The 111,894-nt window shown below is 40.9% G+C and overlaps 3 protein-coding genes, 2 long non-coding RNA genes and 1 pseudogene across 5 annotated transcripts; 5 read left to right on the forward strand and 1 right to left on the reverse strand.

Moving 5' to 3' along the window:
* Positions 1-16,372: 16,372 nt before the first annotated feature.
* On the forward strand, positions 16,373-75,976 carry zswim5 (zinc finger, SWIM-type containing 5). The gene is made up of 16 exons (XM_034137466.1): positions 16,373-16,898; positions 56,636-56,823; positions 57,388-57,556; positions 58,606-58,754; positions 59,802-59,952; positions 61,799-61,975; positions 62,091-62,267; positions 63,275-63,421; positions 63,517-63,654; positions 66,531-66,682; positions 67,557-67,659; positions 67,749-67,884; positions 68,750-68,907; positions 69,012-69,175; positions 69,900-69,981; positions 70,696-75,976. The coding sequence occupies exons 1-16, from the start codon at positions 16,373-16,375 to the stop codon at positions 71,556-71,558; spliced, it is 3,480 nt and encodes a 1,159-aa protein (XP_033993357.1). The 3' UTR covers positions 71,559-75,976.
* Positions 75,977-81,356: 5,380 nt separating this feature from the next.
* urod (uroporphyrinogen decarboxylase) lies at positions 81,357-91,424 on the reverse strand. Its single transcript, XM_034138167.1, has 10 exons — positions 91,229-91,424; positions 89,255-89,367; positions 89,049-89,128; positions 87,226-87,288; positions 86,024-86,221; positions 85,747-85,908; positions 85,427-85,561; positions 84,885-84,985; positions 83,936-84,002; positions 81,357-82,362 (listed from the first exon to the last, which is right to left on the reverse strand). The coding sequence occupies exons 1-10, from the start codon at positions 91,249-91,251 to the stop codon at positions 82,198-82,200; spliced, it is 1,107 nt and encodes a 368-aa protein (XP_033994058.1). The 5' UTR covers positions 91,252-91,424; the 3' UTR covers positions 81,357-82,197.
* On the forward strand, positions 86,843-86,936 carry LOC117489062 (annotated as a pseudogene).
* LOC117488609 (uncharacterized protein C22orf31-like) lies at positions 91,250-97,163 on the forward strand. The gene is made up of 4 exons (XM_034137608.1): positions 91,250-91,339; positions 96,107-96,214; positions 96,511-96,746; positions 96,861-97,163. Exons 1-4 carry the CDS (start codon positions 91,250-91,252, stop codon positions 97,087-97,089), a joined length of 663 nt encoding a protein of 220 aa, XP_033993499.1. The 3' UTR covers positions 97,090-97,163.
* A 3,071-nt stretch (positions 97,164-100,234) lies between these two features.
* On the forward strand, positions 100,235-103,850 carry LOC117488723. Its single transcript, XR_004556547.1, has 4 exons — positions 100,235-100,363; positions 101,687-101,794; positions 102,091-102,326; positions 102,443-103,850. It is a non-coding gene; the product is annotated as an uncharacterized LOC117488723 (long non-coding RNA).
* A 1,939-nt stretch (positions 103,851-105,789) lies between these two features.
* Positions 105,790-108,475, forward strand: LOC117488724. Its single transcript, XR_004556548.1, has 4 exons — positions 105,790-105,945; positions 107,269-107,376; positions 107,673-107,908; positions 108,025-108,475. It is a non-coding gene; the product is annotated as an uncharacterized LOC117488724 (long non-coding RNA).
* Positions 108,476-111,894: the final 3,419 nt, after the last annotated feature.

A 111,894-nucleotide genomic window follows, 5' to 3' on the forward strand; every position in this document is an offset into this window, starting at 1 on the left:
CGTTACAGAGGATTGGGTTGTTGTTAGCATTTGGTGCTAGCTCGGAGCTAACGGAGATTAGTAGCTGTTTCAACAATAAGGAGAGGGAGAGCTCTTTCCTGTCGGACTTTGAGAGACTGAGAGAGAGAGAGAGACAGAGACAGAGACAGAGACAGAGACAGAGACAGTTACGGGGGTTGTTGTTAGCATCTGGTGCTAGCTCGGAGCTAACGGAGAATTAGAAGCTGTTTCAACAATAAGGAGAGGGAGAGCTCTCTCCTGTCGGACTGAGAGAGATAACGTCAGCTCAGGGAGGTAAAGGACTCTGAGTGATTAGATTGTAAACTTTAGTCTAGTTATCTCAGTGGGTCTCAAACGGTTTGAAGAAGATTGAAGATTCAACTTATTGTCATTACGTAGCAGGCACTATGTAACGAAAGGGTTTCTCTGCATTTGACCCATCCTAGTGTTAGGAGCAGTGGGCTGCCATCATGTCCGGCGCCCGGGGAGCAGTGTAGGGAATGGTGCCTTGCTCAGGGACACCTCGGTAGCACTTGGTCTTTCTGGGACTTGAACTGGTGACCTTCCAGTTGCCAAGCCAAGTCCCTATGGACTTCGCCACCACCGCCCGAAACAAATATTTCCATCTATGTAATATTAGTTGTATATAAAATAAGTTAAGAAATCCTTCCAATGTGTACTATCTATAGGTCAGTACAAAAATAAAAAAACACAGTTTCAAAGGGGAGTGATTAGTCAAATATGCATAAATAAAAAGAAAGAAAGCAGACTAGGTAAGATAAAGATATAGAGAGGAGTATATCAATGATTTGTTATTGCTTGTGAGCATATTCTAATGTTTTTTGGAGTATTGAAATATATACAGTTCTGTTTTATATGAGTGTTGAGAACTGTATCCATACATCTCTTCATTTGTGCACCAGATTGATGCATTTAGCTTCGATTTAAAGAAAACAAATCTTCCCGGGGTGCATGCACCCCGGGACCCCCCTAGAGGATGTGAGGTCATCACAAATAAAACAGGTTCACATGGATAGGATACTAGATAAGTGTGCACACTCATTATATACACTACACATTTTTCTTGGATTTGTTAACACTATAGTCCCTAATATATTTGTAGAAAGGCAGGAAATTAAATTAAATTGAGAAACATTTTCATTGCGGAGGACCCCCTGTTTTGTGTCCCCCCCACTTCTCAAACCAAAGTTACACCCTTGGTTAAAGGTAGGGTAGGTAAGTTTGAGAAACCGGCTCGAGATCGCTAGAATTTGAAAATACACAACCGGAGAAAATCTGCCACTTCCTTACAGAGCCCCTCCTCCAACACACACGAACGCGCACATGACCAATGAGGGCACGAGATAAGTTTGTGCACAGATGGAAGGCTGACAGGCAGGTAGGCCATCCAGTTATTTTAGCCGGGCCGGCTAAAATGATTGGTCGTGCTTTTTACAGTACTACAGTACGGCTTCCACAGATGAAATTTTTTTATGGATTTTTTGTCAAAGCACTTAAGATATTCATTGCTATCGGGATGTTAAGAGCATTCCATGGAATATAACAACAAGTGTATCTCGAGCCGGTTTCTCAAACTTACCTACCCTACCTTTAACAGTAAGCTATTGAAATTCTGAATCCATAGATGTGTCTCCCATCACCCAAAACCCCTGACTATTCTCTCAACTCAGTATTTACATTCTTATATTCAAAGAAAATCAGTAATATCTTTAAAAGCTACAAGTCCTTTTCTATCAGCTGTGCACCGTTATTGGGTAAGTATAGCCTATCTACCAATTGGATCAAATATAAAAGTCACCCAAATTAGTATTGATAGGAGGAGACGTATTGTGTGAAGAGAAATTGAAGATGTTGTTTAATTGCTGATATATTTATGATCCACGTCACATATTCAGTTTCGGCGGCATTTCTTCCAGTTTGTCCAAAGGTCTTCTAATTAGGGCTCTATAAATAAAGAACTACGGCGGATGTGTAATATTTAATGCAGCCGAACCGTGTATTACAATGCATTTATGTGATGACTTTCAAAGAGAAAAGCAAGTTCACTCGGATTAAAGTATTATTTTCTTTAAAAAAAAAACGTTTTTCGGATTTCATATCGCATTAACACCATATCCCAACGTGCATTGCGGCTAAGCAATTCAATCACCGAGCTACAACCATAGCTAAGGATCTTGGGTAATCAGTTCAGTGGGGGTGTATCTGTTTCCGGTTATTTTATTTTGAAATTCAGTTCCTGATGGACGGCTAAAAAGCCCAAGATTATAGAATGAAACAAATAAATAAAAACAAGGATAATTGTGTTATTGTTGAGTAAATAACAGTGTGTTATTTAGAAAAGAATAACAAATTAGAAGGAAAAAAAGATTAAAAAAAAATACAGATTTCAGTATTCTGAGGCTCTGAGCCCCATTTATTTTCCTCACGGACGGCAAAAAAAGTCAGACATTATACGATTGATATTGAGTAAGAACATGTTTTTATGAACCACACAGCTTCCGGTCTTCCAAGACCCGACCGGACAAAAAGACGTGGTGCAGGCACGAAACATACTACCAATAGAAATAATTTGCTTTTAAAATCGTTCTGTGTGACGCAAAAAAAAAAGGGGGAAATCGTGTTGGTGAACACGAATCAATAGATTAAATGTTGTGACTATAACACGAAATGCCGTGAGACTGGGTTGTTCCACTACATGGTTTGACTCTGCATACTTCTGGTACCGTTACTTTTGCTCTCTTACCCTTTCCACTGCAGATTGTACATTCAGTGTAGGCAGGATTGTCAGATAACATTTGCAGAACCAACATTACATCCTTTTCCCTTTCAGCTAACATTAATCAGTGAATCAAATCAAAATGAGCTAATTAGCACACAGTGAACCTAGGGCTTTTGGAGCCCATGATGGTCTGGAGCCCAGGGGTTATCACAGTGTAAGGACCTCGACACAAACTAATGAACCCAAATGCACGACCCAGAGACAAAGTCTTGAATGTAACATGTAATTTTAATTCCAAAGATCAGGTAATCCCTCTTAACAGAGTAGGTACTGGAATAAACAAAAAGCGCTCACAAGGAGGAAAAAACGAAGCATAACAAAAAGAGAACTTAAGAAAAACTTAAGCCTACAAAATTAACAACAAAACAAAACCTGACATGAGTGAAAGCGATCCTTTCTGAGCTGAGGCATGGCACGATCATTCGGGGAAACAAACAAGACGAACTGACACAGGACAGGGGAGAGACAGGCCCTTTTAAACATGAGGTGAGTGGGAACAGGTGGAAACAATCAGCGGCGGGGCAGACGCTGATGATGGCGGGAAAAACACACAAGGGGAGGAAGAAACAGGGTCTGAAATGAAAGTCAAGAGGTGAGTACAAAATAAAACAGGAAATGGAAAACGAGACATGACAATAAACACAGAGACTGACTGGAGATAAATGACCTAAATAAACAGACATGACCAGACGTGAAAAAACATGAAATGACAGACATAATACATAAACATAACTAACACATTTGACGAGACACAACAGTACACCCCCCTCTAGGGACGACTCCTGATGGACCAGGCTGATCAGGACGACGATCGTGGAAGTCCCTGATCAGAGTCTTATCAATGATAAGTGCGGGAGCTACCCAAGCGCTCCTCAGGAACGTATCCCTCCCATTCGACCAGGTATTGATGTCCTCGGCCCCGTTTGCGGACCGCTAGTAGCTTCTTGACCGTGTATACCGGGCCCCCGTCGATGATCCGGGGTGGTGGAGGGGCCTTGGAGGCGGGAACCAGTGCGCTCTCCTGAACAGGCTTGATTTTGCTGACGTGGAACGTGGGGTGGAGCTTGAGACACCTGGGGAGTCGGAGACGCACCGCGACAGGGTTAATAATGTTAAGTCCAGCGAGATATGGGACCAAGGTCGTTGGGGCACGGGCAGAGGCTGAAGTAGACCCATCGGAGCCAGGGATGAGGTCTTGTTACGGGCGCACACGGGACAGGCAGCCACGTATTCCGTCACCTCCTTTACCATGGCTGGCCACCAGAAACGCTGTCTTATGGTGAACATCGTTCGCCGGATACCTGGATGACATGTGAGCTTAGAGGTGTGTGTTTTTTAACCAGGGGAATCCTAATACAAGTGAGTGCTGAGGGGAATTGAATAAATGAAATCGTAACATGTCTGAATGATTTTGAATAACTACCTGAACGGGCTCGGTATGATCAGTGACTTGACACATTAGTCTGCCGTCTAATGCGCTGGCATTGATGGGGTGGGCCAAAGGAATAGCCTTAAGGTTAAGTAGTTTGGCTAGCTCCCAATCTATAAGACTCTCGTCGGCCCCAGAGTCAATCAGTGCCCCTAGTGTGTGTTCTTGGTTATTAACTATGATTGTTACCCGAGTAGGTGTGCGTGGAGGGTATTTTGAGGGGAATTTGCTCACCAGCGCCCTCAGTGAGGGCGTCCACAGTAAAAACAGCTTCCCTCCTGTAGTCGGCGCTGTCTTTCCTCTGGGGAAATCCTGGTCCTTCCCAGCTGCATGGGTTCCTCCCGTGCTTGTGGAGGCGCTGTTCCTGGAGTTGCAGAAACCGGCGGAATCCGTGAAGAAGAATTCCCAGGAAAGGTCTTGGAGGTCTAGGTGTGGCTCAACGCCTGTCTCTCTCCCTCTCTCTGAGGCAATTATCCACTCGAGTGGCCATGGAAATTAATGTTTCCAGGTCTTGAGGCAATTCCAACGGAGCCAGGCAATCCTTTATGGGATCTGACAGTCCGTTCATAAACACGTCTATCAACGCGGGAGTGTTCCAGCCACTGTCCGAGGCTAACACATTTGACGAGACACAATACACAGTTGATAATCCAGACTTGTTTAAAAGGCATCAAAAACTGAGAACAAGTTTTCACTATGTTTCCACAAAAGTGAGGTCTTTAATCAGTAAATTCTTAATATCTAAATCTAGCATGGGGGATAATGCATTTTCGATCGACAAGTACACAATGGATTCACAAATACCTGATGGAAAGTTGTAGATGTTAGGGAGATATTCACAAATTCCTTTTGTTTATTTGTAAATTACTTATAGTATTCACAGATCTTTTTTTATATGTGGAGTTGTTTTGCGTATTTGCAGATCTGTTTTACATTCGCAAAACTTTTTGGGGCGTTTGCAAATCTTTACAATGCATTTGTGGAAGGTCTTTTACATTTACAAATTACACATTTACACACAGATTATGTTTCTCTTCATACAAATAACATTGAGACATAGATTTTACAGATTTTTGCTATGTGACATGGATACGTACGAATCCCACATATCCAAGCAGCACTCAAGAGCATTCCCACCCACATCCCATGTGCACACATTCAGCCAGACAAGCACCCAAACACATATACAGGCATGTTCTCAATTATATCATATTCCCAATCACACACACACACACACACACACACACACACACACACACACACACACACACACACACACACACACACACACACACACACACACACACACACACACACACACACACACACACACACACACACACACACACACACACACACACACACACACACACACACACACACACACACACACACACACACACACACACACTGCAGGGGACAGAGAGAACAAGAGAACAGATCTCTGTGTGGTGAGAGAAAACAGAAAAACATTGCCAGTGTGAAGACATTCAATAGACAAACAATGTGTGTCTGTGTGTGAGTGTTCATTGGCCTTGACTCACAATCCCATCCGTACACACCTTGTCTCCCAGCTTCTTGCTAACCGTTGGACTGACAGCTATTGAACACGCTTTCCTCACAATAAACACTCAATTTTAGCACTTCATCACTGGGTAACAACAGAGCAAAAATATCCACAGTTTTTTCTCGCCCTTCGTCACTCTTTTCTTTTGATGGCTCTAATCATTTCTATTTATTTTCTACTGCAATTTTGTCCTTCTGCGCTGCACTGCTTCATTGTACACTGATATAAAGGCTGCAACTGAAGAGGCAGGATGGGATAATAGATCTGCGTCTGCATGGTACTGTGTTTGGTCACATGCAAGGTCTCAGAACGTCCTCACCTGATTTTCAAATGATTAGGGCTCAGCAAATGGTTGAAAACATTGCAGAGGGATGGTTTTGGACCTTCATCAAGACATGTAGCGGAAATTGTGAGTAAATTCCCATTATGATGCTACTTCAGTGCTTCTCAAAGTGGGGGGCGCGCCACAGAGGCATGCCAGGGGGGGCGCAAGAGACCAGGAGGAAAAATGGTTATTAAAAAAAATAAAAAATAATCATAATTAAAATAATTATTGATTCGAAAATAATATGATACAGTACAGTACTATTACGTCTGGGTCTCTGTGTTTCATTAAAGCTCGGCTCTGTGTGTGTGTGGAACGAGCCATTTTGTGTGCGCGAGCGAGAGAGAGAGAAAGAGAGAGAGCGCACCGGTACCGGAGATCGTTGTTGTTAGCTTCTGGTGCTAGCGAGCTACGCTAACGGATATAAGGAGTTTTTTCAACAACAAAGTGGAGGAGAGTCCTCTCCTGTCAGACTGAGAGACTCAGTGAGCTAAAGGACTCTCTCAGTGTTATCTCAGTGGGTCTCAAACGTTTTGGTCACCATTACGGAGCGTCCACACAGCAGCGTTAAAAAAATCTTGGAGGTGGGCGTATCTGAAGCTATCACATGAATCTCCCGCCCCCCGACATACAAAGCAAAAAAGCCCGAAGTAAACTGGATATAAACTCCCCAAACAGGCGAAAACCTACCACTGTCTCTGCCACCTCCCTCCATGCCTGGCTCCTCCGGTTTGTATCCCGGTAGGTAAATAGGGACTGGTCATAAAGCACCGGGTGATTCCCTACCGCTATAATTAATTTCTCCTCCATTTTTTGGAATATGAGGAAATGAACTGCGGTATGTCACTCCCAGCATACACGCGGTTTGATTAGCTAGCGCTTGAACTGTCAGATTTGCATAAACGGGATTTGATTGGCTGACGCTTCCATCTCAGCTTCAAAAGTTGAACATTGCTCAACTTTGAATCCTGAAAATCCTGAAAATCTCCGCTCTGCTTCCCACAATGCAGTTCGGCGAAAAGTGAGGCAAAGTGACGTCACCCCATTCAAAGTGAATGGGCTGAAGCGTTAGAAGATTTTTTTAACGCTGCTGTGTGGACGCTCCGTTAATGTAAACAATTATTTTCGAGGCACACGTTTATATGATCATTATAGTTATAAAAAAATAAGAGAATAAATGAAAAACAGGTATGAAATACTATATGACAGTAAAACAAGAATAAAGTTTCAAAGGGTGATTTGTAAAATATCCATAAAGAACAAGTACATCTGTTTACAGTTCTGTTTCATATGGGTGTTGAGAGAGGTATCCATAGATCTCTTCATTTTGCTCTCAAAGTGCACCAGATTGATGCATTTAACTTCAATATTTAAAAAAAAATCTTCCCGGGGGAGCTTGCCCCCGGACCCCACTATGTGAGGTCCACACACCACCTATAAAAATAGCACTTTACCCCTGCTTACACGTATATGCCGTGAGCTGATTATCGAGCCTTCATTGTAACAGTCGCGGGTACACTGTGTATTTGCGTGGGGATTGTTGCAGTAGAAAATTCAACTGTAGCGCCCGGTACATTAATGGGAAACCCTAAATGTTTGAGCACCCTCTATGAAACGTCAAGCTACCCCACAGCACCCCCAAAATAAATCTCTGGTGCTGACACTGAGCCTGACTATTTGTATTGGGGGGGCCCGACTTTTTTTTTTCTCCAAAGGGGGGGCCTGACAGAAAAAGTTTGAGAACCACTGCACTACTTGATGAGGCCATTCTGCACATTGGGGTTCAGACCAGAAGGTAACTTGATTGCAGATGATTTGCAATAAGTGTTTCTGTAACACGCTCCTAGTGACTTATCATAATAGAGTGGTCTCAAAATAGTATAATAATACAGCTCCAATTAGACATCAAATATAAGTATTTTGAGGGCAAGAAATGTGAATCAACGTCAGATATGTAGGCCTATACATTAACATCAACCATTAGGCAATATTACCACTAATAATCAAATATGACTCTGAAACTCCAATAACTGTAAAAAGAGGTAACTCATTACCTGGAATTTTTAGATAACTCTGTGTTAAGTTATTGAAAATGCTGAATGTGATTTGTGTTCTATCCATAACAAACTGATAGGAGGCTTTTATTGGGAAAAACCTACAGGCATTTTATGTTCTATTTCATCCCTACTGACCGCCAGAGGCGGTGCTTTAAGCACTGGATATGTCCATCGCGCGCATGCGCAGGTCGAGTACCAATACCAACAAAGTCACCTGTGACCCCACGTGACACCGGCTATATCCAACCCAGTCTCACAGCATTTTGTGTTATAGTCACGACATTTAATCTATTGATTCGTGTTCACCAACACGATTTTCCCCTTTTTTTCATGTCACACAGAGCGATTTTAAAATCAATGTATTTCTATTGGTAGTATGTTTCGTGCCTGCACCACGTCTTTTTGTCCGGTCGGGTCTTGGAAGACCGGAAGCTGTGGGGTTCATAAAAACATGTTATTACTCAATATCAATCGTATAATGTCGGACTTTTTTTGCCGTCCGTGAGGAAAATAAATGGTGCTCAGAGCCTCAGAATACGAAAATCTGTATTTTTTAAATATTTTTTTCCTTCTAATTTGTTATTATTTTCTAAATAACACACTGTCATTTACTCAACACACTTGTTGTTATATTCCATGGAATGCTCTTAACATCCCGATAGCAATGAATATCTTAAGTGCTTTGACAAAAAATCCATAAAAAAATGTCATCTGTGGAAGCCGTAATACTGTAAAAAGTACGACCAATCATTTTAGCCGGCCCGGCTAAAATAACTGGATGGCCTGCCTGCCTGTCAACCTTCAATCTGTGCACAAACTTATCTCGTGCCCTCATTGGTCATGTGCGCGTTCGTGTGTGTTGGAGGAGGGGCTCTGTAAGGAAGTGGCAGATTTTCTCCGGTTGTGTATTTTCAAATTCTAGCGATCTCGAGCCGGTTTCTCAAACTTACCTACCCCACCTTTAAGCACAGTACTTGAGTAAATGTACTTAGTTACTTCCCACCTCTGGCTACTTGCATTTTTTCATAGCTTATCTCGCTGTTTTGTTGCAGCTTGTTGTCCAATTCCATGTGGATTGTAGATGTATTTAGTTGATAAATATATTCCTTCCAAGAACCAGTACTCTCAGACAACTAAATTACAGATAACAATGACAGACTCAATGTAATTGTGCGCGAGATGCTTCTCATTAACAGGAATATTGTTTTAGTGTATGAGCTTATCTGAAATGCACTGTGCTACTGCTATATTTTTCACATTAAATTGTTTCTGCTCATTTCCTTTGTAAGCTACCCATTACAAAAACAGTGTACACTCTTTGCCCACTGAGCTGACTAACTGCTGCAACTGGGAGTTCTTTGCCTTGCTCAAGGGCGAGTTGATAGCAGTGGTTGAAAAGAGAATCCCATTTGCATCCTCTTCACCAGAATGTGTGATCTGGTGTGTGAATAAACCAGCCTCTCTAGCCTCAAGGCTCCTCCACAACCTGGGAATCCGACAATGCAGACACACAACATGTTTACAACCCCTGGACACTGCCTGTTCGGAAGTGTGTGTGCTTCACATGTGTACCCTCTATCCTCCCTGCACTGAGTGATAATGAGAGGAAATGTACACAATGGAACCACTTTTCTCGTTGAATCCCGGGGGGAGAAGGGAAGATAACAGGATATAGGAAAAAAGAAGGTCTAACAGAGGGAAGAAATAGAGAAGAGGGTGTGACTTAAAAAGCCAGAAAGAGTGATTGCATATTGACTTGATGAGAGAGAGGATGCATCATTATATAATTGTAAATCCCAGAAAGATAGGGTGTAATAGAGCTTACTCTCCTCCCACTGCTGCTTTGGTAATGTATCCCTCTCTCTTTCCATCCTTTTTCTATCTCCCTCTTTCACCCTGTCACCCATCAATCTTTTTCCAATTACCTGCTCTGTCTATCCACAAATCTATCATAATCATTTCCATGGTTACGGGTTGCATCCTCCATTGGCTTTGGCCTATTGTTCAATATAATTACACACCAAAAAGCAGTCTTTAGACGAGGGAAGGGGATTCGCAGAGCGACACAGATCAGGATATTGTTTCTGTGTTCAGCGACTAATGTCTCTCCGACGACTCTGAAGAGTTCACTTCAGAGGAGATAGTCTGCTTAATTTCAACCATGACGTCCATTTATCAGACATTTTATTAGCCATTGTGCGCAGATTGGCTTTATCGCAGAGTGATGAAACACCTCCTCCGCCTGTTACTGTCAATTATTGTGAAAATGAGAAAGTACAATTGCCCGTACAAGGTCAGTGAAGAACAAAATTATAAGCAATTGTTTCGAAAAAAAGGAGGCAATGTTTGTATTTAATTTTATTAGGTTAGTCATAATTGTAAGTTAATGAAGAGATATGTTAAGAGAGCATCTGGTCTCCGTTTTTTCAACATAATTACCAAAGAACCCTTTTTCACTTAAACCTAACCCAGCCTTTGAGGTAATATGATTAGTCTACAGACATCAACGCCAAAATTATCTTTGTGTCCCCAGGAGATTGTTGGCTTTTTTTCTCCAAATGTGAACACTTGATGATAGCTCTTGTGGTAACACAATTAAAGGCTGGATTCACAATCTTTTAAGTCTGTATGGCTTCAGTAGAAGCTGCTGGTTAGCGTCTTCCGAGTAAATCGCCAGAAGCGCATACACCTCCTCATCACTCCACTGCTCCTATGTTTTCTTTTGTGTTGCCATAAGTTAGTCTCTCTCCGTTGGTGCGCTGGGCTAATGCTAATAATGCTAATGCGAGCAAATAAAATGGCGGCTTCACAAAAGTTTTCGGAGTTTTACGGGGCGTGGTTTGCAATTCGCCCAGTCAATCAGAAATTGGAACCTTTTCCTCCCCAGGTAAGTACCACCTCTCTAGCAGGGACTGAAAAGGGGTCGAAAAGGTTCGCATGAACTAGGTTCTAGTTCCAGATCTTTTTGGTGTGAAAGCAAAATCCCAAGAACTATCGGAACTATTCCTGGGAAAAGTAATCCGGTGTGAAAGCGCCTCATGGTCACCTGAATAATCTTTCAACATGGGCTTAATCTTTTGAGAAGGTATCTTATTAATTTAAGTTTTAAGTTTTCCTTTTTCTGTGTTTTCAGGAGTCAAAGATTGATCCACTGTGTATTTTTGTTGTGTTATAATATGCACACACTGCATGTTGTCCATGGGTAGCTCATAGACCCAATCCATCCACCCATTAGCTGTTACAATTTAGTATGCTTAAAACACAATAGTTTGTCAAGCCACATCTTAGTATGTTTATATGTGCAAATGTCCAAGGTAAAAACTGAATTTTTCTAGTAAGAGAGAACATGTATGACACAAGCAATCTCCAATCTCTCTTCATGTGTGATAGGGAAACTCAAGGCAAAGCACATGTCTGATTCTCTGATATTGTCCCAAGGTCATATGAGGAAGAATGTCTTCTGTGCAAAGCAAGCCAAAACAAAAAGAAAAATATGTGAATATATGTACATCTGCATTTTTGTGGCCTCATGAATTGTGCCACCATCATATTGTTTTGAGCAGCCTTCTCTGCATTGTGTTCACAATACTCGGCAGCCCATGAGTTGGCAGAGTGGTGCAATCGAAAAGTTGGATAGTCAGACAAAAAACGTTGTATTATTTTGAAGTTAGAGGCAAAGGAGCACCAAAGTCTCTTATAAATACAGATGAGGGGTTGGAGTCACCAATTGACTGCTATTTTCAAAAATGATGCCACCACTGATGCACCTGCTGACATCTACATAAAACATACATGCACAGTCAAACCCCAAAACACAACATTAAGCCCCCAAAGGACCTTGGCCTTAATATGCAATAGTACCTAAAAGTAGTTATGCCAGGTCACTTTTGACTATACACAACTCACGTCATATTTTTTACCAATATCATGGCTGTTGCAAAAAAATAATTTATGAAGTTATCATTTACTGTGCACATGCCAGTAACATTGCATGCTTTTTAAAATGCAGTTGTTGTTCTTCTTCATTACTTTTAGAAGTCCTTATCATTCAGGTAAAGCTGCTGAGAAATGAGATATTTACTCAACTTTTTTGTGAAGTAAGCATTGTAATGAGCTTTAATTTGGCGTTAGACATACTCTGTGGGAAACAGTCAGAGAACTGTGTGCTGCACCCATTCAAATGATTGTGTATTCTCTGACCTGAGGTCATTGATGTGTATAGGACTCATAATGGTGTGAATTTAATTTGCAAAACAGTAACTTTGTTATTCATGAAGAGGGATCGTTATCTGCTTTAATTTAAAATGCGCACATGTCAGTGAATCTACTTTCATGTCAGAGGAAGCGAGCAGGTGTGATAAGTGAAGGTAATGATCCTTTAGGAGCAATACAAAAAAGCTGCAACAGGAATCTCACATGTATGTCATTAATTTAATTGTACTTATTATGTATTATTATAAGGTTAAATTATGTTTGGTTTTTCTTGGTTTTTCTTATTGTCACATAGTTGTTTACATTGTGTAAGATGCTTGCTTTTGCGTCACTGGTTTCCACCCATTCATATAAATAATAAAGCACATTTCAATATTAGAGAGCAGCAGTGGCGGTTCTAGACCAATTTGATTGGGGGGCCCAGGCTGGGGCCAGTTATTTTCTGAGGGGGTCACAATAAATGCAGGACGAAAAAGACAAAGACAGTATGAAGTAATTGCGCATAAGAAAACAATGCAAGACAGTTATTGGTATTTGTTTCAGTACACATATTTATTTCAGATACTTATAGTTACAGTTTTTACGCTCTAATGCAGGGGTCTCCAACCTTTTTTAGGATGAGAGCTACTTTCAAAACATAAAACAAGTCGTGAGCTACTTTTACTCCTCTTTTTTTTGTTTTTTGCAGTGTATATATTTAGCACATTTTAACATTATTATATGCTAACCTTTAACCTTTGTGTGCTGTTTGGGTCTGTGGACCCGTTTTCAGTGTTTACTAAAATAACATGTATGCAATTTAATTATTTTAACCTGCTTTATTTGGGGGTGGACCTCACATCCTCTAGGAGGATCCGGGGGCATGCACCCCTGGGAAGATTGTTTTTTTAATGTTGAAGTGAAATGCATCAATCTGGTGCACTTTGAGCACAACATGAATTCATGGATACAGCTCTCAACACTCAGATGAAAAGGAGCTGTATACTTTTCAATAATCCAAACATCTTTAGAATATGATCACAACCAATAACAAATCATTTAAACTTGTTTATTCTTATCTTATGTTACCTAGTTAGCATTCTTTCTTTTTATTTATGCATATTTTACTAATCACTCCCCTTTTAAACCATTTTTTTTTGTACTGTCCTATAGTACACATTGGAATGATTTCTTACTTTATTTTTTACAACTATATTAAATAGATAAAGGTGTGCTCTCTCTAGCCCTCTCGCTCTGTCTAGCTCGCTCACAGAGGCTGTGTGCTCCTCCGTGGCGATGACGGCTTGCGTTTAAAAAAAAAAAAAAACATATTTGTAAAGTGGGGGAAACAGGATTTCGAAAAGTGTCCCCCCTGTCCCCAGTGGAAATTATGCCACGCGATCGACTTATGCCACGCGATCGACGTGTTGGAGACCCCTGCTCTAATGGGTCCGACTAGAATGACAAATATAGTTAGTTCCGCCTATTCCTTCAGCCAAGAAATCGTTTAACCTGTTTCACACCTTCCCCCCGGTACCGGGCGGATAAACGCGTCATTTGCAGGAAACAACGTCTAAGGAATCTTAATATTGAATAAAACTATGAATGTGTTATATCCATGTAACGGGAAGAAACTCAGCTAACTGATCTTTTTAATTTTTTTTTTCAAAAAAAACCCACAATGCTAGCACTCAGCCTCTGAATTAGCCTCGACGAAAAAACGTAACCTACAAAGGCACATAAACTCACTCAGAACTCCCTTATTACTTATCCTAGATGCACAACCAAACACTCTTTTTTGGTGTCCTGGAGACACTGAATCTAACGGTGCCCTCCTCAACACTCAGTGATAAACATTCGCGACGCTCTAAACGAAAGCGTACATCATCACATGTGGAGCTAAGAAGCTAAACAGTAAATATGGCTTACCTTGGTCTTCAATGGCATTAAAACGATAAAAAAACGATGCTGCAGTTAATCCATAGGTTCATCCTATGTGTCTGTGCCTTCTTTGAAATTATTTCTGATAATCCATAAGCAATACAACTGCGTTTTAGTTTCCAAACTCCAGAAGGAGACATTCCTCTACTTTGGTTTCGTTTTCCACACGCGAAGCAACCACATTTTTTCTTTACAACCTGTCTGGGTGGGAGCCTCCCCCTTCGATTCTATTGGCTCTAACGGTCACAAGGGTATGTCAACCAACCAAATCGAGCAAGGGGGGCCAGAGATAGGTCAAATCCACCCAAATGACCCCAGATGGCCCAGTTTTTGGCTAAATCTCTCTAAAAAGGTCAAATTTCACTTGTTTTGCATCAATCTTGATACAGGGTACTTATTATATGTTGTACTTTGGATTCCTAAAGCTTTTAGTCTACTAACCCATCATCCAAGGGTAGTTTTCACTATCTGTAAAAAATAATTTTTGGACGGACACTATAATTTACAGTTTTTTACTATGTCAAATCTGAATTTTCTTTAAAATAAAAAACATTTATATTGATTCTGACACTTCTACATCCAACTCACAGGTTTATCATTACTTTGAGAACAAAGATTATTAATTTAACCCTTTTAGAAGGGAAGATATGGTCATTTGTTCTGGGAATGTCATTTTCGAGCCTGAGACCTGAAAAACAGGCTCAGAGTGGGACAGGTTAATCATAAACTATTTTTTTCAGGGGGGTCCAAACAGTGTTAGGACCCCCCCCCCCCCCCCCTAGAACCGCCCCTGGAGAGCAGATCTGGGAGCTGTAGCTGGCCTGCCATGCTGTTAGGAGACTAGAGTGTTTTGTTATTGTGCAGGTTAGTGACGTGTGACATACTCCACCTCCCATCAATCTACTCACCCCCTCTGCTTCTCTCTCTCTCGGTCTCCCACCTTTCACTTTGTTGCTCTCTCTGCCAGCTCAGTGGTATCGAGTCACACAGAAATATCGCCTAATAGACAGGAAATTGAGAGATTGGGCTTTTTCAAAATAAAAGACTCCCTTACCAGATGACATTTAACCAACTAATACCTTGACAACATGGCAGGTCGGCTGTATCTTCTGCTGCTGTGGGGAAAGAAGAATAAGAAGAATACGACGTAGAAGTCGACAGTAAACAATTAGGATTTGAAAGACTGTTTGCAGCCTTAAAACCATAGCTTAAAACCTTTATATATACAGTCTATGCTTAAAACCAGCCACAGAAGCTGAAAAGGATCCAAACAAACCCGACAAAAATGTAAAAGTTTCTTTCTTATAATTATTTTCTATTCAGAAAACTTGTTTTAGTTTCTTCAAAGAGAGGAAGGAGGAAACCTAATGGAAGGGGGCAATACATTGACTATAAGTTCAACATGAACGATACAAAATTAATATATGTGTGTTAAATACTCACTATTAGGGAGTTATATATCCGGTGTACATTCTAAATGATGTGTTACTTGAAAATTATAATTTATATAAAACGATAAACTATGACTTTGCTGTTTTTTTTGGGAAGTTGTTAAAAACTACAAAATGAAATAATTACAATTCATTAAATCAATTTATCTGAAATAATTTAATCAAATTGAAGTATTGACCAGGCTTTTATTTTAGGGGAAACTACTGGGTCAAATACATTCTGTAATTTGTGGGACATGGGATAAATAACATTTTAAAATAAGATCCCAAATTGGATATTAAAAAGTTAAATTAAAGTGACTAATTAATTATTAGATAATTATTAGAGCAGCATTATGTGTGTCATTTAACAATATTTATTGACAATATTTAACTATACACCCGACGACGACCCACTTGAGAAGTTTGAACTTTTTATGTTTCTGTAAAAAGCTAATATTCAAATAGCACTATTTTATTTTGAAGGTTGTGATCGGAAGCCCTGTCTGAGATCCTGTCTGGTTTGACACCCGCTGCTCAGTGTGTGTGTGTTTTGTGTTGTGAGTGTTCCTGCTGCTGCTGCTGCTCGGTGTCCGCACACCGTCCGTCTCTCCAGTGTTGATCGGCTCGCCATGGCGGAAGGACGCAGAGAACAGCCGCCCCATCCTCTCCTCTCCTTACCACCGGCCAGCAAGCGACCCTGCCTGCGCCCTGCTCCCCGAGGTCCCGGTCCGGGGCCCGGGCACGGCAGCGGGTGGCCCAGCTCCCGGCTTCGTTCCCCGGAGTCTCTTCTGGACTGCGCGGCGAAGGCAGTAGCGGAAAAGTGGGCCTTCGAGAGAGTAGAGGAGCGCTTCGAGCGGATCCCGGAGCCCGTCCAGCGCCGCATCGTCTACTGGTCTTTTCCCCGCAACGAAAAGGAGATATGCATGTACTCTTCGTTTCAGTGCCGAGTAGCCGGCGAGGAGGGTCCGTCGGCGGCTACCGGCGGGGCTGGGGGTGCAGGGTCCGGAGCTACAACCGCCGGCGGTGGCGGAGGATCTACCGGTACGACGGCTACCGTGGGGACAGCCGGAGCTGTGGGAACGGGAGACGGGCTGCCTTTCCGCCGGGGTATCAGGCTACTAGAGACCGGCTGTGTGGAAAACGTTTTACAAGTCGGTAAGTGGGAAATATCACTATAACCGAGGCAAAGCTTTTTTGGCTCAAACATTGTGGACCGTTTCCAAGTATCTGCTGCTGGATCTTTACTGGGGATGATTGATGGAAGTTTGCCCTGGTGGGAAGTATGCAAAGCGTCTATTTCCTCGCATATATAGCCAACCATGGGTCTATGTGTTGGTTTATAGTTTAGAAGGCATACCAGGTAACATTTATTGTCAAATGTTGAGCTTTTATCGTCTTTTCCATGAAAGGGGAAGCGATGATACGGTCGCTGCTAGCTTAGCCGACCAGCTGCTGTTAAAAATTAAAGGGCTTCCTATCGTGGCTTCTCATTACTGTGGCGCTGCGTCTTTGCCCAGTTTTGCTTTCACGTTGAAACCTTGATTTTGCTGTGTGTTAGGGGTTTCAAACAAATTCAGCCATGTTTCGGGAATTATATGCAGACTTTTCTCCGTCTCTGGGGCTCCTCGTCGACGGTCGGGGCTGACTGGAGCCGTCCGTAACCCCGGACAGGGGGAGTCGCGGAGGAGGAGGGCTGACAGACGCGGATACAAAAGCGTTTTAGCGTCGGGGCTTTATTTTTGTTCGCGCGAACTCCTCTTTGCAAAAGTCGTTTTTTTCTCAACCCGCCTTCGGTTGAGGGTGGCTTAGGCAAGGAACAAAGGCTGTTATTGGGTCTCTTATTATGATTAATCCAACGTTAATCCGAAAGAATCCCCCCACAGCTTTTTTTTGTTTATTTGCCGCTGCTGTTCGGACCGGACAAAGAGCACATTCGCCACCAACGTGGAAAATACATGCTGGGAGTGTTTGTTTTGTTTTTAATATTAAAGTTAACCCCTAAGTAACGTGTGCAACGTCAAGCTGCCTTTTATTAGTGCGTTTGCCCACAGCCTCTCAGTCGCTTGCTACACAAAAGGCTTCCAGTTGAAATGATCGATAAGCGTCTCGCATTTCCTGCGCTGCAGAGAGGCTGTTTCCAAACAAAGGGCCATTCCGCAAAGCTCCATCTCCACTCACACTCTCATTAGCTTCATACCCCCGGCTCTACACAGCCACAAAACGAGCTCAGACAACAGGGAAATTGATGAGATGTAACCTATAGATTGTAAAAAGACAAACAGCCTTTTATGGATACCAGGAGGATTTTTCTTTGGCCATATGGTGTGAGAGCCACTGGAGCCTGTCTGGGGTTTCATGTTGCTCCAAGGTATCTGGGGAGAGAGCTGCAAACTGTGGCTGCTGCTTTTCTCTCTCACTGCTGTATCTAATTGCATCTTATAAATGCTCATCGATTGCACCCCATAATTAAATGAAATGGAAGAACTGTGAATATGAAAGTCAGATTTGCTCTCAGTTAGATTAGTTGATAAGTTTTGAGAGTCTGAGAGAGTGTGAGTTGACATATTAGTTATTGGAGCCAGATTTTATCTGGCTTTAGTTCTGTTGATTGCTTGTATGCCTGGATTGTTTGTTAACCATAACTTTGTTGAAGGTTGCTCAAGCAAGTTTGAAGTGATGACCTACTTTTAAAACTTCCTGTCACTACTAACACACCAACCTGGTATTTGCACATATGTGAAGCAGAACTAAAGGATTAATAAGGGTGTGCTCGTGTAAAGAATTTCATTTAAAAAATAAAATAACATTTATAGCAAATAATGGCAAAATGTCACTTTTAAAAACAATTTTAAACTTTGAAATGTTTTAGGTTTAAATGCAAACTTTCAAAACAAGTTGTGCACCCTTAAGCAAACACTCCCACTCTTACCTGCCTCACGGCAAATCGCGACAATCTCCCTCAAGGTCAGTCATAACAGGCAGGCACATGGTTTTGTCTTTCTGTCAACAAAACATAGAACAGGTTAAATAGCTGTGAGACATCAAGATAAGATTTGGCTTGTTCTTCACTCTGCACACCATGGGAACCAGTCACTGGTGGAAGGTTTACTGACTGACTTAACAAGCAGAACAATTGTTTTGTTCACAGCTGGATTTAGAGAGGTTGGGCAACCGAGCATGCTCACCTCACACACAATGCACTCATTAAGTGTCGTGTTACACACCTGTAATAGACAGTCTTAAGATGGCTTTTCCCTGACATGGCATAATATAATCGCCACTTAAAATAGTGGCTGTACTTGTTTTTTGAAAAGTGAGATGGACGTGCCTCATGTACTCTGTAATAGGAACTTGCTGGGGAGTGATTAGGAATGAGACAAGGCAGCGTGCTGACACATGAATGTGGATGGTGCATGGTTTAAAATAGGGCATCTCCGGAAACTGTAGTCTGGAAAAAGGGTATTGAACTTTTCAGCCACATGATATGCATGTTAACTGGATAGATTCAGCCGCAAGCTACATTCGTGGGAATATGTCAATTCAATTTTGAATTCACGATTCAAAATCAACTCTCGTTTAAAAACAATTTTAGATCCAGTATAGGGTGGATCATTCTAAGATCACAAAGTGTGTATAGGATTATGAAGGATGTATAGCTATTTGAAAAAGTGATAACAGCGGTTTGCTATTTATTTAAACACTCAAAGACAAACTAAAGGCTGAAAAGCTTAAATGTATTTATGTTAAAGTTCACAAATGAACACTTTTTACCCAAAAGTTGCTTTCAAGGACATCAACTATAACAACTTAAAGTTATACATAAAGAAATAGCTGCCGGTTACATAAATAAAATGATATCAGTCCCAAGATGAGGTGGGTGATGCAGCTCTCTCGTCTGTGTTTGTGACTTAAGGGGAGCTAAAACTGCTGTTTACCACTCGCTTCCGAAATATTTAAGGACATCCACCAAGCACACATACAGAAACACTGAAAACATTGAAGCAATGAGCCCACAAGCTACGCTATCATTAGATATAGTTTATTATTCCTCATAGCTATCACTAGCAGAGCAGGAGATCTTATTTCTATGAATTCATCGTCGTCTTTTGCTTTTGTCCCCGTTGCTTCAAATTGGTGTGCCTTAGAGCCTAGTCTGGAATTGCGCTTGTTTTTTCAGGTAATTACTAATGAGATCTGGTGTTAGAGACGGGGGAGGGGGTCTGTGATCTGCCTTTCTACTGTGCAGGACTTCAAGGTCCGGGTCACAGAAAGTTTAAGACCAGACTAGGAGCGTGTGAGAGGAGCAGCACTATTGGCCCAATACAAGTATAAGCCAAACTAAATCTAATTTAAATAATAAGACCAGAGATGCTTGTTTTCTGCTGGCTTGAAAGTCTTTCAAGAAAGAAAAAAACTCCTTGAAAAAGCAGATTATAATGAAATGGTTTTGGGTTATTTCTATAGGAATTGCTGATGTTTACCATAGAAGACATCTGTGTACGCATCAACGATTAAATAATGAGTACTGGTACGTCCCGTAGATGCCCTTCACCCCCGTACATTAGAGGCCTTTGTCTGTCAGCCTCTTTTAACCATAATACTGACGGATTGAAGAGACGTGAGCTCATCAGCAACTCATCGGCCCATGTGTTCATAATAATCTACTCCTCGCTCCAAGTCATAATTAGAATAATCAAAGCTAAGCGTGCTTGTATTTGTAAACCCCCCCTTATTCGCGGCACATACACACGCATGTGCGCCCAGGAGCCCCCTTGCCAGAGCCTTATAAAGTCCTCAGAGAGCGGGAGGAAGGGATATTAGAGGAGGGGGGGGGGGTTCTTAAGCTTTGAGTCAAGATTTGGGATTATTGGGTCATGCTTTGTTACCCAGCTGTAGAAAAACCCCTTGTTCACAGAAAGGGGGGGCTAGGGAAGGGGGTCTGTCTGTGTATGTGTGTGTGCACGTCCCTGTCTACGCAACGTTACATAAAGCTGTAATGGGTCCCTGACGCCTTTTGAAGCACCGGTGACTCTGACAAAGCGAGGCAGCAAAATTGAACAGGATTAAACTGTATGGGAGAGTCAGTCAGTGGGCTGGAAACACTGGGGGGCTTCTTAACTCCAAATATTTTAGGTCCTGAAATGTCTAAAAGCTCCTAAAAATGGTGGAACTTACAAAATATGTGGTCAGTTTCACATCTGTAATTAACTTAATCCTTGGCTATGCAGTATTGGATAACATTCACAAAAGATTTGCCAACTTTAGATTGGATTGAATCAAAGCTCCTGCACATCTGTAGCTAGCATTCCATCAAATAGGCTTTCTTTGAATGCAATGAAGGGTTTTGCCAAAACAACATATTGCTCAATCAGGACCAGGAAAGAGTCATTTGCACAGATTGCACTAGTATCCATCTTTTAAGCAACTGCCTGTAATATGAAGTGTCAGTTCATCTTCAGTTCGTAATTGAAAAATAGATAAACATGTATAAAAGTGGCAAATGATTTCCCCAGTGAAGGAATTTGAAAGAGCCCAACCAAACCATTTGATTTAATGTTTACTAGGATCCTGTTCACATTTCCTTACAGGGAAAATACAAGTATATTGCATTGTATTTGCAACTATCGGTCATTTCCTTATCAATCATTGTGTTGATTAAGCTTTTGATTATTCACCTAGAATTAAGTTTTTGCAATTATGTAAAACTGAGAAAAGCAACACATTCAAAAAGCTAAAAACAGTGAATGTTTGGCAATGATGATACATAAATGAAATTATTAATTAAGTAGCAGAATTGTGGGCAATATTTAATTTTAGCAGTACATATACTACAGGCACCATTCTGGCACATCTTGGGGAATGCATAAGTACGTTTTTCTGATTAACCCAACAAGTGTGTAAAAGAGCAACTGTTGATTGTATTGAATCACTTCTCCTTCCTTGAGTTTCTGCTTGTTATCAGTGTATTAAGTCAGTGTCAGTTCATGTATGGTTTTCAGTTTTCAGTGTGTGGAGGGAGGTGTTGGTGGTTGTTCTTGCCAGTAATTCCTCAGATGTAATTTACTGGCAGAATGGCCGCGGGGTTCCTTGTTGTGGAAAAGCTTTCGAGCCTCTGGTGTAAATCTGCTCTTTGGTTGCTCAAGAGTGTTGCGATTAAAGACAGAAGGAGTGCGGTGAGCTCACCCTCGCTTGCTTCATCTGCAATCTCTCTTCCTGACTCAACTCTCAGGACCGAGTCCACTGACACAGCTTAGTTTTCATCGGTCGGTTTTCCTTCCATATTTCTCCATCTGCCATCCATCAAAGCAAAACTATATGTAACTCAGTCTTTAATGTTCTTCACAAGCTCCCCATTTCTGTAACTTACATCAGTTTAAGACGACTCACACTTTCATCATATTCTGTCTGTAGACTCCCGAGATCTTAACGTTTTCTCTTTACTTTCCCCTCGCCGTCTCCGCTTTGATGCGGGAGGCTGCTGCTGGTTGAGCAAGTGTCGGTGGTTTTGACAGGAGGACTGGGGGAAGCTGGAAAGAGTCAGTCATGACTTTTGAGTGAGAAAGAGCTCAGAGAGTTGACAGTGCACGTGCCTCTGCAGTGTTTCCACCCTGCCGGGGTATTGGCTCATGCTCTTCTGGTAATCATGACTAACTTCAGATTCCTGTATGACTACTGATAGTATATGAGTTAGGGCCGACATTCACATCCTGTATGTGTTGGAGGGTTTGATCGATCCTCACCACTGCTTTTCTCTTGTTCTAATCTAGAAGTTTACAGGAATGAGTGCTGAAACCGGTATTGAGTTAGCATTTTTGTACTTTCACTTCCCTCGTTTCAAAATCAATGGGATATTTGAGCTGGTTAGAACCCAACATAAGTTCTGTGGTTAACACAAGCTTCAAAGATTTTAACATACTTTTCTTTGAAATAAAACACACCAGTTAATACCACAAGTTGTACGTTTTATGTTTCTTAAAAAAGGCCATCTTGTCTCATATCTCATGGTGGTGTAGTTAGTTTATAGCCGCCCGTTAGCTTTTTTGTTCTGGCGATTGCGTGGTGTCAGGGAATATTAACTTACACTTATGTTTGCCAATAGTTTATGTTCCCATATTAGGCATTTTTATTCAAACTGTTGCCCTTGTTTAGATTGAATTGCAGATTTCAAATCAAAAAGCTTGCTGTACTTTTGTTTCAAGTCATGTTTAATTTAAACAGATTCCCTAATTTTAATTTTGTATGCTTTCTGTATGCTCTATTATCTAAGACCTTGATTATACCAGTGTAATTTATTCTTGTGTCTGGCTGTATGTCGTAAAGCCCTTTGACTTTGCTTAGAAAAGTGTTCTATATTATTTAAATATTCATGATTACTTTCATGTACAGAAATTGTACATTTTCAACTCGTAAGTGCTTTAACCTTAAACGCGGCTGCTATTGAAGCTGGATGCTTGAAAATTAATTGGCAAAACCACATCTCCTTTTTCTTCTTAAGTGCATTTCTTCTTGTATATCTATTTATCCATGTATATTCACAGCAGAGCCCATTTTGAGCCACAACTCAAGCCACTTAACACACATAAACACACAAACAAACACTCACACAGTCTGTCTTCAACCCTTTCCCCAGCGCGCAAAGCAGACAGACAATATTTAATCAGTGTAATTAATTCCATGCCCGCCACACTCGAAAAGAGAAGATCGGTAAAACAAATCGTCCCGCTCTCTTATTAGCTCTGGGAAAGGCTTGTGAAAGATGAGGCCATTAGGAAGTTGCTCTGTTGTTGAATTCATCAAAGGAACAGGCACCTGTCAGCACATGTGTGAGAGCGCATGAGGGCTGATTATCTAAAATCATTCATCAGAGGTTGTAGTTTGAGGACTTCATCTAGCAGACACTAAGGCGACCATTTTTACGTTCCTCATGAGTAACAAAAAAGCATGATGAAGTAATAGGAAATCTGCACAGCGTCTTGCCCAGGACTTCCTCTTAGTTTTCATTGATTAACACAAAGTTCTGATATGTAGGCATGTGGCACAGTCCATGGGAACTTGGCTTTTGAACCAGAGTCCATTGTTTAAAGGTGGGGTAGGTAAGTTTGAGAAACCGGCTCGAGATACACTTTTTGTTATATTCCATGGAATGCTCTTAACATCCCGATAGCAATGAATATCTGAAGTGCTTTGACAAAAAATCCATAAAAAAAAGTCATCTGTGGAAGCCGTAGTACTGTAAAAAGCACGACCAATCATTTTAGCCGGCCCGGCTAAAGTAACTGGATGGCCTACCTGCCTGTCAGCCTTCCATCTGTGCACAAACTTATCTCGTGCTCTCATTGGTCATGTGCGCGTAGATTTTTTCCGGTTGTGTATTTTCAAATTCTAGCGATCTCGAGCTGGTTTCTCCAAAATTACCTACCCCACCTTTAAGTCCTCGAATGGACAAAGTACGTAGAGTTGACTGGTAATAAATGCCTGGGTTAAACTGGCTTCTCCGATGCACAGTGCTGTTTACATGTGGCCCGATTGAAAGTGGATTCGATTTGAAATCTTAAATGTCCATGTTTTGAGAGTACCATTATGCTGTGTTCTCACGTGATCTGTCATTGAGGCAACACATCAAAGCGACGCTCGTAACAGAAAATGAATAGAAGTTTGTAAAAGTTCCTCCAGCTTCGAGCAAGTTCACTTAACCCAGGAATCAAAACAACAAAACGTAGACCTTTATTCATCATATAGCTTATGCTAAACCTTTGAGGTAAATAGCATCACTTTGCGAAAGAACATTTCTTCTGCGACGTTTCAATTATTCTCAGAAGAGCAAATGGGACAGGTTTCATGTATGGACTTGGAATGGACATTATCAGAACGGTTACTGATGCCAATACAAAGTACCATTGGATTCAAGTGAAAGTGCTTGGATTGTAACTTTAAAGACAACTAAATACTACCCACACAGCACTCCCACCTGTCAAATAAATCATATCTCTTTTCTCGCTGTTGGCTTTAGTATTTCAAGCAATGCCCCCATTTTCTCCCTCCCTGTGTTTATTTCCCTTATGTGCTTTCTGTTTAACGCTGGCCTCAGGTGTTTCAGCCACATTTCTGCAGCGATTTCAAACGATGCCATTTCCACTCCGGACTTGTTTGCAGAAGAGAGCAAAAAAATGACATTCTTTGCCTTTGGTTCTGTTTGCTCAGCCCCTTCCCTTCTTTCTTACAGTTGTCAGCACAACATGTGTGTATGGAGGTGGTGTGTATGCCCACATGTGATGAGATAAAAACACAGAGAAAACCCATTTTTTACTACTCCTGTCCTGTTTTTATAACCCCCCGGTCTGTTTGTCGGTGTGTGTGTGTCCACCACCTTTAGTGCTTTTACCTTGGGTGGTGGGTGTGCAATTATCAACCGCTATCAATGCTGGCCTTGTCCTTTTAGCTTTTGAAGCCTGCTGTATTCAGTTATTGCACTGTTCCACACCTGCCTTTTATTGGCTTTCTGTGTGTGTGTGCAAGTGTGTTTACCGTGGTTGTTGTACACATTTGGCTCCTGCCCATGTCTCAGTGAGAGGCTGGACTTGAAAGAGAAAGCTGAGGCTCGCTGGCTGGACCAGTATGTCCTCGTTTGGTTGTAATTGCCTAACAAATGTTGGGGAGAAAGGAGAGAAAATGGACCAACATGGACGGGAAGGGGGTTTTTGAAATGCAAAACAGACCCAAATTAAACTCTGCCTTGTGTCCAGGTTGTTAGCATGGGAATTCTATGGCTGGATAGAAATACTATATATTCTATGTAACTTTGCAATCATCTTGTAACTCATCCCACGTGGGATTAAGTGACGCATATCCAAAGAAATAAAAGCAATGCCTGTGGCACAACAGAAGGGGAAATCCAGGATGATTTAAGTGGGGGAGGAAAGCAGTGACAGGTAGCATTGTTTGGGAAAAAACTAAAGGTAAATCTCTCGAGGGTAGACCTATTTGTGGAGGATGTGATTTTTCTTTATTTGGACCCTTCACCAGTCACATGAAAGACGATGAAGTTCCTCCAGGCCTCAACATTCTTGCCAATAGTTTTATTCTTACCCCAAATTAAAACTTTAATCCTGTCTTCATTTTATTGACCCCAGACCCTTTTCCTTCCTCTTTGTTTCCCTTGTTGAAGGGGGAAAGGCCGCATTACTCTCTTCATCTCTACAGTGCTATTGATTACTTGATGGTTGGATAGAACTCATTCAGGCAGAACTCTCGTTCACGTCGTGTTTCCAGATGTTTATAGGTATCCTATCCTCTCTTGTTTTTATTAGCTGCAGGCAATTTTGGAAGAGTCCAAAAAGCTCAAAGGGATAGTTATTTTTTTTGACATAAGGTGCCGAAATTGCTCCACTTTTCAGACAGAAATAAGCAGCATATGGGGCCAGCAAACATGACAAGTTTCTCTATAGAGTAATAGCCTTAAATCCAACCTAATTTCCTTCAGCGAAAAGTATGGTAATTTCTTCTTTCTTTCTGCCTTACACGCTTTCAGTCTCTCTTTCTTTGTACGCTTAAAGAGCCGCCAAAGAGCAGCAGCACGGACTAAACCATAACAATGAAACGATTGGGAATTCTCTGAGCCAATTAGATTACATTTGACCTTTTACACCGCATATGATCCTCTGCCGTGGGTTTCTGGGGTCCATCTGCGTTGCAACTATAAGTTAAAGCAGTTTTGGGGATACTGCGATGAGAACACTGCGGGCCTTGTGTTACAGATGTACACAAAACACAGGATGGAAGCGAATGGAAAGAATTTAACGTAATGGGATTATCTTTTCTTTCTTTTTTTTCACATGTGCAACATTTGAGCACAGCACTCCAGCTCTGTTCCCATAATACCCTGCTTTGTGTTAGCCACTCTTATGCTTTCCATCTTTCCTTTGAACGCAGGAAATGGGGTGCTTTATTGTGTTGCCCATCTCCACTTGCAATGGGCAGTTGTAGATCATAGATATCAGGCACAGATAGTCATCAATCTTTTTCTTCACTCAGTGAGTGCCTGTATCCTATGTGCTTTCCCAAACCCAGCAGCACTCAAAGCCCCCTCATAACAGTGCTATTACTACCAACGAGACATGCGAGGGCCCATAGGAGCTCAATGTGTGCGAGACAACCCTTATAGTTGGATTACAAAACTATTTCCATACATTTGGTTGACTTTGATCTGAGGAAATGGAAATCAACAGCTTTTCTTTTTTCTTTGTACATTAGCATGTGCTTGCAGATGTGCTTTGTCTTTGGAAGCTCTTCAAACAGTTTTGGTATTTAACAATTCATCAGCATGACCTTTTCGAGTCATTTGATATTTTCTGATTGCCATGGTCATCTGCTTTTCATCGCTGTCCTCCTCTCCCCTAAATGTGTGGATAAGGTTTTTAAAGGAAGCACTTAGTGCTTAAACTACTTATAATTATATCACTTAGAGACCAAGTCCCCTATTATGGTGATTCAGACTGTCAGTGTGCATTAGCAAATGGGCCAGGGCCTCCTGTGTGGCTGAATTATTCTGAGTTGTGTGCTGTGTGAATCTAAAACATGACCAGCAGTAACCCCCCAAAGGTCCTAAAAAAAGTCCCATTTCCCTTTGAGCAAGTAGTCGGTGCCACTTTATCAGGCCGACACTATAGCTATGTTAACATACAGCTGCAACTGTTCAAACAGCCTATGGGATTAAAATATAATACAAAGAATTATAAAACCCCCAAAAATGTAATAAGTACTTTATTTATCTGATTATATTCATGAAAATGATGGTCAAATGGTCAAAACCAGACAATTCATATCCATGCAGACAGTCACAGTAGTTCTACATAACATTGCAGAAAAATAATTGTTTTTATGTAAGTAATCAATTGTAAATTCCATGGCTATCCATCTATTAATCAAACATTTTTCCCTATGGGGTGCCTACCCGCTAAAACCAAAATATATTGCAATTCTAAACATAGGCATTAAAAAGTTGTTAGCAAGCTTATTTACACCTTTATCAGAAACGTAAGCATGTCTTTGGAAATTCGTAAACATTTAAATCCAATTAACCCTCTTGGTCTTACTTTGTGTTGGGTGCAAGTTCCTTTACTTTTAGCTTTTCTAGGTTAAGTTATTTTAACTGGCATTATGGGTATGCTATACCTCCAAAACAATTGCCCTATGAAAGTGTAATTCAATGACATATATAGGGCCGTACTTAACATTTTATGGTTAAATAAATACACATTTGGGCGTGTATTTATGTTCAACAAGCATCACCCCCTTTATTAAAATCGTGAGAAAGCGTTACATGTAGCATCTCTGACGCCTTGCTCCCACTGCTTCTCACCTGATTTATTGTTGGCCTTTTCCTCTAAGAACAAACCAGGCTGCTAACTGTTAGGACAGATACATAATTGTATCAGGCCCGAGGGGAAAAGCTGCCTTCTCAGCACTTGTTAATTAAATGCTGGGTTAATACAAGTCACCCGTTTTTACCTTTTGTACATTATTCTGCTTTATTTCCACGATTTCCCCTCCTCCTTTCTCTGCCTGTCTGCCTTCCTCCCTCTCCTCTTTATCTCCCTGCCTGCTAATAACAGCACTCTGTGTGGGTTTCTTTAGTGGAAGGCCTGCCACGGCCCATTAGGCTGCAGTCTCACCGACAAATGAATGGTGAGACTGCAGAGAGAGGAGGTGGAGGAGGAGGACAGGAGGACAGGAGGAGAGGTAGAGAGAAAAGGCTGGGGTTAGGGAATGGGATGGGAGAGGGAGAGAAGGAGAAGTGGGGTGTAAAGGAAGGAGGACTGGAGGGGGGAAACGGGGGGAGAGTGAGGGGAGGTGTGAAGCAAGGAAGGAGGGAGGAAGAGGTGAGCTAAAAGGCAAATGTAGAAGTATATAACCAACCTGTCACCTCTGGCTCTCCCTTCCCCCTTCACTCACACACACACTCACACACACAGTGCGCAGTCACAAAAAAAAGCCAAAGGGGAGGGTGGGACCTCATTAGGCTCTCAGCAGTCCATCACACACAGTGAGGGAGAGAGAGGGAGAGAGAGGGAGAGAGACCACTAGGCTCTATGGTGGGGGATGGGGATGCCCTGAGAAAAGAAGGGAGCATAGGGAGGAATGAAATTAAATTGATAGAAGCAGTCAAGTGCACACACACACACACATACACACACACACACACACACACACACACACACACACACACACACACACACACACACACACACACACACACACACACACACACACACACACACACAGGACAGATGAGGACAAGCTCCCACCCCACACACACAGCTCCCTTGAATGCAACATGATTAATGTGGTCAACAGCCGTGAGCATCAGTCTGGTCGAGACCTCTCACCCTTTAACACGCACGCATGCACACACACACACACACACACATTAATGTTGCCCTCGCCCGCTTTAAATGTCCTTATGCCCTTTTTTGGCTCGTCTATTCACCCCCCCCCCCCCCTCTTCCCTCCTCGCACCCAAACAAAGATGGAGACAAACAGACAGACGCGGGTGTTTTTTTGGTCTTTGTCCAGCGTTCTATTAGACTGGTAGGAGTCTAGCAATTGTTCCATTAAATATAACTTTTTTTAGCGTCTTTTATATGTCATAATAGGAAAATCAAAGGTGTATTACAAGCATTAATGATGACTGCACTCAACAATAATAATTTCAGGTTTCAAAAATAATCCCTACCCATGCTAACACGCCTGAAAACACACATCACGTGGCCTACACCTCCATGCTCTTGCTGGTGTAAACAGGAAGCAGATTGTCAATACAACTGCACAGTTGTCGCAACGCTTCAATAAAAGCTTGCCTCCTGTGCATGTAGGCAGTATTAGCATTATTCAAGATTCAAACTGCAACAGCTGCAAGCATAGAGAACATCAGCAACATTCATTTCATTTTCCATGTGGAATTACCACTAACACTTGAGGCTGATGTCATTTATTCTCTTCTGGAAAAGGGTCACTTGATAGGGGGGGGGAAACAAGACTGGGAAGGACATGTCGTGACTAAGAGGCAATTTGTAAGCACACATCGTTGGCTCCCTCATATTTTACAAAAACTCTACATTTCCCCTCAACAAAACTAAAACACAATTCTGGGTCTACTGAAACGGGGTCAGCAGCGTTTCCTGAATGCGTAATCGTTAACATAAAAAGTAATGGGTTTTCAAATGATAACATTTAAGTGCCCATGTAGCCTGTAGCCTGAGCAAAAATGTCTTGCTTTGACACGACAGAATATCTGCTTTAAAAAAAATTGTATTCTAAAACATATATTTGTTTCTGTTGGAAGGTTTAGCATGTTATCCAGCCACTCACCAGAGAGGATCTTAAATACCCAGATGTTCAATTTTACTCATGAAACGTTAAGTCTTTAGTAACAAAAAACTGCAATATTACATTTGTAAAATGTGTAGAAACTCCAAAGATAAGAGAAAGTAGGGTGACTGACCTAAAAGTGCATTCATGTATCATTGTTAGGGGAATTGTCTCCATAGAACTTCCTGTAATTGACAATGCTCTTGCCAGTTCCTGGACTCTACAATATACTGAGCACACATTAGCAGACAGACAGAATCACCACTGTGTACAGCTGTAAATACATGTCCACAGATAACATAATGAACAAATGGATCCTGGGTAAGAACCCTCTTGCTAATGCAGCGGTTTGAAACATTACCTTTGTAAGATGGCCTGAAGACGTTTGAACCCAAACCACTTAAACTGTCAGTTCAGTTGAGGCCAGTAAACTGTCCATCAATGGAAGCACGTAATGGGTTACTAAATGTCCACTTTAAGGCTGTGAATTATTTCCTGTTCCTTTGCTGAGGCTCCAGTGTGTGTGTGTGTGTGTGCGTGTGTGTGTGTGTCCACGGTGGGCATATATATCAGTGAATTCAGGGTTTCTAGTAGATGTCATGCTTTAACAGGATTAGATGCTTTCTCTAGTGCCTGACATCACAGGACCTGTGTGTGTGTGTGTGTGTGTGTGTGTGTGTGTGTGTGTGTGTGTGTGTGTGTGTGTGTGTGTGTGTGTGTGTGTGTGTGTGTGTGTGTGTGTGTGTGTGTGTGTGTGTGTGTGTGTGTGTGTGTGTGTGTGTGTGTGTGTGTGTGTGTGTGTGTGTGTGTGTGTGTGTGTGTGTGTGTGTGTGTGTGTGTGTGTGTGTGTGTGTGTGTGTGTGTGTGTGTGTGTGTGTGTGTGTGTGTGTGTGTGTGTGTGTGTGTGTGTGTGTGTGTGTGTGTGTGTGTGTGTGTGTGTGTGTGTGTGTGTGTGTGTGTGTGTGTGTGTGTGTGTGTGTGTGTGTGCTGGGGTCCATTGGTGAACATATGTCTCTAGGGGTTTTTCGCTGTCCTGTAAACCAAGTGGGGCCCGGTGTGTGTGAACATTTGTGTATTTTATGTAGCGTTACACCTAAAGTTGCGTTTGAATACTTTTTTATTTTTTTTTTATTAACCTTGTAGTCGATGGTGTCGAATGTAGAAAAATATATACACTTTGCCCCTTCTTTAACACTCTGTTCTTCTCTAACAGCCACGCCATGTGTGATCTGTATATTTTTATTTTAAATTCAAATGTTCACCTAGTTACATTTAGCCTAAAAAAAGGGAGCATGTGGCGGGCGAAGCACTTTTTCTGCCATGGCAGCAGAATGGAAATCTGTGTGTGCATATACTGTATGTGTGTGAAAACCAGTGTTCAAAGTGTTTTGAGTTATCAGTGGGATGAAACACCACTGCTGTGACAATGGGATTAAAGCTGTGCTTATAAAGGAAGCAATTAAATGCTATCTTATCTCATCTGCTTCTAACACCAAAAAGCACTTTCATTTTGTCAAGTTTTTCCTCCTCCTTTACTCTAGAGGCATCGGCAGGTTCCCAGAAGACACTGCTGATTGGTAGATGGTTAAACCGTCCTTTCATCTGATTGGTTAGTTGGATTGGCTCAACATGAATCTGTTACACTTGACACGTTTTTCTTTGCTTATGAGCATTTTATTGAAAGAAGATGTATCTTTCAGCACTTGCGTTGCATAAGAATGTACTTTAATTGACAGTTGTATGCTGGGAAATGTAGTCAAGTCATAACACCAAAGATAAAACTCCAACCTACAATATAGAAGATAGTTATGACTCGTTTCGCCCTTAATGTAAAATGAATAAACAAAATGGTTCTACTTGGCTGATTGTTGCATCTAGTGGAAACATTATTCATATTAGTTACAGGAGGTTTTTCCGATGGCACGGCAACAGATCACAGCTGATTTCATGGCTGTTTAAATCTGCATTATTCAGCAGTAAATGAACACTACTCCTCACTCTGCTCACCTCTCCTCCATTCTGTCTTTTCCCTTTCACCATGGCTATAACAGAATCTTCACAGCCCTTTCATTTAATCCGAATGGTCAAGAGAGACAAGCTCAGAGATTTAGCAGTGGGCAGGGGGCTGAAGAGGGTTTGTCAAGATAATTCTCTCCAATTGGAGTCTCTGTCTCCTCTTTCTGTCGTAGTGAGAGCCAGAGCTGCTACTCCCCCTTGACTTGGCCTCTTTATCCTCTGTCCTCTCTATCCTCTGTCCTCTCCTTCCCTCCTTTCCTGCTTCTGTCCATCATAGAATGTAGCTAACATTTCCAGGATGATGGTGTCTTGACTGAACGAGAAATGTGGCATTATCAAACTTTTTCTTTAAAGTCAAGGAGATTGGATCCAGCAATACGTTTATGTAAGGTAGTACGTACTTTTCAAAAGAGTAAAAACTCCTTAAAGGTATATTCAAAGGTGTTTTGGGGAGAATTTTCCATCAGACTGAATGTGATGACTGAGCTAAGTTGAGGCTGCAGTCTGTTTTCAGTCGCAGCGTCTCTCGGGGGCGTGCAGATTGTGTTTCACTCACCTGACCTGGCTGCTCCTCAGCTGATAGGCTTTTGGTGAAAGAAGTTGTTAAATCTAATTTGACTCCAGCTGTCGTACCTTTTTACGAATCTTTTTTTCTCTGAAGCATTGCTGTTTTGATCAGACTTATTCATCACTTACTACGTGTCATCATTTATTGATAGGCATCTATTTTTTGAATGCCCACAGACCAGATGCTATGCTGATTCATATATTTTAAAGCAAAAAGCGACAGATTGTTATCATCAACATATTGGTCTTTAAAAACAGTGTGAATGTGGCTATTATGGGAAACTAGAAACAGATATTTCCAATCATTTTGAATACATGTATAAAGTTTAGTGGATTGTTCTAATTAACCATGTGTAGCGGCTGTTTTGGTGCAGCAGACGGTTCCCTTTTTTTGGGGTCATGTGACAGAAAACAACAGTAAACAGATGCGTGTTCACATTCAGGACTATTGGCTGCTTCCCCTGTGGCTGCCACTCAATCCAGATATCAGCTCATGCACCGAGCACACAACACACTACTCGGTGGATTTGATACAGTCTGAAAACTGTTCCCATGCAGACTAAACTAACAGTATTTATCCACACACTGCATGTACTGGCTGACCCTGTCCTACATCCCTAGGGGGTTCCCATGCTATTTAGCCACTGCTTTTGTTGCAGGGGTCTATAGCCCAGCCTGGCACACCTTTTAACTTACAAAGCCCATTTCAGTTGGAAGCCAGTGGTTACTGAGGCCTGGGGTCACTGGGTCTGTGTGTCTCATGGTGGGAAAACCAAAAGACTATGATCAGACCTTTCTCAATTATCCAGTTCCTGCTCTTTTATTCCTAATTCCTCTCTCCACCTTCTAAACTAATTCCAGTCAAAGCGCCCTTTAGCTTAGCCTGTGGCAGAGTCCATCTTGTCTCCCCCTCACAGCTAAGGCTTTTACTGTTGCCTGAATGTACATGAATCAACAAATAGATATACAAAAGCAACCCACTGTGGGGTTTAGAAATGGGGTTGCTATGTAGGCTAGTGAGGAGAACCTTTGGTAGTCTGACTCCTCGTATTGGATCTCCGAGGTGAAACCAAGCACTGGTTTAAGTGTGTTGCCAGGTGAGCGATTCAGTAGGCTCAATAGACGGAGGCACAACGGTACCCGACTGCCGAGGAGAATGCTGGAGAATGCTTCTGATATCAAACACCACAAAGCCAGTAATGGAAAGAGTCATGCTTTTTCCAAAGGCCGTGCAGGGCATGCTGGGACCAGCTCTAAATGCTGCTGGCTCTAGATGAAAACCTGCTACTTTATTATTATGGGGAGATACCTGTTCCGTGGAAACAAGATACTAAAATGAATCCCGTAAATGACGTCAAAGCTTCGGATATCCAGAGGCGCAGCCATCAAGGCTTAAAGGCAATGGGTGACCTCATCGTGATGAGGCTGGAAACATCCCAATTTGATGAGTGATTTTTTTTTTGCGACTCTTCCAACTTTTTGTAGACGTATTCAGAACTTTACCACCTTGGATAATTTGACAGTAATCAGATTAACAAAAACACTCGACATTGGGAATTGTTATGGAAATGCCTTTGCCGATTTGTTTCTTAATCCCATGATCTGCATTAACATAACTTGATTAACACACCTAGAGTTTTGCTTACTTATTTCCAATCTCTGGGTGTCTTTGCTTGTTAGATCAATCAAAACAGTTTTTGGATGTGTCCATAGTTTAACCTTGCATCCAAACATAGCACAAGTCAGATTATTTGAAAGCCGTCCAGAATGTTAAATGCAATGTATTAGACATTTTCATTTTCTCTCCTCCTCGTTGCCTCTTTCTGTCTTTGTGGTTGATTCTCCCTCTCCGCTCCCTGCAGATTTGTGTCATGGTTGTCTACTAACTTCAGGGGGAGTTCCCCTCCATTCGTCTGCCTCTTCTCCCTCAGGTCCTCACACTGAAAGGGCCTCTTCTTTTGTCATAAATACTGTGTGTGTGAGTGTGCAAGGACAGGCTGCTGTGACATTTCTATTGAGTTCAAAGCAGAGAGAGGGAGTGTTTATGACACTAGAAAGCAACTGTAAGATCTCAGTGTCTGAGTCGGACACTCTTTCACACTCACATACACACACTTGGTGAACCTGACTCACCCCCGAGCTTGAAAAAGTAGAGCTTTCCTTTGTGGTTCATCCCAACGGCCCATCGTTGTATGGTATTTCATTCCTAGCTAATGATGACTGCATTGATTTACTATCCTAGATACAGTCAATGGCCTTTTTTTCTCTAAAACATGCAACAAAAGATATTTGAGCTGCACATTACCAGTACACACACACACACACACACACACACATACACACACACACACATACATACATACATACATACATACATACATACATACATACATACATACATACATACATACATACATACATACATACATACATACATACACTAACACTTTCAAGCAACACTTAGAAGGTATCCTTAGAAATGATCAGACATTTCTTTCCTGTGGGTTTAAAGCCAGATCAGGCTTTTTATGTGACAAATATTTCATGTGTATTTGGTTTATGAAAACACACTGAAGTTTTGTAGGTCACTCTTTGTGTTAATACTTTGCTAGCCAATGGCTTACTGTTGAAGGTCAAAAACCTCATTGTACCTTTTGCATCACATTATTGGTGATTTAATGCAAAACAACACTGCCTTTTGTGTAAACCGTTTGAATTAAAACTTTACCAATTCTTATTTTTCCCAAATTGTATGGACACAGAACTCAAATAATGCCTTGAGGTGACAACAAAGACCTGCAGTGTTGGTGTGTGTTGTAACAAAGTACTGGTGAGAAAATGAAATATACACTAGGAATACCAGTTTGAATGCTTATCACAGAGATGCCACTCAGTAGAATGAAAAGCTTGGGCAAAATAGTTGTACAGTTAGCACACTGATACAAGGTATTGTACTTGGTATATGTGCTTATTGGCCGACCCTCTATTTGCATTAAGCCAGTGCACTGTTTTACAACAAGAGTTAAGTTCGCTTTTGTGCAGATGACATTGAGTTTTTATTTTTAGTGAGACTGCAGAAGCACAGCTCCTATCTTATTGATTCTGTTGAAGACTTAGTCTGAACATCGCCTTAGACATGTCAAATTACGTTTATATTATCTTGTAGGGGTGTACCAGCTCTGAAACTGAAACCTGTATCGTGTTACTGATATTTCTCCGGTGTCTTAGTCGGGTTAGTTGCAATAAGATGAAAATCATATACAAATTAAATAGGATGTTCATCTGCACAAAATCCATGAAAAATGTTTTGCTCTAAAAGATTAGTTCTCTGTGGACATTTGCCTTTCTACATTCTCTAAAAAAATTCCACTGGGAGTCTCAAAGGATTCACTTTAATGGGCCATGTGGGGAAAGTGCGTCTGATCACAGATTTACCCTCCGCACCAACGTACATCACATTACTTATACCATTTAGTTGAGGCTCTTATCCGGGGACATCTAAAACAGGGTAACTAGTATGTTGCTGTCAAGGAGACGAGACGCATCTACGCATGGAGAATCCTTCACATTTTTCCTGCTACTTTAAGCGAGAGCGAGACGGCCTGTGAGCTCAGTAGCCTCCATGCAGGGCTGTCTCCACGCACTCTGCCCTGTCTTCCCAAGCTCTATTCATTAATTCATTTCTTATTGGGACGGAGATAACAGGATTAGTGCTCCAAGCATCCAGGAGTCAGCAGGGAGGGAGGGGGGGGACCCTTTAACCCCCTTCCCTCCTGCAGACAATAGCTGTGTGTGTGTGTGATTGTGTGACTTAGTGATTTTCTGGGTGTGTGTTTGCATCCCTTGCCAGATGGGGCCAGCGCTTCTTTCAACTAAGAAAATCTCTTTGCATGCACAGAAAAGCAAAAACACTCACACATTTTCCAGCTCTCATCCTGCTTCTGGTTGGTGTCCAATCATCCACTTCTCTCTATTGTCTACTTTCAGCAAATATCAATAGGTATACTGGCAGTGATCCACCATGCAAGGCACTAGCAAACCTATTCTTCTGGTCTTGTTCAAGGACACTTTGATTGACAGCCTTGAGATTAGTGAACAACTCCTTCTACCTGCTGAGCCACATCTCAATCTCTTAGAACCCTGTCCTCTTCCTGCTATCCGCTGTGAAACTAAATCTAATTTCATGCAAAATACGACACAGCGGTACTCTATAAAGAGTGTAAAGAATGGTGGAAAAGTCTTCGCTTTAAAGACTTTCCCGTCTCCCTTTTTGATCTTTGATTTGCACTTCATCGCTCCACTTTAAAAAGCAGTGCCTCCTCCCCTTCGTACTCGTCCTGCGTTCCCTCCCACCCTCCCTGTGTTCAGACAGAGTCTATTGCCTCCTCTCACTGTTACTGTGGAGAAACCGGCAGCATGCGTCCCAGGAATGCGAGCATACACAGATTCCTACGCACACACACACACTCTCAACCAGCCGGTGCCCTGCCAGCTTTGCGGGTCATTGTATTTGGCACGTGGCCACTATCTCTCCTACATAGCACATACACACACACAACACACACTCGTCCCTTGCCTGACTCCTGCCTTGGCAGACAGCTCCTGCTGAGTAAGGAGGCCCTCGCTCTTTTTCTTTTTTCTCTCACTTGCTCTCTCTTTTTGTACGTCCAGTTTCTTTTCAGAACAGCATTCTCTCCGTCTGTGTTCCCTTTATGTTCACACGGTAGTCTCATTTCATCTCTTCCCACACATTTAATGCGTCCTAAACCTTCGGAGAATAAGTCAACTGAAGGCACTCCCATTACACCCGTTTTCTTGACGCCAGTCCCTGTCCTATCAAATCCTTCAAAAGGTTTTTACAGTCAGCGGTATTGCAGCATCGCATTGCCTGCTTTTGAATTGACACGTTGCAACTGGATGTGAAGATTTACCTTTGGCCATTAGTCATGTCTTTATTCTCCTGCTGGCAGCAATGTTTCAACAGCTAAGAATGAGAGGTGGGGCATCAGGGATTTAAGCAACTACATTTAGCCTCGAGATATAGACGGTGTTCAACAATGGCGGGTAGTGTATTTCCAGGCTTGCCTAAATCCCCTCACAGTGATATCATATTAATTACTGAAGAAGACGGCTGTATAAACAAAAGTATAACTGTAGATAAACCAGGGTGTTACGCATAGACTTAGCTTGGTTACTGTTTAAGCTTCACTACTTTGACTGTTGTTCAAACTCATACACCCTAAGCATGCTGGCTGTTGATTAAGGGAAACGTACATTGAATAACGTCTGAGTCACTTTGGACAGCTGTTTGCTTACTGAAACCGTGCAATGACTACTATTCTGTAAGCCATATAGATAATAACAGTATTTACGGCATAGTGAAAAGGGGCAGGCAGTGAGTTCTTTACTACTTCCCTGTTCTCTGTGAGACGATGCACTTGGTATGAGAAGTATGGACACGCTCCCTCTGGCTAATTCTTCAACACAGATTTTGGAATGAAGGAGGAGGAAATATTTCATATTTATGGGCTAGCTAACACTTCTAACTCCCTTTTGGTATTTAGATCTTTCAAGTTATTTTTAGACATAGGCATAAGCTGAAACGTATCATTATCCTTATGGACATGCAGCCCCACATGGTTAAGGCTAAACTCCTGATTGTGTAAGTGCAGAAAATGTGATTGCGAGACCAAAGGGGATTTACACTACAGATCAATAGACCCTGCCATTGCCAGACGCCCTTGGGCGCAATTTCACAATCATACCATCGCTGACTCCTTGCCCTATGCAGTCACTCTGATTGTCCGTGGCTCCTTGGCTTCTGATCTTTGTGGCCAACACTTTTAATCAGCAGCTGATCACACAGAACAATGTTCTTTTGTTCAGTAACAATGTCCTTGATAATGCTTTATCTGCTTCACAATGGGTGGCAGTTTGGAGTTTCGCTGTAGGAAATAATGTACGTCAAGATGTACAGCGTGGTGATTAGGTTGTGCAGCCTTTCTCCTCAATCGATTTTACGTAATGCCATGCTTTCAAGATATAGCCGACATTTTGTTAATAAATACACTGTTGTGGATGTTAGAAGTGATGACGACATTAAAGCTATTTCATAGGGTACCACTTGAGACTTGGAACCATGCTGGATAATGGTTGGTGATAATAGAAAGTGTTTGCCTTATTGCGTGGTGTTTAATCTTCATGAAGTATGAACTTGTCAGGACTCGATTCACAAGTTCAAATCAGTTTTCTAACACTTACTACCCGGCACTACACTTGAGGTATAAGCCTGTCCCAAATATTCCTCAAGCTCCATGCAAGGCTGCCAGCTGAGCCTCGTTCAATTCCCTCTTTGTTTCTTTTCCCAATCTTGTTTCCAAGATGAAAAGAGGACCCTGTTGCTTGTCTGTGGTGTATCCCTGTACTGCCTCTCTTCACTGGGATCTGACGAACACAACTTGTTTTAAGTGTCCAGGCCTCTCTGTAGCTCCGCTTTTCTTTATACCTGAGAAGAGAGTAAGACATTGTGTGTTGATATCTGTATGTCTTCACGTCTGTTTGTGCATGTGTGTGTGTTTCATTGTCATGCCAAGGACAAACAGGCTTGTCCCGTGCCAAGTGGTGCCAAGCCAGCTGGCTGTCGCTCGTGCTTTTGTTTTGTGCGTTTTGTGTATTCAGCCCACGACACACATTGTTGTGAAGAGCCATTCACTCCCTATCCCTCCCTCGGCCTTGTATGTATGTGTGTGTGTATTTTATGGTAGTGACCTTGATGTGGGGAGAAAACTAGAAACACGAGTGGGCCTATGGAGAGCAATAGAGAACATTTGAAATTAAATGCGGATACATGTAATTACCTACTAAATATTCACTGGTGTTTGACTTTGGACATACCGCAACTGTGGCTTTCGCCTGTTGTTACACCGTAGAGGTGAAGGGCAGCTGCTTGGCTTTGTGGTCAGATCCTGTTTATGACTACTGTTGCCTGGCATCCCGTATGTGACTGTGTACAGTGTAAGAATACAGAAAGGAGCTGGTTATAAGAATGATTTGTAAGCAGATGGTGCACCATTTCTTCTCAACATAAGTTGATGTTATTGAACACAACATTTTTTCTGTTTCCTTTAACTGACCTTTCGACAAACGCAAGATTGTAAGCATGATTCCTGACTTTCTCGAGTACACCTGTACAACTGTTCAAAAGATGCTGGGGTTATCGCCATTTGTACATGTTATCTTGCCCTGCCTTGTAGGACCAGCATATGAACATCTTTAACTCCTGGTCTGTTTGAATTGGAGATGTACCTGTACTTATTTTGCTCAGATACTGACTGAATTAGCTAGAAAGGGTATCCCTGACAATGGGGACAACATCGATCTTTTTTGTCTGTACTATAGTCTCACAGACAGTCTTGTATGTAATTCAGTTGCAATCTCTTTCCCAGGACAGGGGAACGTAATGCAAAGAAACCGGTCCTTGGGTATTTTTGTGTGTGATACACAGGAGGATCTTGTGTAACAGTCATACTTCGTAATTGTTTTCACAAAGTTTTGTAATTCTTTGGCAGTGCTATCTCAACATTAATGCATCTTAAAACATACCGACATGACTGCCGGCAGCAGCAGACAGAGAACGTCTCAAAAGAAGTTGATTGGCTGGTTCTCCTGCTGTGGTGACCCATGAGAGGAGATGTTTAAAGTGTCTATTCATGAATATTCATGAACAAAGTACAAGCCCTCAGCCCCCCTTCACTCTACCACCTCCTGCTGCCTTATGTGTCCAAAGCTGTTTTTAAATCTACATAATTTGGGTTGAAGTGCCTTTCAAATGGCCTTTCCTCTTCTGACACTTTCTGGAAACAAGGCAGAGACACACTTATTAATCAGGCTCTTATTGTGAGTAGGACAGTGTGTGTGATGGAGACAGACAAACAGAGATAAATGGCTGCAGAGAAACATCCACCGCAGAAAAGAAACATGAGATGGATAGACAGATTTTGCAAGAAAGATAAGGAAGTTAAAGGAAGTGTGTGTGGGAATGAAACATACTAAACGGGATGAGGTGAATTCATGCTGTAATCCAATTGTGGCTAAAAAAAGCAAAGCCAGTTGGCATAGTGAGATGTTGGTTAACCACAACAGCAAACTGCAGTAGTGGTTGAGAAAAACAAGATGTTTGACTATTTCACTACAGCCATGAAATAAAAGCATGCGTTCCTGTTTAACCGCTGCCAAAGAGAGTTTGTAAGCTTAACCTGCTCTGGAATACGCTACACGTTCGTCAGGATGCTATGTAGAGTTCATGTTCTTACCCATGTCATTTTGCCAATGAACCTTGCCAAGGTGAAACATCATTCATTGATTTCCTCTTTTCTTGCCAAAATTACGAATCTTGAGCATATGACTCCCTGTTATGTTTCCTAAGTTATCCGATTCTTCTGGTCCCCTCTCTCCTTGGCTCTCCTTTTTTGGCAGCCATATTGATAAAAACATGTCACAGCCAGAAACGATCTGGATGGGGGGGGTCATCCAACAGCTCCATTGGACACCTCCAGAGGATCTGAATACACCCTCATCAGACCCCATTCACCAACAGTAGTGAATAAATGAGGGTCATGGAGGTTGGATAGAAATCATGTCCAATCAAATCAAACAGTGTTGTCGATGTAATCAAGCATGTATTAAGAACGTGGAGAACCATGGGCGAGACGCAATAAACGCTTAAACTGAGATGGCGGTGCATCTTTTCAAAGGCCTTTAGAGTCCCACTTATTTGTATTTACAAAAATGTATTTCATCAAGAATGAAAAAAGAGATTGAGGTTCAAATTTGGTTTAATTGTTCACCTTCACACACCAGGCCTATCACTTCTTAAAGTAGGCCGTATTGTTGTGTTATGGTAAGCAAGTACCCCTTAAACAATGAATGACCCACAATGGAGCCCTGGTGGACGCCACATGACATGTTGGTCACAAAATAGATCTCGTAGCAACAACATCTATGGCACCTTTTTAACTTTAAACGTCTTTTATTTTTGTTTTCTTATCATTCATGTTCTCATTCAGATCATTTTCTGTACAACCTTAACTAGGACTATCCTGTTGGGGTGGTGAAAATGCAAAGCACAGGTACACATTTAGCTATGGCTTCGTTATTTTAAAGACTAGTTTTTCAGCAATTTTGCTGAAAGGAATCACTGGATCGTAAAACAATGCAGGTCTATGCTGCTTTTCTTTAAATGAGGTTTCACAATAGCAGTTTTCTGTGCCAGGGGGAAAATACCAGGAAGTAGGGAAAAACCGACAAATACCTACTCTGAAACTCTTCAAGAAGTTTCCCTGTTTGGGGTCAAATGAGCATGTTAAGGAATTAAGAGAGGTTCATACTTGTTTCAGGCGAATATACATTTGTTTGCATGTCATTTATCTTGGTTTTAAAATAGCAGTTGTTTCATACAAATATTGATTTGTGCATTTTACTTATCAGTGCAACTTATTTTCAGGAAACAAGTTTTACAATTGTTTGCTATAAGATGAAACCTTGCAAATCATCCCCACACATAAATACAGTGCAAACACACGCCCACACACAAACACATTCAACTGTAGCCCTAGGGTTGTTGTTATAGCTTGTCATTGTTCACACAGAGGGGATTGGGAGGCTTGCATCACTGTTGGTTCAATCTCAAGCCATCCCTGCTCTGTGTGAATCCAGGCTATTGTGATGTGGTGTTGAGGTGCCTTATTGAGCCGGGGCAAAGAGTGCAGCGCTAAACGACCTATCTGTCCTATATTACCAACTCGGTGATAATTTAAACAGATACTCGTGACGAATAAAGCATCAGACAGAAAGAAAAATTAATCCAGAAAAAAAAAAGTTTATTTTAAAGTGCATTAAAGATGAGCGGAGAGAGGGGGGAAAAGAGCAATTGAATGACTGAATAGAATAAGAGAATGGTCTGCTTGGCATTGTGTGTCCCCTAGTGCCTTTTCGTAAAGGTCTCTCTCCCTCTTTCTCACCCCGGCAGTGTGTGTGTATGAAACTGAATGAATGTCTAGCGATTGGAAACCTTTTCCTTTTGTAAACTCAAGTCTCTGGCAGAGAGCATTGTGGAGCATTGTTTACCAGCCTGCCCTCCTTTGTTCTGCCCGTGTGTGTGTGTGTGTTTGTGCACGCATTATGTGTGTCCTTGTGTGACAGTTGACATTATCAGATGATTGCTCCCACGACTCGTCACTGTGTGTGTGCACGCACACGCATGCCAGTGTGCGATTGTGTACACGACAGCTGACATTATTGGTTTGCAACTTTTGCTTATGTGGGTGTGTATCCCTGCTGCGTATGTGAGGGTGGCAGTTGACATTTGTGTGTGTGTGTGTGTGTGTGTGCGTGTGCGTGTGTGTGTGTGTGTGTGCCATTCATACCTGGGCTGTGATGCTCCAATTTGTTCAACTCAAAATTGCTGAGCAACTGTTTCCCAGAACTTACCTTTTGCAACATGTTTTTAAATAATCCAAACATATTCTCTTGCCTATTCTCATACGGCAGGTCAATCAATTTAGTTTTACAGTTGACATTTGAATATGTGTGTTTTTGTTGATAAGGTTGTTGCTGCTTGACTTGTTTTAGCCCATTTTAAAACTGGAAAAACATGTGGCTATTCTGAAAAAAATCAAATTTATATTTTTAACATAATTAATTAGAACGGAGAAACAGTCCACACAGCATTATGATTCCTGTAATTCAACAATTCAATTTCCCACCAACTTTCCTGTTGTTTGGAAATTGAATTAAAGAGGTTTCAACTCATGCAGTGCACCATCTAAACAAAAACAAACAAAAAACAAACATGTTTAAATGTACACAGAAGACATGTATTATATTTCAACTTGATATAATGTTTATGCTATGAGTTTGAAGGCTTATCTGATGCTATACCACTATCCATGACTTTAACTCTTGATTGTTATTAACAGTGTTACCACACGTCATGGCAATTATAGTATAAAGAGTATGAACACAGCGTTTATGTTACAATGTCGAAAAATGTGGAATTAAAGCAATGTTGACCAAGTTTAAACTTGTTTGTTCCTGTGCAACGCTTACAATACAGTCTGAATTTTTTGAAAAAAACATCCATCAGAAAATAAAGCTCACTTTGTGGTTATTCGTCAGTCGATGGAGTAGACAGCATTCTGTTATGCTATAGTGTCTTTGATCAGAGTCTGCTACTCCTTCCACTTAGTTATATTGCTTTTTTCTAATTTTATGAGATCCGTTTATGAAATTAAATCTCCACTCCAGTCTTATGTCTTTTCATTTCAACTAATAGGTTTACCATGTGTGTCTGCCTGTGCAGGGCAGCCAGACCCCCACTATCCGTCCTCCCCCTCCAGTATCTGCTCTCCTCCCGCTCCCCTACCTTCCTCCACAAGGCCTCCTGGCTGCTGCCTGCCTGCCAGCCGCCTCTCACCCATTGTGGGCTAACAATGGCAGGCGAGGCCCCAGCCTGGAGGCCTACAGCCTGGGTCTTACAGGGGGGTGTCGGGGTAGGCAGTGCTCGGTGAAGAGGGGTGTGAAAGGCTGACTCTGTGGGGGCAGCCAGTAGGGGAGGGTATCTGAGGTGGAAGCCAAGAAAAAGCAGGTCACGCCCAGATTAAAATTCAATGTATGCTGTACCACTGTCTGCCTACGTCAGCAAGCTGGCCTTGGTACACGGTAGGTTTGGAAAGGGGTGGGGCTGGGGGGTTTGCCAGGGATTCTTAGGATTTCCAGGGTGCTTTGCTGCTGCTCAGTTGTGAGAGAGAGGAAGGCAAAACTAAATATAAGAGACAGAGGAATAAAGACACAATGGGGGAGTGAGGGGACATTTTTGTGTTGATACAGTAGGAGGAAGGAGGAGGTAGTAATCAGTGTCTGGTCCTCTTCATTACTTTACTTCAGCTGCTCTGAGCTCAGCACACCTTCAGGGTGTGTGTGACTATTGGGGGGGTCTTCTTAATGGGGCAGCAGTAGCATCATAATGCATGCAAGACAAAGCTGATTTGGTGATGCATGGTTCCTTTGTGTTTGTATTGCATTTGGGTGAGGGGGGGGGGGGTCTCTAAAATACACACACATGCACTCACACACATACACAATCCAATCCCCTCTGTTTTGGGCCCCATCCCCATATGGTAGCTTGGCTTGATGAGAGCTTGATGAAGTCAACCAGAAGTGTGTGTGTGTGTGTGTGTGTGTGTGTGTGTGTGTGTGTGTGTGTGTGTGTGTGTGTGTGTGTGTGTGTGTGTGTGTGTGTGTGTGTGTGTGTGTGTGTGTGTGTGTGTGTGTGTGTGTGTGTGTGTGTGTGTGTGTGTGTGTGTGTGTGTGTGTGTGTGTGTGTGTGTGTGTGTGTGTGTGTGTGTGTGTGTGTGTGTGTGTGTGTGTGTGTGTGTGTGTGTGTGTGTGTGTGTGTGTGTGTGTGTGTGTGTGTGTGTGTGTGTGTGTGTGTGTGTGTGTGGAGAGTTTCACCCTTGCAGAGCTATTGTGCAAACGTGTGTGAGAGAGAAGGGGCATGTGTGGATCGTCAGCTTGTATATTGGCTTGCAAGCTGTTTTCATTATATTTCATTATTCATGTTTCATGCATGATTGTGCAAGGCGAGCAGTGATCAGCTCTGTAGGGGTGGAGGCTAATCAGCGGGTGGAAAAGGTTTCTAAACTCAGACATGCAGACGGTCCAACAAAACCACAAATGTCACGACCTTTGCATATTTCACATAAAAAAAGAAATATCTTGTGGAAGCTAAACCATAACATCACAGAAAGCCTACAGTCAGTACATATTTTTCAGAATCGCAGAGATGTGTGCCAGCGGGGATTGACCTTAGTCCGTGTCTGAAATTTCTGCTCCTTGTGTTTTCAATATGAACAATTTGTATGTCCCAGGGTACGCTGAGAGTCCAAACAGAGATCTAAAATGAACCGAGGTTATTGTCTAAAATTGAGTTGCAAGTCAGAAAGTATTTTTTGTATGAGAAATTAAGCTGAAGCCGTCAGGGTGCACCATGAAATATTGTTGACCTACTGTACTTCCTCCACTATAAGTCTCTGCAAAACATCAAAACGTTGCTTCATTATTCACATTGTGTATTTCTGCTAATTGAGTGTGCGTATGCAGCATGTCTGCCTTCAGAGGCTCCATGAGAGCGTGTCATGTGCTTGACAAGCCTAGGTCAATATTCCCTTATCCCAAAATGTCTCTGAAGTGACTTTTGTTCAGCCTCAAGGCATTGATTTGGCTGCTTTCATCGGATATTCGCTTTTTAGCAGTACAGTAAACAAACCTCTGATTAATAAAAGCTGGATTTGTATTTCAAATGTTCATCTTTGTGCCCAATTGTGTTTGTGCACTAACTACAAATGCTCGGCTTTGTGCCTCCTTCCTCTGTGTGTGTGTACACAAACGGCGTCAGAGCGAGCCTTTTTCTTCTCCTATGTTTTTCCATGCTAACTCGCCATTCCTTGTGTTGTGTCCGCCAACTCAGAACGGAGCCATTTTGTCTCCTTCAGTTCCTGAAATGAAATATAAGCCTCTTAAATGCATACTTATCTTACCCTGCAGACTGCGCTTGAAGAACAAACACACATGGCCACACACACACACACACACACACACACACACACACACACACACACACACACACACACACACACACACACACACACACACACACACACACACACACACACACACACACGGCATTGTGATGCCAGCCCTTGTTGTTCCAAAGACAGCGGCTGCATGCATGTGGCAGATGGTTGTTCCTTTGCTTTGCATGCCGCCATATTAAACAAAAACCATGGCTAAGGCCACGGCTGGTTTAGGAAAAGGGCAAAGTGCGAGAGAGACTCAAAAAGAAGAGACAAAAGAGCAACAGAGGGAGAGACGGGGACAACAGGCTTGGCGTACACAAATGCAAGCAGGAAATCCATGTGTGTAAATGTGCATATGTGTGTGAATAACCACATTAACATTGCATGCATTGCTTACACAAATGCGTACGGACACTCACATCCTCCTAAATTGACACACAAAGATAACCAGAGTAGACATACATTCCAGATGAATGCATTGCTGCAGGGAAGGATCCATACAAAGCACAGAATAAGGGAGTGTGTGTTTTCATGTGTATGGGTGGTTACACTAAGTGAAAAAAAATTGTGTCGCATGTGAAAATGTGTGTGCATGTCGGTGGTAAACTGGTGTATCGGTAATTGGAGGGTAAATCCAGCGCGGTGACCTTTTTACAGCTGTCGTCTTCTTTCATATGCTTACATGTAGGTGGGTTCCTTGTTAGTGCGTCCACATTGTATTCTCGTTGTGATACACCGACATTCAGGGGTCATTTTACTTTGTCTTCTGCTTTTGGCCCACTTTTGGCCCAGTTATGCTTCTGGCTTTGACAGTAAGAGTTAATTGCATATCCATGAACGGAAATATATAATTTGAGAATATTCAGTGGTAAAGCAAGGATGAAAAACAGTATAGGGCTACCAACAACAGTTGGAGACGGTGATCATATAAAATCTTGCAGTGTTTGGCGCAATTGTAAGGTTTTAGCCAAACATGATGTCTTTGCTATGGTAACATCTAGCTTATAAAAACTGCTATGGCAACCAAATGGCATGCCAATTCTCCGTCAGTCATAGAGAAGAGAAAAATGCAAGACACATCCAGAGTTATAGGAAATACCAACGTTACTGTAATGTCTGTCAATTCATTTTGTTAATGTTTCATTAACATTTACTTGTGCTCTTCCGCCAGTCAAAGTCTTATACAGTAGAGTGTTTTAATTTCAAATGATTTTCCGACAGTTACTCAGCCTTAGCCTTTTAAGCTTTTTCCGGCTACTGTTTTGTCCATTTTGTCCATCCGCTTTTACAATATTGCCTTCCTATAGAAACCCTGTTTAAATTAACATACAGCCAAATAGCAAACCAGTTGTTGCCTCAATTTAAAATTGATTTTGTGGAATGATTTCATATATCTTTGTGACATTTTTCTGTCCGTTCATAAAGTGTACAGCAACCGTTGTGTTTTGGTATAATTACCTGCCGATGCAATGCAATTTGGTTAATGTTACTCGATAGTCACATAAGCTTGTTCGAAACAATTAGGTCCCCCAATTTTTCTCTCAACCAGTCTTTCATCCCACCACTGCATGAGAAATAATATCAAGTCTTAACCACATAAAAAAGAGGGAAAAAACTGGACGTTTTCTTGCAGACATTGAATGCCGGCTTTATCACCTGCATGGGATTGACGGGAGTCTTTCTCCGAGTGTTTGCAGCTTGATAAATTGCTTCTGCTCGCTTCTTTGTAAATGTGGCCAGACAAGGCCGCAGCACATAATGCCTCTACACCGCAAACAACGGGCCGGAACCGAAAACACCGCCTTCTTATCTCTAATTTAGCCTTGGGTGAACACCTTCTGTGTATGACACACACACACACACACACACACACATACACACACACATACACACACACATACACATACACATACATATACACGTACACACGTACACACGGCTCCTTTTAACTCTGCCTCACCCAGCTTCAGCTTTGTAATGTACTTCTCGTGTTTTTCTCTGGGTTTTTTCCTTCCTGTATTCTGCTGCCAAACTGAAAGCATATATTTTGCTTTTCTCCTCACCGGGTAACCTTCTAGGGTCGCACAAACTCACAATGGCATCAATCAACAAAGCGACACTCCATTAACAGCTGAATGTATGCAAGTCCTGAATTGGACCACTTTGGCCTTCAGGTTGTATGGATTGCTTTTAGATTACGCAGATGAAGTTCTTTATTTTGAATTTCTGACTCCATCGAGCAAGAGAATGCTACCCTACCCTCAATACATCCATTATTCAATACTGTTCAGAGGGTTCTAGCTTTTATTTCAATCAAGTTACCTGTGTCACAAACAGGACTTACAGGCCCTTATGTTCTTCCTCATTCTGATGATTTTGATCGATCTTTGTTTGTCTATTTATCTTTCTGACAGGCATTTAGCTGAACACGATCTTCCTTTCAGTGTAATCTGGTTTTACCTTCCCTCTTTCTAAATTTCTCCCCTCCACTTCCTCCATTTTTCTATTTTATGTTGCTCTTTGCTCATTCCGGTTGGGACCAAGACGTCAGCCTTTTGCTGATTTTCACCCGTGTCAGCTCTGTCAGATCTGCAGTTTTCCCCCTTTCTCGTCATTTATACAATGACACATTAGCTGAAAAGGACTTGATCAAACCTGTCTCTCCCATCTTTTTCTTTCCCCCCCCCCCCCCCCCCGCCCTCTTTCCTGTCTTCTCGGACTCTCCTCCCCCGTCGCAACAGAATGGAACAAAATGGAACAAAATGGAACAAAATCAGGGAATCAATTTGATGTAATCATGACAAATGAGTCCCGGTGGTTAGCAAGGATTTTTTTGTGTGCGAGTGTGTGTTTGGGACAGGGCTGCTGGGAAATCACAAATGAATCAATCAGCTGTTATCGAATCAGCAAACACCGCAGGAGGGAGGGAGGGATAGATGGATGGATGAATGATGGATGGATGATGGATGGATAGGCAGAGGGGAGGACAAGATTTGGTGTTGTCAATGTGTGTGTGTGTGTGTGTGTGTTTGCGCTTCTGTTGTGCAGAGATAGATGGCTGATTGAATACAGGGCCATGTGGGTGTCTGTGTGTGTGAATGAGAGCGGGCAAGGGGGTGCTGCAAACCTTGGAGCTGTCAGAACAGATGGGAGATGGGGAGGGTCGCAGGCTGCGAGGATGTGTCGGCTGCTGGAGGAGGATGAGTCCTGCAGGAAAGGGGCATGGAGGAAAAAAAAAGGGGGATTGTATTGTATTTCTGCTGAAGATACATTTTCTTTATGGAAGTAAATAGTAATGTATCTTTGACGTAGATAAAGCGAGAGGGGAGTGAGGGAGTCTGTGTGCTGGTAGCTGCAAACAAAGTCCAACAAGAGTAACTTTAAAATCTATCTTTGGAAGTTCTGTTAAAATCTAACATTGTGTTTTGCGTTACAAAAAAGAAACAAAATATTACCTATAATGCCAAACACATTTCTGTGTTTTGCTTCCTTTTTGTCAGTTCTGGTCAATACCTCCAAACTACCACTGCTGACTGGATCCAACGTCTCCAATAAATGAGTGGAGAAACATAATAAATGGATATGATTCCTAACACAGAACTAGGGGTCCCTGAGTTCAATGAGTGTACAGATGACGTAAATCAGATTCTTTGGCTGTCACGGATACCAGATGTCTAGCCAACTGAAAACCTGTGAGATTTTTGGAGAGGCATGTTCTGAAGTATCATCATTAAAACACAAATGAGGGAACATAGTTTTGAAGGAATCTGTTCTAAGCTTGTGGTGATCTTACATCTTACTTAGACACTTGATGTTTTTCCTTTAATTTGCCACCCATCTATCTTGCTTTACCAAACTGGGGTTGCAGTGATCCCTTGTGGGCGGCAAAAGGAAGGAGTGGCTTTTTGGCAAAGAGTGTGTGGTGCAGGCGCTGCACTGTGGGACAAGTAGTTGAATGGAACCAATGATCACTTCTTTAACTTTAAAATCCACTCTAAAGGGTGGGTGGGGTTTGTCTGTCTCCCTGGCTGTCTGCGATGCCAGTGGTGAGGCTTTAGGTGTGTGTGTGTGTGTGTGTGTGTGTGTGTGTGTGTGTGTGTGTGTGTGTGTGTGTGTGTGTTGTGTGTGTGTGTGTGTGTGTGTGTGTGTGGTGTGTGTGTGTGTGTGTGTGTGTGTGTGTGTTGTGTGTGTGTGTGTGTGTGTGTGTGTGTGTGTGTGTGTGTGTGTGTGTGTGTGTGTGTGTGTGTGTGTGTGTGTGTGTGTGTGTGTGTGTGTGTGTGTGTGTGTGTGTGTGTGTGTGTGTGTGTGTGTGTGTGTGTGTGTGTGTGTGTGTGTGTGTGTGTGTGTGTGTGTGTGTGTGTGTGTGTGTGTGTGTGTGTGTGTGTGTGTGTGGCCCAGCTCAATCTCCCCAGCTGATTAGGGGTTAATGGCCTATGAGTGTGGGGAGCTCTCTGCTTCCCCATTGGCTGACTGGATTGTGTGGGCGTGGTTGCCGAGTGACAGATGGTCTACAACAGGGAGGGAGGGAGGGAGGGGTGTGTGTATTTATTTACATCTGAGCAAGGGGGGTCCATCTCTAATTACAAAAGAGAGATGTACAATGGTGGTCTCTCCAATCGTCTTTTCTCCTCTTTTGATTGTCTCCTTGCTTTTTCTGGTTTTCTCACACACATCAATGCAACTGACTTTATTTGTTGATGCCTCCATAAATAGACATTTTACGTTGTCAAGTCCTACCCACATTCTCATTTATTTGTATTGAAATGAAAATGATACAGTATAAAAACAAATCCTTGAGAAAAAGCTAAATTCTCTTTTATGAGGTAGGCAAGCATGTGGTTCATTGATTGTAGCTGGGAGTTTGTATGCACATTGCTCTAAATGCAGCTCTCAATTTGTGTCATACACAATGAAAGTACCATTGTTAATAATCATAAATGACATATACATTTGCTATCTCTTCAACATAATGTGTGTGTGGGGGTTGGTTTTCAGGGCAAGCCTACATACCTGCATTAGAACAGACAAAAACACACACACACATGGCCATGTGATTTCCCCTAAGGATCAGACCAGATCATTGTGCTTGGCAACACTCCCAGTTTACACACATCACACGCTAATTCACCTTTGTTTGAAATTCATCTGTTTTGCCGAATGCATTCAATGGCCTGGAGTAGAACAGCAAGGAGAGAGTGTGTGTGTGAGTGTATGACAAAAAAGAGAGAGATTAGTGATATCTGCTTTGAATATCACTGACTAGTTAGTGTCGTTTCGTCACTGGTATTAAGAAGAAAAGCAGATGGGCTCTGAAAAGGTTGTTTCTTCACTGTGTGTATGTGTGCTTGCAGACTGTCTGATGCAGCGTCTTTTTTATCAAGTGCCATTGCATCCCCATCTGCTAAAGACACACTGTCTCCCTCAGCCTTTACATAAACACACATACACACAGGCAGAAGCACTCTTTATGTGAGAGTGGAAAAAGAAAAAGAATGGATTTAGTTTTTAAAAAATACATTGAGTATTAAGCCTTTGGATACAGGTTTCATGGAAAGGAATATCATATATTATAATCCATATAATATCAATAGGGATGGAAAGTTGCATATGCTGTATAATCTGCAAAACCACTGAGGCAAATGTGTAATTTGTGATATTGGGCTATATAAATCAAATTTGATTGAAATATACTCAACTGTGGAGTACCTCAAGGTTCTTATATAGGTCCCCATCTATATCACAACATATATCAAGCATGTTGGCTCATTCATTCAACGTGTTTAAAATACCAGAAATACTTAGTCTCATGAGTCAGACATTAGCCGCATTCACACCGGAGTACTTTTCACCGTACTTTTCGCGTTTAGTTCCGTTAGTACCCCTTATGGCGCGTTCACACCAAAAAGAGCACTTCATCTCGGGAACTTTTACCCCCATTTTTAGTGCCTGCTGAGAGATGGTACTTTCCTGGGGGAAAAAAGTGCCCCAGTTCTGATTGGCTGGGCGAATTGCAAACCAAGCCCCGTACAACTCTGAAATGTTTTGTAGAGCTGCCATTTTATTATCCTCGCATTAGCATTATTAGCATTAGCATTCGCCCAGCGCACAAATGCAGAGAGACTAATTTATGGCAACACAAAATAAAACATGGGAGCAGCTTCTACTGAAGCCAGTCCCCAACTCCGGGGACTTCCGACCAGGGACTCCGGGTGGCAGTATACACCGTGAAGTTGTTTGCGGCCTGCCAGTAAACCCAAAGCAGAAGAAGACGAAGTGACGTCAGCGGCTCATTTGCGTAATCTTCCCTCAGGGAATTTATTCCGGTGTGAACGCGATCTGTACTAAATGCCCTGGGGTAATAAGTGCCAGGGCACTAATGGCGCATTTCCACCATGGCGCGGAGCGCGGTTTAAGCGTGCCATGTCGTGCCGGGCCCGTTTTTGGTTGCGTTTCCACTATGCCTAGTTCCGGCCCGGGGCTACTTTTTCACCTTTTTTCTGGCCCGACAAAATCGTGGTTCTATCGTGGCCAACAAACAGGGCTGAGTCGGGCTGAGTTTGCTAAACTAGAGAGAGAATCGCTGGCAAGGGGGCTACAACTACAACAAAATGAACATATTTGACCGTGATTTAATTGTAATACACGTTTCAAAATGATGCCGAAGTAACAACATACTGATACCGGTTAGTAAAGAGCATGAATTAATGCTTTGACAAGTCTGCAGACTGACGGCAGGCGAAAAACCTTTTAAAATGCGCGTTGTCTAAATGGAGATCGGCTAAGCTAACGCAGTGTATGCTCCGACCGTCCACACTCACAACAACGGCCTATACAGACATAAATAAACCAGCGACTGTACTCGCCATGACACAGGCAGTCTGTGGTTTGTACTTGTTTAACTTTTGTCTAGTTTCTGAACAGATATGAGGAGCTGTGAGCTCTGAGTGCTAACAGCTAACGGCTGATGTTGTTTTTCTGGGGTGCTCATTGAAGATGACGTCACGGCTCCGCCTACACTGCGTTACTATAGATACTGCCCCAGTTCCTAAACTGTAATGGAAGCGCAGCATTAAAGTGAGCTGGGCCTAACAAGGCCTAACAAAACCGTACTAAGTCGAGCGAGGCCTGCGGTGGAAATGCGCCATAAGTGCCGGCACTAAATACGGCAAAGTACTTGGTGTGAACGCGCCTATTAAGTCTTGCATGAGTTTAACCTAATCTTTTAGGGAATGGCCATCCCGACTTAACTGAGGCATGAATGCCAAAAACAGCTAACTTACAGATAATGAAACCCATCTTTGTTGCAGATTTTATGTGTGAAACAGGAAAAAAGGGGAGGGGTGCCAGACAGACGGACTGTGAACTGTGTGTGTGCCATTTTAGACTTGATTGAAAGTGAAAAGAGCAGTGGTGTCACCATCACATTCATCCCTGTGGTCTGAGTAACAATAGGCTTTAACCTAACAGACGCAGACAGAAGAGAAGGGGGGGTGGTCTAGGTCCAAAGTCAAGACAGAAAGAGAGAGCAGCATTCCCAGCTGTGGGAAATGCTTTATACCCAATATCATCTGACATAAGAACTTGTACAAGATACTTCACTGGGTTTCTGGAGAATAGTGTAGTGATTAATGATGACTGGCGAAACATTATTTAGACAGCTTGGAGGGAAGGTAGCTCTCAAATGTTCCCCTGATGCATTTAAGAATTGCACTCCCCCAATTTTCGCCTGATCCTTTGCTCTCCGCTGTGATGATTTCAGCACTGGAAGATCACATTTGGACTATTTTACACCAAGCTGTACTTAGTGAAATTTTTTTTTTTTTACATATCTGACATTACCCCTCACAGCTAGACACAAAGATTGGTTGAGTATTTGACTCAGTGGGAGGGGGAGATGTCAACCATTTTGGATGTTTTCTTTTCTGTCTAGCACTGGAAGATGCATCTTTCATGTCATAGTCAGATGCCCTCCTCATTGGCATAGTTAAGTAAGTGACAGTAAGTGTTTGCCAGCATGAAAAATACCATACATATGATCCTGAAATTCCAGTTTGGATAATAAGTATCACCCAAAGTTTTACATGTAGCAGCACACCCACACCAAAATAGGCACTTCCATTTTTCAAGGCACTGCTATTTTTGTCTAAACTCAGTCTTTTTGAAGTGTCTGCTGTATGCCTTTTTGGTACTTTCATGTTTGCAATCTGGTATTTAGGTGGAAATAGTGGGTGGCTACTGTGCTGGTGAGAAGTAACACATTTGGTCTGGTTCCAGAATATATGTTGGTTCAGCAGTGTGTGACAAACCCACCCATCAGCCCTGGATAACCCTCCATGTTCTGGTCAGTTCCCTCCCTTGTACTCCTGCTGCTCTTTATTTTTCGTCGTTCATCATAGTAAAAGCAGTTTGCAGTTGATAGGATCTCAACCTTTGTGTGCTTGTTAGTGTGTTTGAGTGTCTTTACGGGGGTATCTGGGCTGCTACACCATGCTAGTGTGTGTATGTTGGTGTTTGTTATCTTTAGCATCAGACATGTACTTTATTTTTTTTAGCCCAAGCCCAGAATAACCATATCATCGCTTCCCTGTTAGATGGCCTGTCCTTCCTCTATGTCTCTCTTTCTCCTCTGTCATTTCTGGCTTGAAAGCAGCAGTCGGGTTGCCATGGTTTGGTTAGATACAGTAATCCAATGTGTACACATACACACATGCACACCTCACTGCATAAATAATTGACCTGTCACAGTGAGACGGCAGGACAGACCAGATGCACTCTCCGCTCCTCTATTCTCTGTTCTCCTCTCTCATTTCTCCCCCATCTCAGCCTCAATACTCTCCGTTTCCTCACCATTCTTTAACTTATGCTATTTTTTTTGTGATCTTACCTTTTCATTTTGTATTATCTTGTCACACCATTTATTTTAGTGTCTGGGCAATACAACACACTATAGTAGATTGCAATGAAAGGGCTTGAATCGTTTGTTTCATTTAATGTAGTTAAAACTCAATTTGACTTTATTTTATGTTAGCATCAACCAACAAAATACTGGACTGTACTATTTAAATAATAGGAAATGAAGGTAGGATAAGAATAAACGACCCCACAGTTCTGGAACTAGGCTTAATTGAGGCTGCCAGGTTATAAAATGTGTCAAATGCTGATAAGTATAACACAAACAGGATCAAGCTGATTTTCTTTTGTTTTTCCATTGAGCTTTAAGAAGTTATTTGATATCTGAATGTTAAGATGTTCTTAAATGTCTTCAAGGACATCAGACTTCTGCTTGATTGCTCCTAATTTTACAGAATCATTAAGTTTCGTGTCATCAGCAAAGCATTGTGGCCCTAGGTCAAAGCCATGGGGTACTCCACAGTTGAGTATTTATTTTCTCCTGCAACTTGAAATGACCTGTTGAGTTTAATTTGGAAACCCTTTGAAAGGCCATAAGTGCCCTTCCGACTGCAAAGACTACAGCTGTTGGTCTGCGGATGGCCAAGATAATCATGCGTAAGGGAATCGAATGTGCCAATAGTCTATCCAGCCAATTCAACATGCCAAAAGGCCAACGTGTGGTTTATAAGGGCAAACAGAAGCCAGTAATGCCTGATGTACCATTTAAATGTACAAGCAATGGTTGCCCACAGACTCTCAACAACAGCCCAACAGCTGCCAACGGCCAGTGGTGAGCTCAGTTTGCGGAGGTCCTGAATATGAACTAGGCAAAGCAGAGTTCATCTCTCCAGGCTACTATCCTACAATTCTCGGGGCTGAGTGTGTGGGCAGGAAGGAAATGATCACACCCTAGCAACCCCCCATTCACTGCACACACACAAATGCATAGAGACATAAGGAGAGAAAGGTAGAGGGAGTATCAGATGGCACAGTGTCCTACTGGAGATGTCTCATTAAGATGTGTGTGTTCTGTACCAAAGGTTCATTCTGTAGGTTTGAAGAGGCTCAGATTACCACAGATGCTCCGTCTCTCTTTTGTTTCTTATTCTATTGGTAGTCCATTCACAAGATCTGGGTAGAAGCTAATATAAAGGAAACGGGAAGCGTTGATGTTGAACAACTTAACTTTAGGAAACCAAGGAACATGATACGTGTTGAGATCATCATGTGAGCTCTTGCAAATAATTATTCATAACGATGGAAACTCATTTAAACTTAACTTAAACATTACATTTGCAGTTACCTGTTGCATTATCAACTATAAAAAGTCAGGATGATTAAATGTGCATCCAACCGAAGACTTTTCTTTGTGATTGAATGTTGAAGCTCACTCATCTTCTCCTTCTTCCTCCCCAGGGTTTCACCTCAGTGGCACAGTAACTGAACCCGCCACATCATCAGATCCAGAGGTCACCCACAAGGTGGCCATCAGCTTCGACCGATGCAAGATCACCTCCGTCACTTGTGGTTGCGGGAACAGAGACATTTTCTACTGCGCCCATGTGGTGGCGCTCTCTCTTTACAGGATTCGCAAGCCTGAACAGGTAATGTACAAAATATATCTATATGTCTATAAGTGCATTTGCAAGGATATGAATAGCCTGTTTATGAGGCTAATCCTGGTTCTGATTTGTATTTGGGATGTTGTGTTTTTGAGCGCAGATACATTTGGTTATTCATATTTATCCCTTTATTATACTATTGTCATTACAACCGCGCAGAACAGTGGGAGACAACAAAGTCTCTTTTATTACCAAAAGACAAAACTATGTTTATTTAACGCTCCAGATCTTAAATGCTTGTGTGATACGGCCCTTGGCTTAGGTTTATACATGAAACAGTATCAGGTTTCCTTTGGGGTGCATACATATCTTTTAATTCACTGGATAAGTGATGTTTACATGTACACACATATAAGAATATTCCAAAAAACTGGTCATAAACTTGCTGTTGATGCTAACACACTCAATACAAAGTCACACAAATGTCACATACTGCAGGAGAGGGCTACTTACTCTTCTGAAAATGTCATAGACCAACTTAAAATAACAATAAGTTTTTAGTTGAAACTTCATACATCAACATCTCCATGTGTGTATCTGATGCAGGTGAAGCTGCGGTTGCCTATCTCAGAGACGTTGTTCCAGATGAACAGAGATCAGCTGCAGAAGCTGGTGCAGTACCTGATCACGGCCCACCACACCGAGGTGCTGCCCACCGCTCAGAAACTGGCAGACGAGATCCTCTCCTCCAACTCTGAGATCAACCAGGTCCACGGTGAGAGGAAACATTGTGGCAAACTTTGAGCTCATGATATGTGATTTTAAAAACAACTTTATCCACCAAGTCCACGTTTGAAAAGTTGATGTGCTGTCCATCCCACGGCAGTGATATCTTCACAGCAACAGGCCAGACTTAAAAGCTTAAGACTTTAAACATGCTACGTCATGCGTCAGAGTCCTGATTTCTTCGTCAAAGCAGCAAGTCAGGCTTCAAATGACTTGTTTGATTTCTTAGTTTTCTCCTGTGACTACCTCCTTCCAGTGGCAGGAGAGCATTGAAGAAAGCAGGATGGAAAAAGAGGTGAAGGATGAAATGGATGCAGGAGAAGATAGATGTGTGAAAAGGAAAAGGGACACTGAGAGGAAGAGACGGGGAGAAATGGCCCTCTGGGACACGGGAAGGAGAGGAAAGATGAAAGAACCGGAGAATTTACCGAGATGAAAAACAAGAGGAGAACCTCAACAGACCCGCGTTGGGGAAAACGACAAAGCATACACATCCTTTCACCAAACAAAACTTTACTTCTGCGTCTCTATTTCATCCTCCGCGCTAAATGTTGACATTCTCCAGCTCTCCTGTCCAGGAAGCCCCGCGCTGTGTTTCCTGTCTCTGTTTGACAAGGGGGATCATGGGGGTTGAAGTTCAGTCGTTCCAGGAGCAAGGCTTGCTTTGATGGGGGAATAATGTTACTGTTTGCTGTTGCGTACTCTTAGCCGGTTGGAAACACATCTCTGGGCCTTCCTCAGCTCGCTTCCTGCTAGATCAAAGCAGCTTCCCCCTTCTGAGCATATCTGCATTTCCCCGAAGTATAACTCAGGCACACAGTGCAGAACTGAAGAAAAATAAAGTTGGCCATATATTTCTTAGGGCATGATTAGCATAAAAGAAGCAGCTTTTCTCAAATACAGGTGCACTGCAACTTCAATGTAAAACAAATTGGTATGAGAACAGTATCCGAGTAACAACTTTAGATTGGATTGCTATAAGATCTGTTGTTGTGTCACTGTTTGTGCCTGTAGTTTAATTTGTGTGTGTATTTCCAGGCGCTCCGGACCCGACTGCAGGCGCCAGCATTGATGATGACAACTGCTGGCATCTGGATGAGGATCAAGTCAGGGAGCAAGTCAAACAGTTTCTGTCACAGGGAGGATACTATGGCTCTGGGAAGCAACTCAACTCCATGTTCGCGAAGGTAAGCACCGCCTCTTCCTGTCTCTGTCACAATAGATCTTTTTATTTCATTACTATTGTCAAAATCATCAATCATGACACAGAGTAAAATAATTGTTTAACTTTGTTTAACAACTAAAGAATATTGTCTTGAGGATTTCTTCTTGACATTTTGTACTTCTTCTACTTAAGTGATTTAGTATTGGACTTAGTTAAAACTTTGGGGACTCACAGGAGACTTCAAAAAAGACAGTCAAAATCGATGTCCTGACTTGTAGACACTAGTATGGCTCTAGCTAAATTCTATATTTCCCATACTCTATAGTGGCTATTGAAAACGATGAATGTATCGTATGTACATGAAAATATATCTTCACCTTCCTCTAAATCAGTTAAATGCCCCTTTTAAAATAATGAAGTCATTTCATGAAGTTGTTTAAAATCAATCTATCATATTATATCCTTCTTTCAGAATTTCTTCCGACTTCTTTCTTACTTCCTCTTGAACCCACCACTTATTCACTTCTTTCAGAGAATGCAGTGATTCACAGACTTTTAAATTGAGACACTCTTCCCTTGGCATCCATTCAACTTCACGTCTCTTTTTAAAAGTATGGTTTCCCACCGGGAGAATTGCACAAGAACATCTTAAGATCTCTTTAACTGTAATATTCAAACTCAAGGCATTAACAAGTCTTGAATATGGTTTTGCAAGTTGATTGAGGATTCATAAATGTCCTTTTCTTAGTCTTTGTCTGAGTCCAACAAGCTCACTTTACTCAGACATAGATTTTGAGCACTTTCTTATTCTAAGTGGTATTCACAAGGGTTTATAATATCTGGAGTGTAACCTCATGTTGACCCTAAAGGATCCTCTATGATAGGGCTGTTTCGAGACATCATGCTTTATATGTTCAATTCACTCTGAAGTCAAATAAGTAGATGCAAGCCATATACCATATTTAAAGGGACTTTTTTTTAGCTATCCTTTTCTGGCTGTTTACAAGCATATCACACCGACTCCAGTTCAGTACTAAACAGACATATTTCTCTTTCCGGGTCTTTACAGGTGAGGGAGATGCTACGAATGCGAGACTCCAACGGAGCCCGAATGCTGACGCTCATAACGGAACAGTTTATGGCAGACCCTCGATTGTCGCTATGGAGACAGCAAGGCACGGGCATGACAGACAAGTGTCGGCAGCTCTGGGATGAACTAGGTAAGAACAGTCGGAGAAAAATGTCAGAAAGAAAACACATGTGTTATTATCTTCACCAGTGTGCGTCTGTCCGCAGCTAATATCAAAAACTGATGAACCCATCAGCCTCAATTTTCTCATACTCCTCAGTAGCAAAAGGCATTTCCAGCTATCAATAGGCTAAAAACAAACTTTACCTACTCAATTAATTTAATTTACAAACACATCAAATACAAGAACAATCATAAGACAAAATCAAGAGCAAATACCCCTCACTAGGGGTACTAATCCAACTATAACTAATACATGGTACCGAGGCTGTTACACGCCACATTAACATTTTTTGTTGATTAAAACTTAACTCCATAGATAATGTGATCTAATTCGAAACCTTCTGATTCATTTCAAACTTGATATGTTCAGATCCACTTAAGTTAGGCACAACATGAGATAAATAAATCCATGTTTTTGTTTGCTTTGTTACAATCTTACCTGCAAGGGAGTCGTGTATGGGGTCAGAAAGTCCAAGTTTGGCCCATCATTTGGACAAGGATATTCTCACCAACAGTTTTTTTAGTTTGTATCTTCATGTTTAAATGCTTAACAGTTGCTTGGGTAAAAGCATCAGCTAAATGTAATACAGGAGGTGGACACACCAGAGATCTAGACTCTACTTAGTGTGCTTTCCCAGTTTGTTTACGAGTTGGCCACTCAGCTATGTTGCTGGTCAGACAGCCAGGCCCACAGAAGTGTCCGGCCTGTCAGGTACTCAGACAAATGGACAGTCACCTTGTTCCTCCAGTCAGTGAGCTATTAGGTCCTCCAGTCAGCAGCTTCTCCTCCTGCTCTCCTCTCGCTCCTCTCACAGACTGAATAATAAAGGCTGCCGATCAATAGGGCTGCTCAGCTTTTCTGCAATCAATCCCAGCATTTAGGAGGTCAGTGAGAACACTTCCTGGGTGAGCGAGGGAGATCATGACACAGACAGAAATAACAGCCAGACACTCAGGGTTTGCCGCCTGATCATTTTTCCTCAGAGATGCAGACATCTGACAGTTGACCCCGCTCCAGGTCTGTGTATGGAGAGCCGGTGCTTAAAGTGTAGTGAAGTTAATGGAGAAGGCCAGCAAGCTTTTGACTCTGGCTTTAATAAACGGCCATGGCAAAGTCAATGTGAGAAACAAAAAGCAGCACATTCTTCAGCTTTTTAGGCATAATAACATGACTAAATGAATATTTTCAAACTACTTATTTGAGTTTTTTTGCCATATTATTTGTATTTGATAAGGCTTCTGATTTAGCCTTGGCGAGCTTTCTGAATTAATAGATACATTGTTTGTCAATGAAATATCGGAAAATTGTAAAAATGCCTATATGCCTTTTTAATTAGTTTATTTATTCATTTCAAATAGTAATAGTACACAATCTTGTACCCGAACATTACAGGCAATGTCCTGTCCTCTGTCTCCCCCTTTCACTCTTTGTCTCAATAAAGGCAATCTCTGGCCCCAAAAATATCTTTTAAAAAAACACAAAAATATACAGATTACTGTACAGTATGGATGCAAAAATCTAGTATGAAGAAAGAATGAACCGTTTATCCTTACATTTAAAAACTGAAATCAATTGGTCAGGAGTGACAGCATTGAGGTTTCTCTTGTGATCAAGGAATTGTAATGGCAAATTGATTACTTTTATAAAAAGAAAAAAGCTTCATAATGTTTGTAAGTTTTGAGGAACATTTAAGGAAAAGCGTATTTTTTAGTATTAGTAGAATTCCGCCAGCTTGGACACTTCCCTGGACCAATATTAGACAGTACTACAAAACCTTCCTTCCTAACCTCTGACTGCCTCTCTAACCCCCCAGGTGCATTGTGGGTGTGCGTGGTGCTAAACCCCCACTGTAAGAGCGAGGAGAAGACCGGCTGGCTGAAGCAGCTGAAGAAATGGGGCGACATGGACATCTGCCCGCTGGAGGATGGCAACTATGGCAGCGAGCTTCCAAACATCACCAACGCTCTGCCGCAGAGCAGCCTGGCACAGGGTCAGCACAAACACACATTCTACTCCGTAATCAAAATATGAATACACTGCCTGGACAGATATGATAGGACCACATGGCGCTTTTTCTGACCCTGTGTGTGTGCTGTTTTTCCCAGACTCTCTGACCAGGCCGAGGAGGTCGGTGTTCAGCCGGGCCGTGGAGGCGTGTGACCTCCACTGGCAGGACAGCCACCTCCAGAGGATCATCAGCAGCGACCACTACATGTCTCCATCCTACCAGAGGGAGGGGGAGAGCCTGCTGTTCAACCCCCAGGGCCTGCCGTTGTGGCTCGGTGAGCAACCACACACACACACACACACACACACACACACACACATACACACACACACATACACACACACACACACATACACACACATACACACACACACATACACACACACACACACACTGTCATATTGGGATTATTTCAGTCCTCAAAAAGTGTTTCCTTATTTTTTCGTCATTTTCAAGAGGAACAGCAGTGTTTATTTCACATACACACAGTCTCTAATTTCATTGAAAGCAGAACCAGCACACACACACTAATTCTGCTGATATTGAGGCCAGTATCTGCAGTAAGCAGCTTCCAGCTAAGATCTGTCGGATTCTGCAACTTAAGCCAGCTATCAGACTGTGTGTGTGTGTGTGTGTGTGTGTGTGTGTGTGTGTGTGTGTGTGTGTGTGTGTGTGTGTGTGTGTGTGTGTGTGTGTGTGTGTGTGTGTGTGTGTGTGTTGTGTGTGTGTTGTGTGTGGTGTGTGTGTGTGTGTGTGTGTGTGTGTGTGTGTGTGTTGTGTGTGTGTGTGTGTGTGTGTGTGTGTGTGTGTGTGTGTGTGTGTGTGTGTGGTGTGTGTGTGTGTGTGTGTGTGTGTGTGTGTGTGTGTGTGTGTGTGTGTGTGTGTGTGTGTGTGTGTGTGTGTGTGTGTGTGTGTGTGTGTGTGTGTGTGTGTGTGTGTGTGTGTGTCCTTGGTATGGGGATCAGATGGTCACAGGTTCAAACCCTACTGCAGTCAGCATGTCGTTGTGTCCCTGGGCAAGACCAGATTGCTCCTGTGGGGATTGCCCACAGTATTGAGTATGTAAGTCGCTTTGGATAAAAGCGTCTAACATGTAATGTAGTGTGCGTGTTTTATAGTGTGTCTGTGCCATTACCGACTTCATCCATTATCCCACATTTTGTGTGTTTGTAAGAAAAATGTGACTCTGTACAGCAAAGCCTTTCTTTGGTTGTGTCAATGTCACTCTGTTCGTGTGTATGTGGGTAAAGCTGTGCTGACTCTCCTTCATCTCACACACAGACCACGTCCCGACGGCTTGCGCTCGCGTTGACGCCCTGCGTTCCCACGGCTACTCCAGGGAGGCATTACGATTGGCCGTCGCCATCATCAACACACTCCGCCTACAGCAGCACAGACAGATGGACATCTACAAACACCAAAAGAAAGGTACGCCACACACACATTTGTATTTAAATATATGCTGTTTGTTTGTTTTCCGGAGTTAGTTTAATGTTTTTTTAACATTTATCCTCCACTCTCAGATCTCCTCCAGAGGGGCATGACCTCCACCACCAACCTGGAGGGCTGGGTGGGTCATCCCTTAGACCCGATTGGCTGTCTGTTCGTCACCCTCACCGAAACCTGCCGTGTGGACGACGACAGCACCATGGATACGGGAGGTAGGAAAACAAGAAATGGTTTCTACTTTTGAAATAGTTCTCTCTATAGGATTTGTTATGGCAAATCATAACAACTCAGAGAATCGTCCTACGGTTCGATTCAAGATAATAAAAGGGAAAAAGGCGGACATGTTTAGGTCTTTCGGTAACTCAATATTCCATTACATTTGTATTCAGTTTATATAAATTAAATATATATAAATTAAATTATTAAATGATATCAATTCAATTCATAAGGGATACAAATGTCAGGATCTACTCCAGTGGGCTGTGTGTCAAATTATGGCATGAAAACGTAAAAGTAAAGTGTGAATAAGATTAGAGTTTTAATATTTGAAAATATTATCTACTGATAAAATATTGATTACATAAAAAGACAAACGCTAACACTTTCTGAATGCTCAGTGAGCTCAAGAATTCTAACTATTAAAAAAAAAAAAAATGTTGTACTTTATATTATTATTGATTGGCTTAGGTTTTCTTATTTATATTTTTCTATTCTTATTTCTTAGAAAATTTCAATTCCAGAAACACAAAATAAGTCTGTCAAACTGAGATGTGTTGTTTTCTAATGTGCTTTGGATCTTAATAGAAGATTATGAGAAGGCTTGTTATAATTTAAGGCTTGTGCATAAATGTTTAGTGTGACTTTAGGTTCATATTTTATTTCACATTGAAATAGCCATTTTAACAGGGCTTTTTACCATGGTGACCTGGTGAGCTGAGAATAAGCTTCACCTCCCACGTCGCCTCCATTATGAGCAGCCATTAGTATTGAGTGCTGGTCAGAGCTGCAGCAACCTAACAATTTCTAGAGACAGGAAATAAAAGGTAGACACAGCCAGATTGAAAGGTTTTCAATATAATTCAGACATGTGAAATTACCTTTTATGTTCCAAGTATTAGTTATAGCCACCTTAATGCACACATTAAGATCAGAATCATTCCCTCTCTGCATGTCCTAGTTTTGTACTGCCATTAGTAAAGGTAACCTGCTGTCCCACTAAGCGAAAGCATGTACACTGTACTTCAGCCAAACACATACTCGACCTCCCTCACAATACATGGGTCAAAGAGCTTAATTGCCAAAACACAGGGTATATAATTCCTCGCACACTTAACCAGCTGATGCGGTGTAATCCAGAGGTGAGCGGGTTACAACCAGCAGCGACTAATTAGGACAAAAGAATCCATGTTCTTATATCAGGGGCGCTATTGTGCTGCAGACAGGCCATAAAAAGCAGAGAATGAATGGATAGTGATCTGAAAAAACCTGAAATTTAGTGTGTGTGTGTTGTGTGTGTGTGTGTGTGTGTGATGTGTGTGTTGTGGTGTGTTGTGTGTGGTGTGTGTGTGTGTGTGTGTGTGTGTGTGGTGGTGTGTTGTGTGTGTGTGTGTGTGTGTGTGTGTGTGGGTGTGTGTGTGTGTGTTGTGTGTGTGTGTGTGTGTGTGTGTGTGTGTGTGTGTGTGTGTGTGTGTGCTTGTGTGTGATGTGTGTGTGTGTGTCGTGTGTGTGTGTGTGTGTGTGTGTGTGTGTGTGTGTGATGTGTGTGTGTTGTGTGTGTGTGTGTGTGTGTGTGTGTGTGATGTGTGTGTGTGTGTGTGTGTGTGTGTGTGTGTGTGTGTGTGTGTGTGTGTGTGTGTGTGTGTGTGTGTGTGTGTGTGTGTGTGTGTTGTTGTGTGTGTGTGTGTGGTATAGGATCTATCACCATTTGCATTTCCCACCCTTTTTTCACCAGTGGCTATGCAACAGAGCAGAATAGGGGTTGGGTTTTCCCATTGTTAGCAGGCTACAGGGAACTATTGTCAACCCAAACAATGCTGGCACACTCATTGGTGCAAGTGTGTGTTTGTGTGTGTTGTGGGGATAGAGTGAATGATTGTCTTATGTTGTTTTGGAAATTTGAGAATGTATATGGATATTTTCTGAGTGTTAGCTTAGCCCGGTCACCATGCTTTATTTCCCTCTGGAAGACAGCTGGGAACATCTGTTAAAAGAGGCTCCACAAGACTATGCGTCGACCAATGAAAATGCAGTTCACTCTCCGATCAGTTCAAATCAACCAATCACACGTCCGCCTACATACAAAACAACAAAAACTGATGGCGCTGGGGTTAAGCCTGTAAAATCAGTTTCCACTTTTCCCTGGATTTCTCTCACTGACACACGCACTTGCACACACATTCGTGGAATAAGCGGGATTGAGGGGGATCTATTGCTCACAGGGGATTTAAGCAGAATTATGGGGTGGGGGAGACGGAGAGAACAAATGGGCACCAATCAACAGCTGAGACTCTCGTGGCATCTGTTCTCACTTAGAGCAGCCGAGCATTGCTGTAGGGTTAGTGTCCATTTAAATTGGTGATCAGTTCAACATGCATACTGTGTTCATATGTAAAGAAAGCGTTATAGCTATATATACACCGGTCATACCAAGTATAATTTTCTCTGAAAATGTAATGGGAGGTTCACCCCAAATTCAAAAATACATATTTTCCCTCTTTCCCGTTGTTTTTTCTTAATCAATAAATCAACATTTGAGTCTTTTGTAAATATAACACCAGAGATGTGTGCCTTTTCTTCAATATATTGGAATTAAATGGCATTCATATATTTATTTTGGGGCACTTTGAGCAACACAAACCATTTGAAAAACTCTAGAGCAAGGTCTCTTTCCAGAAATGATGACTGTCACTCAAGTACAGGAACTATTATCTTTGTTGTGATCTTTTGGGTATGAGATTGACAGGGCAGTAGGCTCATCTCGACACACAATGACATATCAGTTCATTGTAATAACACTAGTATTTCTCTTCAGATTTCAACACATCTTCTTTTGGTTAACTAAACACCTTTCTTTCTTCCTTCCTCTCAGATGGTGACCTCAGGCCTCCGGTCTACCACCATGTTCCCGTGTGGGGCAGCTCTGATGGAGGGGAGTCCTACCTGACTTTGGCCTTAGAGGTAGCTCTGATGGGAATGGGCCAGCAGAGGATAATGCCCGAGGGTCTCTACGCTCAGGATAAGGTACAGTAATCCTGAAAATACACAATATACATTTTAACCTAATCCAAAAACAGACTTTTACCCCCTCATGTAAGAAAACATAAATGGTTTGTTGCATATTAAAACAAGCTGTGTGAATTTGCATGGTGTAGACAATGTTAGAAAAACACTTTCATTGAACATCTGTGTGAAGCATTTGCTATGCAAAAAAAGAGAAAAGGTCATGTTGTCGCTATTAAGTTGTTTTATGTAAATCTGCTTTGGAGTGCAAAAATGGCTCTTAATGTCAGGTGCAATCAGCAAAAATATGAATGTTTTAGACAAGGTCAGTTTATTTGTTTAACAATTTTAACAACAAGGCCAAGTGCTTTGAAAAACATGGGAAAGAAGACACACATAGGGTTGCAAAATGTAAGCACTCGCATTTTGTAAAGGAATTCTTGATAGTGAAATTAAATCACATATTCACTGTGACTGTAGATACACACAGATGTGAGAGTCAGAGGTATTAAAGAACCCTGCTGGGCCTTTAATACCTCAAACTCAAAATCCCCTCGCTGCGCTGGTTCCTCCCGCTTAACAGTTATAAATCACAAATCTGAACTCTACATCCTTGAATTCTGAAAATATCAATCTCTTTGCATCTCTCCCAGAGGTTTTATTTATGTTTCATGGGAGCATTTTGGCCCATTTTCCATCATTTTCATTTAAACTAAATTGAACATTTACTGTCTGATCACAGTGAATAAAATGCAATTTGTGACTGTTTTATCTATCTATTGTTTTATGTCCTATATATCCTGTGACTTAAGTTTTTCATTGCCATATCTACACTGTAGCTACTGTGCACATGGCAATAAAGCCTTGAAACTCAAATCTTGAATTTATGTTTTAGGTGTGTCGTAACGAGGAGCAGATTGTCCTGAAACTTCAAGAACTCGAGCTAGACGACCTCCTGGTTCAGACTCTTCGGAAACAGTCCGTCCAGCTACTAGAAGGTATGACATCTTTGTGTGCCACCTGGTCTTTCCACATTGTTGAGAAGCAAAAATAAACTGAACATAATTCATTCTTTCTCTTGATCCAGCTGGTCCGTTCAGCGGTCTAGGTGAGGTCATCCACAGGGAGAGTGTTCCCATGCACACCTTCGCTAAGTACCTCTTCACCGCCCTGCTGCCACACGACGCAGACATGGCATACAAGGTGGCTCTGCGCGCCATGAGGTCAGTTTCCCAACACCATGAATCATTTCAGCCAATGTCAAACCGAATTATATAGGATATTGAGTTCATGAGGTCCAAAGGAGTTTCAACACAGCCTGAAACCTGTTGAAATATTCCGTTTTATTTAAGTTGTTTAAGAGCAGAGATGATTCAGCTTTTTGGTAATTTTCGAGCCTGTAGCAAGGGATTATGAGCGCATTGTACGGATGTGTCATTATGCATTCATTTGCTGATCATTTTCTAGATGTATCAATTAGTTTGATATATGAAAGGCAATTTCTGCTTAAGAAATACTTCAATCAATAATTAAAATAGTTGGATATTTCCTTTCTGCCAATCAACTTATCAGCACGGCTCTAAAACACACTTCATTCATTATGGCTTAGTGTGCTATATTAACTGCTAAGTTAGTAGAAGCCGTCAATCATTTGTGGTGATGGACCAAACGTATGTCCATCTATCTGCATTTTTATTTAAAGCACTACACCTTTATTATTGTACGTTAAAATGCCACCTTTAAGGTAGAACATACATAAATATATATTTATATATCTCATACACAAGAAGTCTTTCAGGCATCAAATACAAAATGACTGCATCTGAGCACGTGTGCTCTCTTTTATTATTTATATGACTTCTTTGCTGCTACCTGCCCTTTTGCACCATTGTATATCTGTGTGTTTTTGATGGTGTATTGTGTTATCTGCATTGAATGTAGTGGTCATAAGTAAATGTACTCATATTTAATCTATAAACTAGATTACACATGGGTGTTTTTCAAATTCTAATGCTGAAATCCATCCTAGATGTTTCATTTGAACTAAAGACATGATGAAAAATACCTAATGTTGTGTGCCTCCATCAGGTTGCCGGTGCTGGAGTCCTCCGCAGGCTCCGGGGACGGGGGCCACCCTCACCACGGCATCTCCATCGTTCCCAGTAGATACCCGCGCTGGTTCACTCTGGGTCACCTGGAGTCCCAGCAGTGTGAGCTGGCCTCCACCATGCTCACTGCTGCTAAAGGTACTCATCACTGCACCCATAGCTGTGGTCTCAGTGGAGAGATGTCCCCTTCAGGTGTCTCTCAAACACTGTGTGGCTGTTAATAACCTTTTATTTCCCCGCAGGTGACATGTTGAGGTTGCGCACGGTGCTGGAGGCGATCCAGAAGAACATCCACTCCTCTTCCTTAATCTTCAAACTGGCCCAGGACGCCTTTAAAATCGCCACCCCCGCAGACAACCCGCCCGATATAACTCTGCTCAACGTGGCACTGGAGCTAGGCCTTCAGGTAAGCCAGCTATCACACACACACACACACACACACACACACACACACACACACACACACACACACACACACACACACACACACACACACACACACACACACACACACACACACACACACACACACACACACACACACACACACACACACACACACACACACACACACACACACACACACACACACACACACACACACTTTGGTCACTCGTTGAAACATGCTACTGCTTCCTTGAACTTGTAATTTGTGCAGGCCTCCTCAGCCTCACTACAAATTAGCAGAGAAAACATCACACAGCGCCTCTCCGTTGTTGATGAGAAGAAACCACATAATTAAGCCTTTTGGGTTTTACGGTAAACATAGGAAAAAAGAAAGCTTCAGATCATCAAGGCTGCGGCATAGCTGTGGCTTCAACCGCCTCTTCCTCCTCCTCCTGGCATTGAACTGTATCAGCTGAAGTCCTGACAGCAACACTGCTAATAAAGAAAAGGGTCACATTTAGACATCTGTGTAATCCTAACACTTTTTTAGATGCATCTATCATCACTGAAGACATGTGGTGTTGTACTATTATTTAATTATAAATATATTTTGAGGTGTTTTGTCAAAAACTCAGTGAATGCGAGGGAAATACTGGATTTATTAATATGTGTTTAATAGATGCTTTTTTCCCATTGTACAAAGTAGCTGAAAATACATAACGTTCTTCATGTTTGCCTCGCAGGTGATGAGGATGACTCTGTCCACACTGAACTGGAGAAGGAGAGAGATGGTTCGATGGCTAGTAACCTGTGCCACTGAAGTCGGTATGTGATGCCTCTACTACACACACACTGCACACACACACACACACTGCACACACACTGGCACCATTATGGCTTGAATTCAAAAATACTTTTTTATATTGCTAAATAGCACGTAACATAAAACAGTAGAAAAGAGTACACACAAATGTTTTTTGTATAGAATAACAAATGGTGCAAAATGACTGGGAAACATTGATTGATTCATAATAATAATAATAAAGGACCTGGGTTTTGTCTGCATTTAAGCTTCACACATTGGAGGGATCATATTTAAAGGCTATTAAAGTCTGCTACAATAAAGCTTCTTTAGTTTCCTTTTCTCCCTTGTCAGATTCTTTTTTTTAATAGAATAGAATCGGAGGGATGAAACGAAATGTGTCCTCTGCATTTAACCCATCCTAGTACCAGGAGTCTAGTACTAGGAGCAGTGGGCAGCTATTGTACAGCGCCCGGGAGCAATGGGGTGGGGTCCAGTGCCTTGCTCAAGGGCACCACAGGAGGTGAACTGGGACCTCTCCAAGTAGCAGTCCACACTCCATATTTAGGTCTGGTCGGGGACTTGAACCGGCGACCCTACGGCTCACAGTCCAAGCCCCTACTGACTGAGCCACTGGGAAATAAACTTCAAATAGCTCTTAAAAGTACTAAATCAAACCAGTATCGTGTAATCTTTACAACAACAAATGTTTAATCTGGACCCCCTCTCCTCCTCAGGTCTGCGGGCGTTGGTGAGCATCCTCCAGAGCTGGTACACTCTCTTCACGCCGACCGAGGCCACCAGCATCGTGGCGGCCACCGTCATGTCCCACAACACCATCCTGCGCCTCAGCCTGGACTACCCCCAGCGCGAGGAGCTGGCCAGCTGCGCCAGGACCCTCGCCCTGCAGTGCGCCATGAAGGACCCCCAGAACTGTGCCCTGTCCGCCCTGACGCTCTGCGAGAAGGACCACATCGCCTTCGAGACGGCCTACCAGATCGTGATCGACGCGGCGTCCACGGGGATGACCTACTCCCAGCTGTTCACCATCGCGAGGTACATGGAGCACCGGGGGTACCCTCTGCGGTCCTTCAAGCTGGCCTCCCTCGCCATGACCCACCTCAACCTGGCCTACAACCAGGACACGCACCCAGCCATTAACGACGTGCTCTGGGCTTGCGCGCTCAGCCACTCCCTGGGTAAAAACGAACTCGCCGCCATCATCCCCCTGGTGGTAAAGAGCGTGCACTGCGCCACGGTGCTGTCTGACATCCTGCGGCGGTGCACCATGACCGCACCGGGCCTCGCCGGCATTCCCGGGAGAAGGAACTCTGGGAAGCTAATGTCAACGGACAAAGCGCCATTGCGGCAGCTCCTAGACGCCACAATCTCGGCGTACATCAACACCACGCACTCTCGACTGACGCACATCAGTCCGCGGCACTACGGAGAGTTCATAGAGTTCCTGAGCAAAGCACGGGTGACTTTCCTGCTGGCACAGGACGGCCACATCCAGTTAGCCCAGTTCATAGACAACCTGAAACAGATCTACAAGGGCAAGAAGAAACTGATGATGTTGGTCAGGGAGCGCTTCGGCTGACCTTTTACCCCCCCCCCCCACTCCTTGAGAAGTAGTTAAACTTATTTGTTTCTATTTAAGGTTTTTTGAATTCCATGTGTTTTTGACTTCTTGAGTTGAGCCATTTGTTGACTAAGTCTTAAGTTTTTGTCCTGTTTTGTTGTTTTGTTTCTTGAATGTGAACCAGAAAGTGTTTGCAGTGTGTTGCTCTACTTCATTGAGAGTGCAAAAAGGGAGAAAATGACTTAAAATGTCAGAGAAACAACAAATAAAAACAAAGCGTTTTCACCCCCTACAACTAATGTTAAATTTAGTATGAAAAACTAAAAGGATTGTAAAAAAGAAACTTTTGTTTTTCCGTGGCACATGACGATTTAAAAAACCAAAAGATTTAGTTGGATGGGGTTCTTACTTTGAGCCAGACGATGCTTTCAGCTGGGTTCAGGGAGAAAAGGAAAGGGAAGTGGTTTTCAAAGTGGAAGGAACTTTTGAAAGTCATTTCAAAACAGAAAAGAAAACATACTGAGGTCAAAAAAACACACTTAGTGTCACTCTCATACCTCGGCTGTATTATTTGCCAGCTTTAACTTCTCTATCAGAAATGGCCCATTTCCTTCAGGGCATGTTGGAGTAGAAAGGGTAGAAAAGAGAGCTACATGTGTGAGGAGCAACCATGTGACTTACCAGAGTGCATGTTTCAAATCCAGAAGCCTGAAAGTGACATTATTCAGGCTGTTCTAGCTAAGGTAGAGTAGTTGAGGCTCCACGTGCACATATATATACAGATATATGTCATCCTATAGGCTTATAGACAGTGATAATACACAACTGTGACAAACAATGGGGTCAAATTCCAATCTTTAGAGGCACCACTGCACTGCTGTACAGCTATTTGTGGCCAAAACCTTTAAACCTAGAAGACCCAAAAGGTCACCTTTCACTCGCTACATCAATGAGAAACATAAGTCAAGTCTGCGCATCATTCTCATCAGCTTTCAGCATTTATTTGACCATATGTATTCTGTTAGAAAGCTTTGGAACATGCTTGGACCTTATTGATTTTAGTGACTTAACCAAAGCCAAAATCCCCTTTTCCATCTCATAAACATTTTCCGGGAACTCAGGAACCTTTTAAGAGTTGTTTCCTGGATCTTTTTCATGAACCTAGAGCATGACTAAGAGCAGAAATCTGGTTCCAACGTTTGATCTTTTACTTCCAACCCCTAGAGCCCCGACATTCCATAAAGTACTTTTTACCAATGCTCTTGGGACCTGTGCGGTACTTCCCGTTCCTGGTTAGTCAAACAAGCACTATTAAAATATAATAGCCATTATTATCTTAAAATAAATGGGAACTTGGAGAGTGCAGACCTCCAATTAATGAGAAGTAATGCTTGTATCAACCCAAGATTGGGAACCCCTCCAGGAACTAATGGGATCTTTCCTTTCACCAAGTTTCAAAACATTTCCTCTCAGTAGTTTTCCATCATTTCTGTCAAACTGACAGAATAAATGGAATGGAAATAAAAAAAAATCCTTGAAAAATATACTTATCTAAAATTAGGTTAGAGCGATTCAGTGCTAAACCATTCAACCATTGTGGACAGATAATAACAATTGTATCTAGAGAAAAATATTTTTTTATAAAATTTAAAATAGAATTAGGCTTATACCACTTCTGCACTAATTAATAGATCAACTGTGTAATAAAAAAATGGGCTTCTAGTAACAACCCCACAGAGAATTATTACTTGTTTCTATTTTGCCTTAGCTTTTTAGAGTCATGTAGCTAAATGTTTGGTCTCGCTGGGACATCGTCCTTGTGTCCAACAGCAGCGGGTTGTTAGCATAAATGCTAACTTAGATACCTTATACCAAACACATGCTAGCTGGTGGAGACCAAAACTGAGCTAGAGTGACTATTAGGTTAGTTCACCTGAACATGAATCCAAACGAACACCAATGTTGCTCAATCTCTGCTCAATGTGCATAACAGTACATTAGCAACTGTTTGCTAACGTATGAGCAACTTGGTTAGGTGATAATGTTGTGCTAGCTTGTTCCAATGCCCCCACTTGGCTAAAACATCTGTTCATTTTGGTTTTATTATTGTTTGGGCTTACTAAATAAAATAAAAAATGATATATCTAAAACATCAAAAAACAAAGTAATCACACTGGTTCCATCATGGCTAAAGCAAAATATGCCGATTTTGGTTGATCCTGAAGTTCTATTTAATTCCGTCAGTCCCTTGGTTTTGTTATGTAAAAGGGTCTAAACTTGCTAAAGCCATTAACTTGTAAATGCTACTGGATTTAGTCTTTCTGAACTGTCAAAGAGTCATAGATACACAGTGCAACAAAAAAAATCTGAATGATTCGATGCCCACACTCCTGTTTCTTACCCAAAGTAAGTGGGTGTTAAGTGCAAAGTGTTAATGGCAGTATACAGAACGGCAAGAGTTTGAATCTTTAATGGTCGGAGAAAACGTCATCTTATAAGCACTTCACACAAATACCTCTTCAGTACGTTCCTGCCTGCTTCAGCATTTATTTATTTATTGTTTAGTAACTTTGTTTGACTGCATATAACACACACACACACACAGCTAGTTGTTCAGTCTGTTAATGGCTGGAGAATAGGGGAATCTTTTCTTGTCTGCTTTTTACATTCCATGAGAGCTACCTTCACCCACTACCCTCGTAGTCAGTCACAACTCTGGGCCTTTCGATCTGAAGAAATGCAGAAAGAAGAATGAAACAAAAAAAGGAAAACTGAGCAAAAGAACGCGTATGAGAGGCTAAACTCAGTTCTCAGGGACATCACTTAAAGAAACAAAACAAAAAAGTAGTAGCATTAAGCATTTAAGATATTGTAAATATTAAAGTGTCAATTCAGAAAATTGTAAAGTTATAATTATTTATGATAAGTATGTTACGTGTTTGTTTTTACTTTTATGTTTTTTAGTTTTTAGCGGGGGTTTACTTGAATTGTTTGGACGGGGAATTTGACAGCATTTTTTGTAAGAGCAAACACTTAAAGGCATTTCTCAGGTGCTCCTGTGTACATTTCTTTCAGTTTTGCTATAATAACTGTTATTATTTGTCATTTTCTTTGATTTGCAAAGACAAAAAAAAAAGTCTGTTTTCCAAAAGGAAGCGTTGAGGATAATGAGGAAGGCATTCATTTGTAAAGATACGTTCTAAACCTGACTATGCAGAACCACTTCGAAGGTCTTGTCACCTCTTAAAAGATGCCCCCCCTCCAAACTTAAACGTGTGGAAGAAGAGACTCAGTGGACTGAACCACTATTAAAGAGAGGGGGGGACAGACAAAGACAAGACTCAGCATGCTTGTGTTTGGACAATGCGCAGTAGCCGGCCTGCATACGCTGCAACATAAAGAGAGGGGAAAAAAAGACAAAGGTGGAATAATGCCTTTTGTGAACGATCAATGTACAAAGTTTATTTTTGCTTTACTTCTTTGTTGGTTTTATTTAATCAGGACTCATGCCTTTAGTGTCTTCTCGGAGGTGTCGTGTGGCGGCGCCGCAGTGAGACGGAACAACACACAAATGTCAAAGAGTCAGAAACGGCAACTGTTTGAACAAAAGGAGACGGCCTGTGGATGACCTTGTGTTTTTATTTTTTATTCTTTCACGACTTCTTTTCTCATTGCTATACTTATTTTGTTATTTCATCTTCACTTGTTCATCTCCTTACCCCCTCTCACAGGGTGGAGCAATGCATGGTCAGTGAGCAGCGTTCAGGGTAACCACTTCCTTTTTGTATCCTATTGAGTCAAAGATTTACTCAAGTTAGTGGGTTTCCATCTTCTGCTGTTGCAAATGTTCTATAGATGAGGATAGAAAAAGGTTGATGTCATGTTCTGGTTACTACATTAGCATGAGAAGGTTATCTTCTTAAATCAGAGGGATATTATTATTTACTACTTTCTTAACTTTAAAGTTCCATCCAGCTGCTTTGTGATACATTTACTGACAGCATTACTGCAAATAAGTCCCTCCCTCTGACTTGATCTGTGTTTTTCAGTCTTTGTTAACTTTGTCCGCCAGTTCTTATTCTTTCTTTCCTTCTTTCTTTCTTTATTTTCTTTAGCTGTTATTAATCTAGTTCACCCACTGTTTCCCAGTTTGTTTTGGATTATTTCTAATTTAAGGGAATATGGAAAAGTGTTTCTTGCCTCTTTGTGCTACTGATTATGAAAAGGTATTTCCAGTATTTGTTGCCACAGAAGTATGATAGTTTATCATCAACACTTGTTTTTGTTTTTTGTAATTTTTTTGCGCCACTTCTTGAGCTACTGTCTATAAAGCGAGAATTTATTACTATTTATGTAACGCTACTACCATTTTATATTGATTTGTGTTGGAATCTCAGTGCTTTTCTATAAATAAAGTGTGAAACACGTTACATGGACTTCTATTTTGTCTTTTTCTCAAAACCCAGATGCATTTCTTTACTTTTGAAAAACAATCATAACGTATGTCAAAAAATACATAGTATAGTATGTTACATATAGTCACAGTATAATATTTAAAGTGGACCTATCATGCTATATTTGAATAATATAGTGTAGGACCATACCTATATAAGGCATATTTATACTTTTTTTTTTTTTAAATACCAAACAGATCATGCATTTTAGCCATGCCTCATTTTGCTCAATTTGACATTTTTTAGCTCTGGATTTGCAAAGGCAGATTCTGTGAGAACAGCACCACCTACAGGCCTGGCATATGTACTACAGCGTCTCCAGCGCTTTCGAACGGCAATGGCCGTGGCTGTCTCCTCCTGATTGGTGGAGTTGGCCCAATAGCCGTAGCGCCACCGTCCTGACGTCAGGACAGTGTTCAAATCTGGATCAGTTTTTATCAGATCCGTTGCAGCCCCTTTTTTAGAGATTTGGGTATGGAGGAAAATAGAGAGGGTTGTGTTTTCTGACACTTGGTGAGTTCCCTGGAACACCGGGGACACATATTCATGTATAAAAGACGTACAAAAGTGCATTTTGCATGATAGGTCCCCTTTAAGCTTTATTTAAGGATAGCCCCTTGAGATGAACCATCTAATTTTCGAGGGGTCCCACAATAATATGTGGAAAAAAAGTAAGTATGTCAATATTTTTTAAATAAATAATTGTATAGTATGGCACGGAAAACTCGTAGTATAGTATGTCAAAAAATCAGAAAAAACAAGTATAGTAAATAAAAAATAATTATTGTATAATGTCTATCAAAAAGTCATGGTATAATATGTCAACAAAGTAAAAGTATAGTATGCTGAAGAAGATGAAAAAGTTGTGTGTTGAATACAAAAATAATAAATTATATTGTGTAAAAACATCAGAAAAAAATACGTATAGTATGTCGAAAATATCAGAAAAGACGGCATGCTAAAGAATGTCGTTAAATATGAGAAAAGTAACAATCTATTTGTTTGGAATGAGATTGGGAAATCAGTATAGTGTGTCAACAGCATGAGGAACATTTACATAGTATATTATGTCAAAAACATCAGACTGGAAGATTGACAATAAAGTTGACTTTGAACATCATTGTTGGAATGGATCGACGTCAAAAAAATGACATTGTATATTATGTCGAATGAATCCGAAAAGAAATACTTAGTATAGTGTGCAAAGAATATCTGAAAAAAACAAAGTATAGTATGTCGACTTTAAATTAAATTAAATTAAATTATAGTGTGTCGAAATATTGGAAAAAACGAGGGATGAAGGGATCTGGGTCACAGGGGTCCACCTCAGGGCCGGGCTGAACAAAGTGGGAGGCTTTCTTCAGCAACAGGGACTGACACAGCTGTCAGCATCTGCATCAGAGAGAGCATCTCAAGGTCTTCAGACTGAAGCTAGTGTTCAGTTCTCCCCTCAATAACCACCATGGTAATAACGCCTATCAGTCTCTGTCACAGTGAAATGTGTGTGTTCATTCATGCATGTGGTCATCTAAAGAGTGTGTGTGTGTGTGTGTGTGTGTGTGTGTGTGTGTGTGTGTGTGTGTGTGTGTGTGTGTGTGTGTGTGTGTGTGTGTGTGTGTGTGTGTGTGTGTTTGGGGGCGTTCACTGATAAAGCGCTGATAGTGTCCATCCATGGCAGATGATGTACAGCCTGCTGTCTCTCCAGGCAGATTGGATTTTCAGGGTTGCTGATTTGCTGAGAGATGGAGATTGGACCTCCCTCAAACACACGCACACACAATCACAGAAACACTCACGCACACGCACACACACACACACACACACACACACACACACACACACACACACACACACACACACACACACACACAGACACAGACCACACACCCACCTGTTCAATCTCTGCGCACAAAATAAGCACATAAAAGCCCAGACACACAAACAGGCACATATACACACAGAAGTAAACACAATGAATGTACTCCAGTCATATACACACAAACAGAAACACACACACACTTACATATCAATCTCCTGCCAAATCCTTTTAGGCATCCATGTGGAAATTGATCTCCATTTCTAAAGAGCATATATTCATTGTAACAATCTCTCTCTGTCTTCACACACACACCACACACACACACACACACACACACACACACACACACACACACACACACACACACACACACACACACACACAGTTCCCAGATGGCCCACTGACACACCGCCCCAGCCTCTTCAGTCTTACCTGTCGAAAATCAGCTGTGATTTTTGTTCATTTGTCTCCGCCATTTACGCAATAGGGGGGGCCACAACAAAAGCCTTTGTGTGTGTGTGTGTGTGTATCTGCGTGAGTGTGTGAGCGCTTTGTGCGTCTGTGTTTATGGCACTACAACAACACAAAGGACAGAGATGAATGAAAGCCGCTTTCATTTGAGGAAGAACTGCTTCTCCCATCATCGACATTAATTCAGTTGCTTTGTGTATTTTGTATTTATTAATAACACCCAGGCCCACCTGCTTCTCCTCAGTCTGCATTATTTTGAGGCCTGAATTCAACATTTAATTTCTCCCCTTTGATTGAAATGTTCAGCAGGCAAATCAATAAAGATAAACACTGTTCAGCTGTTGTGGAATATCTCAGCTAATACTAGCCTTGTACATCTTTACTGTGTAGGGTAAGGGTTGTAGGCTAGCAATTTAAAACATAATCTTACTGCCAACACAATCCTTATTTCTCTGTACCATAAAGCTCCATTGTTCACCAAAAACTATGAAAAGCTATGAATGCACCGACCGATACCCCGATGCATATTGGGTACTGCCATTCGGTTTGAGAGAGGAGGGAAGTAAATAAGTACATTTACTCAAGTACTGTACTTATGTAATATTTTGAGCTACTTGTACTTTTCTTTTGTATCTCCATGTTATGCTACTTTGTACTTCACTACAACTCAGAGGTCAATTGTGTACTTTTACTCCACTACATTTATGTTGTACCTTCAGTTACTTTACAGATGTGGATGAAGGATATAATCAAGTGTTAAATCAGACTGCAGTCACACCTGGAGTAAATTCACAAGCTACCCTGCAGTATACAAAGTTATTCAAACTAGCTGCACCTTTACCAGCTTTGAGAACACTTTAATGATCAATCATTATAAAACATATCATATATATTATTCTGAAATGGACCAATCTGCATAATGAGTACTTTTGTTATTTTATATTTTTTTGTTATATTATGATTTTTGAACTTTTACTTGAGTAACATTTTGAAGGCAATACTTTTACTTTTAACATGGTATTCCTGCACTCTGGTATTTCTACTTTTACTCAAGTACAAGATCTGAGTACTTCTTCCACCTCTGGATATACCATGGAGGGACCCCTCTCTTATCGGGAAGGAAAATCCCTGCAGTGCTGACGAGCACTTTGTTGGGGTTGGTCTTTTCATGGGGAAAAAAGTATGGAGTATGAAATCAAAACAGCTTTACTTTAAGGGAAGAACTCCTTTGTCAAGTAAGGACTTAAATAGGACGTCAGCTCGCAAAAATGCCTCTAATTTTATTAGGATATTAATATGTTGAACAGTTATTGTCATCTTTAACTTATCAAGGAAAACACTTCATGATCTAAATCAAGGTGTTTGGTATAGCCAGAGAACTGCATCCCCATGAGTTAGTGTAACATATTATCTTCTTTTTTGTATCTGTTTTTGGATAATAATGAATATATTGCAGTTTGAAAAACAAAGGGAAATATGTAAATCTAAGGAGACCTTCAGTAACTAAAAAGGTTTGATCAAATATTGAATAATAAATAATGATGATAATACAAATGAACTCAAATGTATTCAGCGTGTAATACCGGCATTGGCAGTGATCATGTATCCAGCTCTGCAGTGACAACAACATGATCTCCTCACTATAGAGAGGAGGGATCCCCTGAAACCCCAGCCTGGTCACATGATGTTATGAGTTTTGCTAGAATCCTTCAAAACAACATCCGCAACAACAACCGGATTTACCGGAATCTGCTTATCTGACGTTCTTAGCTGCTCACAGAGAAAAACACAATTTAGGATTAACTGATTACTTTTCCCAGTTCCTCGTGTAAAGAGCTTCCGTCATGATTACAGTAATAATGCCAGACAAATTCTGTGTAATAAATTGCAGCTTTGTATTTACCCAATATTGACAGAAAACATTTGTGATTGGCTGTTGCTGCCGGCCCAGCTTTTGTCCAGCATCTCATTGGCGGTCGTAGGGTAATGGTTTGGTCAAATTAGTTGTGATTGGTGAAGATGATGCAAGACTTTAACTCCCCTGCTTTTGCGGAAATGACCATTGAAGACTTACATGTGCTTACCGGTAATTCTTTTTTAAGGTAATGGCTACACATTGGTGCTGTAGCACTTTAGAGGTTTTAGTCAGATGATCAAGTTGGAAAAAAACTCAGATTTCCACATTCATGCAGCAAAAGATTTCAAATTTAAAAGGTTGGTTTTTGGATTTGAAAATGGTGACTTAGTAGAGAAGATGGAAGGTCAAATCAGAGAGGCAATATATATATTTTTTTTTTATTCACACTTAAGTGACTGAATGAGAATCGGTTTAGTTATAGAAATAGCATTACAATCAACAATACCAAACATACTTTGGACCAAGGTTATAGCCGCTTGAATCGTTGAGAAATGATGGTGGTTGCTCATTCAACACTATTTTCAAAAAAAGATATGTATTCCAAGGGGCACACAATCTTTTTGAGAGAGTCCTCTAAAGGCAGACATACAATGGACAGTTAAAAAAAGATTAAAAATGGAAACGGCCGATACAGTGTTTTTTAAAAATTATTATTCAATGCATTCTTCTTTTTTCAAAACCTGCAATGCAACTCACAAACGTTCAGTTCACTGTTGTTGGTAACAGAGTAACCTCCAATCTTTGTTTTTTAAAGAAAATATGTTTTAAACCCAAGTTACTATATTTAATGTTGTCACCACCTTGTGCTTTTACTTATTAAGACCTTCACTACAAAGCATTTGAAGGATTTCAGACCAGAGGTGGAGGAAGTACTCAGATCTTGTCCTTTAGTAAAAGTAGAAGTAACATAGTGTAGGAATACTCTGTTACAAGTCAAAGTCCTTGCAAATGTTACTCATCACCCTTGGTGTACCCAGAGCATTTAAATCTCATAATCAATCTGTCCCAGTTTAAGCTCATAAAGATGAGTCGACAGCCATCCTTCTCAAAGCCTGGGGGGAAAGACAATCTAATAACTTTTAAAAAAGACAATACATTTCTCAAAATGTAAGTCAGTCTCTATTAAAGTGGACAGAACAAAAAACAGCCAGACACACATTTATGGGTTTCAATAATCTGGAGAAATGCAATCACATGCAGCCTCTATGGGCTTCTAAGACAAAAGTTGAGAAAAAAACAGATTTGGCTGAAAAACAAAGACAGCGTAAGGCATTTTCTTAAACAACTTGCATTTCTTAGAAGATCTGCGGGAGTCAAAATAAAGCTTTTCGTGCTGGGATCCAGCGGGGCACTTTGTTTACTGTTAAGATGTTCGATGGTGGAACGATCAACCCGCTGTGCGCTGACATTTCCCCACAAAATATGGTAGAACTGCGATAATACATCTCCTGCTGAAACAATTCTTCCAAATCCTTTTGTTTTTAAATGCAGTTTGGATCCTTTTTGTGTTTCTCTAAGGACAAAGAAGCTACTGTTACTGATGAACAACTCAATTTTTTTATTAAAGATGTTAACAGCTTTTAAAAAGGTTATAAAGGGTAGCCTCGAATTGTATGAGTGACATTATGGAAACAATATATCAAAGAAATAGCTTTCATATAAGACATCAATCCGTTTTGAACATGTTTAAATAGATCAAATATGAGTTCAAATCCCAAACAACTGGATTTGTAACGTACATGCACTTGCAAAATGGATTGCTGCCATTTCAAATAGAAAAACATAATCCACTCCTGGTCAGATCAACATAGAACAGAAAATCTTGTTTTAGGAAACCAACATCGTGTTTATTTTATTCATTTGAGGTTATTGTTGTTTTTATTTCCCCTCCATGAAAGTCTCTAGGGATGGATTATTTAACAGATAAAGCTGAAACAGTTTTTAATGAAGTAATGCGGTATTGGCTTACACACTCCGTCACACACACATCCACCTTTACATCCGTTTGTTTATCTGTTTAGAGTGCGTGTGCACAGCTTCCACGAAGGCCCCCACGTTCTCGGGGTCCATGTCGGGGTAGAGGCCGTGGCCCAGGTTGGCGATGTAGCCCCTCGTCCCGAAACCCTCCAGCATCTTCTTCACAATCTTTGAAATGTGCTCCTGATGAAGAGAAGGAGGAAGGGGGGTTTTAAAATCAGGGCGTGATTCAACCCCAGCTGGAGAATATCTGTAAAAGTTGAGATATTCTTTGGAAGAGGAGCAAGTTTAGGAACTTCTAGTGACGAGTTATTTGTTAACAGAAGTTTTTCAGGATGAATAACCGCACTTGACTGCTTTATGTCTGAATAGAAATAGGATTCACAGCATGTAGGCAGGTGCTGACACTAGCAGCAGATGAAACTTGAGAAAAGTTTAGAAGACAACAGGGTTTTGTTATTTTCATGTTTTATCACAAAACAATAATAGGATTCTACTCTGGATCCATACATGGGCAATTAACGCTGAACCCTATACAGACAGACCTCAGTTATGCATCTTTTATGACATATTATAAAGTTATAAAGAACGCTCTTTTTATATCTTAAAAAAAGAGAAAACTCAAGAATAATCATAATAATAATTTTGAACATTTTCATCATCCTGGATTGCCAATTTTTACTTTTTTTGTTTTTTTGGTATAAGACAAAATAAGATATATTTTATTCATCCCAAGTTGGGACATGTTTTTGTTACATCAGCATAAGGCAATTGGAAAATTAAAAAGAATAGAAAATAAACAATTATAAATTAGAAGCATTTCAAAAATAGAAATAAAACATAATTAACAGTAGAAAATATACAAGTTGACGTGAAGATAGAAATCTGTAAACTATCTGACAAACAAAACACGATTGAAGGATGAAGTCTATTACAACCCAGCTGCTGCTATAGAGATGATTTTGTTATGTCATTGTGCAGCTCTGTCAAGTTTCATCCTCTCTTGGACATCACAGTGTATCATCACCTACTGTAGGCTATAATATCCTCCCCTCTAATACCTGTCACTGTCACATTTACGCTGAGCATATCATGGACTGCTTTTCTTTAGAAAGACGTAGCAGCCATCTTCATGTCAAATCATTCCATCTTTATCGCTTCATGACAGTTGCATTATAATTATTAGTATTTGCATATTTAAATGTAATACTACTAACTCTGCTACATTTGTTTGACACATCTCCCACAGCAGGACTGGAAGCCCCCCAGTGTGGTCATACTTTTTTTGGTGAAATAAACTGGTGACATTTAGCAGGCTGAAAGAAGCATTTTAGTTTGTTGATGTGGGAGAGTTTGGGGAACCTGGTTTGGAACACTCATACAGACAAACATTACAAAAAAGTATAAACATTTGAAAATAAAAATACAAACATGTATTTGCACAAGGACCAAAGATTGGTGTTTTGCCAGAGTAACACGATACATTCATTAGGAGAAAGAGCAGGATGATGACCTGACCCTTTTTTTCTGGGTTGCTCCTGAAATATATATTTTATACTAATTGATTCACTGTAATATTTGTATATTTACTGTATGTCTTATATCTGTGTTTTTTGCTTACATTCATTTAATGCAATGCCTTTTAAGTATCTCCTTTCAGAGGGACTGCAGTGTTACTGTGTTTTGTCTTTTCAAAAGAAAGTCATAAAACAGTTAGGTCTCTGTCTATGAGACACCGAGTAGGGGTGGGGGTTACCTTGGGAGCGTAGAGAGCACAAGGGTCCATGTTTCCCTGCAGGCTGACCTTCCCTCCTGTGCGCTCCCTGAATGAATGAATAAACACACACACACACACACACACACACACAGTAATCCTTTAACCAACAGGTTAAGTATTTGATGAGCGGAGCAGGAAACACAGACGTTTGTTGACATAAATCCTGCAACCGGTGACAAAACAGGGACGGTCGAGAGGTCACTAATGGTTAACCTGCTCCTCAGGAAAGACTCCAGCATGGTTTACGATATCTGCAGAGACTGGCTGAGATGAATTCAGCTTTAAGATTGTGTTTTGCAGTCTCACCATGACAGAGGCCTTTGAGGCTGGAGCTGTATTTATTTAGACTTCATGCAAAGACAGACGTATTCATGATCACATTCCATCGATATGTCTTTTAGACTTTCCAACTCTATTTTTCTACCAAAGCTAACAGAAAGAAAGAAAGAAAACAGTTCTCATCACACTGGTTGAACCCAGTCCATTTAAACCTCATAATAACTCTGTCCTAGTTTACGTTGGGGATTCATGCACAGACAGACGTATTCATGATCACATTCCATATATATCTCTTTAGACTCTGAATCTTAAACACATGCAGAAAAGCTAGTTTTGGTTGGAACTCAGATTTAATTTACTAGTTTGAAAAAGCTAAGGGGCACTGGAGTTAAAAGACGCAGATTAACTTGTGTGTGTATGTGTATGTGTATGTGTATGTGTATGTGTATGTGTATGTGTATGTGTATGTGTATGTGTATGTGTATGTGTGTATGTGTATGTGTGTGTGTATGTGTATGTGTGTGTGTGTATGTGTGTGTGTATGTGTGTGTGTATGTGTGTGTGTGTATGTGTGTGTGTATGTGTATGTGTGTGTGTGTGTATGTGTATGTGTATGTGTGTGTGTGTATGTGTGTGTGTGTGTGCATACCGTGCTGCTCTTGGGTCAACAGTCCAGTCCAGCCCGACCACTTCATAATGAGATTGAGACAGATCCTCCAAACCGTAATGAGCATCCTTTGCAAACACAATCTGAAAACAAACAGAGAGTTAGAAAGAGGAGATTATCAACTAACAACTTTCTGTAGGACTCGTTATTCTCCATCTTTGGTGAAATGCTGCCATCTTCTGGTAATGGACCGGACATTTCACTTATTACAGAGCAGATGAATCGTTAATGATGCCTCCTGGGAAACAGTGTTGTTGAAGCAACAGACTTATGGTAAGAATAGAACAGAGTATTGCAACCAATATAGAAAGCTATTATGAAAAGAGAACAGACTAAATAATACAGCAGGAAAATAAATATATAAATGGAGTTGTCACGGTTATAGCGTTTATCATTATCATTATCTACTGACACTGTCCAGAGGAATACATGCAGATGTGTGAGATAGATACAGCAGGAGTCTTACTCTGTGTGTGTGGATTTGGGCATATTGATATATTTGAATGCTAATGTTTGCAGCTTACCATGGGAATGTCTTTCGCTGTCTCCTTGAGTTTCTCTTTGACGCGGCGAGCAATGTCTCGAAGGTAAGGCAGAGAGAACTCATTAAACTCCACGGGCCCCAAAATGCCGGCGTGAGACTCGAACACCTGCAGAGCCTGCACAACAAGCAGCAGAGGACAGAAGTATTGTTTTAAAAGAATCTAGATTTACAGATTTTGTGGGACGAAGTACAAAACAAATCTGTTTGCGTCCTTTTGTTACCACCCTAAATTGTTATGCGTAATGGCAGTGGCACATATTGTAAACACGGCTCCAGAGATAAAGAGGTAGGAGGTCTAACCTGCGCTCCAGCCGCCACCTGCCCCAGCAGATACTCCACTATCACATCCGTCAGCATCTTCAGCAGCATGTGGCTGGCCTGAGGGTGTCGGTACAGCCAGCGCTTCGCCTTTGAGTGGGTGTTGGAGCCTCCGCCTTCTATCATGTAGGACATCAGCGTCCACTGTGTAGGCACACCACACAGAGAGAGTAAGAATCACAATACTTTTGATTTCATTTTCATGTTTACATCCAGAAATACCTATGCCGGCTTTTGACTGGTCTGTATGATCACTAACCGGCGCTCCGGTGAACCCAATGAGCGGCACTTTGCCATCGATCTTGTGTCTGGTCAGTGTGATGGCTTTGAAGACATAACCCAGTTCCTTCTCCACGTCCACTTTAGGTTGCAGACGCTGCAGGTCCTCTGGCTCCTTCAGAGGGTCTGGGAATGTTGGACCTTTACCTGGCACCATCTGGACATCCATACCTAAGGCCTGGGAGGGGGGAAATGGATGGGACAGAGAAATTTGAGTAATGGCTGCTATTTATTTTATGGCTGTAGAAATCTACGGGTTTCTACTGAACCTAGCTAATTCCATACTAAAGCTTTATACAAGCCAATGGCACACAGGTGAGCAGGTAACACTGTTTTTGAGTAACTGATGAGGATTTAAATCCTGTTAGGGCAGTTTTGGCCTTGTTGTTGTTGTAATTAAAATTGCAGAAATGTGCAGACAAAAGTAATCAGGACTAATGCGAAGAGATTGGTGTCAAAAAATAAATAAACACCTTACACTTTTGCTTACCATAGAACCTGATTACACCGAGAGATGCTCAGGCTCAGTCAAGGATGCTCAAAGTTGTCCCGGTTTGTGTATAGTCTGAATTTGCTAAGAGCCTTGTCCTTTTTGTTGAATACAATTGCATAAATGTGCATACAGAACTAGCTGATGGTTGTACTCATTGCCAATAAAATTGGGGTCACCAAGAGAAAGACCTTACACTTATCTGTTTGTAAAGTTTAAGAGTATTTCCTACCAAGGATTGTGTACTATTAGCCTGTACCGCAGTAAAGGGGCCATTCCCCCAGCAAGGGGCAGAGCCTCAGTATCAATGTGCTCGCTCAGGCAGCTCATATGACAAATGGGAATCGATACAGAGAAGATTAGCATGGATGACACGCAAATTCATGAAGCATTTTCACTTTAAAATGTCCTCTATTGCCCCGAGTTGTTCTTGTGCTACTGAGGGGGATATATTGAAGATGTTTAAAAACGTTTTAATGTAAGCGTATATATATATATATATATATACACACACAGGCGGAATTTATGTAAATATATAAGACACTGATGTCTACGAGAAAAGCTAAAACCTCTCAAAAGGCAATAACCCCTTAATATAATATAATGTTCAATGTTATTATGCCACTTACTCTTGACATCACGGAAATAGATGTAATGTCAACATGTTAATGAATGAGTCCTGACAACCTTACCTGTGGGATAACCAGGATGTCAGAGAAGATGATGGCAGCATCGAAGGGGAAACGTCTCAGAGGCTGAAAGCGGAATAAAAGAAAGACAGTTTTAAATTAAAAAACAATAGAATGTGGTTGTTTATTGCCAAAAGGAATTTTAAAAAAAAATGGTCCCTCTGGAATTGCTTTTATGTTTTTAGATTGTATCTTTTCAGGGACTATAGTTAAAAACAATATGGGTGTTAATTGTATTGCTTAGTTTGCATTACTGCAGCCTATGATTGATTCGGAAATGTGTCACTCTATATTCTTTTAGATATGCAAAATCAATTAACATCTATATCTCCAGAAGTCTGTCAAATACTACCAAAAGTATTTGGATACCGGAAAATAAAATGTCCTAATTGACATTCAGTATATTGTTGTTCTGTGTTTGTTTACCACGTGTGTGTAAAAAATAAGTGATCACATTTTTAAAAAACTCAAATTTAACTTTTGTAGCATCTTAGGTTTTAATACGGATACAAAATCAACTTGTTTGACAATTATTTAAGTGGTGAGAATGTGTGTGGATAGCCGTGTCTCTCCAGTGGCAGAGTCAGTTAGTCCACTTCACTGGGAAAAAAAGCTCCACAGTTGGAAACCCAGGGGAGTGCTACTCACCAAAAAGTAGCCATTAATCAGAATCATTTCATTCATGCCAGTGTTGTTTACAAGTACTCATTGTCATGCTGCTTATTATTATGTGTCTATGCAGGTTGGCCCATTGCTAGTGCCCTTTTGGTTTTGCTCTCATAGTTTCTCCCTTATTTTTATCCTATCTAAAATTCCAGCCTATAAATCCTACCTACATCATACAGAGCTGACATTACACTTGAAACACATTCCCTAGTTTACCACTATGTTCAGCTCAGCATCTGCGATATTAATTATGGATGTGTTTATACACTCCATTTTGTATATTCCTTTTTGCTTCAGAAATCATTCACTTCATGTTTTTGAAATATAAAAACAGTTATTAACATCTATATCTCCACAAGTCTCTATTTAAAATGCTACTAAAATGGACACAAACATACTTTGGATACTAGATATGAAGTTTGTTAAATAGTTTCACGAGGCAGGTCTGCATTGACAATCAGACTTTCAAATTTATCAACAAAAATACCACTGTTTTGCACACGGTAGAAACAGTGTGCTCCCTCCTGTTGCTAGCCATCTGTTGTGAACTCTTCTGGTTAAAGAGCTACTTGATCAATTTCAAAACACCAAGGTGTCTGTTAAAGCGTTTTAGGCTCGATAAGACAGATGGACCCCATTTTTGCACATGATGTGTAAAATTGTGAGTAGGTGTGTGAAAAGCCATGTCTCTCCAGGTGGTATTTCAGTAAGGATGGTGCATTCTCTGGGATTTAAAAAGTCCAGCGTTTTATTTTCCAAATAGGCGATGATGCGTTTGCCAACAACGTAGCAATTTATGCTTGTTGTTTGTCTAGATTGATGCACTGATTTTTAACAGGCCACATGTCCTTTTTTCGTATTTCCATATATTGACCAGAATATTTTCCCCAATATCGTGCATCCCTAATGTGTTCATGAGCAGAAATGTAGCACAACAGGAGAATGTAAGCAGTTCTCTGTTTATTTAAAGGGCAAAAGAGTATTCTCTTGTTTAAGTCAATGAAAAATCATTATAAATAGAAGTGCAGTCATATATAACACTGCTCTCTTTTGGGGTAAGTCAGAACACATATTTAAAAATAATAATATTATTGTAAAGAATTTCATGTTTTTTCATGACATTTTACTTTTCATAATAAGTTTGAAAAACACTGCTATACCTGCAGAGTGAGCTCACAGCAGGCCTCCGGCGACCGACATGTGTCAAAGAAGTCCTTCCCTGCTCTGAACTCACGAAACTCTGAAAATTAAATTCAATAAAATATTAGCCTATGTCTTCACAATTCAAAAGGTTAAACAAAACAATAATGCAAAGAAAGTCTGTGACTTTTGTTAGGAGAGATGATTTGATCACTGATCACAGTACCTGGTAGGTATCGTCCAGCCTGCCTCATACACCACACAGGGACATGTTCAGTTTCCTCTCCTCGTGCGGCTCGCAGGAATGTATCGTTCTTGAGCTGGGGGAAGTCCTTGGGGCTGAATAAAAAAGAAACATACCCTCGGTTTAGCCTCAGTCTTTTTTAAGCAATGATGCCTTGAAGAGTCATGTTCAAAGCAGCGCCAGACAGTTGAGTATTCACAATGCTACCCTATCTGTAAAAACAACAACAGTTAAAGTAAACCATTCAGGATGTAATCTAAATAGAACCCTCACTGCATTATGAAGAAACATCACATTTAAATGTCGCAATAGGAATTTCACAACACAAAGATGCTGTAGCAGATACCAATACCAGAGACTTTCAATACCAATCCGATACCACAGTAAAAAACTCAAACAAAATCCCAATTATTTTTAACATTTACCTTTTTATGACATTTGCATTCTGGGTTTTGTTGTTAGGGAGTTAAACAAATCATCATATTCCCTCTAATATCTCTTTTATATTGTTGTAAAAAAATCTAGTTGAATTATTTTCTCACCTAACCCAACACCCTTTAGTTTCAAGGTTAAAAGGTGTATCTATGCTTCCTTTCTTTCTTTCTCTGTCCCTTTTGTGCTACTAACAAAATTACGCAGAAGTTTGTAGACCAATACAGCAAAAATTGGATGTGATAAAACTACACCAGAGCCACTTTACCCAGCCAGTACCGGAACAAACGCAGAGGTAAGTAACGTACATTTTTCTCTCAGTTTCAGGGATGTGACTCTTCTTGTTGTTGACAATGAATCACATTCAATATTTGTAATTGACTCCCATTCCTATTATTATTCACACCGATTTCAATCAGCTTTTATTTGTAGAACACAGAATACAATGGTATTAGAAAAATAAAAAATTCAAAAAGTAATTGCCCTTTTTGAGGAGTTTGGCTGGAAGTGTCCTAATCAATATAGCCCAGGGGTTACAATACAGTAGCAAGCTTCCGTTATCTAACATACAGGCAAACCCCTCCCTTTCCACAGCGATCACATGGACAGAAGAGCACCAATGAACGAAATGAGAGATAACACTTCTCCACCCTTTTATCATCTTCAAACAGTAGGAAAACAGTTGAATGAAAAGCTGCTTTACATGTATCGGTGATGCATCACAAGCTGAAATTTAACTTGGACTTGAATCTAACTTTTCTATGGATTATTGAGAATAGCTTTGCAGTGACTTAATTTAAACATTGAAGCCTGCAAACTAAACAAAATGTTAACTTTAACTGTAACCAATGAAATAGGTAACTGGCATTTAACTGGGATAACTAAAACTAAAGAAGGATACTACTTTTATTCCACTCCGTCAGTATCCAAAGCAGTTGGTAAAAGATCATTTATGTTCAAAGCACCTTCAGATTGGAATAATTGGCCACCAAACATAAGATGCTTAACTTCCTTTCAAGTGTTTAGTGTTTAAAAATGCTTTGTCTTCTTATTTTGAGGTGAATTGTACATGCTATCGATGATTTAACATGTACAAAACATGATGTTTGTATTTACTGTATTTGTTCATGGCCTCTCTGTGGCCATATAGTGGTAATTTTAAAATGTGTAACCTCTAAATTGTGTGTTGTGATTGTAGTTTTTCTGAATGTCTTGCTGTTTGTATTATGTCAGGACCCCCTTGAAAACGAGATTGTTTATCTCAAGGGCTTTATTCTCAATAAATACATTTCAGTATACTATTTGAAAGATCAATATTCCGAAGATGTATTGTTTCCAGGGTTAACGTTAATATAATGATACAAACACGATTAGAAAACGATAAACATCACGCTATATTCAATTTATATTATGGAAAGGAATGCTTTTATACGAGTGATACAGGAACGTTTCATAATGTCACTCAGCAAGAACCCAAATGCTAGCATTTAATCTAAGGTAGTCCTGTGTTTTAGAATTACTTACAGGATTAAATCGTCTTTGCTCATGTCGGCGGGTCTGTGGGGGAGACAAGTTACTCAGACGGTCCTCTGTCTCTCTGTGGAGATGTCAGCTACGTCCTGTGGCTCCTCGACTGTCAGTAAAACCTGCTTTCACAACCCTTTCTGCCACTACACTCCGCTGCTGCAGGGCGCGGCCATCTTGAAATACCATGTGACCATCCCGGAAAATGAGCCGCGCATTCAAAATAAAATGCTTCCCTTTTGATTTTTATAAAAAGTTATTGATGTGTATGTACATCGATAACACATTATTAATTACACAAAATGTATCTCATAGTGAAACAATAAATTCTAGCAATGACAATAGTAATGTCTCAACATACAGCCTACTTCTAAAACATTTATGAACATACCAAAACAAATGGAATAAACTGAATTAAATTAAATGGTTCGCATGGTATGTCTGCTTTTCACACGGGTCATTCTACAGAAAATGTGGAATCTGGGTGATACAAATCTGCTGAAATATATTCCTTCTTACACATCTAAAAACCTGTTAAATAGCAATAACTAACTAACTCTCTAACTAACTCTTAACTTGATCAATCCACAACAAGTAGAGCTTAAAGTATTTTTATAATTTGTATACATTATACAAAGCTTATTTATATAGGAGCGTCATTGGTGTTACGTGTTACCAGGAAGAAGAGTAACACCAGTGACGGTAACACCAATGACAATTTGGAGAAAACACTGTCACTGTCACTACCCTGATCCGCATGTGTGTTAGACCAGTGGTTCTCAACTGGTTAGGCCTCGGGACCCACTTTTTACTTGGTCAATACATCGTGACCCAACATTTTGAAGCACTCAAATCTATTCAACAAAAAATCGTGCTGTAATATATACGCTTTTCAGAATACAATATTAATGAAAGTGAAGTACAGTGCATATATCCCTTCACAGAACTAAAGTATGCTTTTAAAAAAGGTTTAATGAGATGATGGAATCAAAGCTGAACTAACATAAAAAGGCACACATGCTGAAAACCCAACCCCAGCAGGGGGGTCTGGGGGGATTCTCCCCCAGGAGATTTTTAGAAATACTAACATAAACTACACATTCTGGTACACTCTGAGAAGAAAATAAATAAATCTATTACTACCCGACATATTAATAATATTTTATGCCATTGTTTGTTTTTCACTTTGTTCTGACAGCTTGCTGAGAGAAGAGAAAAGAGGAGAGAGTCTGTGTGACTTACTTTAAATTGTGGGTAAGGGTAGATAGCTCCCATTGTTCTGTGAGCTGTCAATCATCAAACCGGGGGACATATTTCATTATGTGTTCATTTTTATCTGAAGTTGTACCCATGGATGTATAAAGAATAGTTATACCGCAAAGTTATTCCGGGGACTTCCGGCAACAATCTTGATTCTGATTGGCCAGAAGACTCGAAAAAACATCAGCAGAGATGTTTTATTGAGAAGATGATCACTACGTGACAGAAGTTTTCAAAACCATTTATGGTCTCCGGTACTTCCAGTCCAATGCCTACTGCATTCACAGCGTTAGAAAATCGGTCCTTCAAAATAAAAGTTTGCATTTTTTCCCAAAAAAAAAAAAAATATTCCAATTTTTTTTTTCAACTTTTTTTTCTTCACTCACACATCCGCGACCCACTTGAAACGGGTCCGCGACCCACTTTTGGGTCGCGACCCACCAGTTGAGAACCACTGTGTTAGACCACATAATGGCTTCATACACTCAGGAAGAGCCCTGCCCTGTGATATTTTTTGTTTTTTTGTTTCTTTCTCTCTGTTTTGTTTTTGTTTTGTTGTTGTTTTGTTGCCTGTCCTTGTCTGTCTACCCTTCCACAAATGTTAAGCGTCTTTGGGTCTTAGAAAAGCGCTATAGAAATTGAATTTATTATTATTATTATTATTATAAAAAAAAGGCAATGTAGGCCTACAGAGATTAAATTAGAGACAAACTCTTTATTTAATGTTCTACTTAACAAAACACAGGTCCATCTTGTGTTCAGTTGCCACAGTATGGTTCACTCAGAGGAAAATATAAACAGAATCTAGTTTATATTTTACATAATGATTGCAATGAAAGCACGTAAGCATATATTTATAGAGTTAAACACGTTTTATATCAGACACTGGAAGCATTCAGATCTGTAAATTCATATGAAGACATGGACTTCATCTCAGGCTGATTGTACTTTACATTTTAGATCAGTGTTAGTTGTATGTATTTGAGTAATTATCAGACTAACAACAACATCAACAGGTAGGCCTATGTACCACTAATAGTTCAATAACAAGTGCTTTCATTATTTTTTCCCATAGAGGTTTGTCTTTAGGTTAAAGATAACGATAAACCATTTATTGATATGAATATTGTCTCTGCTGCACATTGTGATTTATTTCTAAACTAGCAAACTGAAAGCTGCGTGTAATACATTTCCAGTTTAATACCAGTTATACAGATTAATATTTACATTATCTTTATCCCAGGCTGATAGTATAAACTTTATATTAGAGCAGGTGAAACGTGACTAAGCGCACAAAATGGACGTAGAGGATTCCATGGTTGCTATGGTTTGACGCAGGACTAGCGTCAATATCGGATCAATATTTAAACCATAACAACCTGAAAACTACCTGAAGACGGTCACGAAAATATTTTCTCCGCTTTCACTCGACGATTCTTCCAAATTAGCGTTTCTACTCAAGTCTTTTTACATCCCGACAAGAGTCAGAGACCCCCTGAGAGTTATTACAGCGAGAAAACACAGTTTAATTATGGAAAATGTAAGATGTCATGACTTTGAAAGTCCCCGTTGTTTCCAATGTGATTTGCCGTCGACATTTTTCAGAAACCTCACAGTTTACTGATGTTTATCAAATCATTTAGGCTCCTGTAACGCATTAAACACTGTAACCAGGGGCGGACTGGCCATCTGTAGAATCTGGAGAACCACAGAACGGCCGGTCGTCAAGGGCCGTTGACGGCCGGCCGGCCGGCCCTTTACATTTTTTTTTTTAAAGTCATCATTTAAGTTGCGCTTACGGCCGACAGAGGGCGACAGCGGCCGCTAATGCAGTTGTGTGGTTCTTATCTGTCAAATAATCACACACGAAGAAGAAAAAAGACCGGCCAGCGGCCACACGAAGGCCCTCGCGCGGAGGGTCCGCCACATTAAGTGCTGTTCCAAACCAACGCGTGTGGAGCGGTGTGGAGGGGGAGTGGGTTATCAAGCCCTCAAACAGCGAGTCTGCAGCGGTGCTGACTGGAGACCGGTCTCTACCTGACCGGAGTCACGCTGTGTGTGTCCGTCAGGTAACACGCTGTTTACAAACAGTTCCAGCAAACATCCACTGATAAACTCGCAGGTGATGCATATAAATGATGCATATAAATGTCGCAAATTGACAGACCTTTTTGGCAGCAGTGCTGCTACAAGCACTATCAGCAGCAGCTTAGAACAAGTGCAAGATGATGAAGAGAATGATGAGGGCGCGAGTTCAGATATACAGCCAGCCTCCTGCGTTCATGATGAGGGACAGAGTTGAGCTGGTGGAAGAACCAGCTCAACTGGCACATACAAGTGCAGGGCAAGAGCAAGAGGTGGGTGAGAATTATCCCTTGAACTCAGTGGCGTTTTCTCCTGGAGGCCAAGGGAAGCCAGGCTTTCCCTGTTTTTTTGGATTGTAGTTATAATTGTAATAAATAAATAAAAACACTTCGTTTAGTTTCGGTAAATATTCTGCCGGCCCATCTCTCCCCCATTCTCATTGAGTATTTTACAAAGAGTGAAACAGCGCCCCTCTAGATGTTATGGTGAAACAGTAGATTGCACTCTGTTACGAGAGGAGGCGAGCCGAAATTGGCTTCCCTTGGTGAAAAGAAATTGAGGGATTGACCAATCAGATGAGGCTCACGTCATGCCTCACAATCCAACCAAATCGCATCAACTTCAGTTCGTACTGTAACTGTCATCACCGCCCTTAAAAAGTAGCAAGCAACTGAAGCAAGTGCAATTATGGAGGGTGGAGATTTGGATTATTTCATAAAAAATAATTTTACTAAACTTCCGCTACTACAGCAGCAACTCAAAATGAAATCTGATGACAGGCCAATGCCCAAACTGGAGCTGTGTACAGAGAGGAAAAAAGGAGCGAATCAGACGTAAAACTTTAAATAATAAACAGCGGATTTCTAACATTTGACATTTCATGTGGCCGGACTGGGTCAGTTTCCAGGGCTGAATTTTAGTCCCAGTCCGCCCCTGACTGTAACTAAACTAAATGTTGTATATATCTAATAATTGAAAGGTGATATAGCCTAGAAAGTTAATATAAATGTTTTTTATTAGTAATAAAAATCATTTATATTAACTTTCTAGGCTATATCACCCACCCAGCTTCAAGCTGAAATACATTCATATTGTAACTTTGAATGTAGCTAATTAAAGTTATTCTGAAGTACTTTAATTTAGCATTATTTCCATCAGATGTGCAATATTATATGTTCAAACAGTAAACAGACATTTGCTTAATATATATAATATTATATACACTTCACATAGGCCTATGCCTCAATAAAGCACATATTAACTGACATGAGGGCCGAAAGGTGGGTCTTGATTTGTTACTGGACCTGTCTCGTCTTGAGGAGGTTTTCAGACTTTGATTACACGTTTCATGTTCCTTCATTTATGATTTTTATCCAACAACCACATCCATCTTTGGCAAGTTAATCTTCCAGCACATAAAACTAGTAATAACACATTTGATTTTTATACCACGACATGACAAAATACTTGAAAAAGGTCCATCCTGCATGTACTTGTAGAGCCTCATCCTAACATGAGTGTGTGTTGTTGCAGGGTCGAGTGCCCGTCCTCCCGCAGGACAACCAGACAGGAAGGAGAGTCTCTGCCCGCCAGAGGAGGCCTGCAGTCTGCAGACAGTGTCCCTGCTGCAGGGACGACCAGGTGAGACATCTGATCCCCAACTCTGTTCCTTGAAATTGTACACAGTTTAATCCACAAGATTATTTGACAGGTTTACAAAAAGGCAAACACATAGTGGAATATATTCAATACTAACTTGTTTGAGACTAGACAAGGTCCATTGTACAGGACTAATGCCCCAAATACTCACATTTCAAGTAATCCTCTGCAGTGCATCTGATGTAGATGTTTCCTCTTGTAAAATGATAAAAGTATTTTGTTAAGTAAGAAGTTTACTAGAGTCTGACATCCTCTCGTGTTTTGCTGACCTTCTCCAGGTGCCACATACAAAGCGCAGGCGCCCTGCTGCTTCTGCAGACCTTCCCCAGAAAAGGAAGCAGACCTCCGCTGCTCTTCCTCCTAAACCTGCTGACCTGCCACCTGTCTCTAATGTGGCCCCCAGCCCCCGGACCTCCACTGCTCCTCTGCACCTCGACAACCCTATCAGGATCCACAATCGCTCAGTCGAGGAGTACCAGCTCATCTACCATGAAGTTGTGGATAACATGCTGAGGTACGTTGTGTCACAAATAAAATGAGTCAGTTCATTTACAGAGTTTAGACTCTCTTAGAAATCTATCTCTATTTTCCTTCATCATAAAGATTTATTTTGTGTTTCTCCTCTCAGGTTCCCGAACGGTCTCCTGCGTCCATATAGTTTGGGTCTGGGTCGTCGTATCAAGCAGAAGCTGTGGGAGCGACTGGACCGTCCGATGTTCACAGAGACAGTGGATGAAGACGGTCTGGTCCATGTGGACGTGTCCTACGGTGCTGGAGTCCAGCCTCCGCTCTTCAACGTGGATGTTTCTGGTGAACCAGAGCCCGAATATCCACCAGCAAAAAGGGCAAAGCACTAAGACACACTCTCATAAGCTGACATGTCTAAATAACACTGTGCTTTAAGTTTAGTTTAGTTTTTTTAAGTTTCATTTGAGTAGTTTTAAGTTTTAAGTATGGTAGTTAAGTTTAAGTTTATTAAGTGTAGAGTTAAGTCTTTAGTGCCAAGCATAAGTATTAAGTGTTAAGTCTTTAGTTTTAAGTATTTAGTCATAAGTATAACTATAAAGTGTTAAGAGTAAGTGTTTAGTTTAAGTTTTTAGTTAAAGTATTTTGTTTGAAGTATTTAGTATTAAGTGTACGTTTTTACTGCTAAGTATAAGTATTAAGTGTTTAGTTTAAGTATTTAGTAATAAGTTTAAGAATGTAGTGTTAAGAATAAGTATTTAGTGTTAAGAGTTAGTATTTAGTTTGAGATAAGTTTACTTTCATTGATCTTAATGTATCTCACCACTGATTAATTGTCTTCCTCTGAATCAGTTCATGCTCCTCTGTTAACAGTCTTCTCAATCAGCTTCAGCCTCAACAGCAACAGTTATCACCTGCCAGAACACCTGCTCCACCCTCCAGCCTCCACCTGTTACTTCTACCAGACAAAACATCAGCCTTGCTCTGCAGCCTGTGAGATGACAGACTCCTCTCCACCTGCAGCCTCTGTCAGCAACCTGCAGCCATCTCCTCCAACTGCACATTCTGTTGAATAGCTGATGGCTAAACCTCCATCTACAGCCTTTGCCAGTGCACCTGTGCCTACACCTCTCGAAGTGAACTGCTATCCGAGCCTCCACCTACAGCCTCTATAAGGAAACCTGCACAGATGTTATCCTACTGCCATTTGGAGACCTGAGTGGAACAGCAAGGACCAGAGAAACACGCGCAGATATAGTCCTTCAGTTAATATGCAAAAATATTTCTGTGTTATTAAAGCTGGCTTTCTGTTTACATTCTGTTCATTTGTTCTTCTTCTCACAGGTGTTTTCAAACGTTGTGTGAAAGACTGAGCACACACTCCTCAACATGAACCTGACTGACTGTGATGATGCCTTCGGATCAGGGGGGCACTGGTTCAATCCCCACTGCAGTCAGCATGTCGTTGTGTCCCTGGGCTTCACCCCAAATAGCTCCTGTGAGGATTGTCTACAGTATTGAGTGTATGTAAGTCGCTTTAAGGTAAAAGCAACTAACAAGTGACATGTAGAGGTCAGTGGCAGGGTCATTTTTTGATCATGGGGCATCACCCTTGTACAGCATCAGGACAATATCTCTATGGAGTCAGACACTGAAAGTGTGCTGGAGGCTGATGCGTTGACTGGGACAGATGGAAAGATGAGGCTGATGAGACTGATCTGCGAGGAACGAACTAGGGGCAGAGAAATAATCATATTTTAACCCTTTAATTGCCAGACCAAGAAGAAATCTATGGACAAATTATTTCTTTGCATTTTGTTATCAAATAGGACAAATAACCACAAACCATTTTAATTTTTTTTACTGACCACACAGTTTTGTTTTTATGAGCCTCTACCAACTGGTCGAGCTGGCCTTGGCAAAAGTGCATTTTCAACAATCATCATATAGTACAGTATTTGTATGCATCAAACTCAAAAACACAAACACATTTTTTCTTTTATGGAAGATGAGCAATATATACAACCAGATATATTCATAAAAATTAATAAATTATAATTGTAAAACAAAAAAGAAATGGAAAAAAGTAATGGAAAGTGTTTTTCATTATAAAAAGTTTGGCCTAACAACAAACAACTGGCCTAACAGCAAATGTCTATATCCTGTGTTGGCCTAACTTGCTCATGTGTGTGCAACTTTGGGCTGCATTTCATGCATGAAAGGTGCTATATAAGTTATTATCGCTCTTTCACTCTGAGACTCATAAGGCAGTACTAGATTTAGTAATATTACCATGAATCTAGCCATTTATTTACCATATTTTATTGGAAAACATCTCTGAAACTCTGAAAAAGTCGTATTGCTAGTTTACAATATGAAGGCCAATTCGACCGATTGGTTGAGCATATTTTCAAAAAATTAATTACACCCTTGTTACAAAAATGTTTTGTGCATCAAGTTATATAATAATGTTCAGTCAGTGCTCTGACACTAAGATATGTCAAAAATGATATGGTTACCTTACAAAAGTTGACCAAAAAGAGTGATTTCTTCAGGAGTGATTTTTAGCATGCCAACTTTCTCAGTGGAAGCTAGCTGAAGGGCATTCTGTTCGAACCACAGTGACATCTAGAGGTTGTTTTGTGCATAACATGTCAACCAAACGATAGAGCTGGCTGAATCAGAAGGAGTTACACTTTTTTATTTATTTTTCAACAAGATATCAAAACACAAAATGTGCTCTACCAAATGGTGGCGCTGGCTGTTAAAGGTTAAGACAGCATCATCATAAGAGGCCAACAAGAGTGACAGGGTGTGTCACTTTGCTGAAGGATAGACCAGCTATGCAGGATATTCTCTGAAGATTTCCCAATGGGTAAAAGCTGCTGCTGGAGTACTGACTGGAAGTAGTGCTGATATCATGTCTACCATATCCTCTTAAAATACTCTGTCCAACAATATAAGTCGAATGACACATTTTTATAGTCAAACAGTATCACTCTCATTAAGAATTTATGGCAGAACATCATTTTATCTCTCATCAAAGATAGCAGAAAACATGCATTATTGTACTCAAGAGGGGAGTTTGACAGAGTACACAGTAAAAGTACTCTGAATAGTATTTATCAATCCTCAACCTCCAAGCTATTTTAATATAGATTTGAAGAAAACAACCTCGATGCTGACTTGACCACGCAAACGGGAAATACGGCCGCATCAATTCAGCAGTGTCAGTAACATCAAACAGAGAGAAACTCTACTTTATAAGATAGGGATTCATGGCTGACAGTGCCAGACAGACAGACCAACAGACCGACAGACGCGCGCACACATACGCACCCACACACGGACAGACTGTCTTCTGTATGTTTTGCATGTAGCCATATATTCAATGTATATTCGTGCAAACACGCACTGCAAAGAGTATGAACCTTTATTTTGAAGAGTACAGCGCAAGCATAGGGCAAACTAGCCAATCAGAAGCAAGGAGGCACTGGCGTCCCACCCACCTATGGAAACAAAACATTGAGTGGTATACTTGTTTTAACAGTAAGAAACAGAAAAACTAAAAAACGAGCTGAATTTCCGTTTTTTCGTTTTGGGGCATACCTTGGTCCTCAACTTGCTGTATTTGAGTAATGATCAGACTAACAACAACATCAACAGGTAGGCCTAGACCACTAATAGTTCAATAACAAGTGCTTTCATTATTTTTTCCAAACGATAAACCATTTATCGAATAGATATTGTCTCTGCTGCACATTGTGATTTATTTCTAAGCTAGCAAACTGAAAGCTGTGTGTAATACATTTCCAGTTTAATACCAGTTATACAGATTCATATTTATATTATCTTTATCTCAGGCTGATAGTAAACTTTATATTAGAGCAGGTGAAACGTGAGTGCGTGCACAAAATGGACGTAGAGGATTCCATGGTTGCTATGGTTTGACGCAGGACTAGCGTCAATATCGGATCAATATTTAAACCATAACAACCTGAAAACTACCTGAAGACGGTCACGAAAATATTTTCTCCGCTTTCACGCGACGATTCTTCCAAATTAGCGTTTCTACTCAAGTCTTTTTACATCCCGACAAGAGTCAGAGACCCCCTGAGAGTTATTACAGCGAGAAAACACACTTTCATTATGGAAAATGTAAGATTTCATGACTTTGAAAGTCCCCGTTGTTTCCAATGTGATTTGCCGTCGACATTTTTCAGAAACCTCACAGTTTAGTGATGTTTATCAAATCATTTAGGCTCCTGTAACGCATTAAACACTAACCATCAGATTAAGGTCAAGTTGCTATTTTGACGACTCAATTAATGAATCCATGCATTACAAACTACCAAAAATACACATGAATTCATCAAAACTATAGGCTATGACAATATTAACAAATAAATGTTGTATATATCTAATAATTGAAAGGTGATATAGCCTAGAAAGTTAATATAAATGATTTTTATTAGTAATACAAATCATTTATATTAACTTTCTAGGCTATATCACCCACCCAGCTTCAAGCTGAAATACATTCATGTTGTAACTTTGAATGTAGCTAATTAAAGTTATTCTGAAGTACTTTAACTTAGCATTATTTCCATCAGATGTGCAATATTATATGTTCAAACAGTAAACAGACATATGCTTAATATATATAATATTATATACACTTCACATAGGCCTATGCCTCAATAAAGCACAATATTAACTGACATGAGGGCCTAAAGGTGGGTCTTGATTTGTTTCCGGACCTGTCTCGTCTTGAGGAGGTTTTCAGACTTTGATTACACGTTTCATGTTCCTTCATTTATGATTTTTATCCAACAACCACATCCATCTTTGGCAAGTTAATCTTCCAGCACATAAAACTAGTAATAACACATTTGATTTGTATACCACGACATGACAAAATACTTGAAAAAGGTCCATCCTGCATGTACTTGTAGAGCCTCATCCTAACATGAGTGTGTGTTGTTGCAGGGTCGAGTGCCCGTCCTCCCGCAGGACAACCAGACAGGAAGGAGAGTCTCTGCCCGCCAGAGGAGGCCTGCAGTCTGCAGACAGTGTCCCTGCTGCAGGGACGACCAGGTGAGACATCTGATCCCCAACTCTGTTCCTTGAAATTGTACACAGTTTAATCCACAAGATTATTTGACAGGTTTACAAAAAGGCAAACACATAGTGGAATATATTCAATACTAACTTGTTTGAGACTAGACAAGGTCCATTGTACAGGACTAATGCCCCAAATACTCACATTTCAAGTAATCCTCTGCAGTGCATCTGATGTAGATGTTTCCTCTTGTAAAATGATAAAAGTATTTTGTTAAGTAAGAAGTTTACTAGAGTCTGACATCCTCTCGTGTTTTGCTGACCTTCTCCAGGTGCCACATACAAAGCGCAGGCGCCCTGCTGCTTCTGCAGACCTTCCCCAGAAAAGGAAGCAGACCTCCGCTGCTCTTCCTCCTAAACCTGCTGACCTGCCACCTGTCTCTAATGTGGCCCCCAGCCCCCGGACCTCCACTGCTCCTCTGCACCTCGACAACCCTATCAGGATCCACAATCGCTCAGTCGAGGAGTACCAGCTCATCTACCATGAAGTTGTGGATAACATGCTGAGGTACGTTGTGTCACAAATAAAATGAGTCAGTTCATTTACAGAGTTTAGACTCTCTTAGAAATCTATCTCTCTATTTTCCTTCATCATAAAGATTTATTTTGTGTTTCTCCTCTCAGGTTCCCGAACGGTCTCCTGCGTCCATATAGTTTGGGTCTGGGTCGTCGTATCAAGCAGAAGCTGTGGGAGCGACTGGACCGTCCGATGTTCACAGAGACAGTGGATGAAGACGGTCTGGTCCATGTGGACGTGTCCTACGGTGCTGGAGTCCAGCCTCCGCTCTTCAACGTGGATGTTTCTGGTGAACCAGAGCCCGAATATCCACCAGCAAAAAGGGCAAAGCACTAAGACACACTCTCATAAGCTGACATGTCTAAATAACACTGTGCTTTAAGTTTAGTTTAGTTTTTTTAAGTTTCATTTGAGTAGTTTTAAGTTTTAAGTATGGCAGTTAAGTTTAAGTTTATTAAGTGTAGAGTTAAGTCTTTAGTGCCAAGCATAAGTATTAAGTGTTAAGTCTTTAGTTTTAAGTATTTAGTCATAAGTATAACTATAAAGTGTTAAGAGTAAGTGTTTAGTTTAAGTTTTTAGTTAAAGTATTTTGTTTGAAGTATTTAGTATTAAGTGTACGTTTTTACTGCTAAGTATAAGTATTAAGTGTTTAGTTTAAGTATTTAGTAATAAGTTTAAGAATGTAGTGTTAAGAATAAGTATTTAGTGTTAAGAGTTAGTATTTAGTTTGAGATAAGTTTACTTTCATTGATCTTAATGTATCTCACCACTGATTAATTGTCTTCCTCTGAATCAGTTCATGCTCCTCTGTTAACAGTCTTCTCAATCAGCTTCAGCCTCAACAGCAACAGTTATCACCTGCCAGAACACCTGCTCCACCCTCCAGCCTCCACCTGTTACTTCTACCAGACAAAACATCAGCCTTGCTCTGCAGCCTGTGAGATGACAGACTCCTCTCCACCTGCAGCCTCTGTCAGCAACCTGCAGCCATCTCCTCCAACTGCACATTCTGTTGAATAGCTGATGGCTAAACCTCCATCTACAGCCTTTGCCAGTGCACCTGTGCCTACACCTCTCGAAGTGAACTGCTATCCGAGCCTCCACCTACAGCCTCTATAAGGAAACCTGCACAGATGTTATCCTACTGCCATTTGGAGACCTGAGTGGAACAGCAAGGACCAGAGAAACACGCGCAGATATAGTCCTTCAGTTAATATGCAAAAATATTTCTGTGTTATTAAAGCTGGCTTTCTGTTTACATTCTGTTCATTTGTTCTTCTTCTCACAGGTGTTTTCAAACGTTGTGTGAAAGACTGAGCACACACTCCTCAACATGAACCTGACTGACTGTGATGATGCCTTCGGATCAGGGGGGCACTGGTTCAATCCCCACTGCAGTCAGCATGTCGTTGTGTCCCTGGGCTTCACCCCAAATAGCTCCTGTGAGGATTGTCTACAGTATTGAGTGTATGTAAGTCGCTTTAAGGTAAAAGCAACTAACAAGTGACATATAGAGGTCAGTGGCAGGGTCATTTTTTGATCATGGGGCATCACCCTTGTACAGCATCAGGACAATATCTCTATGGAGTCAGACACTGAAAGTGTGCTGGAGGCTGATGCGTTGACTGGGACAGATGGAAAGATGAGGCTGATGAGACTGATCTGCGAGGAACGAACTAGGGGCAGAGAAATAATCATATTTTAACCCTTTAATTGCCAGACCAAGAAGAAATCTATGGACAAATTATTTCTTTGCATTTTGTTATCAAATAGGACAAATAACCACAAACCATTTTAATTTTTTTTACTGACCACACAGTTTTGTTTTTATGAGCCTCTACCAACTGGTCGAGCTGGCCTTGGCAAAAGTGCATTTTCAACAATCATCATATAGTACAGTATTTGTATGCATCAAACTCAAAAACACAAACACATTTTTTCTTTTATGGAAGATGAGCAATATATACAACCAGATATATTCATAAAAATTAATAAATTATAATTGTAAAACAAAAAAGAAATGGAAAAAAGTAATGGAAAGTGTTTTTCATTATAAAAAGTTTGGCCTAACAACAAACAACTGGCCTAACAGCAAATGTCTATATCCTGTGTTGGCCTAACTTGCTCATGTGTGTGCAACTTTGGGCTGCATTTCATGCATGAAAGGTGCTATATAAGTTATTATCGCTCTTTCACTCTGAGACTCATAAGGCAGTACTAGATTTAGTAATATTACCATGAATCTAGCCATTTATTTACCATATTTTATTGGAAAACATCTCTGAAACTCTGAAAAAGTCGTATTGCTAGTTTACAATATGAAGGCCAATTCGACCGATTGGTTGAGCATATTTTCAAAAAATTAATTACACCCTTGTTACAAAAATGTTTTGTGCATCAAGTTATATAATAATGTTCAGTCAGTGCTCTGACACTAAGATATGTCAAAAATGATATGGTTACCTTACAAAAGTTGACCAAAAAGAGTGATTTCTTCAGGAGTGATTTTTAGCATGCCAACTTTCTCAGTGGAAGCTAGCTGAAGGGCATTCTGTTCGAACCACAGTGACATCTAGAGGTTGTTTTGTGCATAACATGTCAACCAAACGATAGAGCTGGCTGAATCAGAAGGAGTTACACTTTTTTATTTATTTTTCAACAAGATATCAAAACACAAAATGTGCTCTACCAAATGGTGGCGCTGGCTGTTAAAGGTTAAGACAGCATCATCATAAGAGGCCAACAAGAGTGACAGGGTGTGTCACTTTGCTGAAGGATAGACCAGCTATGCAGGATATTCTCTGAAGATTTCCCAATGGGTAAAAGCTGCTGCTGGAGTACTGACTGGAAGTAGTGCTGATATCATGTCTACCATATCCTCTTAAAATACTCTGTCCAACAATATAAGTCGAATGACACATTTTTATAGTCAAACAGTATCACTCTCATTAAGAATTTATGGCAGAACATCATTTTATCTCTCATCAAAGATAGCAGAAAACATGCATTATTGTACTCAAGAGGGGAGTTTGACAGAGTACACAGTAAAAGTACTCTGAATAGTATTTATCAATCCTCAACCTCCAAGCTATTTTAATATAGATTTGAAGAAAACAACCTCGATGCTGACTTGACCACGCAAACGGGAAATACGGCCGCATCAATTCAGCAGTGTCAGTAACATCAAACAGAGAGATACTCTACTTTATAAGATAGGGATTCATGGCTGACAGTGCCAGACAGACAGACCAACAGACCGACAGACGCGCGCACACATACGCACCCACACACGGACAGACTGTCTTCTGTATGTTTTGCATGTAGCCATATATTCAATGTATATTCGTGCAAACACGCACTGCAAAGAGTATGAACCTTTATTTTGAAGAGTACAGCGCAAGCATAGGGCAAACTAGCCAATCAGAAGCAAGGAGGCACTGGCGTCCCACCCACCTATGGAAACGAAACATTGAGTGGTATACTTGTTTTAACAGTAAGAAACAGAAAAACTAAAAAACGAGCTGAATTTCCGTTTTTTCGTTTTGGGGCATACCTTGGTCCTCAACTTGCTGTATTTGAGTAATGATCAGACTAACAACAACATCAACAGGTAGGCCTAGACCACTAATAGTTCAATAACAAGTGCTTTCATTATTTTTTCCAAACGATAAACCATTTATCGAATAGATATTGTCTCTGCTGCACATTGTGATTTATTTCTAAGCTAGCAAACTGAAAGCTGTGTGTAATACATTTCCAGTTTAATACCAGTTATACAGATTCATATTTATATTATCTTTATCTCAGGCTGATAGTAAACTTTATATTAGAGCAGGTGAAACGTGACTGCGTGCACAACATGGACGTAGAGGATTCCATGGTTGCTATGGTTTGACGCAGGACTAGCGTCAATATCGGATCAATATTTAAACCATAACAACCTGAAAACTACCTGAAGACGGTCACGAAAATATTTTCTCCGCTTTCACGCGACGATTCTTCCAAATTAGCGTTTCTACTCAAGTCTTTTTACATCCCGACAAGAGTCAGAGACCCCCTGAGAGTTATTACAGCGAGAAAACACACTTTCATTATGGAAAATGTAAGATTTCATGACTTTGAAAGTCCCCGTTGTTTCCAATGTGATTTGCCGTCGACATTTTTCAGAAACCTCACAGTTTAGTGATGTTTATCAAATCATTTAGGCTCCTGTAACGCATTAAACACTAACCATCAGATTAAGGTCAAGTTGCTATTGTGACGACTCAATTAATGAATCCATGCATTACAAACTACCAAAAATACACATGAATTCATCAAAACTATAGGCTATGACAATATTAACAAATAAATGTTGTATATATCTAATAATTGAAAGGTGATATAGCCTAGAAAGTTAATATAAATGATTTTTATTAGTAATACAAATCATTTATATTAACTTTCTAGGCTATATCACCCACCCAGCTTCAAGCTGAAATACATTCATATTGTAACTTTGAATGTAGCTAATTAAAGTTATTCTGAAGTACTTTAACTTAGCATTATTTCCATCAGATGTGCAATATTATATGTTCAAACAGTAAACAGACATATGCTTAATATATATAATATTATATACACTTCACATAGGCCTATGCCTCAATAAAGCACAATATTAACTGACATGAGGGCCTAAAGGTGGGTCTTGATTTGTTTCCGGACCTGTCTCGTCTTGAGGAGGTTTTCAGACTTTGATTACACGTTTCATGTTCCTTCATTTATGATTTTTATCCAACAACCACATCCATCTTTGGCAAGTTAATCTTCCAGCACATAAAACTAGTAATAACACATTTGATTTTTATACCACGACATGACAAAATACTTGAAAAAGGTCCATCCTGCATGTACTTGTAGAGCCTCATCCTAACATGAGTGTGTGTTGTTGCAGGGTCGAGTGCCCGTCCTCCCGCAGGACAACCAGACAGGAAGGAGAGTCTCTGCCCGCCAGAGGAGGCCTGCAGTCTGCAGACAGTGTCCCTGCTGCAGGGACGACCAGGTGAGACATCTGATCCCCAACTCTGTTCCTTGAAATTGTACACAGTTTAATCCACAAGATTATTTGACAGGTTTACAAAAAGGCAAACACATAGTGGAATATATTCAATACTAACTTGTTTGAGACTAGACAAGGTCCATTGTACAGGACTAATGCCCCAAATACTCACATTTCAAGTAATCCTCTGCAGTGCATCTGATGTAGATGTTTCCTCTTGTAAAATGATAAAAGTATTTTGTTAAGTAAGAAGTTTACTAGAGTCTGACATCCTCTCGTGTTTTGCTGACCTTCTCCAGGTGCCACATACAAAGCGCAGGCGCCCTGCTGCTTCTGCAGACCTTCCCCAGAAAAGGAAGCAGACCTCCGCTGCTCTTCCTCCTAAACCTGCTGACCTGCCACCTGTCTCTAATGTGGCCCCCAGCCCCCGGACCTCCACTGCTCCTCTGCACCTCGACAACCCTATCAGGATCCACAATCGCTCAGTCGAGGAGTACCAGCTCATCTACCATGAAGTTGTGGATAACATGCTGAGGTACGTTGTGTCACAAATAAAATGAGTCAGTTCATTTACAGAGTTTAGACTCTCTTAGAAATCTATCTCTCTATTTTCCTTCATCATAAAGATTTATTTTGTGTTTCTCCTCTCAGGTTCCCGAACGGTCTCCTGCGTCCATATAGTTTGGGTCTGGGTCGTCGTATCAAGCAGAAGCTGTGGGAGCGACTGGACCGTCCGATGTTCACAGAGACAGTGGATGAAGACGGTCTGGTCCATGTGGACGTGTCCTACGGTGCTGGAGTCCAGCCTCCGCTCTTCAACGTGGATGTTTCTGGTGAACCAGAGCCCGAATATCCACCAGCAAAAAGGGCAAAGCACTAAGACACACTCTCATAAGCTGACATGTCTAAATAACACTGTGCTTTAAGTTTAGTTTAGTTTTTTTAAGTTTCATTTGAGTAGTTTTAAGTTTTAAGTATGGCAGTTAAGTTTAAGTTTATTAAGTGTAGAGTTAAGTCTTTAGTGCCAAGCATAAGTATTAAGTGTTAAGTCTTTAGTTTTAAGTATTTAGTCATAAGTATAACTATAAAGTGTTAAGAGTAAGTGTTTAGTTTAAGTTTTTAGTTAAAGTATTTTGTTTGAAGTATTTAGTATTAAGTGTACGTTTTTACTGCTAAGTATAAGTATTAAGTGTTTAGTTTAAGTATTTAGTAATAAGTTTAAGAATGTAGTGTTAAGAATAAGTATTTAGTGTTAAGAGTTAGTATTTAGTTTGAGATAAGTTTACTTTCATTGATCTTAATGTATCTCACCACTGATTAATTGTCTTCCTCTGAATCAGTTCATGCTCCTCTGTTAACAGTCTTCTCAATCAGCTTCAGCCTCAACAGCAACAGTTATCACCTGCCAGAACACCTGCTCCACCCTCCAGCCTCCACCTGTTACTTCTACCAGACAAAACATCAGCCTTGCTCTGCAGCCTGTGAGATGACAGACTCCTCTCCACCTGCAGCCTCTGTCAGCAACCTGCAGCCATCTCCTCCAACTGCACATTCTGTTGAATAGCTGATGGCTAAACCTCCATCTACAGCCTTTGCCAGTGCACCTGTGCCTACACCTCTCGAAGTGAACTGCTATCCGAGCCTCCACCTACAGCCTCTATAAGGAAACCTGCACAGATGTTATCCTACTGCCATTTGGAGACCTGAGTGGAACAGCAAGGACCAGAGAAACACGCGCAGATATAGTCCTTCAGTTAATATGCAAAAATATTTCTGTGTTATTAAAGCTGGCTTTCTGTTTACATTCTGTTCATTTGTTCTTCTTCTCACAGGTGTTTTCAAACGTTGTGTGAAAGACTGAGCACACACTCCTCAACATGAACCTGACTGACTGTGATGATGCCTTCGGATCAGGGGGGCACTGGTTCAATCCCCACTGCAGTCAGCATGTCGTTGTGTCCCTGGGCTTCACCCCAAATAGCTCCTGTGAGGATTGTCTACAGTATTGAGTGTATGTAAGTCGCTTTAAGGTAAAAGCAACTAACAAGTGACATATAGAGGTCAGTGGCAGGGTCATTTTTTGATCATGGGGCATCACCCTTGTACAGCATCAGGACAATATCTCTATGGAGTCAGACACTGAAAGTGTGCTGGAGGCTGATGCGTTGACTGGGACAGATGGAAAGATGAGGCTGATGAGACTGATCTGCGAGGAACGAACTAGGGGCAGAGAAATAATCATATTTTAACCCTTTAATTGCCAGACCAAGAAGAAATCTATGGACAAATTATTTCTTTGCATTTTGTTATCAAATAGGACAAATAACCACAAACCATTTTAATTTTTTTTACTGACCACACAGTTTTGTTTTTATGAGCCTCTACCAACTGGTCGAGCTGGCCTTGGCAAAAGTGCATTTTCAACAATCATCATATAGTACAGTATTTGTATGCATCAAACTCAAAAACACAAACACATTTTTTCTTTTATGGAAGATGAGCAATATATACAACCAGATATATTCATAAAAATTAATAAATTATAATTGTAAAACAAAAAAGAAATGGAAAAAAGTAATGGAAAGTGTTTTTCATTATAAAAAGTTTGGCCTAACAACAAACAACTGGCCTAACAGCAAATGTCTATATCCTGTGTTGGCCTAACTTGCTCATGTGTGTGCAACTTTGGGCTGCATTTCATGCATGAAAGGTGCTATATAAGTTATTATCGCTCTTTCACTCTGAGACTCATAAGGCAGTACTAGATTTAGTAATATTACCATGAATCTAGCCATTTATTTACCATATTTTATTGGAAAACATCTCTGAAACTCTGAAAAAGTCAGTATTGCTAGTTTACAATATGAAGGCCAATTCGACCGATTGGTTGAGCATATTTTCAAAAAATTAATTACACCCTTGTTACAAAAATGTTTTGTGCATCAAGTTATATAATAATGTTCAGTCAGTGCTCTGACACTAAGATATGTCAAAAATGATATGGTTACCTTACAAAAGTTGACCAAAAAGAGTGATTTCTTCAGGAGTGATTTTTAGCATGCCAACTTTCTCAGTGGAAGCTAGCTGAAGGGCATTCTGTTCGAACCACAGTGACATCTAGAGGTTGTTTTGTGCATAACATGTCAACCAAACGATAGAGCTGGCTGAATCAGAAGGAGTTACACTTTTTTATTTATTTTTCAACAAGATATCAAAACACAAAATGTGCTCTACCAAATGGTGGCGCTGGCTGTTAAAGGTTAAGACAGCATCATCATAAGAGGCCAACAAGAGTGACAGGGTGTGTCACTTTGCTGAAGGATAGACCAGCTATGCAGGATATTCTCTGAAGATTTCCCAATGGGTAAAAGCTGCTGCTGGAGTACTGACTGGAAGTAGTGCTGATATCATGTCTACCATATCCTCTTAAAATACTCTGTCCAACAATATAAGTCGAATGACACATTTTTATAGTCAAACAGTATCACTCTCATTAAGAATTTATGGCAGAACATCATTTTATCTCTCATCAAAGATAGCAGAAAACATGCATTATTGTACTCAAGAGGGGAGTTTGACAGAGTACACAGTAAAAGTACTCTGAATAGTATTTATCAATCCTCAACCTCCAAGCTATTTTAATATAGATTTGAAGAAAACAACCTCGATGCTGACTTGACCACGCAAACGGGAAATACGGCCGCATCAATTCAGCAGTGTCAGTAACATCAAACAGAGAGATACTCTACTTTATAAGATAGGGATTCATGGCTGACAGTGCCAGACAGACAGACCAACAGACCGACAGACGCGCGCACACATACGCACCCACACACGGACAGACTGTCTTCTGTATGTTTTGCATGTAGCCATATATTCAATGTATATTCGTGCAAACACGCACTGCAAAGAGTATGAACCTTTATTTTGAAGAGTACAGCGCAAGCATAGGGCAAACTAGCCAATCAGAAGCAAGGAGGCACTGGCGTCCCACCCACCTATGGAAACGAAACATTGAGTGGTATACTTGTTTTAACAGTAAGAAACAGAAAAACTAAAAAACGAGCTGAATTTTCGTTTTGGGGCATACCTTGGTCCTCAACTTGCTGTATTTGAGTAATGATCAGACTAACAACAACATCAACAGGTAGGCCTAGACCACTAATAGTTCAATAACAAGTGCTTTCATTATTTTTTCCAAACGATAAACCATTTATCGAATAGATATTGTCTCTGCTGCACATTGTGATTTATTTCTAAGCTAGCAAACTGAAAGCTGTGTGTAATACATTTCCAGTTTAATACCAGTTATACAGATTCATATTTATATTATCTTTATCTCAGGCTGATAGTAAACTTTATATTAGAGCAGGTGAAACGTGACTGCGTGCACAAAATGGACGTAGAGGATTCCATGGTTGCTATGGTTTGACGCAGGACTAGCGTCAATATCGGATCAATATTTAAACCATAACAACCTGAAAACTACCTGAAGACGGTCACGAAAATATTTTCTCCGCT

This window comes from Trematomus bernacchii, unplaced genomic scaffold, assembly GCF_902827165.1.
Source record: "Trematomus bernacchii unplaced genomic scaffold, fTreBer1.1, whole genome shotgun sequence".
Taxonomy (NCBI): Eukaryota; Metazoa; Chordata; class Actinopteri; order Perciformes; family Nototheniidae; genus Trematomus; species Trematomus bernacchii.

What these genes read in the sequence shown, in the direction of transcription:
- zswim5 (XM_034137466.1), top strand. Translation starts at nt 16,373, where the DNA reads ATGGCGGAAGGACGCAGAGAACAGCCGCCCCATCCTCTCCTCTCCTTA. An exon ending in CATGCTCACTGCTGCTAAAG is followed by an intron (nt 68,908 to 69,011) that starts GTACTCATCACT and finishes ATTTCCCCGCAG; the next exon opens with GTGACATGTTGAGGTTGCGC. An exon ending in CACTGGAGCTAGGCCTTCAG is followed by an intron (nt 69,176 to 69,899) that starts GTAAGCCAGCTA and finishes TTTGCCTCGCAG; the next exon opens with GTGATGAGGATGACTCTGTC.
- urod (XM_034138167.1), bottom strand. Translation starts at nt 91,251, where the DNA reads ATGAGCAAAGACGATTTAATCCT. An exon ending in AGCAAAGACGATTTAATCCT is followed by an intron (nt 89,368 to 91,228) that starts GTAAGTAATTCT and finishes TTTTTTATTCAG; the next exon opens with CCCCAAGGACTTCCCCCAGC. An exon ending in CAGCGAAAGACATTCCCATG is followed by an intron (nt 84,986 to 85,426) that starts GTAAGCTGCAAA and finishes GTTTGTTTTCAG; the next exon opens with ATTGTGTTTGCAAAGGATGC.
- LOC117488609 (XM_034137608.1), top strand. Translation starts at nt 91,250, where the DNA reads ATGTCGGCGGGTCTGTGGGGGAGACAAGTTACTCAGACGGTCCTCTGT. An exon ending in CGTCCTGTGGCTCCTCGACT is followed by an intron (nt 91,340 to 96,106) that starts GTCAGTAAAACC and finishes GTGTTGTTGCAG; the next exon opens with GGTCGAGTGCCCGTCCTCCC. An exon ending in CCTGCTGCAGGGACGACCAG is followed by an intron (nt 96,215 to 96,510) that starts GTGAGACATCTG and finishes GACCTTCTCCAG; the next exon opens with GTGCCACATACAAAGCGCAG.